This window comes from Diadema antillarum, unplaced genomic scaffold (genome assembly GCF_040938485.1).
Source record: "Diadema antillarum isolate AM-2024a unplaced genomic scaffold, OU_Dant_1.0 seq00000197_RagTag, whole genome shotgun sequence".
In the NCBI taxonomy this organism is placed as follows: Eukaryota; Metazoa; Echinodermata; class Echinoidea; order Diadematoida; family Diadematidae; genus Diadema; species Diadema antillarum.
The window spans coordinates 306896-428791 of NW_027271259.1; the positions used below are offsets into that span (position 1 = coordinate 306896).

Below are 121896 nucleotides of genomic sequence, written 5' to 3' on the forward strand. Positions count from 1 at the left end.
AAGCGCTTGAATAGACACTGTACTTCAAAGCCTCTTTTCTCAGTTCACACTTTTCCTGAGTTTGTGCTTTCTTTCGAATATTTAGATAGGTTAGGAGAGTCCATTTGATTTTAGTTATACATCATTTTAAAGCTTAAAGTCTGCTCTTTCAGAATATGGTCTTAACTAAAAATTCATATCTGGTGACTTTTTGTTTGTTTTGAGGTGCAGGGTCACAAATATGAAAATAACATCGGGGGGAAATTTGTGAAAGAGGAAGGTGTACCTTTAGAAATGTGTCATGATATTATGTTGTACATTGTATGCACCTATCCAACATAATCTGTAGTCAGTTCTTCTCTAGAAAATCAGTTCCTCAATCTGATAGAGTCAAGCCTCAATTTACGTTGTATATTGACATCAATGTGTACACTGAACTGACTATGTAAGCAAAATGTTCCACACATGCACATTTCAGTTTAATGGGAGTGAAGACAGCAATAATATACTCATTATCTGATATGTATGTTCTTGTTCAAAAGTTCTCTGTAATGTCTGTGTACAACGTAGAGCGGTAATCAAAAGTTGGCATCACTTCAAATGACATGCAGACAAAAAAAAGGCTTGTAATAAAGATGATTGGACAATTACTCTTTTAAAGTGAAACCCCTACTTGACTATCTAGACCTATTTCATCTGCATGTCAATAACATACTGCAGACATTAATACAACATGTGATTTTGATGCATGAATAAGATCTCATCAATTTGATGGGATGTTTTCCTTCTCTAGGATGTACGTTGTAAGTTCTGTATGGTATGTAAAGAATAGCAATGCAAAAGCTTTAAGGCATTGCTCTAGATAAGACTTTCTTTTTTAATCATCCCATTCTTTAACCAACTATATTTCACTAAGCTAAGCAGATGATATACAAATATTAACATATATTCATACATAGGCCTACATGTAGATCTCGCCACAGATAGGACTTAATATTGTCTAAAAGTCAATCACTACTTAACACTGCATATCCCATTAAATCTAAAAAGAAAATCATGCACACTCATCAAAAATTGCTGGGAATAGTCTTATCCTACTTTAGAGTAATACAGATAAAGAGATAGATAGATAGATAGATAGATAGATAGATAGATAGATAGATAGATAGATAGAGGGATGTAGATAGATAGATACAATGTGGATAGATAGATAGACAGATAGATAGATAGACAGACAGACAGACAGATAGACAGACAGACAGATAGATAGATAGACTGACATATAGACAGATAGATACAGGTAGGTAGATGGATTGATAGATAGATAGATAGATAGATAGATAGATAGATAGATAGATAGATAGATAGATAGATAGATAGATAGATAGATCTTAGATAGGCATATAGACAGATAGATACAGGTAGGTAGATAGATTGATAGACAACATTAAGTACATGCAGATACAGGGTCATGTACAAATTTTGTAGATAGATAGAGGGAGAGAGAGATTTAGAGAAATGAAAGACATTCTAAAAAGAGACAAACCCCCACATCCCTCCTCCAGATACTACATGTATGTCTACACTCGTGACAGGGGAAAAACACAAGTCATACTGTCATTTGTCATTCTATTGCCAACAACATGGAAAATAACACCTAGCTCTTGCAGCTAAGATATGGTAGTATGATAAAGGGTAATTATATGCAGATATTGCCTTTTTAGAGGTGTAATATAACACTTCGCATCCCTGCTGCATGGTGTTACATTTGACTCCCCTCCCCATGCAGGGCTGAGGGAAAATTTTGTCTTGAGGGGAAAATGTAACTCTCTAACGACTGTCAGGTGTTATACTATGATAGAAAAGGCAATATTCAAGTTGTCTTTATGATCTACATAAATTTAACACATCATTTCATTCTAGCCTCATCTGCATCTGGTTAAATTCTTGAAGTACATTACCTGACATGATGTCACTGCTTGCAATATGGTAATTTCAATTCTCACTGCATTACAGTTTAAATGTCATTGCATGATGACCAATTACTGACCTGCATTTATTTAGGCGATCTAATAAGTATTTATGTATTGATTGTCTGTACTGGCACTATGCAACATTTTAATACATAATTTGATGATTTTTTTTTTAATATAATGCATAGTCATGCACTATAACCAACAACTCTTGCACAGAGATTACCATGCCCTAACCAGGAAGGAGTCATTCTGTTTACCAGTGATAAAATTTTGTAACTGATATTATGTACTGATTTATTTGTACATACACTCTACGGGAAAATGTGCTCTCAATTCAGAGTCACGGCTAAAAGTATCAAAGCAATGTTACAAAGTCTATGGATCCACAAATGCACGGCTGATGCACACTACATGTACGTCATGGACTATCTGGACTAAATACATTCCAAATATGCATAATTAGCCCTAATGCAATTTGATTCAACCTTGCCCTTCAGTCACAGTGATATGAAACTGCACCAGGGCTAATTATGCATTAGTTGTGCACATACAGTACTCAAGAACAAAACATTCATTATCATACACTGTTCATGTATTATGGATAATTCAATAAAGATAATTCTATGTACATGTACCATCGAGATAATATAAAAGAAAGAAATTGAAAAAAGAGTTGATGTATAGTAGTGTGACACTTACCTCCACCTGGTCTGTGCTGGAGAAAGCCAGCCTTGGCTGCTGATGCGGTCGGCATGGTAACCGATGCGGCTGTGCCTGGGTCTGACATGCTCGCACTGTCTGCGTCAGTTACTGACTTGCCTCCTACACTTTGTTGACTATCTGCATGATTCTAATTCAGACAAACAAAGACATATAAAGACCAATGATAATATATTCCAACATGGAACCTGCACGTTTGAATACATGTATCATGCACATCACGGTTTCAGAGGGAAACATAATAATTGCGTAAGTAGTTTTTCACGTTGAGCTTATTTCAGTGAATTTCACTTGTTCACACTTGAGAAAATGAGGGAAAACTTTATAGACACATATCTTCAAAGATATTCACATCCACGTGTGATATTTTTCAAGATAATGTCATCAGGTAAAATATATCCTAAAACAAACTCCACACCACAAAATATTCCATTTTTACAGTTCAAATGTATATATACACACAGCATGATTTCTTTTTTTTCAATAGCCTGAAACATACACAAATACAATTTGTAAAATGCCATTCCAATTTCATTGTATACCATTCCAATTCCACTGTATACCATACTGCTGGCAAACTGATTATACACAATGGGAATAGCAAACTGTCACTGGGGTCTTTGAAGGATTAAACTTGTACAGTCTGGTGATGTCTATGGTAAACTGTTGATGTCTTCCTGATGTAAGAAAGTAGTTTTCAAAAGAAAAAAAAAATAGATATCTATCTTAAGACACAAGCAATGATTAACATCGGCACCGGTCTGTGATGGTCCCAGACTGGCAAAAATAATTGTTTGGGCAATAACTTTTCAGGAATTGCCAAATTTCCTGGTCAAAAAAAACAAAAAAAAAAACACGACCAGTTAATTTCAGGTTTGAACATCAGTAAAAAAAGGAATAATTGGATATCTTCTGGTTCGTACAGGGACAGGTGAGACCTGTACAAAAAATGGGTTAGTGCACAGCCCTGACAATGTAAGTTCCTTATACACTTTCAATACCAAACATTTCAAAGCACTTTTGTTCATGTCTACACAAAATGTGTATCTATCTTTTCCATACCCCTACCTAATACAATTACATTTTAGGTATTCTCAATATTACATGATACTGGATATCTCAGTTTGGATATTAATTCCTTTTCATCTAAAAAGTATGATTTTTTTTTCATGAAAATGGGATTAAGATACATCAAAAGACTGAAAAGAATATTTCTTTTTAGTAACAAGAAGATCAAATCACTTGACAGAAAGTTCCTTTTTAAGAAAAAAATCCACAAAAAAGAAGAAATTTGACATTTTAGTTTCTAGGAAGTGTTCACTCTCTAGATTACTGCCACAATGTCCCAGTTTTAGAGAAGAAATAAAATCACGAGAAATGGGCTTACATCAACAAAAACTTGAAGAAAAAAAAGGATCAGAATGAATAACACCTATCTGGACTCATCTAGAACACAGTACAGGAGTGATCATTATGACAGTCATTTGAATCAATGTTTTGATTCACTGTCACCTTTGCTATCTAACCAAGAAGGTACTAGGTGAGCCTAGTACCTTCTTGATCTAACAATGCTCATTACTTTTCCACCACAGTGCTGCACTATCACTTTGAATGAAACAAACAGATAAACATTTTTCATGTCAGAATAAATCATCTCGATACTGTTTACAAAGCAGACATGTTTGCACCTTGGTAAAATTAATTTCACAAGTTATCAATCTCACGGATGGTCATGACAATTGCACGAGTACTTCAAACAGCTCATTGCTGCCAGGGTGGTCAAGGGCTTTGGTACATGGTATCACATTATACTATAATAAAAGGTATTACATTGGTCCACATTGCACACCATAGGACTAGTGAAAGTGCAGATTTAATTACAAACGTTACACAAAAAAGCAAAACAAATTTATAATAAGCGAATAATGCATGCGATTTGGACATGGACAAAAATAAGCCCACATGAGATAGTCTAGATAATACCTATTAGTCCATTAATTTTTCTGTCACCAACAATACCTACAATGTATATACATTGCGCAGAGTACACTGGAGTAGAAAGGGATAAATACGGCAAGCAAAGATGGTACTTTCAACTACCATAGACTGATCTGTACTGAAAGTATAAGCGACAATTCAATGACAATATGATGGTGGTTACGCTTGAAGAGAAAAGACGCATGGAAAGTTCAGGAATATAAAATGTCAGAATGACACAGCAATGGATCATTACCAGTCGACCCTCGGCTTTGTTGGGTATGAACACCACAGATGGTCTAACGAAAAACATCTCTCTCGGTTCACTGACGACACAAAGCGAAAATAAAATTCCATTCACGTTTACGAAGAAGAAACTCGGGAAGCTTATTGAGTCTGTTCACGCTGTTTTCATGGGAAGTCTGCTGAGAACTACACGCCGTCTCGGTTCAGGGTGCGTGATCGGAAACTGGAATGCTACGTTTTCCTTCGCACTCCGTCACTCTCCCCTCAAGAAAGAAGGACTCATAGATGTTCACGTAGCTCGGAGATCACGTGACCAACCGCTTATGAATCACATTCCCATATATTGATGTGGGCGATAATCCCCCTCACAGGCAAAGAGGGCCCGAACGGAAAGACGCAATTAAAACAGGTCTTACTGGTTCACATAGAACACAAAGTACATGGCAACAGCTTCATTGGCTTAAGACAAAGGATCTAAAATCAACTGAACAGTTACATGCAATATGTGCCCCCGTAGACAGATCGACAGTGGATCTACAGTTAGCTTGTCAGTGGGTTATATTAACAGCTCTCTCTGACAGGACACAATTAATTTTCCGCCATCGCACCGGACTTCAAACCACAGAATGCCGTCCGCGCTTGAAGGAGGCACATGCAGCTACTCAAGAGAATCTAGCTAAACACCCCCCTTCCCAAACCCCCTTTCACCCCCCCCCCCCCCACCCCAAATATTCTGAACCGTCCTGGAAACAACAAATAGAATGCACTAACCCAGGACACGCAGTGCTCATAAAATCAAGGCATAGTGCACAAACAGAGCACCCCTGAATCTGAGTACCTACTCTGAAACGTTGGATCCCTACGGATGACGATGAAACCGAGCTCTTTCTACGACTTAGTCGCATACTGACAGGACACATGCTCCCGGAGCAGTCGCCACACATAGAACTCCGTTTCGTGAAATATCCACAGGAAAGATAAATCCAAGAGGAAGACAGCTGCCGTGGAGATACAAGTAGGTCGGAAAACTTGACAGTCGCACGGCTGGACTTGGCACTGCAGAATGCACTATACTCTCCACTGCAGCTGCATTAATTCACAATGGCCTGAAACTGAATATGTCAAGCCAAACATGCAGAGCCAGCGACCCCACTCGATGCGGTATAATGTCATAGCTTTTCCTGCTTGTGACTCTCGCTGCATAATCCATGTGATCAGTGTCTTTACAGAGAGTCTTGTTGCGAAACTCTGAGCGGTACATAATTACAATCATGCCGATTTGCCCCTCCGTGGAGGAGCGAAACTTATCAAGCAAAACCTCTCAACTTGGTTTCGTGCCTGCCTCATATCGCATTCAACCTCTAGCCATTGTTCATCATTAAAGTGACATTCAGGTTTCCAAAATACCATATCATTTAAACTTCTCTTTCTTTTCTGCCGTACATCATATGGGGCATGTAAAATCTGAATAAGAAAGATTAATCAGAAACAGAGCAACATTTGCATGCCAAATGTCACGATTCTATCCTGGCATATATTGTAAATATGAAATATGGATGTACAGTGATGTCAAAATATCACAAATTTGCCACCCTACTGAACTATCATCATAATTTATACGAGAAAAAATACCAACAGTATATAAAAATAGCAAATACTACAAAGTATATAGTAATTGATATAAAAATTCTGTCAGTGAATTTATAAATGTGGCCTAGTAAAAAAACAAAAAACAAACAAACAAATATGATTAATTGTACAGAAGTTTCCACTTTCACAGTACAAAAGGGTATTATTTAAAGGCTGCCTCGTGTGAGGTCTCAAGCACACAAAATGGTACATTGTACAAGGTACATTGTATGTGATTATCTTTGTTCCGTTCAAGCAGTTTCACATTTGCATTCATTATATACTACAAGTAGCATAGTGTCAAATATATTTATCATTTGCACATGCCAACTTGAATTACGAAAAAAGGGATCCAAGTTTCTCTTTAAATATAAAAGATTCTATCTTTCAAATGTTATACATAATGACTGATAATACTTCATCCAGATTCTATTCATTATCATTCAAGAACACTGTTATCTAAATTAGAACAAAAAATGGTACATCAATAAAACAAACAAATAGCAGAGAGATATCTAAAGGGATACTCCAAATAAATTGCTTGTATATATCGAAGAATTCTAAAGTGATGGAAAATATTGGGAGTGCAGCTTTAAATGTCAGTGGAGGAAGTACAAGCGAAGAAAATTGATAGGTTTCCCAGCACCTGGGAAATCCTGGGTCAAAAATTATCTGTTCACTGGCCTGCCATGTTTTTATGAGAAGTAATTAAGATGATTATGCAGTGAACAATGACAACAAAAACATTCAAACACACAAACACACACACACACACAGAAACAAAATTCTTCTTATTCAAAAGTACAAACTGTATGTCTCATTGCACACAACGAAAGTGTCTCTGCACGACCAATGGCAGTGTACTTTTAAATACTCAACCAATCAATCTATTCAATTTTATTCAACCATTCAGTAAGAACATACTACATTGTAATACAACTAACAATAATGATAATAGTACAGGGTACTTACAATGCACCAATTCCACATAACCTACATGCTCAAGGCGCAGACTAATTCAATTTTTAATGGGTTACTCACTACTGGATGATAAGAAAACTTGTCAAGCACTCAGATACAGTACAACTGCAAAGAGATGCAATGCAGGCTACCTAAATAAACTCACTGATTAAAGACATTTCTCAACAATGCCGGAGAAATGATTTACTATCTTGGCTTCCAGGGATTCTATGCACTGAACGAGGCAACAGTAAATTGTAAATTTCTCCCAAACCAACATAAAGTTTTCATGCTACAAATTCTCTCCTGAAAATGTTCTAAACATTCCTCTGTGTTGTTAGCAGAGGGTGATAAACTCATGAATGGTGTGAGTTTGGATTGATCATCCACCATCAATTTTGAAATAATTTACTCTTTAAAACTAAACTCCTACATTTATTGTACCTGTATCTAGTGGTAAACAACCTTGCCTTTACAACACAACTGTTCATGGCTCCCACTGCATATTTTTGGATTTCATAACTAAACTGCAATTACATACTCTACATAATGAAATACTGTAGATGCCATATAATTAGCGAGTCTAATTTTTTTGCGAATCAAGACTTCCCAACAATTTTGCGAGTTGTGTAACTGGTTTATCTTGGAGTATAGCAATAAACACAGAAGTACACACATGCATCTCACATTCATGTCGGGATCTGGGTCAATATTTTCACATGTTTTACAGTTTACATGAATAGCACCTGATTTGCAAAATTAACAAAAATTAAAAACCCAGCCAAATTGTTGTGTATGGCCTAGATACAGTACATAGAATCTCAAGTTTTGAGCCCCTGAAATGCTGTGGAAGAAAGGGATTACCCCAAGACATCGTAGCTTAGTTTCTGTCAAAGATGGGGTACTCTTGATGACAGGTGGTCTGTATGTCCAAACTATTTGTTCATCTTTGCTCACAAAGAATGGAATACGAGCAAAAATACGACAAACTCTAGCATCACGTGTTGCCACTAGAATGGCGTATGACTCAGAATAAATCAAGACTTTACACAATGGATTGCTGATCACAATGACACATAACAGAAATAGATGAAGGCCAAGAAAATGGAGAAAAAAAAAGGGAGAAAAACTGAATGAGCCACATTTGAGATCTCTGGGACGCCTTGCCTTTGGAACTTTCAGTTGCGTCATTGTAGGAGTTGCAGGAGCTGTTTTACATACATTGTACACTACAAGTTTTAGGAAATCCAGTGGTGTCCATTACAAGTCGTGTTTAACCCGTTGAGGACGGTTTGATTTTGCTACAACACGCATTTCCCATAGACACCTGCCCAAGTATACTCGGGACTCGTCCTCAACGGGTAAATGCCTTTCAAAGAGATTTATATGATTATCTAATCTGAAACACAGGAAGTAGAGATTAACGTGGTAATCAAGGAAACTCAAAGGAGGTATTTCCTCATGATTTTTCTGTCTTGAACACGTTAATGCTACAGTAGTCCCAAGCAAACTCAAGCTGTTGGCACATGTACATACATACATGAAAGACTAATAATTGTTCCTTTTCAAAGTACAACACTCATTACTTTATAAATGATGCATTTTCATATACACGTATTCCATTAATCGAAGCGTTTACTGCAGACAAAGAATGTAATTTGCAATCAGACAAGTTCCACACAAAACTGGTGACTGTGACCTGAAAACTCAGTTTAACCAGTGGCAGATCCGGGGGGGGGGGGGGGGGGGGGGGGGGGGGGCGCAACCGGCGCACGCCCCCTTTATTTTTCATTAAAAACAAAAGAAATAAAAATGAAAAAATGAAATGAAATCCGGAAGTGGCACCAGAAATATAACTTGCGAACCCTCCCCCCCCCCCCCTTTACAGAATTCCTGGATCCGCCCCTGGTTTAACCCTTTCTGCACCAGGGACTTTGGACAGTGAGTGTGTAGTACAATGCTATGGGGTTTTCTGTGTCATCTGCAATCAAAACACACCAAAGGATGAATAATCCAGTAAAGGACAGTAACTCACTTTCAAAGGCACTCCCGATTTCTGCCAAATCTGGCATAAAATGATATGTGGTATCAGCAAAACTGTGAGATGATGATGAAAGGGAAACGAAACCCAAATATTTATCAGTATGTGGACTGAGTGAATGTATGTCTATAATGTATACATGTACAATCTGTAAATGATCAGCAGAATACATCAATGAAGATTGAGGAAAATACATGTAGGACAATCCATTCCAAAGTTATGAACTTTTAAGTTTCAGTACCACCATTGCAAAAGACTCCAAACACCTGCTTTAAGAAACTGTTATGATAAAATCAAACCCTGTGACTGTATTCATCATACCGTTCTTCTATTCTTCCCCTTAAAAGTAACTGGTAATACTAAACCTTGCTGGAAATGGTTAAATACTAGCATGGTAATATTTGCCCAAAGATATCTAGAAGTTGGCATTAGCTTCGACCATTCATTGATTAAATTTCTTCATCCATTTTAACATCACTTTTCAGCTCAATGAGGGCAATACAAAACAGTGAATTACTGTCAGTCACTGTTAAAGTTCTTTTAATATTCTGCAATTTTGTAATAATAAACCATAGAGAAACAATAATGTTGACTGCATTTCAGAATATCTTTTGAGAACAGGGAAGTTGATGCGCCTTCACAAAAAAAAAGAAGATATTTTGATTATCTTGAGCACAAAGCAAACAGCTAGTACAATAATGTTGTATCTGTACGATGCCCCAAATGATATGGCCATTAGATAACTTAAGCTATTTTAAGGTACTTGGAAGATGACAAGCTAAATATCTTTAAAACATCACAATGGCCATAACTTTCAAGGCGATTGTCCATTATCATAAAATTCTAAATAGATCCCCTCCTCTTTTCATCTATTAGAATCAAACAAGCCTCTTGGGGAAAACAATCTCCAAGTTCTTACAAAATATATATTACAAACATAAGTGCCACGAAAAATACTCAAAACAGCAGAGTAAAGCATGTGTTATGCTTTTCCCTATTTTTAATCTGCAAAACATCTGGCATCAAAATGGCCATAATTACATTGTACTTAATTGAAGCTTTCATACTGCAAAGCAGATGGTAATAACGTTTAGCCCTGTATGTAACTTGTACACACACACACACACACACACACACACACACACACACACACACACACAATGACTTGTACAAACAGATGTCTTCCAGCAATATGTGAAAACAAACAATTTCATTTCCTGGATTCAATTTTCAATATATACTCAAAAGACCATGTCCCAATAAACACGGAAAGGAAAGAACATTGAAGTATAAATACTGTATCATGATAAATGTGATTAAAGAACGAAAGGAAACAAAGGGAGAAAAATAAAAGGAAATAATTTGGTTTGGAATGATGAGTGATGAGCAAATGTCAGTACAGTAGATTACATACAGTAGATGCCGGTATATTAGCACAGGTGTATGAATGCCTCTCATTTTAATTACATTACTGTGTGCCAACCTTGAAACACATACCCAGGTTTACACTGGGACTGGGTGGGATTATGATTACTTTTTTTTAATATTATTAGTATTTTTTATGCTAGTTCCAACTTAGATTTAGAGCTACTGCATATATGGTATATTTCATACAGTGTTTTTATTTTTGCAAATTTCTTCAGGATCACAATCAATATATTTGCTATTAAGTACTTGCTATTGCCTCCTGTAACACATTATGTGTTGTACCCTACAATGTACTACATCATACTCAAGGTAAAAACTCACCTATTTTTCTTTGAAAAGTGATCACCCAGCCTCTTAAATTCTGCCAATGTAGTTCTAGATTATGAATTCAGCCACTTCCAAATTATCTAACATATTTAAAGTCATGACTGTTTGTGAAATATATGGCATAATAATGATTATGCATGTTTTGCATCAACAAAAGTACAATGTACTTGTGAAAATATCTAAAGATATATTTTTACATTATATTCCTCTCGATTCTCATCTCAGCTTCCACTTTGGCAGTTAACATGATGCTTCAACAAATCTGCTAAGAGATCAAAACTGCCATGCTTTGTTGTAGAAACAATAGTGTTCAAGCATATTATACCAAAAACTGTACAGTGTACGTCTGGTGGATCGGATAAACCGAGATTTTATGGCTATATCCCCTCAGGACGAGGTAAGGATCCATTCCATGGAAGCCGTTCCTTCTGAGGGCATTCAAATCACTTTAAATCCAGCTTTTAGGTATCAACAATTGCTATATCAGGCAAACTTCAAATAAGCATTTGAGCAGTCAGGGACAACTTCGTTGCAAAGGCTTGCATAAAACTTGACTAGATGCAAATTCAATTGGTCTCTCAATCAAAGTGTACAAAGCACAAAAGGGCAGGGCCTACATGCAGGGCAGGCCTGCATGTACATAGTCTACTTTTGGAAGTACAAGTGTGGCTTAATAAAAATAGAGGATGGTAGTATTACTGATTTATATAGGACAGCATGATGAAAATCAGACCAGGCTATAATACTTTTATTGTCCTTGAGCAAGACACTACAGCTATGCCATGGGCTGCTTCTGTTCTAAGTTGCTCATTTGGAGGAAACCGGATGATCTTGTGCCCCCGGATGGGTATATGCAGAGACCCTTGTCTACAGGACCTCAGTCATGTGATCAGCTACAACTATGGAATCCTAGCAGGAAACCTTGATACATAATTCATTGACACTCGATGCATCGAGGTTTAGGTCTTTTAGTGGTTGTTCATTATGGCTGGCCTATCCCTGCATTTGACTACTATGTCTTTACCACTCAGTTAACCTGCTTGCATACACCCAATGCAATTTCCATTTTCAGATTGTGTTCTGGAGGATGGTATTGCGGAATGCAACCCTGAAGAAATTGTCACTCCATGAGTGCAGTCAAACAAGGGCAGTTAACTAAAAATGGTAAAAATCTGAAGTGACATTCAAATGGATTTACAATTGTACATGAGGGATGTACCGGCTGCATAAACATTGGCACTGTGACAGGGGCATCCAAAAGGAACTTGCAAAACAAAATAAATAAACATCTAATCTGTCTGTGATACGAAACAGTGCCTTCACGCTCACTGTTATCTCATGGTTTTAAGACTTCATCCTGATGGATTTTATGCATTTTCTGAACAATCACATGTTGGAACAGTTGTACTGTATTAGCCCGTTTCAGCGGAAAACAAATAACATCAATGTTAACATAAAAATGTAGTCACGTTGTTTCGGATTAAGATAATAATTCAACATTTAAAACTACAATCAGTTCTACATTTCATAAAAATTCAAAATTGAGTCAGAGGTGTTATAATATGTCTGCATTGCACATATATGCCAATTGAAATATGAAGTCTTGTCACCAAAGGGATGATAACTTCCTTTAATAGTAGACACATAAAATTCCCTGTAAATCCCAACACAAACATGAACAATATGATGTATACAATGTAAAGTTTCTCGCAATATTCCTCTGGTGTCTGCTCGCAATCTAAGCAGCAGGCTGCTAGTGGTGTGTGGGGATCCATACACACAGAAACATAAGAAAATATATACAAAATTGTACGGTGCACAGTTTGCACAGAAGACCATACGTATGTATATGAAGGGTATACACTGTACATTCACATGTATTTAAAAATGCCTGCATTACCATTTGACCTTGATTTACAATAACTTGATGTTTGGAAATAAAATAAACAGAACTTTGTTACCCACTGCATTCTCTTGAAAATATATCTTCCTATGCTACTACAACTGTAGTCACTTATGCGTGCATCTAGCTGAATACTACACTATAAATGTGGGTATGATTACAATGTATGAGAAAATAGTGTCCAGGTCATAACAACTGGATTTACATTTCCATAGCTTCTCTACAGAATTAGATTTGAACGAGTTTACACTATTGTCACTGATGGTTTCTGATGGTAAATTTTTCCACAGGTTAACTACACACATTGAGAGAAGTCCCTTCGTCGTAATTTTGTGATCTTGGGAAGTTTTCAAGACTTTAATTCATGGTCTCTCATCCGGGAATGGGCGGGTTGCTGGAAGAAATCCAGCTTAAATGCAACTTTCCTTTCTTAACCATATTTCTGCAATGTTATTATCTTGATGATAGTAGCACAATTGAGTAACATAGATGAGATTAAATATGAGCTGTAATCATGATGTAGCCATGTTTCCCCATTTTTTCTTCAATGACCAAGTACTCATACTCATGTCACCAACATCCACAAGTATCATCTGAAATTGGAGTCATTGCGTACAGAAAGACTTGAACTTGCAATACTGTAAAACATGATATACAGTTGTATTCGCAGCATGAAAATTTTGTGAATTGGAGCTGACAGCCCTTCCGCAGCATGAAATTTTCGCAACTTGCCACTGGCATCCAATGCATATTGTGTAGGCAAGAATTTTCACAATTTTGCAAATGTTGCCGCTCGCAAAATTCATGAAATTAAAATGCACGTGAACATTCCTCGTTTTACAGTAGTAGTTTCCTGTAACAGATGTAGTTACAACATGATTTACTGCCTCTTGACAATACAATCTAAAAATGTTCTTGCTTGGAGGGGAAAGAAGAGAAGGGAGCAGATAGATAATCGCCCACTTGGCTTAGACAAAGGAAACCAAACTTGTACAATGTACTTTTAAGCCTCATTTAGCCCATTCATATCTGTTCCTATTCAACTAGGCGCGTATCACACTCAGTTTTGGAAAGTGAAGCACATATAAGTGCAGGTTGTATATCTTTTGAATTCAAGCATCGCTACTACCTGACAAGCTTCTCTATAGGATCTGAAGATACCAGCTTCAATTCATGGCAACAATTTTAAATTACACCATTTTTAAATCACAACATACACAGACCACAGACTTTCATCATTAGCACACAAACAGGTGCAAAATAATTATTTGTTAAACAAGAGCCCATATCAAAGGAACAGTAACATCTGGTGGGGCAAATAACCAATGCTTTAATACTGGGTAATGTGCCTTATGTTAAAGTGAAATGAAGTAAATCCAAGCATGTCATATTACTGAATGGTTTTGGACATGATGCACAGTACCCCACAGATTAAATCTGACTTTAAGTCTTTGATAGAGAAATGACTTATTGGATCGATTACAATTGGATGAGGTCGACTGATAATGAAGAAGGAATAGGAGTGAGAAAAGAGAGAATTCAAGCAGGAATGTAGGCCTAATGATAGTGATTTAGGCAAAAGTTGTGTGCCAGGTTGGCCAAAGTAAAGTAAGACCTACATATTCCCGGGGTTGATGATACATGTAGCTCCATAATTCTGTCTATCATCCTACCTACTCTTATAGTCAACTCTTCTGTAGTAATGTGTATTCAAAATCAAATACAAGGTTTGTGGAACATTTCTCGGGGGGGGGGGGGGGGGGGGGGAAGAGGAGGGAGAGGGGGTTCAGTCAGAGATCTATGTACAAGGTCAATGTCGACAATGAATGTATCCCCCCCCCCCCCATGAATCTAAAGGATGGAACATTCAGAAAGTTGCAACTAAAAAAAATGGGGGGGGGGGGCTGCTATGGTTCTGGAGCACCTGAAATAGGCAAGGAATGATGGCTTTTCATGTCAGGTATAATCTTTAAAAAAATCAAGTGTCATTTTGGAATAATCTTGCCTGGAACAGACATTCCAAGCTTACATCTGATAAAAGGCAAGTCACATGTATTTAGTGTAGAGTCTACACTTCTCATCTGTATTCTCTCCTGTATTATTCTCTCACTTCAGCAATTACTAGTGTCATCTAGCACCTCATGGTCATACATCTTCTTGGTCTTGCTTGGCTTGGAGGTGTTAACACTTGCCAAATCATTAAGGAATCAACTTGAAGCAATGACATAAATACTAAATCTAGTAGGCTATGGCAAAAACAAGTGCATACGAGTAAGGACATCCACTACGTCTTATACAGGCTGTATATGCCTGTAACAACAGTTAGACGGAGAGATAAGAACAACAGTATCGCACATACACAGACGATTATAAGCGCAGCAGTAGACTAGTCTTCTACGTACTGAGCGTACTACAGTAGCGAGATACCTTCAGGTTCAGGTAAGTTTATGTTGATACTGATATATCTCAAGCAATGAAGCAACTCACTTGATGAAAACAAGAGCAAAGGCAGAGCCCACTGTTGCCGGCTGGTCTCTCCCCTTTGCTTGGCTCTCTTGAATCACCAGGGCTGATTCCTCAAAGATGGCGAAGGATTATATTAACCTCAGTGACAAGATGATCACTAGGCTTCTCGTTTCCGTAGCCGCAGTGTAAGGCTTACACGTACGACCTTACCGAGTCCTACACTTTTTTGCACCCGAAAGATCAGCGTGCGTACATATCGCATAAGCCGATGAGAAACTTGCTTTACACACACACTGCACTGTCACTGGCCAGGGCCTCACGTCGAGCATGCATTATGCACGGAGGGGCGACTGTACACCTGTCACGTATTAGGAGCGGTGGGTGCGCTTTAATTACGGGGTCATGGCTTGTCAAGAAAATAGAAATTTAGCGAAAATGCGTCAATCCAAAATAACTCAACTTTATCAACTCTGAGAAGGCTGTACATATACAGACGGCTATGAACAAAAGTGCGAATGACACTGAATTCAACAAACAAACGATTTAAGGTGCTTTATCTTGCTCAGTAACTTGTATTATTCTGTTGATCAGATCAGTGGAGGATCCTGACTGCGGACTTTCACAAAATAATGAGAACACACTTTTCGACAAATGTGATGCAATTTCAATTTCAATTTATTTCATTTTATTTTAACAAATCATTTACATGTGACACAAACCCCTCGTGGGGACAGGTACATTGATTACAAAAACTGAACCAGGCCTATTTGTAAGATTTGTAAGATTTTATTGACTCTATCGACCCCCTCTCGGGGTATGAGAGTACAAACATAAATGGAATGTTATGTGGGACCTTGAAAAAGCAGAGCTTGTAAGACAAGGTTAAAAATAAAAAATAAAAAAAGTAATCAAATCTCTCTCACACGACTGACCTAAGCTTTTGCAATTCTCACGTTATCATGGCCTGTTATATCTCTATCAATATTCAGCAACACCCAAAAAGCGACAGTTTTACTCTTTTATTGTAATTATGTGTAGCTACTTGATGAAACAGGCCTGCGATTTCAGACTATCAGTGCATTATGGCAATAGCCGTTAATAGATGGCGCTGTTCAATTCTGTTGTATCAGGTTGACGAAAAGATTAGTGCACTTTTGAACACTGCTGATCGGCCCACTAGACTGTTACTAATCGTAATCGGATTGATCTTGTTTCGGTTCTTTGGGCTGCTCCATGCACTGTGAGTAACTTCTTTGATAGAAATCACCCAAGGCTCTCGCTCTCTCTAACTGCTAAATAAAGTGGCAATCTTTACACACCAAGTATCTTGCCAGTAGCGTGGGATTAGCAAACACCTGACGAGTACTTCATCTTTTTATATCGCCATCTGTGCAGCAGTGGAAAGGTGCATGGTCTAAAAGCGACAGGAGCTTCGAAGGCAATCGATAAAAATTAGGAAGTATTGAATAGTTCTTTCTTTGGACTATTTTTGTTGTTGTTTTTGCTTCTAGGGACCATTAAGATAAGTATTCGGGTGCAAGTTATCGAGACACTCATGAAGAATATTCCATCAGTACTTTGACAAAAAAAAAAAACACAACCAAACAACAGCAACAAAGAAGGGAATAATTACAAAGATCATTCGGGAAGAATTTACGAGAACCAACTTTTGGTTGAATTCTGATGAAAATGACAATTAAGTATTTGATTGCTAGCGTTGAAAGTTGAGAGGACATAAAGTGCATTCGATGTTCAAAACATAATACAAAGTGTACATTGATTCTAGACTATATGTTTCAAGTTTTCATCGTAATCAAAAAAGAAAGAAAAAGAAAGAAGAACATTAATATTTATATAGATCTTTAAATGCCACATGCTTTCACAAAACTGATATAAATAGTCGCACCAGCGTTATACAAAGTAGACGATCTGAAATAAATACAAATCTCCAATCGATCTCAACACCTTTCTTCACTATTTTCTCTCTCTCTCTCTCTCTCTCTTTTTTTTTGGGGGGGGGGGGGGAGGATTTCTATATCTTTCCCATCAATCAATTTCTACACAATGCTGACTTTTGTGAAAAAGAAGTTATTGTAGATATTAGCTCATTGACTATACACAGAAAATTTGATAGCAGTTTCCTGTATCAAAAACGCCAACACTTGTAGGGAATAATGACAGTTTGTTGCTGGTTTTATTTCTTTGTGCACTTTCTGCATGTAATACCTGAAATGTTACAACATAATATTGAGGTGAAATTAATCGACAGTATTAAGAAGAGACAAATAAAAAGTACATAATATATGGCAATCAATCTTAAAATGAAAAGGTATTAAGTAATACCAATGTATCAATCTTTAGTCCAACTGTCTATCGGTCTATAAATTGGTCTATCATGAAAATTTGATAATTACACCTTTTATTGAAATCAATTCAATCTGTTCAAGTCTTTCTACGTCATTCCATAGATTACTACTACAAGTTACTTTCAATATTTCTATCCCATGCATGCACCTCCATAATGCTTATGTCTTCATCATTTCATGTATGTATACAAGAAACAATAAAGCTGAGGAAGGCAACAACGTCTAAAGCTTCTACAAGATTACTTGACATTCTGCGACATCTCTTGCCATCATTGTCACTCCTGTGTATACACGTGTATTATGTATCACTATACATAATAGATGCAAGAAGTATTGTGCCAACTTTATGACTCCAAGGTGGTGGAGGCATTGTTTGGTAGGTTACATGAAAATACAGTATCCCACAGACACAGGCGTAGCTTCTCTTCTAATCTGTTCAATAATCTATATCTATTGCACTGTCAGCAGTATAAAAGCAGGAAGGTCTCCCCCACCTTCCACCTCCACAATATCAATATCAACGGGATATAGCATAGCTGGAAACGTTAACATTGTACGTTTAGGGGATTGACGTTACTTAAAAATTCAAATAGAAAAGCAAAGAAGCCGGTCCTCTCATATACATAGTAAGTAAAGAAGAGTTTGTTCGCAAAAACCGATAAGTCTATTTTTGAAGATTTTGAAGTACGGTCTCTGTCATAAAGTACAAAATAATACCTTTCAAATGATATATTGGTCACTACATATAAAGGTACAATCTTGAAGTTATGGTCAAAAGAAGCAAAATTTTCTTATTATTCTCTTTATTTTTCTTGACCTTTAATCGCAAATATCTCCATTTGGCAAATATGAACTTATCGGTTTTTGCGAACAAACTCATAAAATATTCACACATACACAAATCATTATATCACGAGTTGTGATAGAAAAGAACAAAAATAATATTATGCTATTAATATAGTTTTGTTTAAGTTTGGTTGAAATTCAGCAATTCATAATTCGTCAGCAATAGTTAAGGCCTACTTAAAAAAGAAAGAGAAAAAGATACGCTTTGCTGCTGGTGGTGAGATCTTTGTCAGCGTTGGTGACAGGTGCAAGAAATTGAAATTAGGTAAAAGTGCACAAAAACAAAAACAACAACAGCACTGCAAGAAAGGAAAGCCTGAAATCACAAGACAAGATTAATGTTATAGCGCCAGCTTTAGTTGAAATTCTCCCCATCGACGTCATCTCAGTTCATCGATAAAAGTCATTGCCACGGATCACTTGACTGTACATAGCTTCAAGCTCTCGACCGTACCGAAATGATTGAGGGGCATAAAATTAAATGCCATGAAAACATTTCTTTAAATATCTTACCTGTAACTCTGAGTCCTTGTTGCATCTTCCATTATTCTGTCACTTAATAGTGATTCTAAATCTTTAATCGGAACTCAAACGTGTTACTATGTTTTATGTCTCATGAACATGTTTTAAAGTGAATCTCAAGTGAGCCAAATTGTGCTTGAAATCTCCATGGGACGTCCGGCAGATGAAGACTACTTACCGCCGTAAATCACGTGATTATTAGATACTCGATGTTTGTTTCTCTTTCCCCACGAATTGATTCCATCACGTGTAAGAATATTCCGTAAGGAATTGAAGGTTATAACCCCATACAGGGCCAATGGGAAACATACATCCGGAATTTAGCAGATCAACTGGATTAGATTCGCTATTTACAGACAAGCACAAAAGAAAAGTTCTGCAGTGTGTAATGTGGGCAGACATGTAGTCCCGACACAAGAAGTTTTAAAGGGATGGTATAGTTTTGGTTGAGATGGAACTTCAGGTTTCCAACTTTTCTTTGTGAGGTAGAAAGAAAAAATGTATGAAATATGAAAGCGCATATAAGTCTGAGAGGAAAATCAAAGTTTATTTAGTGAAATTGGTTTTGAAATGACAGAGATATCCAAATAAATTTATATTGATATAAGGCGGGACCCATGCACCTTTTATTAGGATCACTTTGTTTTTATATTATACTCCACCCTGTTACTACCTTATCTAAATTATGGGATACTCGCACGGGGAAACATTTTTTCTACCTATCTATAGAAATAATATTATTGTTACAGAAAAAAAAAAACTCTTCATATCATTTGTAACGAATCGTTGAGAAGTCATACTAATGATTCATTTCGCCAAAATAATGTTTCGAAAATTCATGATTATACCGTTTGCAATTAGGACAATTCATGTGTAAACTCACCGACCATGCTCTGCTCTTTGTATTTGATTTCATGTTTACTAAAAACGAAACAGTTCATGCATATCCGACCCATCAATCCCATGAATATCATTTGCCTTTGACTAGGACGGTTTTTTTTTGCTAAATCTGTATTCTCCTTTTCTGGACCAAAGTTCTGGAATTCTCTCGATAATAGTATAAAAGAAGACTGTGTCTTAAGTTTTAATACCTTTTCCTTAAAGTTAAAGAATTATTTAAAAACTTCTTATGCAACACAGTAAGTTACTCTTTTGTTACTGTTGATTTTTAAAATTGTTGTTGCTCCGGTTTAATTTTACTACTCCTTGTACCTCAGCGAGCCCAAGCTTCTGTACTTCTAGTGCCTTGGTTATGACCCACCATTTCCTTCTCCTTCCCCCTTTCTTGTCCACTTCGGACTCTTCAATCATAGACATATTATACCTTCCTCACTAATCTTTCTATCTACTTATCTTTTCTTCCCTTACAAGAGAGCTGCCTCGTGATTGTTACGCTACAGTCACACACGGCCGGATTTCGAACCGGGTCCATAAGGAATTAAAACCGTATCGACCCGGCTCGAGCCGTAGAGACCCGCATTGACCGCATCGTAACCCGTGTCAACGATTCGGCGGTGAAAATTTTTTGGTCATGTTCAAAATTTTCTCACGGATTTCAATTCCGTATTGATATCCGAATTGACCCGGCTCGAACCGCATTGACTCGCATCGACCCGCTGCAACCCGCAGCGTAAAACCGTTTGGACCCTTGCCGTATACCGCATTGCCTTCATGCAGCGGATGATGACAAGGTTTACATCCGGGTCGGTACGGGTCGAAGCGGGTTGACACGGGTCGATAGGGGTCGAAAAGGATTCAGTTAAAGATTTAAAGCGGATTCTTATACGGTTCTATACGGGTCAATACAGGTCTCTACAGCTCGAAGAGGGTCGATACGGTTTTAATTCCTTATGGACCCGGTTTGAAATCCGGCTGTGTGTGACTGTAGCATAAATTACCCTCCATTCCGGGACTAATCCGGCTCATTTTCATCCGGATCAAATCCGTTTTGTGACCCGGCCATGTGCGTCCTTGTGTGTGCATGTATGTGTGTACTACTCTGGTTTTTTTTTTCTATTTCTTAGGGCAAATTGTATATACATGTATATTTTTTTGTGCCATTCGATTTTTCCCCTTTTTATGAGGGGACTGCATACTACAAGCTCTGCTTTTTAGCAGTCCCATTTCCAGCAATTTTGTGTCTGACTTTACCATAATGATTTATATAACATCTATTTGTATCTCTGTTAATAATTTACCTGTGTCTTTATTACATGTTATTATGTTCATCACATTATTGTACTGATTTCGTGACATTTCATTGTATTCCTAATTATTTTGTTGGAAATGAAATAAATCAACTTGAACTTGTTTTATTTTGTTTTTGGAAATCTCAGCCATTTGAAAACTGATTTTTCTCAAATAAACTAGGAATTACTATTCAAGTTGTATGCTCTTTAATATTTTTCATAAAGTGGTTTCTCAGTATCTCACAAAAAGTTAAAAGCTGAATCCTCATCTCAACCAATACTACGCCATCCCTCTAGTAAGAGGATTATTGTTGTTGTTTTAAAGGTAAAGTCGAATGTTTCACGATTAAACGTAGGAATGATGTTGGGGATAAAACTGACTTGGTTTCTTCATGAAATTTTATTTTATTAATGGTTATGCTGTCGTTGCTCTTTCTTTGAAGACTCTGAAATCTGTTTGATAAAATAAGAAACCCTTAAAGAACAACAAACCAGTTTTCATCTGCAGTACCGTCGAATACAGTAGTCATAAAAGAAATGCTAAATATTCGGAAAACCCGCCCCATGCAAAAAATGAAAAGTGATTCAAATAGATTTTCTTCCATATTTCTATCACAGCTTCAACAATGCGCTTTACTGGATAGATTAAACTCAAACGAAATGGAAGACGTTGCGTTGAAATGATTGAAAATAGCATAAAGAACTCATATAATTTTGGAGAATCTCACTCGTTTTCGTGGTACAGTGATACATGTAGTGGTCGAAACCATCACAGTTATGTATTTTACAAAAATTAAAGGTACAGTTTACCATTGGGAGCAGTGATTTTAAAAATGTTCGAGTTATCACATTATGTGTATAGGTCAGTTGTGTCACAAAACATCCTACCATATAAAAGTTTTGCAATAAAAGCTAAAATGTAAGGAGATATCACTATTTTTTCTCATCTATAACCGTAACTGTAGACGGTTTAGTCTAGAAACACTTCTATTGTAACGATTGTTCACATTTTGCATATTTAACAATACTGAACATTGACTATCCTGATTAGAATCGTTACATTGGCGGTTTCTATCCCTAACTCACATTTTAGAACTATTTTGAAGCACTAAAGCTGGGCTTTTGTTTCATCTGCAAATGATAGATAGTGCCTTTAACTAGCTTTGGTGGGGTTTGTCTGCCGCTGTTGGCTCGTATCGCGTGACGATCTTCTGCTCGCTAAATTCTCTTGCAATAACTGCTGCCCCCGCCTTGAAAAAAGATTAGAGTTACATCTGCCTTATCTTCAGTGGTGATGGTAAGATTATGACGACGAGGAAGGTGATGATCATGGATGACGATAAAGATAATAATAATGACAATGATGATGATGATGACGACGATGATGATGATGATGATAATGATGATGATGATAACAATAATGATAATAATAATAATAATAATAATAATAATGATAAGAAGAAGAAGAAGAAGAAGAAGAAGAAGAAGGAGAAGAACAATAATGATGATAATAATAAAAATAATGATAATAATAGTAGAGTTATTGCAATTACGAGATGTCCTATCTAGTAAAAATGCTGTTTAAAGCAAACATTGATCGTTGATATCGCAGAGCAAGCAGAAGCGAGATATTTGTCCTCTTTCAATTCAATTCAATTCAATTCAATTCAATTCAATCATAGTTTATTTCCAATCAACGAAGATCAAAAACATAATACAAAGTATACATGTCATGAAATGATATTGTCCAAACGTTTACAAAAGATTCATGTAGTATATGAAATAAATCATACATAACAACATATGTACAATAATTACGAGGAACAATGCATGCATACTTCGTGAGCGTTCGGAAACTAACTTCAATCATGGAAAATAGCGATCCACTAAAAAGCAAAGCTTGTGGGACGTGGATCGCTAGATAAATAATGAGTAAACAATATATTATTCAAGATTTTTTTTTTACAGCTATTGTATTAAATATAGATTACTTAAGTCATTTGTAAAAGTATAGTTATTTTGATATATGCTGGCTTCGGCAGTAATAAGAAATAAGAGTGGAGTATCAATGCTGATGCCCAGACAGTGTTCGTTGAACTGTGTGTACCGGGAAAATATGAAGGACAACACACTCGTACATACATGCAGTTACCCACACACATATAAGACGCGAGACAGTACCGAGAAGAGAGAAGACGGTAACAATACAAGTCTACGAGGAACAAAAGACAGGAAAGGAAGAGGAAAGAAGAAAGAAGAGAGAAGAGAGGTCTGCATACAGATCACGCCAAGTGCTGCGACATCAGGACAGGTGAAACCTCAAGCATGAATTAAAACAATTCAGATTATCTAGAATTATAAGTAGATAATAAGTGTTTTCTGAATTTGTATTTAAATGTGAGGAATTTGGGTGAATCTTTTAAGCTATTATCTAGATTATTCCAAATTCTGGGTCCGGTATAAAGAAATGTATTTTGGGCATGTGCGGTTCTCATTAATGGAAGATGGAATTCGTCAGATCGTCGCGTAGGATAGTTATGTACATGACTGTTTCGATGAAATGAGTCGTGGAATATTTTGGGTAAAAAATTGCTGTTATAATTAAACATGAACTGGCCAAGTTGAAACACATACAAATCTTTGATTTTCAGCATTTTATGGTAAAAAAAAACAAAGGATCTGTATGTTCTCGGGTACTTAGGTTAAAAACAATTCTGAGCACTTTCTTTTGCAATAAAAAAAGTTTATCAAGTAATATCTGATATGTATTACCCCAAGCAAGGATCCCGTAGTTTAAATAAGGTAGTATCAAACTAGAATAAAGAGTTAATAATGCAGATGAAGGAAGATAATATTTTAATCTGTTCATTACGCCAACGTTACGTGAAATAATGTTACATATGTTATCAATGTGATTCCTCCAAGAAAGCTTGTTATCAACGCAAACACCAAGAAATTTAAAGGTAGAAACTTCTTCTAGGGGAGTAGTATCAAATGTTATATTGCCTGGGAGGCTATCTAAAGAGTTACTAAAAAGCATAAATTTTGTTTTTTGAATATTTAATGACAATTTATTTGCGTATATCAAACGTATAACCTTTTTCAGTTCTTCATTTACTGTTCTTGTTAAGATATTTGGGTCAGGGTGGGAAAAGAAAAGGTGAGAGTCATCCGCGAATAATATGAATGATAGTTTCTCCGAGGATCTATGAAAATCATTGATATAAATAATGAAGAACAATGGGCCTAGTAAGCTTCCTTGTGGAACACCACATGTAATCGTTTTATTTTCAGAGTCAAAGCCGTTGACATGTACAAATTGAGATCTATTTGATAGGTAACTAGTGAACCACTCCAAGGCCTTTCCACGTATGCCATAATGGGATAATTTGGCGAGAAGTATTCCATGGTTAATCGTGTCAAAGGTCTTGGAGAAGTCCAAGAAGATACCTATTGTGTGTGAAAATGTGTCGAGTGCGTGTGTGACTTTGTCGATAAGGGCGAGTAACGCGTGTGTTGTGCTGTGATTTTCCCTGAATGCAAATTGAAAGTTTGAAAATATGTCGCAGGTTTTAAGAAAACGTACTGTCCGGATGTACACTATTTTTTCAAGAATCTTAGAAATGGAAGATAATAAAGATATGGGTCTATAATTACTGGCATCATCCTTCTCCCCTTTCTTATAAATAGGAATTACTTTCATCTCTTTCATCAAACTTTCATCTCTTTCATTCTCTTTCATCAAACGGTGTTGGTATAATTCATCATGTTTATACTTGAACCACTTCTCGATAACATAACAACACTTTGCAAAAGGACATCAGTTTTTGTTTTGGTAATATCCTGGTCTGTTATTTGTTGTACATGTTGTTGTTTTTAATGTGATGCTAGCTGACGTTGGGGGCACTAGACAAACTTGTCCTGGTACGCGCAGGTTGATGACTTGACTTCAAATGCCCTTTTCGAGTTGGACAGGTAATGAATATACAGCGATTGCTGCGTACGGTGCTCCCCATTGGTTCATGCTGCATTCGTCTTTCTACAGAACTCCACCTCTCTCGTGCGCCAACTGCGGTGATACATTTAACTTTCGTGACACCGACCTTCCAGAAATCAGATATCAGTGGTGCTGAACCGACAGTTTTCCTCACACGGGAACTATAACAATTTTCACGGGATAATATCTCTCTGTCGGTCTGTTGAAGATATTGCGAATAATATTCATGCAGGTATGACGTTCGCGAGAAACCAACGATTACTTTTACTATGTGCTCTTCTGGCTCTGATCGGGATTTTGCTTATGGATGTACCCGGGACCTTCGCGGCAAGAGGGGAGAGTACGAGGGGTGGCGAGGCGAGGCAAAGGGGTAGGTCGCAGGGGCGGCCGAATTCTGTCCCGTCCGGAGACGATGAGTCGTCGTCGGAAGCCTCGGCCAACGAGGCGATGACGATGATGCGCGATGACGCGTCGAGGAGTTCCGGGAAGATCCGATTCTACAGGCGGACGTACTCTGCTTCGATTCGGGAGGATGTTCCGGAGGGTACCTACGTACTGACGCTCGACGCTTTCTTCAAACACCAACGGATTTCTACAGGTATGTCCAAACACTTGCTATGCGCCATTTCATCCGAGGGGGTCTCTCACACTTCCCTGATTTCATGCACAGCTTCTTACAGATTAACGAGCAAGGTAATTTTTGTCTATCTCTGTAACCTGATGGTCAGTGAAAAGTCTCATAAAAAAATGAAAAAAAGAAAGAATATAATATCTAGAGTGGATCTAGAGAGATGACAGTTTGAAAAAAAAAAAGTCAGATTATTGTTTAAAATGTGTTGAAGTATGTCATGTTTTAACCAGAGGTCATTGACCTGTGGAATTCGTCTCGAAAGCTTGGAGAGATCCGCAGCGAGGATTTAAGCTTGTCGTATACAACCCATCGATATTGAATGATAATATGTTCGGGGAGGTCACCTCCCTGTTATGTTTCACTTTAGAAGCCAACCATCGACTTTATAAAGAAACAAAGATTTATGCTATTTCTTCTTTGCTATCGACGTATGTTCTGAATTTAGATTTGTCCTTGTATGACACCCGTCTCTTCACTTCTACGAGATAAAGTTGGGAAGGAAATGTGATTGAAAATGTCCCACTCAATTAAGTTCAGCTCCCGAAGGCATCTGCTTAACAAAGTAGGGGAGAGGAGAGACTGATCTTCCAACGGAATTTAAATGCCTAGATGGGGCACGCAGTGAATAAATACAACGAGTGGTTGTCACGGTTAGAGTGGTATCCTGTCTTTTGATCGCTTGTTTCTTCTCTACAACAAGGCGGCGAAGAGATTCGATCGCCTTTAATTCGCGTCCGGAAGTTACGCGCGGCATCTTGGGAATGCTTATCATGATTTTAACACGCATCAATCATTTATCGCATCAGTCGCACATCGCGCGCCCCGACGTGCCAGGCGCAAGACGTGACAGCTGACGGTCGACGGTCGACTGTCATCCTCCTTTTCACCCTCACCTTCGACCTCGTGCTCATTTTTACACACACTAACGAAACATGGAGGTGTCCTCCCCCTTCTTATCGTTTTTACTTTTGCTTATGACAATTACGATTCTTTTTTTAGGAATGACATTCATCTTTTAATGAGTTTGCTACAAGCGAAACGGCAGTTTTCTTTAATGAGATAATGTTATTAATGTTTGTACCTTGTAGACAAAATGTTTTGTCTTGTCGACGATGTTAACAACATTCTGAGGCCTTTGAAAAAACCCTCGGTTATGATCACTTTTCTCTACCCCCTCTCTCTCTCACTCTCCATCGATATCTCACTAAACTACCAGTTCACCTGTTATTGCCATCTTAAAGGGATGGTATAGTTTTAGTTGAGATGGGGCTTCAGGTTTCCAACTTTGTGTGTGTGTGTGTGAGAGAGAGAGAGAGAGAGATAATGAAAAAAATGTCTTACAAAATATGAAAGAGCATACAATTTTGATAGGAATTCAAAGTTTATTGGATGAAAATTGGTTTTGAAATGGCTGAAATATCAAAACAAATAGGCCTAAAACAATCGTAAAAATTCATCCTAATAAACAGTGATAAAAGGTTAGACCCAATTTTTGTTAAGATCGCTTTCTTTTACTTTGTGGATATCTCAGCCATTTCAAAACTGATTTTCATCAAATAAATTTCGATTTCCTGTTAGAATTGTATGCTCTTTAACATTGCATTTCGTGCATGGATTCTTAGTATCTCACAAAAAGTTAAAAGTTAAATCCTCATCCCAACCAATACTAGTATACTATTCCTTGAACCATCGTCGTCAACTTCGTCACGGTCATCTATCTAAGTCATTGATGGTATGTATAGCTAAACGAACACGCGCCACAAGTAGCTCATCAACAGACTAAAGTCGATTCAGAAGCATCTGGCGAACGCGCATTCCAAGATTGGTCTAATATTGTTTTCATAAGAACCACGCCCACTTTAACAGTGCAGTATCGATTGAATGATCTTTTCTACATGCAGTGATTGGTGAAGACGAATATTTAGGTGATCCGAGTATCCTCTCGGATCACCTTCTGTTTCTGTACGGATTCTTTCTTCTTCTTCTTCTGCTTTTTCTTCGTCTTCTCTTCTTCTTCTTCTTCTTCTCCTTATTTCTCCTCAAAATTTGTGTAGAGGTTAGCTCAGAAAGTCCTCTGCCTATGTCAATTTCAATTTTATACCATATAATCATTATGTATCATGTCCCAAAGACGACAGATCTAGTCTACTTTTTAAATTGTTTGATAGCCACATTGTTCAGTGAATACGTGTAAGGAGGTGTCTGTTCATTTGTAACTAGGGGGACATTTCATGAAAAGTTCTGTCTAATTTGTCGTACAAATATGCTCTCAGCCGATCAGATGCAAGGATTTCCGTAGCTTTTAACAGTTTGTCCATAAAGGAAAAGTCTGACAAGACGCTTCATTGCAATGTCCCCAGATGACGACTGTCAATAGGCAATGTCGGTCCAGATGAGCTATAGTAGTCTCGGTGCCAGGCTTTGACTGATATAATCATGGAGTGAGTTTTCTAGCCATGCAGATATTTGATATGGAGTTCATTCATTCAAGCGTACGGTATAGTGTGCCTGGTTGATATCTTTTGCTGACTATTGCTAGTCACAAAGGTGTGTGTTTCCCATTGATCTCACTAGGTAAATGTTACTCTGTTATACTAGTCAATCGTTCAAAGACCCACCAGTGTCCACAGAAGAGCGTGATTATGTTTGACTTCAAAATACACCCTATATTTCAACTCTCACTACACTCATGGTCACACTTAGAACTACACTAACATGATTTCAAAAGAAACGAAGTCGTTTTAGTTTCCAAAGTTCAGTTTGAAACTATCTAATTTTGATAGTCTTGATATCAACACGTTCGAGGATTCAGTGCTGTGATCGAAATCAGCAGAGATAAGCTTAATCCTAATGTTACAGAGTGCCATCATACAGAGGCCCAGTATATAAGAGCTCCTCTGTGTGGGGCGGAGAAATGTCTCCTGTAGGGTATTAAAAAATCTCACGCCGTCTGGATCGAGGTAAAGTCGTCCAGGGTACTAATATTCGACAGTCAACGGGCATCACTGAACCGTACGTGCGTGGTCCTGGATCTATTTTTAAGGCAGGGTGCTTGTTTTAGGATCTATCCTCTGGTATGATTGTCGTGGATGGAAGTTTAATTCCTTCCTCCTCCATTAACACTCTTTTCAAGCCGAACGTGACTGGCTCCTCAGACAGGCAAGTTGAGAACATGGGGAAACTACTCCATGATGAGACTGGTTATTTTCCTTTCTTTGCTAACCCATCTCATGCAGAAAGGCGCAATCGGAGGAATCGTTCGGGATAGTAAAATGATTAAAAAAAGGTCTGAGGATATGCATACGTGCGTGATGAATGCATCAACAAGAGATATAGATGGGGAGATTGGACGGAGGAGAGAGGAAGGTGGGGGAGGGAGGGAGGGGGAGAGATTGAGAAGGGAGAAAGGGGGAAAGAAAGAGGGGGGGGGAGATAATCAAGACACACATTAAAAAAGCGTATAGTCTTGGGGTTTTCATGAAAAAGAAAAAGCCATAAAAGACTCAAACGATATACAAGTAAAGACGATTGTTGCCTTGTGAGTATATCGATAGATAAAAAGAGAGATATATTATGTTCATGGGTAGATATACTCGTATATGAATACAGATATAATATAAGGGTATGTGAGTAATATCTTTCATTCAAATATAGATCAGTGGAATTTTGTATGGATTCGTTCGCTTTGAAATCACCGCTAAAAAAAGATCAGTCTATTTCAGCAAACCTATAACACACACACACACACACACACACACACACACACACACGCTCGCACACACACACACACACACACACAGCGCAACGAATGAGTAGCCACGATTGGATGAACTGAATAATTGCAAAGTTTTCTTTCACACTTTGCGAAGATTAAAACAGGAAAAATAAAAAGGATCTATAATTTTTTTTTTCTCTCAATATGGAAACGATACCACATTTCGTTTAGGCCTTCACCTAAATACCTTTCGCAAATACCGCAGAACGTCACAATCAAAGGTCTGATACGTAATATAAATCTACCACGGCTTTCATTTCGATATCATTATTCTCTTTCAAGCACCAGAATTTTGTGAGTTATGGTCTGGTAGTACAGTTATATTGCCATGCAATGTAATCTTGCGCGGGTCAGTGAACGGCAGACAATAGAGTAAACCTTGATGCTATAATGGGCCCGTGAGGGTAACATTGCCCCCTTTGTAAACTTCGGAATTTTATGTCACAGTTCGTCTGAAATTGTAATTGTTGCTGTCAAGAGAAGCATGAATCAAATTCTAGTGCATTCCACACAAGCTGTCAACGATGAGAATGAAATAATTAACTCTGTGTACAGTGCAGGAGAACGGGAGAGAGGAGCTTGTTTTGAAAGAGATTCATCTTCGCTCGAGAAAGACCAGGCCGAGATTTAACGGGATGACACATCCTTGTGATCAGTTAGAGCTGGAGAAATGTCGACAGTATTTAATTCAATTCAATCGACAGCAAACTAAATTGAGTGTTATTACTTCTACCTCAGTTGTGAATGATAATGTTAATAATGATTATGACAACAATCAAATAATGATCAAGATATCAATCATCATAATTAGGCCTATTTGTTAGTGATGCCGATAAAAACGATTTTGTCGATTTCAATTTGGAACGCTGGGTGATTTATACACACACACACCTTTTGCTATATCTATGAAAACTGCCTGACTGAAAATGTGGAGAAGGGGGGGGGGGGGGGTGGGGTCATGCACCTTGCATCATGCATCTAAAGAATTGATATTATATTGTTGATCGTCTTTCTTCTCAATCTTCTCGCGTCTTTTTCTTACTTCTTACTTTTTATCACAAAGAGAGACAGGTAACTACATAGGTAGAAAGATAGGTAGATATAATTGATAGAAAGATAGATAGATAGTTAGATAAATAGATAGATAGAAAGAGATAAATAGATAGAAAGACAGAAAGACAGACAGACAGATAGATGCCGGGATAGATAGATAGATAGATAGATAGATAGAAAGATAGATAGATAGAAAGATAGACAGACAAATAGATAGATAGAGAAGGAGAGGAAAAAAGGAAGGAGGGAGGGGAGAGAAAGAGAAAGACAGACAGACAGACAGACAGACACAGACACACACACAAACAGATAGTCAGTCATGATTGTGACCCGCTTCTTGAATGGTGAAATGATTTGTCAAGTTTGTCACAGCGTTCGTCGCATCGTCGTTCAATTATGTCCCACCCAACATGCCAAACACTTTAGTTGCGACCTTCTGTTCGACCTCATTATGATATATACCTCTTGAGATGATAATGTACTTGAGACCTTTTATCAGTTGGAGTGATATCATGTGTTTGAAAGGACTTTGTCGTTCGCGTTTTTGTTTGCTTGTATGTTTGCTTGTTTGCTACATTGCTATATTCTGCACAGACCAGATAGAACCATGTTCCATTTCTATATATTTTTTTAATTATTCAATCAATTAATTAATTAATTTGTTTATTCATTTATTTATTCATTCATTAATTTATATATTATTTTGTTGATTTATTTATTACTTTGTTTATTACTTTATTTATTTGTTTATTTGGGGTGGGGTAAATTCACAAGAAATTCATAGAGATAAACTGCATATCGTCCGCTCAATTGGGGTGAATGTTTTGCTAAAATTCCTTTCTTTGGTCGGCAAGTTTCTTTCCAAGCCACTTTAAAATCATGCGTCTACTCTGCAATATTTTGTCTAAAGTCAAGAATGGCGAGACTCCAAGTGGGGTCGAATTGTAGAGGAATTCACCCACATCAATCACAGTTAACTAGTTGTATATATGACATCGGCATTCCTCACTTTTTCGATTCTAACTGTATAGTGACTATGCCGGACATATCCAATTCAGTGTATAATTGACAGAGCGCTATTATAGCAGGGCTGAACTTAATTTCTTTTTCCATTAAAGTGAGTGTGCTTTGGATAAACCGGCATAAAATCAGCCAATAAAGAATACAGATACAAAAAGCAATGGTAACCATTGTAAGCTTCGGTTTTCGTGAGGAAGTGACGTTTAAGAACCATGAAGTGATGGACCATTTAGAATATATCACTAATTACTTTAGACTTGTTTTTAACTTAGAATTATAGATTTTAACAGAAATTCAGAGTGGTCGATAGTGTTACATTGGCAGTAAGTATCTGGAGATAGAGACTGCCCAGCTCTAAACTCTTCGATAAAATATAAGACGTACAAGTGGAGTGATTTTAAGATTTTGACCCAAAACGTGGAAACTTACCATTCTCGTATACTTTAACAAATAGTTTCAACGCAATGACAATAGTCCGCGCAAGTAAAACCATGGTTTTGCTGAATCGTATCTGAGCGTTAATATTTACAGATTTATCTTTTTACACGGTTTCTCGGATGTAGCTATGCTACCTGGCTTCAAAGACGGATTTCAGCATGTGATATCTACATGGCTACGTGATGACTAACAGTGACCGCGCCGAATCACTGGCGTCCTCTAAAAATGAGCTCATAATCTTCCATATGGTATATTCCGCAAGTTGATGACCCCCCCCCCCCCCTCCTCCAGTTCCCATCATTTTCCCATTTTTTTTTTTGCTCGATCAGCAAAGAAACGGCAGTGGGAGTGTCAGGTTTGAGCTGATTTCGATCATCATGAAAACATAGTTCATCTTCCTGCCCCCACCCCACCCATGCACCCCGCCCCCACCCTCACGCTAGGGCATGACTCTCATGTTGTTTCGATCCGGTGACACAAAAATTGTATCATGCGAGTCTGTCGGAGTAAAATTTCTGTGCCTGGAGCTATGTTGAGTAAAGCAGAGAGAGATAAATAAGACTTGAAAACCTTCAGTTATTGGGCCACATGATAACACGCATGTCGTGTCTTGTTCCAATCGTGGGGCTCCTATACGTCAGTGTGATTTGATTTTCTTCTCTATCATTTGCCATTTTTCAGTCTCCGATATCCTGTGTGAAAATTTGATTTTTGGGTGATACGATACCACCTTGGAAGATTCGCTCACAATGAGTTCGTTCACGTGAAAGTAACAATGAACAGCAGAAGTGCTATGCATTTCTGATTTCGCAAAAATACAGGCAATTACAAAAGACTGCCACCAAAAACCGGACCTTGACTTGTGAATCTAAAATAAAAGAAGAAGAGAGCACTGTCATTCTTTCAATTTCCCTTTATACCCACTGTCCCCAAAGATTTCCTTGTTATCATATGCATGTTTAGTCGCTGCCATCATTCCACGTGTTTTTGCGCAGTCATCATTTACAGGCAAGCAACAGGTACGACGGTGTCTCTGTTGCCATGGCGACGAAATCTTGCGCCGTCTGGCGGTCTGTCTGTCTGTCTCACCTGCATACCAACACAACTGTATCACTAACCAGAGAGTTAGCGTGGCTTTTGCGGATGTCGCACAGGTGTTTACCATGGTACGAGTGAAGCGTATGACCGAAGGGTTAGTCTCTTTTAAAGACGTGAAGAATTTCCCAAGATCCCGTTTTCACTAATTTGTAATTTAGGTCTACAAATTGGACTATACGTAATCACGACTTTGTAATCTGTAACCTTTTGTATCCCTTTTCCTTAAAACAACAACAACATGGTTTGCTTTGTTGTTGTTTTTGACATGTTGTTGTTGTTTTTGAAACCAAAGATTTCCTCGACATGATACCCCTCAATATACATGTAAACTTGATTATAAGTAATAAGAAAAAGTGTAAGAACAGATCAAGTGAATTAATGACTTTGCACACTTGGTCTGCAGCGGAATATATTCACGGATGTGAGTACTTTAACACAGCGACGTGTTAATGTTGGTCTACACGATGTGATGTTATAGATTGGAAATATCTAATCATCACAGAAGTTCTGCATAAAAGAAGAAGAAGCGTCAAACAGGTGGACGATGGTTTGTCATTGTTGAATGATTTCTCAATCATTGTTAACATAATGTTATATCACCAATTACATCTTTTATTCGAGGAGACGTACCCTAAGTGATATTTCAAGGGTTAGTGTTTCAAGATATTTGGGGGGGGGGGGGGGGGGGGGGGGGGTGACGGTGGTGGCGGCGGATGATACATCCGCGATCAGCGTCCAAGTCATGCTCGCTTCACCGAGCACGAAATTGCGTCTGATCCCATGTCAAACATAGTTTTCAGGCAAACTATGTTGAACATAGGTCTAACGGTGACAGAAAACCGTCTGGAAACAAACGACATACTGTTATTTAAGTGTACAAAACACACACAGAAAGACACACGGACAGACAGACACACACACACGCACGCGCACGCACACGCACATGATGCCTGTTACCTGTATGATTATGTATCATGTACATACTTAAAAAGTGCAGATGGGTCTTCTTTCCAAAGCAGGCCTGCTAAACATTTCATGGATGAAATAATTCAGAGGGATAGATGATCCTTTTTTCACACGAATGATGCGACTGTCATAACCATCGATAAAGGCACAACCTCTTAAAGAAACGGAGTTTAAAGTTTAAGTTGGATATATAGGCCCTATAGTGAAACGCCAATTCACTCAAATTTTTCTTTTATCCAAGCGTGATATCAGACATCATCGACGACAACAACAAAACGAACGGAAGAAATGGAAGCAAAATCAGACGTAAAATGGGGGAAAACTTTGACATTCTTAAGTTTTCACAAAATAGTGATTTTTGTCACGAAGTGTATGCAAATCAGAGGGGGTGATTACACTACCTCACGACTCTTCAATTGGTTTGTACAAACATACTATTGATATCATGTTCTCGGTCAGACGTAAGAAAGATACTGGCAACTTTACAGGAACTAGCATCATTGACTCACCAACATTAATGTGTATTTTGTGAATGAAACCGATTATGTCATGCAGTCTGTGTAGTGAAAACATGGAATTTGGAATCTCTCACTTTCCAGTCTCTGTTTTCAACGAATCTTCAACCATTTTGTGTGTTAAATTAAAGTTAGCTCGAACACGCAGTGGGTGAGGGGTCATTTTCTTGAAACAGTGCAGTGTGTGACCTGTGACCCAGTAATTAGGACACATCCGTGTCCTTGTCACAGTTCGTTATTCCGATGGTTTGTTAGTCCGAAGGGCTCGTTAACCCCCGTAATAAAATAAGGTTCATAATTCCAAAGGTTCGTTAGTATCTATGCACCTTCTTTTCGTTTCCGGATTAACGAACCTTCGGAATAACGAACCTTTTTTAATAATGTCGGATAAACGAGCGTTCGGAATGACGAACCACATTTCATCTTCTGAATAACGAACCTCCGAAATCACGAATCTTATTTCATTTCGAATTAACGAATCTTCGGAATAAAGAAAACCACTCCGTGTTTCCAATGCATGACGATAGGCGTTCTCTCACCTAGTACGCTATGACTGTTGCGCTGACAGTCGTTTGAATCAGCGACCCCTATTTGCCCAGTTACCCTAACCTTGCCCAACAGGTTGTCTCAAATATTAGTATGGGTAGGTTTCATGTTCTATCGAAAATTGGCGAGAGAGATAGTATCCACATTTTGCTACAACGCTGTTCTACATTAAACAAAGGAGAAAAAGGGTAGGAAAGCAAGTTTTCATTATCGCTTATAAGCAGGGAACATTGCAAACCATACCTGCATAAGCACATCGCTATAGCTTAGATGAAGTACGACTCCAATTGTAAGTTGAAATTGAGCATTTACATGAACTTTTACGGTTGTTGTCTTTTACTTGTAGAATCAAAACCTTCACCCGTGAGGCTATCATTGCTAAATCATTATAGCTAAACAATGACTTCATGCGAAGATTTTAGTTCACTGTTTAATTTCATGTCAAGAATAGGCTTTGTGAATAGCTTAAAGTTCGGATCGAAATGGCATAGCTTTGACGGTAAAACCTTCAAACAAATCTTCCTTAAAGTTATCTCTAAAAGCTTCAAAAGAAAAGAATCAACAAAAGCCATCACACAAGATTATGATTTTCATACATTTTTAGAAAAGAAAAAACACTATGTGACAGATGAAAGGAAACAAAGTGATTTAATGTAATATGCATGTAATTGGCAAATATCCGCATGTGAATCATCAGGAATTCATAGTGTCATGTTTCATGTGGATTTCTATTCTCAATAGTCAGACCATTATAACGGAGAGGTTCGAAGGACGCTTCTGATTCCAGCAAGATGTGTCTGTGCTACGCTGATACCCGCTGCAGTTTTCAAATAAAATCTGATGAAAATATTGAGGGTTTTGACAAGAATATTTCTACTTTTGAAATAATTAAGCACTTGTCTTCAGTGACACAGCGTTTATTCTATACCTATATACTGCTTTTTTTTCCTTATTAGGTTATCCAAACACAGTAAATTCTATTTCAAACGAGAAAGGAATACAGTATAACCAAAATTATAAGGTTACCATAGAAACAGGAGAGCAATGCAGGCGCTTATTATTCATTCATCCAATCAATGAAGTAGTTAGGAATCAATAGTTTCACTTAGAAGTCATATACTTTTGCCAGACGGTGCATTTTCTCGCAGGATGCAGACCAACAACGTCTGATACCTAAACTAGATGATGGCCAAAGTTATCTTCGTTCGCGTTCCAACGCCACACTGCCGATAAAAAGAGACGTAGTTTGTCGAAAACTATCGTCAATCATGACATTTGGAACAACTCCCTGACCGCATAAACACTTCGATGCGACACCAGACGGACTGATCTCATTAAGACGCCATGATGAGGAAAATGACGGATACAAAATTGGTAAAATTGAGAGCAGAGTCCAAAGGGACGTCGACCAGGAAAATTGGTTCAAGACGTGACCCGATTCATGGCTTCCTGCCACGAAGGATGAAGATTATTATTCTGGAAGCGAGCGAATACCCGCGTGGAATGCAAGTGAGAGAAATCTTTTAATCTGTCTCGTCAGGTTTCAGTCTATCTGAAACATTAGCAGTTGCTCTTTTCTGTGTTTAAGGACTTAAGAAAAATTCACAAAGTTCAAATCTAAACGTCGTCCACAGGGAAACTCCCCCTTCATCCTACCGCTCGCGCCTGGGGGTTCCAGACGACCACCGGCCCGCGGGGAGGGAATTTACGAGTACGCGCGACCTTTGCTGTGCATGCATAATTTACCATTTACAGATGAAACAAAAAACCCAGATTTAATCCTTCAAAATACTTTTACAATTTGAGTTAGGGATAGAAACAATCAATGAAAAAAATTCGAATCTGTATAATTAATGTTAAGTACTGTTAAATATGCAAAATGCGGACAATAGTTATAATAAAAAATGTTTCTAGACTAAACCGTCTACAGTTACGGTTTATCGAGAAATATAGTGATATCTCCTTTTATCTTAGGCTCTATGGCGAAGTTTTTACACGGCAGGATGTTTTGTGATACAACTGACATACACATATGCATCAAATGTGATATTTTGAACATTTTTGAAATCACTGCTCCCAATGGTAAATAGTACCTTTAAAGGTCGTTGAAGATACCATACGATCATAAAGCTATTAGCTCCATACGATGTACTTTCGATCGACGGTCGCAATACCATATATTCAGAGTAGGCCCTTCATGATTTACTTCTCGAAAAGAAAAAACTAATGATAGTCATGTTGGTCCCTGCCAGTGACAATATTTTGCCGAACGCTCGACTAGCAATTCCCTTCTCTTCTGTTCTTCTGATTCATGTCTTTCCCAAAATGCCTTCGCCGTGATTAGAGGGAAATCTCTCACATTTCTGAATGTTCACCATTTGATTAAAAAAAGGAGATGCTCTAGTTCACTCCACCGCGCTCTCGGGCGCCGATCGTCACCTCCGATCTACTTTTAACCCTTCGCGTGAGACGGCAGGTGGGTGAAAGAATGCGATGGGTCATTTTAGGCATTCCTCGACCTCACTTTCGAGGAAGCTGTGGTCTAGTTGACTTGTTAGTAGTCGCCTTACCACGACTTTGAAATGGAGCGATTGTGATGCTGCTCTCCTTGTCTGCTTTGTCATTATTTGTTGCTGTAGTAGTTGCTGTTTTTTTTTTAAAGGAGGCTGGCGAACCCTGATGCGTAGATTTTGTTTAATACTATCTGGAGTGATCCTACTTAACCCTGGGTGTAACCTCGTACTTCTTGCCTCAATGTAGATCAGTGTTCTGTGTTCTGGCAAGCGAGATTGACCGTAAGAGCATAACATATTTGGCATGAAATATCAAAACGCCCCTTCCACTCCCAGAGTCTATAATTTTTACCATCCTTTGTTTGTTTCATCTGGCCCTCTCTCAAAAGTTCGCAGACTCCTCTGGGCACCATGTCTGATCATATTGGTAGGAAACTCTTCGACCTCCCTGGTTCCCTTTTGTGACAGTGCAGTCCCCACACACAGACAAAGCTTTGGGCTAAGAACGAGCAGGGAGGTGCCACATCCCTGAAGGAACGAGCGTGGCAAAGAAGGAACTGTATGAAGGACCAGAGAGATGAGGGATGGATTAAAGAATGAAGAGACTGGGAGTCAAGATGGAGGAGATGAAAGGAAGAGGAGGATAGATGAGTGGGAAACGGAGAAGGAGGAAAACTGGGGAGAGGGAAAAGAGAACAAGGATGAGATTAATTGAGGAAGAAGGAGAGGAAGAAGAGGATGAGGAAGAATGTGGAAGATGAGAAAGAAACAGTGGAAAAGAGTAACGAGTTAGAGAAAGGGGAGGATGAAAAGAGAGGGGAGATGGAGGATGAGAAAGATTGGGGAAGAGGATGAAGGTGATGGGAAAAGATGAAGGAAGAAGAGGAGGAGGAGGAGAAGAAGAAAAAGAGTGGGATAAGAGCAAAGAGTATAAGAAGATGGATGGGAAGAAGAGAAGGAGGAGACTGAGATCTGGGAAGAGGAAGAGAACAAAGAGAGGGAAGAATTAAGAGGAGGACAAAGGAGGTGTGGAAGATGTAAAGGAAGGAGGGTGGGGGATGGAGGAAGATGATATAGTAAAAGGAGAAGTAGAGAAGATGGAGAATTAAGAGACGAAGAAACCATCAAGATGTTTTGGAAACTAATTTATGCAAACTTATCCTCTGAATTCTTGCTCATGGGAAATCATGACGAATCAAACCATTAACACGTGGGTCACACGTGGCTATTCCTACTAATGTCGCCTGCGGAATCGCAAGTTCATACCTCTACTCTTCCGTGATATGAATAGGCTCGCCGCAATCAAAACTATAGGGGCAAAAACGTTGGCTTATGCATGGACTTTTGATTGGTTTTTAGACCGAATTGGTCATTCAATAATGGATATAATATTTTGTTCTAGAGCATCTGGTAACCGCTCAACCATTCAAAGAGTGGAAAGTATAACACGAATCCAAACAAAATTAACTGAACACTTTTTTTTTTCGTTACAGTCATCCCAGGCGCTCCTGACTGAGTGACATACATACCATCATGACTTTTAAACTGTATGTGGTATAGCTGTAATTTCGAGTTGATTTTTGTGAGATCAAGGAGGTACGTCATTGATTACACACAAGGATCTTTTTGTTTGTTTGTTCTTGTTTCAGAATTGACAAATATATCCGCCCAACTACCTACCTATTTTTTTAAAACTTGTATTAGGCAATAGCCAACGTATTTACAATAACAAAAGCACAATATCAACAAGTCAAATGTGTCATGGCATTGGGCATTAAAACATTTAATGTTCGTGATTATGTCATAGATTTCTGTAGTAAAATTATAACCAGAAGATGTATTAGTGAATCAACTTATATCCAAGTGCAGTGTCATAATTTTCTTATCTTCAAGATCTCTAAGAAAACTCCACTCCTCCGTTTAATCGCCGCCTGAGGGATAATCTTTCAAACGGAATCATTCCTTACAAAGAGCGGGCCATTTCTTGTTCAGCCTGACTCCCGGATCCAAACCAATGTGGAGATATTATCCCATTTAATTATACTGCTGTGTCAGGGCAGTATCAAGCTTACCGTAATGATAGCCCAGGGCTGGCTCACCGCTGCGACTGTGTGAGCTGAGATTCTGGGCTTCTTCGTTTTTTGTAGAGAATTTTGTCAGACAAAGCATGAGTGTGCATATGTTTGTTTGTTTGTTTGTCTGTTTGCTTGTTTTTTGTTTGTTTATCATAGGTGGCAGATGAAGGCGCCGTCACACAGCTTAACACATAAAGTGTTTGTAGAGCTTAAACGACAATGACATTGTCATGATATGTATGTTTATAAAAAGAATCCAGAATCGAGAGTGAGCCCTGGTTTTCCTGATTTCCAGTCGTCATGGAAACCAAGTCAAATAAGAGAGGAGAGGAGAGGATAGAGAGAGAGACATGCAGACAGATAGATGGATGATATGATATACTGTTTATATGAATAGATTGACGGACATATTGGTAGATGTATAGCTTGATTAATTCTAACAACTATACATGTAGATAGACAGAAACATATGCAGGGAGAGACTAACACACACACACACACACACACACACACACGTTGTTATAATCATTTCTTTATTGATGAGTAGAGACAAAGAACATGTTGACATGTACATATTATATATATACATTTCTAGATAGATAGACAGACAGAGAGAGAGAGAGAGAGAGAGGGAGAGACAAACATAACCAAGTGTAGTATGACATTGAAGTTGACATGTGTAGGTATGATCATGACCTTTATCCCCCTGACCTCCGACCTGAAGGCATTCCAAAGCGCCTGTGTGATATGTCCATCAGCGGCTTAACAGAAGTCAAAATAAATTCACATTAGAGATTCCATTCGCATTCCTTAGAGGTGAGATAAAGAAAGCAAACAACATATGTTTCAGTTAAGACGTTATGTCGATGAAAATCATATAAGCAAATAAGTGAGAGTAAAAGAGGGGGATGGGGAGAGGGGAGGGGGAGAGGGGAGGGGGAGAGGGGAGGGGAGGGGAGAGAGGGCTATATCCATGAAACTCAAATCTATGGAAAACGTACAAAAAACTCTGAAAGATACTTTTCCTAAAGTTTGTGTGTCCCCTTTGTAACCCTGATAATTGGATTCCTTTCATAAGCTGGTAAATTGTAGAGTGAATTTATAGGGACCCCGAAAAATTCCAGCCTTTATTCTCGGTACAGGAGGGGTGCGTATTCTCAAGTGACAAGGGTTAGTTTTTCTTTTTTTTAATTAAAAAAACACCAAAAACTCTGAGGTGTATTACCATAAGATTTCACACATGGTGTTGACAGACATTATTCTTCAGTCATGCCAAATTTCGAGCCGTTTGTCAAAGGGGTAGGCCTATATATGACCTCTAACTTACCAAAACTAGAATATTAAATGGCATATATCAAAGTTAAATTATGAATCAAATGCTGCGTTTCCGCAGCGATAATACAAAATGGTTTTGAATGAATTTGAAGGCCAGGCGTGAAAGTGATCGCTATCAGATTTTGCCTTGAAGGTACGAAGGCAATCAGTATGCGTGGTCGTCGAAAAAAAGAAACAATCAAACACAACTAAAGATGTGCGAGGAATTCGATCTATGCGTACCTTCCCCCTAACGAGTTAAATGTTCACACTTCATTTATTTTCAGTCAAAACAAATATCACGCTGTTGCCTCGTGCTGCTTCAAGCAAGTGACAACTCCTCTATGGAGAGATATAATCAGTGTATAGACATGTTCGGTTTGAGTGCTGTCAGTGCACACTAAGAAATACGGGTTCAAATTTGAACCCCAAAATTGCCCCTATACAACCACCCTATAGGGTGCAACTTTGCACCCCAATAAGCAATTTGAACCCTTAGAGGTGCAATACGTTGAAGTTTGAACCTACAGAGGTGCGCATTTGCACCCTCAATTTTGTGCTAATCAAGGGTGCAAACGTGCACTATAAACATTAATACATTGTGAATTTAAAATTTGGACCACGAGTACCAAGGTTTTACTCGTAAGATCAAACTTACACTCTGATGGATATGTCTGCATCTTTGTAGGTACGAATATAAATATTAAGATATTTGATTGTCTACTTCCATAATAAAAGGTGAAATTGTGCACCCCAGGGTGCTGCTATAGCGACAAATAGGGTGCAAATTTGAACCGAGTGCTATTGCAGCCATAACGGGGGCTTCAGGTAGTTACTCTATGCCCCACATGCAATCCCCCCGAATCAATGCCTATAACCCATTAAATCATTATTCTATAATATTTTGGAAGCCCCAACATATAAGACACAGTGTTTTAAAGGTCTTGTTTACCTTTGGGAACATTGATTTAGAAAAATGTTCGTTTGTATCACAAAACATCCTACCATATAAAATTTACGCAATGAAGCCTAAAATATAAGGAGATATAACTGTTTTCTCAATAAACCAAAACTGTAGATGGTTTAGTCTGGAAACATTTTTATTATAACTCTTGTTCACATTTTGTATATTTAACCACATCTAATATCGATTATACTGATTCAAATTTTTGCATTGGTTGCTTCTATCCCTAACTCACATTTTAGAACTATTTTGAAGCACTAATGCTGGGTTTTTGTTTCATCTGCATGCAAATGGTAAATTATGTCTTTAAAACTGAATAGGTCTACATTGAAGAGCTAGCCGAATTGTTGGTTATTACTATCAAGACCTCTAGACTGTCTAGCCGCAGTGCATTATTTTGCAGCGAATATCTTAATATCTTATACTGATATTCGTTTGAATAAAATCAATGTAAAATGTTTTTTTTTATGGTTGGAATACTACAGTTATCTTATTTCAAACAGCAAAAAATGATATGATTCATACATCAGTACGTACAATACTGCCTGGTCGTATAACCTTATACCTTAGAAATTTAAAAGGAAGAAGCATTGAGATACACAACAGATAGATAGATAGCTATCAAACTTTAGCAAAGATCAGGGGGCATTTCATGAAGAAACTTGTCGGATAAAATGTCCGACAAGTCAATTATATCCGACAAGTTCAGAGAAATCAGCCAATCAGACTAAAGAATTTCTCAAAACTTGTCGGATAAAAGAGACTTCTGGGGGGGGGGGGGCATTTCATGAAGCATTTTGTCCGACAAGTTGTCGGACAAATTGGGCTCTCAGCCAATCAGATGCAAGGATTTCGATAGCTTGTAACAGTTTGTCAGAAAAATATCTGACCCAAATGCTTCATGAAATGCCCCCTGCAGATATTTTATCCGACAAGTTCCTTCATGAAATGGTCCCCAAAAATCCCTCTGTAAGAGAGTGCAAATCCATTGGGGATCTATGAATTGAATGTTCTGGGATCTGTTCTCTCTCTCTCTCTCTCTCTCTCTCTCTGTGAAAGATTGGTGAATGTGTCGACCTCATCAAAACCCCACCATAAGAAAGAGCAATGTAGGGACTTACGTTAGAGTCTTTAATCCTCTTATGATGCGCATTGTACGGCCACAGAAGAAACTTTTGTAGAAGTACGTCTCCAGACGGCAGCGGTATTGAGTTATTTTGGAATTTCTTTCATCCCTTCCGCCATTTTCTTTTCAAGTTCTTTTTCTTGGCAAGATTCGTCTCAATGTCGCTTGTAGAGTCTGGGGAAAGCAGAGGACAGCAAAATATCGTTAAAATCACAGGATGGGGTTCAACGTGAGCTGAAATGGAACTAAGTGTTAGATGGCATAAACGAATAGGCGTGGATATGTGAATAGTGAGTAGGCTGGTCTTCACAGCGCGAAAATATTCTGGTTTTTTCGTCTAGCTAGAAAAGGATTTAGTACATATAACTGATATATTTTCCCTACGAGTAAACTGTAACAATCGCTGGAGTGCTTACCAATAGAAATACATGTAGCTACTTGTCTTGTATATTACTGCGTAGAGGAAACATCAACCCTGGCTGTGCCGGAGAAACATTTATGTTGGCGCACGCGGTTGGCTCGCAGTGAAGCCTTCGGACGCAGCGGTGCTCTGCATCCCGTTGCCATGGTTACCAGGTGGGCATGACCTCCTTTCGCCTCACCTGGTGGTAACTGCGCCCTAACTTTTTTTGAACAATATCTGTGGGAATGACAGGTCCTGCTTCGTGTCATTTACCTTTCAGAAACCAAAAACTCCAGACCGACTTGGCACGTCTTGCCCTTCATCTCACGCGACGCAAACTACGATAATAGCCCGACCCCTGTACCGCGTCTGATGAAATGCAATTACATCAATCGAGAGAAGTGCGTGTTGTTTCGATTGGAAAAATACAGTCGTAAATTTGCTGAAAAGATGCAGTTCATACGCTTGATATTATGTGAACGTGCGTTTGTCACGAATGTGACTTAATTAGCTTGGACAGCGCTTGCTTTGGCCTGTCACGTACTACGCATTGTGCATTCACAATCTACTATAGTTTCTGAGGGATTGTTTCTTAATGGGCTACTTAATCTGCAAGTAATCAGTAAACTACGATTAACTGGTTAATTTGTTTGCCACTTGGCGCATCACATTGGACCACACTTCAGTGCACCTAAGTCACTTTTATCACCAATTTTAACAGTCGCATGTTTGTTTGTTTTAAAACAGAGATTCATTGATGATCTGATAGTCGATTTAGGTCAATTTTCATCCGCACTTTGATGCGGATAATGTTTACAGGTTGGGGCAGATATTAAGTAATGCCTTGTAGCGGCTTTCCTTGAAAATCACTTGAATAAAATGGTTGTAGTGAGCACTGGAATAGCAAGTATAATACTCTCCCTGAAATAAAATAGAAAATATCGATCTAGTCATCATTCCCATAATTTCAATACAGATTGTACAAAGTTTATTACCCCATATGTCCGAGGACGAAAGATTTACTGTTTGGACCGCCTATGTAGGCCAGTAAATGGTATACGAAGATTAAAGAATAATCAGGGAAAGAAGAAAATCAATCTCGATGTTCCAATTACCCATTATCTGTGTGGCACAAACTTTTGAAATGTATTTACTTTCTAAATACGTCTAATTTTTCTCTATTAAACAAAGTTAATCCACCAATTTACCGTGAATTACTGGAAATTACTGTCGATGTTTATTAAACTTCAAATAATGCCTCTTGAAACGTACAAAGAAAAATATCTAGGCCAGGGGAGCAACTTATCTGTTTGTTTGTTTTTCTGACTCTTGAGTTGATTTAATTTGGCGGAAATAAAGGGTATGCACTTTGGAAGATCTGCTACAATGATGCCCATTATTTTGGTACCCTGGAAGGAGTATCAATACTGCCATCGTTATCTCATGTTCCTCTTAGCCTAGAAAACCTCGACATTTCATACTTCCATACATTCATGTATGCGCCGCATGTATTCGTCCTTTACCGGCAACACCGTAATCGAATCATGTCATCGCTGGTTTGATTCAGTTTACGAAATCTCATTTCCGAGCGCACATATCAAGCGACATTTGTATCATTTTGTAGGTATAATTATCTGTAATGTCATCAATTGACATTCAGACATTGCTTTTGACGTCCAATTACTTCCGATCTGGTTGTACTGGAAATGTCAAAAGGTATACACCTTGACTTATACTTTGGAAATGCTAACTTATACAGCGATGGATATGAAAACACAGTTTCTCATAGGAATTTCCCAAATCATGCTTTGAGTGTGTATATCATCCGAGTGAGTTGGATAAGAAGTCGAGATTTAAAGCGTGGGTTGAAGAGAATGACCATCGAGACAATGTTGTATCCCTTCTACGATGTACCTCCATTTTAGCTTGGATGGGATACTACCACTGTATTTGAACTTGATGTAAAGATATACAATCACGTACTTAATTGCTATTCAAAGGCATTTCACACTTTTGGAAACACCAACGCACTTAACTTCATTTCTTACGCAGGGAAGTAAGGCGACTTGATATACTCCCATGGCTTCTGTAGTGACAACAAAAACCAAAACACCATCAAAGCAAAAAGTGCCTTTCACACCCATCAGCATACCAAAATAGCGACGGTCAAATCAAGGAATGCAAACGAAACTTGACCGTGTCATCGAAAAAATACAAACAAAACTTGTCAAACCAAACAATACGAAGAGAAAAATATACCGTCAAAGCAAACAGTGTTTGGAAAAACGCGATTATTGATTGCTTGTGTAGGGCGTGGTCGTGAGGCGCCTCCCTCGTAAGCAAAGTATGTAAGGTGTTGACGACAATGGATGAAAACCACCGTTTCCAATTATTCGTTCCACTTTTTTTTTGCGACGGTCTTTTCTCTATTTCCTGTACTGTTGATTAATATGGGAATATTTCGTAGCAAACATGTATGGCCACGAAGGATTTGATGCTCCACTTTTCTGAATGGTATGAAAGCATCCTTCCAGTTCTTCTCTAGCGAAATGATTCATGCCGCTTACACATGCCGCTTACACTTACCCTGTATGCTCAAAAAGGAATCACACAACTCATTTCGTAAAGGTGAAAGATTAATCTCTCAATCTTTGTAGAGAATGAGCTTTCTTTTCGGGGTTTTTTTTTTCTTCGCACACTATCGTACGTTGAGAAATTTGGATGTTAAAAGCCGTCGTGGCAACATTGTTCATAAAACGCATGTTAGGGCCTCACTCAAAATCCGAAATAAATGTGTTCCTTCCTTTTTGTTTGTTTGTTGTTGTTGTTGTCGTTGTTTTTTGTTGTTGTTGTTTTTTTTTGCTCAGCATGAACGTAATTTAGAGTTAACCACTAATCTTGTTTGTTGACTTCATTTTTTGTGATAAATGATGAGTTATGTCTGTTAGTCCAATGTCACATTTTGCAAATTTTGTGTGGGAAAATGAATACGGATTATTAGGCAATGGTGATCACTACGTCTGTCTTCATCATTGTAATTTAAAAGGAAAAGAGGTATTATTGTCGTATGTTCAATTATGTTTTTTATTGTGATTAAGTCAGTCATCGAAAAAGAATGGTGGTGTAGAGACTAAGGTTCTGGACTCTGGAATATTAGATCGTGGGTTCGAAACCTGTCCGGTGCGAGTACACACGAACAGGTTGATTTGCAAACAAGTTATTTGCCTTAGAAGGTGTAATTGGTCCCTGACGAGGGTTATGGTCGTTATTGCGAAGGTTCGTTAAACTGTATTTGATTTTCGGAATAACCAACCTTCGAAATGAAAAAAAAAAAGACTGTAAACATCTGAAAATGCCAGAGTAATGAAAATGATCACGTCTCTTGAGAGAGCAGTGCTCATACTGAAAAAAAGAAGTTATTCTGCGTGTATTTTATCACAATAGTTATAAAAAATGGCCGTGTGACTATCATTATCACCTTTTATAATCATCATTTCTACTGTAATCGTCATTTAAAGTTGTTAAATCTCGGGCTTGTTACATGTTCCCTGCACTGGTCCAGTATCGAAAATACTGTGAATGATATTTGAATGTCTTATATTAGTTTACGCTTTCCTGCACTGTCTGTAAACCTTTAATTTAAACTCGCTTATTTTGCTGTACCCCGTCTAGACGAAAGCAGATCCCACGTCACTCAGTTCGGAAAAGAGTGGGCCCGTACAATTTGCTTATACCAGACAAAAAAGTTGTAAAACGATACTGCTGGGAAAACATACTTCGATTTCACAATGTGATTGTTGTTGCCTTTTTTGTACTTGTGTAATTTTGCTCGACTGAACTTGGCTGAAACATTCATGGAAACTGATTCTCAGTCACTTCTATCCCCCTTCGAAGACCTTGATGTGGACTTTGAAGTTTACATTCAGTGGTCTACATTCAGCCATCTCAGAAAGACATTTATAGAATGGTATTATGATGACTCAGTGTTGTAAACATTGTGTCATGTCCGATTCTTTGTTGTAAGACAAAACTTGGCTGAAAGAAAGAGAAACTATATATATATACACGCATTTCTGTCTTTTAAGGCACAATTAACTCCCAAACTTGCCATCGGGGAGCTGGCGTCAGAGTTTAGAGGTTGATGGAGGTTAAATTCCACACCGCTTTCAGGTTGGCTAAAGCAGAAGGAGAAAAACAGAGGAAAAATGATGAGGGTTCTTTAAATCGGACATAAAACAAGTTACGGAATGTTATTGAATGTTTAGGATTAAAATCGTATGGAATGTTAAAGTTTTGAATGTTATGGAGTGTTAAAGTTTTAAATGTTAGGGAGTGCTAAAGTTTTATATGTTATGGTGTGTTTAAGTGTAAAATGTTAATGATACCGTTTAAAATGTTATGGAGTGTTAAAGTTTTAAAATGTAAATGATTTAAATGACTTTCAAATGTTATGAAATGTTAAAGTTTTAAATGTTACAAAATGTTAATGCTTAAAATGTTAATGATAGAGTTTTAAATGTTGTGGAATGTTAACGTTTAAAATTTTAATGATAGAGTTTAAATGTTATGAAATGTTAAAGTCTTAAATGCTTTCACATAACAGTGATATCAACTCCATTCGGTTCCAATTCAAATCTCTGACAAAACGTCACACAAAACCTTAAAATTCATTGTTGCGAAGAGGTTGTCACATCAAAACATTTGTTTTTCAACTTAATTGAGATTTACTAATCACTGAAGGATAGAGAGGTAGACTGATTCTTTACTATGTTTAATTCACAAATGCCGACCCAGGACAAAGGAGGGTGATTTTACTATTGAATAGTTTCCCCCTACCGCAAATCATGAGTAAGGAGATCAAATTCCATTTCTCTGTCGCAGAAATTGGGTCGATGGAAAGGTGATTTTCTCAACACTTCTTTTTCTATCGCCGTAGTCCATTTTATATTCCCTTATCAATATTTTTAAATAATTGTTAATGGAAGTCTAGAAACAAATTTATTACAAATTTTGTTCACATTTTGTATATTTAACAATACTTAACATTGATTATACTGATTAAATTTTTTACACTGGTTGTTTCTATCCCCAACTCATGTATCAGAGCTATTTTGAAGCTCTAAAGCTGTGTTTTTGTTTCATCTGCAAATGGTAAACAATGCCCTCAAGATTTTTCTTCCCTCTATCTCGAGGCTTTCGAACAGGCGAATATCTGACGAATCACTGACAATAGACATGTGACGAACAGCATTGACAATTTACTCTAAATCCACCCTGTCGGATCGTGGTCTGTATTCTCAAAGCAATGTCGTTTCATTATCCAATCTGCCTGCAGAAGTTGAGCATGGTGGGAACTTCGAAGAGAAAAATGAACAGGTCATTGTGCTTTGTACTCTTTTGAATTTATTTCGCAGGGACGTCCTTTATTGAATTGGCATCTGAGATTAGGAGGCAAAACAGATACGTTTTCACTCAATTGATATTGTGTTATAAATCTCTCGCATCGTTGCTTTATGCCATGCGTATTCAGTCGATTGATTATCACGATTTGATTTCGGCGTTCATGCTTCGTGTATCTCTCTTATGGCGGTTGATTGAACCATGGAGCTCTATAGTATTATCGAATTACTGTGAACATATGCCTCCATTCTGCTAGGCAGGTCTCACCTCTCTGATTCGACAGTCTGTCAGTGAAGTATTTCAGGTCTGTGTGTGGTTATGCATGGACAATGAGACATAGGAGCGATCGTCCTTTTGAGCTTTGATATTAGACCCATTCATTCGTTTCAATTCAAACGGGCTGATATATTTTCCCAATTCCCAGGTTTCTCTAGTCTGTGTCTCGTTCGTTTTCCTTCGTTCCTTCCTTCCTCCCGCTGCCAAAATAATATTTGCCCCGACTCTGATGTGTCGTCATGGCAACCACCTTGTCTCAATGTAGATGATAGAGAAAATAAAACAAAACATGGTCGACAATAACTGTGCTCTTTGGCTATTTGGGCTGTATAATCATGTCTAGATCTAGTCTGTCGTGTAGGGTGTGGAACATATCGCTCCCGTTCGGAAGAGATTGGCGCACTTGGATGAGTTAAGGCATCCAAAGCAACGAAATGATACAATTATACCTTTTATTAGGTAATTTTGCGCACAGTTACATCAGTTAATGTGAACACAAGGAGAGTGTCTTGACGAAAAGTCCTTTAATTCAATGTGAGCGTTGGAGCGTAAGTGACAACTATCTATTAAACGATAACCAAATTGCACTCGCCAGTGCTAACGTTCAGTGTAGCCATATTTTCCTTTTTATGCTTACATTCTCGTCATTTTTAAAACATATTTAATCTGTAAACTCATGTCAGAACCTTGTTTGCATGATCGATGATACACAGAAATTGGCTCGCATCACGCATTCTAAACAAAGCGTAGCCGCAATTTCTCTCGAATCAAGCTTTCGGTGTCCTTCGCTGAAATTGTAATAAGGAGAGATCAGGCATTGAAATGTGAGTGTGTGTGTGTGTGGGGGGGGGGGGGGGGACTTGTCTGATGATGAAAATATACCATGTGATCGTTGTACAGTTGTCTACATCCTCATTGAATCCTCACATGTGTTTGTCTTTTCCTCTCCGTACTTCCCTTCTCCCAAGGATCAGTGCACTCTGTATTATTCACGTCCAATTTGCCACATGAATCGGAGGCACAGACATTGCAGCTTCACTGGAAATAGACCAGGGCCCCGTTGCAAGAAAGTTGCAATCAATTGCAAATAATTGCTAATTTTGAAACGACCATTCTGATTGGCTCAGGGTCTGCCCTATTAAGAAGACATGCATGCAACAATGATTTTGATTGGCCAGTGACAATCAGTTGCAAGTTGCGTCTGAACGCAAAGTTTCTAGCAACGGGGCCCAGGTCTTATTTCCACATTATTATTGTCTTGGTTTAATCAAATACATCCACACAGACACACACACATACATATACACCAATACTTACATATAGGCCTATTTTGTTGTTGTTGTTTTTTCCATATGGAGACAAATGCAAAAGGTAAAGAAGGAAGAGCATTTTTCACAGATGTTGTTACTTTATAACACGGTTAAAGCCAAAACATCCATCTTCCACCATTTGGAATTTGTGTGCAATACATCGAAAAGATGAAAACTAAAATCGTGTTATATCACAGCGTTATTTCAGTCACACTTATACAAGCTTATACATATAAAATCTCCATTTTAGAGGAAATCCAGCACAGGCTTGTGAGTACTATGTTTTGACTTTAATGCTGTTTTCTTACCATTGACAGCAGCTGGGAAGGGTCATTTCTGGATGAGACAACATTGTACTTTGTAGAAATGTGTCTGTTTTTCTCATCCCAAATGGTTTGCTCCTTGCCTACGAGAAAAGACCTTTTCACATGCATGGGTTGTAGCTCGCCCACGTGTGTAGGACCTCCGCCTCTCGTCTTTCCTGTAAAAGGGAAAGACGGTATTACAGGCCCCTGGACCTCGCAAACAAGACTACAGTAGCAGTAGCGTATCAATCACTCATTTCGTTTGGTTCAACTATATGGCATATAGGTCTCTCAAGGAATCGAATCCCAAACATAGTGTATCGGTGTAAAGCGCGCAGTCCACTGAGCCAACTCTAACTGTAGATAGATGAGAATAATGAGTCACTTTTTGTAAGAGACTAGCCCATCCCCTTCCAAAATGAAAGAAAGAATGAAAGAAAGAAAGCAAGCAAGCAAGCAAGAAAGAAAGAACAAAAAGGTCTTGAGAGTCATGATTGATTCTCTCTTGTAGATGTCGTCTGCTGAAGTGACTTGTTGGACAGGGAGTGACGAAGGGATATTATGAATTTCGGAAGGGCGAATTTCCTGTTATCATTAGAGGGAAATTGGTCCCCAGTGCCAGTCCAATCTCATTCCCGTCAATGTCAGACTCAGACATCAAGGTAATGTTAAATCCCCCTTTATTTTTTACATATGTAAACACATGCATTTTAAATCTGTACCCCATTTTTTATAGTTGACTTATCTTAGCGGACTGCAATGCATCAAATCAAACGCAATTAAAAAAAAAATCACGCAAAAACAATTTATCATATTGCACTAAAAATGCTGCTTGAAACACCATACATTGATGTTACTATCAAACTAAAGGTTCCAGTGATTTAGCGATGTGTTGTTTTTTTAAGATATATATTTGTAATTTCTCTCCACCAAGAAATAATCACTTTCAAATTGTATTCTTCCACAGACATCAATATCCACCAACGAAACAATCTTAAGACACGGACGTCCGTTGGTTATGATAAAAAACACTGTGATTTTTGTATTAGAGCTACTCATGTGGAATCCCACACATATAGGAATTTGTGCATTAATTTTATTTGATTTTATCTAATTTAATCTAATTTGATTTGATTTGATTTAATTTCATTTCATTTCATTTCAGGACATTTATTGGTTTCTGCAACTCTTTCATGCCTAAACTTTTCCATAAAAAGTACATATAATACAAAATGAGATAAGAATGAGAGCACGTCTTACGTAGATTGTCCCTATGTCGTTTCCCTCCCAACTTGCTCTTTTCCTTCAGGGTCTTCTTTCGCCAACCAAGACTCCTTTAAAGGGGAAATCCAGTCCAAACATAAGTTAATCTGACAAGAAAGAGTAAACTATTACGAGCTCAACAGTATGAATTTGATCGAAATTGGATGAAAATTAAGGAAGTTACGACATTTTGAAGTTTCCCTATTTTGGGGGGAAACAGTTCTTGAACAGTCAATATGAATATGCAAATGGCAAAGTGAGCATGTCATTCCCTCACAACTTACTATAGTTTGTACATAAAAATTCTGAAGTTTCCAGTTTTGCATTCAAACGCAATTATGCCCGAGGCTCAAATCCTCATATATCTAACTGATCACTATTTTGAAGTTACTAGGAATAACGCCATGTTTCATACTTCAATGACAGAAACATTGAATTTTCGTCATTTTTTTTTTTGCACACGATCAATGGAAAATTGTGAGGGTATGACATGGGTAGCTCCCTCATTTGCATATAGCTTTATACCCACTGTACAAGAACTGTTTTGGAGAAATTATCCAAAATTCAAAATTTCATAACTTCCTTATTTTTAATCCGATTTCAGTCAAATTCTCACCGTTTAACTTGTAAAATTTTACTCTTTTTTATCAGACTAACTTATATTTGGACTGGATTTCCTCTTTAAAGGACTACATACACGTCATGGTGTTACCGCAAACCTCTCTTGCTCATTTACATCACCATGCAAACTTTCAAACAACACATAATTTAGGGTACATTTTGAATTCGTGATACAAATTAGTCTGATATAATACAGGCTAATCAAAATTAACGAGCAATGGAAAATGCATTACAGAATGTTTGGCGAAATTGCAGAAGCTTATCAAGTGACTGTGTAATGATATAGGTGGAACAAATCAAATGTAGAGTAAACGATTAGTTCATGTTCGACATGGTTTCAATGAATAGGATACGAGAATTATGATCGCACACGTTTTTTACAGTATTCCATTCGGACAGAAACTATGCAGAAAGTTAATGAATATTGAGATTCCAAATATCCTCATAATACAATGATATTTGACACAATTGCATCTTTATTTCACAAGAGGGATGTATATCCTGAAGGTAATACATGCCTGTCGTGGATCCATCAAAGAAAAGCATGAAATGAAAGTATTTGATAGACGCCAAACAAAATTTTCTTTTTGATTAAGGCCAATTGTTGTTAGCGAGTTAACCCATCATCACCGCGACATTCAATCGGTCAGAGAGGGAGACGGGGGGGGGGGGGGGGGGGGGGGGAGGAATGAGTGTTTGAGTGTGTTTGTTTCTGTTAGTGCACCTCGAACAGTGACATAGCTTGAGTAACGCAGGTTTCGACCTTCCGTGGGTAAATTTGATGTTCATCTTACAGGTATGTGTCGAAACATGCATTGTCATGTGACTTTGCACAAGAGGTGACAATTAAATTGATGTTCTAATTAATGCACCTCCACCACTATAAGAAAAATCTATTGATTCACTAGACGAATACAGAGTCGGTCAATTTTTTCTTTCTTGAAAAGAAAAAAAAGAACAATGAATATTAATGACGTCAAGGTAACGTGGCTATCATGTGGCTGAAGCCGCGGTCCTCGCGGGGCGCCATAGTAGACAACCTGCTGAGTACTGGACGTTGACCAAGCTGACGTGAATTTCCTTATACTCATCGACTTTTGTAAATATTTCCCTGTGCTACTTAACTCGTGTGGTTCAATTCGCTTTTTTCCCCTTCGCGACCATATCATTTTACCTTAAGGCTATTAATTCTAACAGCATGCCATAAAGTTTTATCAAATTACATATTTTTTTTTTCGTTTTCTGTTATTGTTTACAGTTCGTAGCTCATGCTTTACCCAAACGTTCGTTCATAGTGGAGAGAACGCAGCGTGGGAGACTGAGAGAGAGCGAGCGCGGATTTTGCTGTCGTCTGCAATGCACTTCACCTTTCACCCACACCCCTTGGGATTGATCGATCGCAGGGAATATATCGTGCCGATCAATCATTGGTTGAGTCCGTTTCGCCTGTAGGAATGTCCTTCGCGAAAAATCTCTACTCTCTGTCATGTATTGCTCTGTTTGGCAGACTAATGTTTCGGTTTATCTAATCGGATTTAATCCGTCAACGAACTGTCGGGTGAATAAAAATAGGAACTGATGACACATGGCTGAGTGTAGCTGGGCTTGATCTCAGCGTGTATCGAGGGAAGATCTAATTGGTTTTGAGTTGAATATAGAGATATTTATGACAAACGCCAGTGGAATATGCTTGTATGAAGGTCGCTACAGAGAAACAGATGATCCCAGAAAAAGGGTCAAAATCTATTACACTATCTATGAGTCATCTTTTATATTCATATGAAGTTAATAATCAAGTGTTCAAATACAACAATAATTACGTAACACCCTCTCGAAGGAATGGATGCTTTTCTGTTTTAGGTATGAGAAAGGTATTAGAAATTCGAATTCATGTGAGAATATTCCACTTGAAGTAATCTCCTTGAGTTATCTTCATTCTCTAAACCCGTTAGTGAAATGTGCTGAGACTAATTTGAAGGAGCTAAGGGAGGTATTTTTATATGTCTCAGAAAACGAAATTAGTGAAATATCATTCATATTTTTGTGCATTGTTCTACCCGTGTGAACTCATAAATTTCAAAGAGTTCCCCAATATAGAGGGCAATTGGACTTGAAAATTTATAGTATACTGTTGTGAACAGATTTTTTTCTTAACCTTTACGAAATGTTTGACGTATTTGTCTGCATTCGCTGAATCCACCTGTTTCAGTTTGTTTTGGGAAACTTTCCCTTTAAGGTAGCTGTTCAGACGCGCAACAAGAGGTCCTTAGAAGAGGAGCGGCTATAGAGTAGCTTGACCTTTGTAACATTTGACTTTTTCCGGTCGCAGTGTTACAGCTGCCTGACACATTTGAGATTCGCATGTTTATTTGTAACAGCTTGCAAGCCCTTAGGATTCTGTTGAAATCATGCCTTTCCTCTAGTTTGGTTTAATTTACATTTATATGAAACCCGGATCAGACCTGGCCTGCTGAAAGCTATTTTTCAGTTCCCTGCAGGGCAGTATAGTTTAACATGATACGTGCAACCAAAATAATAGATCTACAATGATAAATTGAGAGTATAATCTCAAACCGTTAATTACAAAAATGTATTATTAAATGATCTCAAAGAAAGGAGCAAAAGTAGAACCACATGAAATACGATGATATATGTTTAAATACACTCCTAACTTGTTTATAAGTGCTGATTTTGTCAGTAATAACGACGATTTCTTGCAAATGGGAATTAAGGCATCAGTATGTCATCCAATACTTGGGGGTATTGAAGATATCTTTACCAAATATTTTATTCAAGTGCAGTATACTCCTATACTTATTATTCTAGTGCATTACACGCCTAATCAAAGCTCCGAGAAGACTGGACTCGGCGTACTCAACAACGTAAAATGCATATGCTATGCTCTCCTGTGTTTGAGTAAAAACCGAATGAATACAAAGATAGAACAAATTGATGGATGAATAGAGTATAGATCGGGATACAGTCTAAAGGAATGAATAGGCACATCAGGCGTTACATGAATGAATAGATAATCAATTAAAAGTGGTGCAAAAGTGGACATCAGTTGGATTGATCCACTAATCGTCATCGAAAGAAGATATCTAAAACCCGTATCATATTCCAGATTAAAAACTTGTTTGTGCCAACTTAGATTAGGGTAAAACAAAGATAATTCAAAAAGGAGATTAAGAATGCAGTACAAATCTCTCAGTATATCACAAAAAATGACACACAGTCTATATAGGTTTTGAAGACCTCGAAGAGCACTTGAATACATCCCTGTTAATCAAAAGTATACGTAGGTGGTATTTTGTGGAAACTACTATATCTTTATTTCAAATCTTAAGGACATCGTCTTGTGTACAATGTCGAGACATAGTCAAAACGGTCCATTTGACAAATTGTTTGAGGAGTATGGAGACATGTGGGGTGTGATGAAACAAGAACCACACCCATGTATCTGTGTTACCATGGTGATAGTCAACGCTAACGCCTCGCAGTCCTGCAGTCCACCTATCATTCTAGTGAAGTAGTAACTCTTTACGGCACTTGGTACCGTAGACTAGTCAGTTAAAGGGAGAATTTTGACTGCGTATAGATTTAACACGTGTTCAGTGCTGAAGATGCGTTCTGTTCAGGCTTCAGAGATCGTTATAAAGTCTCTTTCTTAAGGCTTAATGAGTATAGATTAAATCATAGGTGATCTGGATGACAAGTGTGTATTGTTTCTTTTTTATGACTTCATTCGTGCATATACTTTATATTGTATTCGAAAAAAAAAAACTGTCCTTACCAGATGAATGAAAGACAAATCGACAACTTGTACCGCTTTGAATTATGTTCTTTTTCTTTCTTTTTTTTGATGATGGAGATAAACAAACTATTAAACTATTGAACCATTAAAATTGTCATGTAAATGGAAATGTCCAAGCAACCACGAGAACAAAGATCCAGAACTCCATCATATGCGGGCATGAAACCACATATCTAGTGGATCAATTATTGTTGTTTGTTTGTTTGTTTTTTCTTCTTTTTTCTTGGGGGTGGGGGTATGAGGCAGTTTCCAGAATTTACCATCGCGTATGTTTTCGATGGTATATTCTTCCACCAGCATCTGATCTAGAAAAGGAGATTATCGCGGCGTTACAGACTATAGCTAGGTCAAGATCGTTGCCTTCGATAAAGGCCGGTTGTATTCTGGAGTGATATATGAACAGGTTATAAAGGTCATGACAGCAAAGATGATAAGTTTTACAACTTGCAGGCGTCTGAATGTCGATTCGAATCCATTCCGTGAAATCAAGGAGGCACCAAGCTATTCGGAGTTTCAATCGAGTAGAAATGGAAATGAGAGTATATGGTAGATTACTGCATCGTATTTAATCATGCTGTCATCAGTACTTGTTGGCACAACGTGACCTTATCTCCATAAGTCATCACAACGGTGTCACACAGGGCGTCTACATTGTATGAAATGTAGAACTGGAAAAAAATGCTACAGATTTATTGATTCTACGTGACTACGCTAGCTTCACTTTTGGATTAATTGGCCACTGGGGAAGTAATTAAATCTATAATAGGCAAGCCCCCACGAAGCTCCACCACAGATAGCACCTGGCATAAGGGTATTACGCTATTTCGTAGGGTCTCGAACAGGGAACCTCAAGATATAGGACCTCGTGGTCTAATCCACTGCACCGCAGCAGGTCATCCTTTTCCAACTGTCCATAATCTGCTCATCGGCATGTCGTACGTTTGTCTGGGTGAAGCATCCTTGACCGATTCTAGCGTCTATTCATACACTCGCCATCTCCCCTCCACCTCGGCCAGGTATAAAGCTCCTTGCCTCGGTCGAGCCGTGCGGGAAGGTTTTGAACGCTTCCACTGCTGGACACCCGCCGTGTGTTTTGACCTCTTCTTCCACCTGTCAACCACCATTGACGTCCCTCGAAAGTCAAAATATTTCGGGAAATGAAGGAAAAGCAGCATCAGAATGAGAGGATGGTTCGATTATAGACACATCACGGGGTGATTTAACCTTTGCCTCCACTTTGGCATAGCCATTGCGCTTCTTCGTTGACCTTGTGGTCATTTATTGGTAGGATGTAACTTCCAGATGTTAGAGAAATTCAATGGCAGGCTCCTTCTGCTCATGATGAAGGTTGTCTCCGTCCTTTTCAACTCATTGTGTGTTCGGGTGGGGTGGAGTGCGGAAGGGAAGAGGTCACCACCAACAAGGAAATATTCAATGAAATTTCTAGACGCCAACATTGGAACATGGAGGCCTTGTACCTCCATGGTTAGAATGTCTTTTGCTTTTTAATGAATTGTGATTAATGCACTGTAAGCAGATTTTGAAATGATACACTTTTACATGATTTGATAATATCAAATATTATAATATCATATAATATACAAGTTATGAAGTTGCTCTGGTACAAGTGTTAGGACGTGACAGGCAGTCCCAGTATGAGCTCTGTTAATGAACCTGTTTTTCGCGGTTCTTCCTGCGTTCCCACTTAATGAGCTGATGTCTGTACATTGAAGAGTTTGTTCGCAAAAACCGATAAGTCCATTTTTGATAATAATAATAATTGTTTTGGATATAAACTCCAAATTTTATTGTCCAAGAATGGAAATTCATTTTGCCCAATTGATCGTGGGCCCGGCAGCCACTGAGCAGCGCCAGATCGACGTTGTTCTAACCTTTTCAACTGTTGAACGGCAAACAAGGTAGCAGCAACTCCCATCTTTTAACGTCTTTTGGTATGACGCGGCCGGGGTTTGAACCCACGACCTCCCGATTGTGAGGGCAGCCGCTCTACTCACTGAGCCAACACATCGGTAATTTTGAATTACGGTCTCTGTCATTAAGAACAAAATAATACCTTTTTATGATATATTGGTCACTACATATAAAGGTACATTTTTGAAGTTATGGTCAAAAGAAGCAAAAAATTTATTATTATTTTCTTTGTTTTTCTTGACCTTTAATCGCAAATATCTCCATTTGGCAAAAATGGACTTATCGGTTTTTGCGAACAAACTCTTCATTTGTCGCATCGCTGTGAATCTGTAGCATCCCACAGAATCTTTTAAAATGGATTTCGTTTTGTCATAGATACTACTATGCTCCATAGATACCATCAATAAACAACAATGGCTGGTGAGCCTTTTTCTTATTTCGGAGAATAACAGCGTGGAATACATGGCAAATCAACTCCGCTATCACTCTCGGTATCACTTTTCAAAAAGAATAAAAAGTTATTATGTTCCTCTTCAGCTTGTTTGTTTTTCTTCTTCTTCCTATTATTATTATTATTATCAAAATTATCATTATTATCATCTCTATCTTCACAAGATATCTCTTGGAGATTTACATCACGTCAAGTTCCATCCTGGAACCTTAGACTTCCAGTACTTTTCTCAGGATTCGTGCCGTCCCCAGCAATGCTGCTTTTTGGAGCATTTGCACTCGATCGGGCACACCAACGTCATCCAAGTGCCGTCGCAGCTGCTTTGGCGTTGTTCCGAGTGCTCCAACGACAATAGGGATCACCTTCGTTCTCATATTCCACAGGCGGCGAAGCTCTCTGGCAAGGTCTTGGTACTTCTCTATCTTTTCCTTCTCCTTCTCGGCTACTCTGCTGTCTCCCGGTACCGCGACATCGACGATTGTGCACATCTGTCGAGCCCTTTCTACGACGATGATATCCGGACGCCTGTGCTGGATGACATTGTAAGTTTGAACATCGAAATCCCACAAGACTGACTTGATCATTTTCAGAAACGTTCTGTGGTTCGTGCATATACCATTTGCTCTCACATGGTATTTCATGTTTTCTGCAAAGCTCCCAGTGAACGACTTGTGCCAGTTTGTCATGTCGTCTTTTGTACTGTTTTTGCGCCAGTTTACTACAGCCACGTACGATATGTTGCACTGTCTCGTCTCTTTCTCGGCATATCCTGCATGCGGCATCCACATCTCTCTTCTGTATCTTGACTTTCAGAGAATTTGTTGACAATTATTATTATTATTATTATTATTATTATTATTATTATTATTATTATCATTATCATTATCATCATTATTATTATCATTATTACTACTGCTACTACTACTAAAGTAGTAGTAGTATAGCGTTATTATGAAGCACCAAAAGCATTACATGTTCTTGGTACTCGATTAAAGTTTGCCATGTATCAAGTGAACTGGCTTTGGTTAAGAGCAACTTGAAGTCGTGGGGGTGAGGAAACAGGGAAGTCTGACCTTCCTACTTCTTTCTTCGTTAGCAAAATCATCATTTTTTCTCAACCGATAACATTCCTTAGCCACTACGTCACAATGCTTCAAAGACAGGGATAGGGAGAGTGCATTGACCTTCGTTATCCACTCACTTCAAACTGACGTAGCGAGTAAGGTCAGTTGTGTGTATAACCATACACAATGTGAATGCTGGAGTGGCTCAAATGACTGACGCTTGTTGAGACGCAAGATGTTTCTTAAAGACACAGTTCTTGCAATTATTGTCCGATTTCAGTTACACATAATATCATAATGCGTATATGATGAATTACATTTATTGTAAACATCTATCACATGAGTAGAGCAGTCAATGGAGGGAAAACAGAAAAAAAGGTGGCCTTTACAGACAGGTGACCGCAGTGCAGTCAGTTTGGCGGCCAATTTATGGTAGTTAACTCTATTTGACACACATAACTGCAGAAGTTCGAAAGTGGTAAAACATTGCGTTGCAATTGGCATATCTCGAAACTAAGTGAGTTAACCCCCCCCCCCAAAAAAAAGGGGGGAAATCGACTTGAGTGACCCTTAACATTGAAACTTTAAAGGTATACTGTTTACCATTGGGAGCAGAGATGAAAAAATGTTCAAGATATCACATTTGATGCATATGAGTAGGTGAGTTGTATCACAAAACAACCTACAATGTAAAAATTTGGCAATGAAGCCTAAAATGTAAGGAGATATATCACTATTTTTCTCAATAGACCATAACTGTAGACGGTTTAGTCTAGGACCATTTTTTTTATTATAACTATTGTTCACATTTTGTATATGTAACAATACTTAACATTGATTATACTGATTCAAATTTCTACATTGGTTGTTTCTATCCATAACTCACATTTTAAATCATGTCTTTAAGCTGGAGTCCATGACCGCTATACACAGTGCATATTGCCCACGAAGGGTTTGACTATACGTCGATATATGATGTGTGTATGTATGTATGCATGTATGTATGCATGTGTGTATGTATGTTTGTATGTAGGGCCTATACGATATCTGACCGTCCCAGAATGTTCTGATGACCTCTCTCTCCACTTTCGCCCAATCGGTGTCCATCGGAAATAACCCTATATAGAGAAAGGTTGGTTGGTCAGTGGCCATACGTCGCCATCAGAATAATGTGGTATCATATTATCTATCAGTATCGCAGCATATCTGGTATTATATAATCTTTCAGCACGCCTGCACTATTATGATGTAGAGTCACATAAGTGGAGCAGTGGTTGACTTTCTAAATACATTGTACCCGGTAGAATTTTAGATTACAGCTCGCTATTCCGAAGGTTCGTTATTCCGAAGGCTCTTTATTCCTAAGATTCGTTATTCCGAAGGTTCATTGTTCCGAATTTCATTTCCGGATTAACCCATCTTCGGAATAACGAACCTTCGGAATAACGCCACAAATTTTCGGATCAAAGAACCCTTTTTCATTTTCGGATTAACGAACCTCTAGGTACAGGGAACTCGCGTGTTTCGGATTAGTGACCCTTCGGAATAGCGAACCTTCGGAATAACGAACAGCACCCGAATATATATAAAAGCTTTTAACTCATTGTTGCTTTTGAAAGATAAAGAGAGACAATGCAGGAAGCGAAGAATGAAATATAAAGAAGACAAGACAGAGGAGATAGATGATAAAGAAGAAGACAGGAATGCGAAAAGAAGACAAAAAGTGTTGTAATAGTTTATAAAAGTCAATTTGTCTTCTCTGCGTGTTTTTTTCTTCTAAATGTCTGAGGAATATAGAGTTTAATTCACTTTAGTCACGTTGTTAGTCGACACTGCATGCGTAAGTCGACATGTTCAGTTCAGTTTTTCAGTTTGAATTTATTTCTGCATTTTTTTTTCCAGTTAAAATTGTTCATGAATTAACGGTACATGCTCGCGTATGCTGTCTTTTGTGATTGTAAAAATAAATCTTACCTACATAGCTTTCATCTAAATTTCGATTTCACAATCCCACCTAAGAATCATAGCAGGTATATTTAACATCCATTTATTTTAAGCCCAAACCAATTATAGGAATGATAGTAATTTAGTATCACTGTGATCACGGTTGATTTGTTCCAATCCGTAGTAGAGGCCGTTGTCCAAGTCAAGCGATTTACTTATTGACAACGGTCTCCTCCACCTATATACATAAAGATTTGTCATGAAAAATATGTATTAGTCACATGATAATATATTTGTAATGAGAAAACCCTGTTTATATTTTTTTATGACTGGTGAAAATGTTTGATATTATCATGTTTATTTATGTTTTATACAAGTGGAGAAATAAAACTTACTGAAATTGAAACTGCTGAAATGTTACAGCAGCTGCTATTCTCGATACTTTTGCCATTGTTATTGTTCGTCTTGTTCATCTTGACAATCATATTACAAGTCTTACGGACGTTAGATTCAAGTTCAAAAACATCTGCATCTTTCACTTGCAAGGTTAGCCGAATAGAAACTCGACCGGAATTTGTGATTTCTGACCGCCGCTCCCCCCCCCCCCCCCAAAAAAAAAAAAAAAAAAAATGACGAAGAATAAAAAAAGAGAATTTTCGCGTGAGAATCTGGATCATTTAATGACTTTTAGTTGAAGTTTGTACCTTTTACAGGCTCAGAAATAAATGTCTTTAGGAAGCCCTTGTCTGTTTGAAATGTTGAAATGAAATGAAAGTAATAACATAAAAACAAGCATATAAACGTCACGGCGAGTTAGGTTAAAGAAAACACGATAGACATCAAACCCCATGGTGTAAACATAATAGACGATAGATAAAATGAAGTGGTGATTACCCGGGAAGGCCGCATTTTGATTATACAGACCAACTTTCAAAGAATCATAAATCTTTTGTTATTGACAATGATTTTCGCTCACACTCTCAGTGATTTGTCGAGCAGTTTCACTCTGTTTATTCAATATAACATTCTCCTGCGAGGTTAACAAAGTCCTTTAAAAAGTCCTTTAAAAACTTGAGCGAGAGGAACGGTGGCTACTGGGAAGGTATGAGGGAAAGTGCCCGGTCGCCTGGGGAGGGTCGCGACATCACTCTTGGGGGCTCTCCAGAGTGCTGGGAATCCAACGGTGACGGGAAATACACCTGCACACACGTGAGCAGGGTCCGATTTCAGGCAGCGACGAACTCGGAAGTTATCTGAAACGTACAATGTATCACGTCTGCAATTCATACGAGTGCTCCAGCATCCAATTGATATGATACAGGTGAAGTCAGATAATCTGGAAATGATGACTAAAAACCAGTTTGACGCAGCGGAGATGATGAATAGAGAATCTTGTAGAAGGGGGTCGTCAGCTAGCAAATTGACACTACCTAAATTTTCTGGAGCATAATTACTTGAACTTTGGCTTATATGATCATGATGAAAAAAAAAAAGGAATATTCTCTTTTCAAAGGCACTTCTTTGAGTTTTAGTAGGGGCACACACGCATTCTTTCAACTTGATTACGTGGTAGCTAGATATTTCAGACAAGTCCAACGTGAATTTTCATTCATTTTCATTTTCAGTTTGACTAATACTTATGGCAACATTCTATGGGGTTTAATTTAGGAAAGTAATCCCTTCAGTGGTGTGGTCATCAACAGTTATAGAAAGCCATACCCCTCCCCAATATCTCCCTCTATCTTTTCATCTATCTATCTATCTATCTATCTATCTGTCTATCTGTCTATCTATCTATCTATCCATCTATCTATCTACCTACCTATTTATCTATCTAATCTACCTGTCTATCTGCCTGTCGTTTTGTCCATCTTTCTGTCTTTCAGTCTGTCCATTTCTTTCTCCTATCCATGCAAAACATCCATCCATCTGCCTATTTTTGTTTCTCCAATATTTCTCATACCTATCTGTCGATCTGTCGATCAACATTTCTTTTTCCTCTCCTCTGTCTGTCTCTCTATCTGTCTATCTATCTGTCTGCCTGTCTTTATATATATATATATATATATATATATATATATATATATATATATCTTCCTGTCCCCTTCTTTCATTCCCATGATACTATGAGCGCAGAAGTAGCATGGTGTATACTTACCGTCTCGACGTGCATTCCCAGGGTTGAGAAAGAGTGGCGGAATGTGACGAAGATGTAGCAGTTAAACTCGCTGGTCATTGCACTTCCCAGGGCGTCATTCCCCGTCTTTGCAGGGTGATGCGCAGCGCCACACACGGGCATAATTATGGTGGGAGTACACTGAAGGTGCTGAGTTTCCCCTCTCTTTCCCACCTTCCTTGAAATTTCAACTGAATACTGCATATTATGTATCAGTGGTGGATCGGGGGGGGGGGGGGGGTGCTCCGGGCGCGCCCCCTTTATTTTTTTATTTTTGAAACCAAAGAAATGAAAACAAAAAATGGAGGGGGCCCCCTTTGATTTTGTAAAGGTACCCCCCCCCCCTTGCGGAATTCCAGGATCCGCCCCTGCGTATGACAGCTGATCTATGATTGACCTAGATCAAATTTTAACTCAGTTGTGTGTAGTTCTTGAACTTTCTGGAGTATTGAGCATTTTTGCTTATTTCCTTTGGTGGAAGCTAATTGTTGAATCCAAGGCTTTGGTTGGTGAGCCAGTTAATTTAATAATTACTTACTTGATCAAGCTAATAATTGCAGTGAGGCCATCTGTAGAAGACTAGGTTGTAATGCCTTGCAAATTAGGACTACGTCCTGCGGACGAAGGTTTAAATGATACTTGGGCAAAACTGTAGGCCTACAGTGTTTGTATGTGCAAAGTGCCTTCTATCTGCCTTCTTCTGCATGCGTGTATGTAGGTGCAATGCCAGTAGATATTTTCGTCAACTTTTGTTGACAGTTGAATTATGATTTGATATCCAGACACCCTAACTTATTAGGAATCGATTGATCCCGGGGCAACAGTTCGAATTTAGTCTTTTAAAGACAATTCTTGCACGAACTCTTTCCTCGTTCGTAACATTACGACCGTGTTTTTGCCCTGACCTTTCAACCCGAATTCCTCGCTGTCTCGTAAAATTCCCACAGTTTTGTTAACCCAGGTCAAAGAGAGTTTGTATATTTACCTTTTTGATCCTACTTCACCTGGATTTTCGTTTTCGTGTCAAGACTGGTCGAGTAGATCTAGTAAGAAACAAGGAAATGATGATGATGAATTATTGATGATGACAGCGATGATGATGACGACGATAAAAACGATGATCGTGGCGGTGATTGCGTTTCAAAACACTCACCTTAGACATGTTTTTGCTCTGTTTGACTTTTCAGAGGCTGCGAATATCATCTATGAAATCAAGCAGAAAAAGAAGGCCCAGGCGCAGGCACTGCTGCCTTTCACCGTGAACAAGCGCACCGGCGAACTTCGGACGTCGAGGGTGCTTATTGGCGGAAGTTACGTCATAACGTTTCTCGCGTACGCGCGGGACAAGAGGCTACCAAAGAACAAAGCCGTTGCCAAGGTGAAGATTAAGGTCATGGAGCTGGGACGGTTCCAGTTCATCTCGGAAACTTTCGAGACCTACATTGAGGAGAACAAGGTTGGGAGGACGAACTCGTCAGTGAGAGTGAAAAATGCGAAGGTTGATCAACCAGTCGTGTTCTCGATGGTAAACGTCACGCCCCACGATGGCAGTGACTATTTTGGCGTCAATGCCTCAACGGGACAGGTATGGGCATTGAGGAGCCTGGACAGGGAATGGAGGAGTAGCTACAACATCACGATTCTTGGGAGGTGTGGTGAAGAGCGGGATGAGACTGTCTTAGTGGTGCACGTGTTGGATGTCAATGACAACCCGCCGCGATTTCCCTACGACATTTTACGGATGTACGTGTACGAGAACGTCAATGTGTCGCTATCGGGTGAGACGGTGGTCAATGCAACTGACATCGATGAGGGTGAGAACGCCTTAGTCTTGTACAGGATCCTCCACGGGTCTCGAGGAATCATTAGAGTTCAGCCTCGAAGTGGACAATTGTACAACAGCTTCCGCATCGACTATGAACGCATCAAGAAATTCCGTCTCGTCCTCGCCGCCTACTCCGGCAAACTCTTCACGACGGTGCGCGTGTTCATTCACGTCATCGACCGCAACGACAACCCGCCTGAAGTGCCCAATTTCGAGGTTTTCTACAACGGCCTCCCCGACGCGATTCTGTCCGGTACCGAAGTCGGCAAAATACCAGCTCGGGACATCGACAGAGAGGGCAACCTCCGCTTCGTGATAATTGGTGATCAGGGAACGGATGGCAACCAGAACGGGGATCAGGACATTTTGCAAGTAGACAGTATTACAGGAGCGCTACGGTTTAACCCAAATAATGCCCACCATCTGGAAGTCACGGAAGAAAACCAAGTTGACACAGAGGTGACGGTATATGTCAGTGGTATGTCGCTGGCTGAACGCTGGTAATTTCATGACTGGTTTCTCAAGGGAAAGGGAGGGCGGAGGATATTTGAGGAAGGGGGGATCAGAGGAAAAGTAGGAAAATAGTGTTTGGAAAATGATTGTGACGTAAAAAATGCTAAGTCAGGCTTGACGTCTTGAATAACGGCTTGAATGTCAGACATAACTGGGATTCACGTTTTAAAGTACAATTCCATCCCATTTTCATGTGTTGTTTTTTTTTTCATGAATAGAGTAATATCAGACTAAAGGGATAGATACATTTGTAGTAGTGTCATTAAAAGCAGACTTGAAGTAACTAAGAAAAAAGAATAAAGATGTAGACTGTTTAAGTTTTACACGTTTTTACAGAATAGTGATAACGGCTGCAGGCACATATGCGAGTTAGATATTGGTGATGATCTTATCAAGGTCTAACTCTCCCATACGTTTCATTCACAGACATTCAAAAACATGTTTTCCACCAAATATCTCGTGACAACTACAACCCCTTTCTCCCTAAACGTTGTAACAGCTATAGGTAATCACAAAATATCAACAACAGCAACAATAAATATTGATGAGAAAGATACAATGTTTGCTACGCTTTCACTAGCGTAAGGAATCTAGTAACGACTCGGCCCATAGGAGACTTGTGAGCCCATGACGTCATCACCTCGTAGAACTTTTCTATGTCGTTGTTCCTGACGTGATTTACCTAAGAGAAGATGTGAAGCTTTGAGACTCTCTTGAAGATTTTTGAAAACACCACTGTCTTTCTGTTTGTTTGATTTTACTCTACTCATTTTAGTTAACTAGAGCATGGCGTAAGCACCATAAGTTTTATTCAGCAGCACTTAAGAAACCGTCAGGTAAATACAAATAAAACATAATAATATCGCACAGGAAAACGAATTCATATTGTCCTGAAGCCACCATTTTCCTCTCCATATTTAATGAAATGAAACTCCCTCAGAGAAAAGTCGTTCACTCATCTCAAGTAGAGTGAGGTAGTGGAATCAATAGTTTCACAGTGGAACAACTGCTGTTTACAAGGATTTGCCCCTCCCAGATGGAAGGATCACTTTATTTGTCTACCCCCATGCAATGATGATCTACTTGTTAAAGATTTTGTGAGGATTTTCTTTACGAACCCTCAACCTAAGAGACGTATGAGAAAAGGAAGCACCTAACAGTTATTTTTAACCAGTAGTTCTTCTTCCCAATAGATGGCGTCCATGGAAGACGGGCTCGATGTCGGTTAGAGCTCACCAGCGTGTCAGAAGCCATGCTCCACAATAGCGTCAACGTCCGCATCCCCGAGGTCTCCCAAGACGAGTTCCTGCAGTCCGGAGGGATCGGCAAGCTGCGGGTCGCTCTCAGCGAGCTCCTCGACGCGCACAAACTCAACATCTTCAACATCCGGGAGATGACGGATAACGGACGCCCCATCGTCAACATCTCCTTCGCCGCGCGCAACAGCGAAAACCGCTTCCTCTCGCCTGAGCAGATCGTCAACACCATTTACTTCAAGCGCGACCAACTGCAGCGCCTCTGCGGCCTTCTCGTCATCCCTGCCGAAGACGACAGCTGCCTCACCGAGTCCTGCGGAGGCTTCCAACGGTGCATGAGCCGGAAGACGCACACGGGCGGGAACTCAGTGTCGTCACGCACCAGCAAGAACTCGGTGACCTTCCACGGTATCAACCCGTCCGTGGTGCAATGGTGCGAGTGTCCCGACCCGCACACCAGCAACAACTGCTCGGAGCCTACTGACTTCTGCCACTCGAAACCATGCAGCAACGGAGCGACGTGTGAGAAAACAGACGATGGCTATGTGTGCATCTGTCGTGAAGGATTCGCAGGTCAGTGTCCTCGTCCTGGCAACCGAGAGGAAATTGTCAAATTGTGTATAGTTTTACCTGTTTAGTGGAAAACAAAGTGCCATACAGATAATGTTTTACTGCTCGTGTAATGATTCCTGTCTTCATCCTATATATGCACGACCAGTAACGTAATAAAATACATTTTCTATAGAGTTCAGCCTCCTGCACATAGATTACAAAATTCAAAAGAAGGAGACGTATTTGAAAGTGAAATAATAATGAAGGACACCTAGATATGAGCATTCCATTGATGAGATACAGTGGAGTAAGAGACAAGATGCTGAGTAAATAGAGACAAGGATGAAATGGAGGTGCCAAATCGTGTCGGTACTGACCCATCATCAAAGTTCCTGTGCACGAATCATTAGGGAGCTTTAGATTCGCGACGCGGACGTTTGAGGAGACGATATCGTTGGCCGTTCTCCTCTCCCCTGCGTCTTGTTGAAAAGTAGCTTTAAACTACTACGCTAGAGGGCTCACACCTGTAAATAAAATGGAATGTCCTAGACCCCTTCACAAATTCGTACCAAAGATACCAAAATAAATGAAGAAAAAAAAAAAAAATCATTAATGCAGTTTGGCATAAAACTGAATAGCTGCAGATATTGAGTATGAATTCCTCTACAAACTGCATTTTGGTTTGAAGATGAAAGCTTTTCTCATGGAATTTGAAGGGACTATATTTCATTGGGTGCGTGTACGGAAAATAGGTGATATTTTGAGTGAAAGGAACTCGTAGTCTGGCTTTGCGGACCCTTGGACAGAGTTTGAGCCGAAGAACCTGCCTTGGAAATTTGATGGATGACAGGGTATAGCTCACTTATCCAGGTTAGTGAAGATGAAATACCTCATTTCCCCCAGCTATTTTACAGATTTTTTTTTTTTAATTTGAATTTTAACACACGTGTCTATGGGGAATTATTTACCCGTGTGAGCCCTAGAACGCAACCTGTAAAAAATAAAATGGCGCCCCCATATGATCAGTGCATCAAGTAGCTCTCTGCGTCGTGAATTGAGCGGACGTAAAAATCATCCAGAATGCGTCGTGAAAACTCAGACGACAAGAGCTGTAAATGGATCGCTTTTGATAAGCGATTTTGCGCATGCTCAGAACATTTTTTCCCCTCTGAAAGTCCCCGTCGCGAAAATCTACAGCTCCCCATTGCCATTTTTACGGGGCAAAGTATTTGTGCAGTAATTGACCAATCAGAGGCCTGCAATCACGGATGTGGCGCTTGGGCAGGAATTGATCCAAAATCCCTTGTTTAATAAGTCAGGAGTCTAATTACATGTATTCACAGTAGAACAGTGCTTCCACCGTTAATTTAGTCGTGTTATACTGAATAAGGCGTTCTTGTTGATTAGAATAACCAAAGTGTAACATCTCTGACAGTGTTTGATTGTAGTATCGTATAATATGATACAATTATAAAAGTAATTGATTTAATTCATTACTATAATATTATGTTGAATTTGAAATTATTTGCGGTAAATGTATAGATCGGATTTTTTTTTATTTATCACGATTTTCTTTTTAATGTTGACAGAATTGTATATCATTTCAATGGGCAATGATTGCTACTTCGCGTACTCTAAACAAAACAGACAATTTAATTTATCATTTAGCAGAGTGATTTCCAACGACTGCCAACGATAAAAAGTATTTCAGAATGTCATCATTAGTGTGTTTTCTGTTAGATCCATTAAATATATTATCGGTATATAACATAAGTATTATTTACCTTTGCACGGACCCAGATGCTGCTAATGCAAATCATGATTCAAGAAAAAAGCCCAGAAATTTATATGCATAATACTGTATTTCCGTTACTATTTATAATTTCCGATCCATTCAGGTATCCAGAACTATGCAACCACTTATAAGGCCGTAATATATGACTTGCATTAAACATTCTTTTATGAGAGAGATGAACAACTTCAAATGTGGGACATCTGAGAAAATAACAGTCGCGTGAAAGTGGGGCGCATAGTTCTGCAAACCATTCGCATAACATGTTAGTGTCGAAACAGGTCAATGTATGAAACAAACACAAGTGCCGTGAGAGTGTTGCAGTGTGTCAGGACGGCACAATCGTCGATATATAATCAAAGAGATACCACATTTTATCAGAAGAGATGCCCCAAGGACAGAAAGTACGCTTCCTGCGAGAGTCAACAAGCATTGATTGTGTCAGAGCGGGTTAACGAACTTTTTGTATACAGTTAATCGATAGACACTATCGCTTCCGATTCGAATCACTCTGTATCGCCAGCTGATAGTCTGTATCAGTGTCGTCTGCTGCGCGGTGGAGTCACGTAATGTTGCACAGACTGTCGTGGGGTTACAGTGCGATAATATGATATTACACTTGACGGTTCCATTTACGGACTCACAGCCACTCTCTTGAAATGTCACTTTTTATGTTGAATACAAAGAAGTTGTCGAGGATTCTGACAGCGTAAAGCCCTCAAGCGTTTTCTGCAGAGTGATTTTGCAAATTTTCTTGGCTTCTGATATAGTTCAAGGGTGGTCTTGAACGATGAGCAGCGGAAGATATTCAAAATCACTTGTTGCCGCCGTGACCTGTCGCCCAGCGTTGTAGATACTGGTAGTCCATCAAATACAATTATATCATTCTCCGGTTGAAAGTACGTCGACATGAAAAGGGTAACATTTGCATGATTAGGGATCAAGAAGTTAAACAAAGACAAATATACATTCTTAGAAAACATTTCTTGTCAACGATTAGGGACACTGCTTCTGCTATCTCTATAAACCCACTTAAAAAGAATGAAATTTGTCGGGTTTCTTTTAATGGTCAACTTCGAATAAGGTTAACCCCAACCGAGTATGAAACGCAGTTGTACATTTTTATTCTGGACGTAAACACCTGGTATCTTGTCCGTTAAGTTTGTTGTTTATTTGTTTGCTTTTTGCAAGCAGGAGTGAATTGCGAGGTGGATTTTCGCAGGGGCCAGTGCTTCGAGGGCGCCTGCAAGCACCACGGGATTTGTGAGAACCAGCGAAATGGGGGTTTCCGCTGCTACTGTCGTGTGGGCTTTGACGGCGAACGCTGCGAGATGACAGCCCGGTACTTCCCCGCTGGTGCATACATGGCCTTCCCAACAATCACACACCGTTCTTCTATGATCCTCTCGCTCAAGTAAGCATGTATTTGTTTTTTTTTTAACATCCTGACTTCTGTGTGGAAATTTATCTCTCAAAAGTATTTCTAGTATGGACAATATTATAAGGGCGAAAGACGAGTGTAAAATTGAAGTGCAGTTTATCATTCTTTTAACGTTACAACCAAATGGTTGCGCTGATTAGTAACTTATACTTTAGCCTATACACAATTACCATTGAATGAACATTCTACTGACATTGGGCTTTACCATAAAGACAAGACAGTGACCAAAAATGCGTCGTTAAGAATGTTAGATAACCGTATGTCGGTAAAGAATGTTCATTTAATGGTCATAACAATCTTCTCTCGAAATAGAATAAAAGCCATAATTTATGCAGTTACCACCACTTTAGTTGGCCATGTCCATAACTTTCTTCGCCTTGAGTCAATAAATACGATACATCGTTTTGTGTCACTGCGTTCAATACAAACCTTGGGAACATTTTGAGACATTCGATTGATAACAGGAAAGGCAGGTGGAATGATACAGCACGAATGATGTGATCAACATTCCTACCACCTGTTCGCATCACGTTCATACCGTTCATTTCTGCTGTGTCACCGGTCCTTCTCTCCCACGCGCACCGCGCGTCCGCGCGCATTGTCACAGCTTCTCCACGCTACAGACAGACGGCATGATCATGTACATCGGCCGCTACTCCCAGCAACACGACTTCTTGGCTCTAGAGATCATCGGCTCCCAGGTCGCCTTTTCGTTCGCCGTGGGCCGACTCATCATGAGGGTCATGGTCGGGACACCCGGAGGCGTCAGCGACGGCAACTGGCACCTCATTAAGCTCGCCTACCGGGACAAAGTGAGTCTCGTCCTGTGGGGTCTTGCCCTCTCTGTTTGAAGACATCTCGAAACAGTGCAGACGATGCGTCTCCCCCTTCTATCTCGTTTACAAGTCTAAAATCTACCCGAAACAACAGACACAGACGCTTTAAACTCTTATCGGTCAATGGTCTTTGATTCTGCAAACATAAACTACTTAGGCCTGTTTTTGAGATTCTTTGAAAAGCCCTGGAAACTCTTGAGAACAGATTTATGGAAGATAGAAGAGTTGGAATGTCTTTAGATTAGCAGATGACTTTGAAATGATACTACTTCTACTTTTGCATTATTATATGAAGAAAGAAAGAGTTTTTGAAATAGTAAGGAAAAGTACAAAATTTTATACCTCTCTGTGTCTAGGTGTCATAGTCTGTTCTCTTACGATTCTTTCGTCTCTGCCACACATATTATTCCGCACAATGGTTGATTACTTTGCAAAACTGCGTCATTAAAGTGAAAACAAAGTTCTGGTAAGGGCTTGAGAACCCGTCTGGCACCATTTCATATTATCGCATTTATCGCAGTTAATATTTTGCGTTTTCGTCGTTACCCATCGAATATCTTGTTTTTACAGCGTTATTCCGCACATTTCCTAGGCATACGTTCACATTTGGGAGCGAAATTTGACAACTTTTGCAGACGTACCAGAACTATGTTTTGGCTTTAAAGGGTCTCAAGAATTATGAGACGGGGGGGGGGGGGGGGGGGGATGAAATAAAATCAAGTGAAATCGTTTGAGGCGTGGATTGTGTGGTATGTATAGATCATCGTAATTGTGACACTCAGACAAATCGCGTCCCACACCATTATGCGCAATGAAACACATCGCAACTTTCAACCAATCAGAACAGTCTTAAATCCGATTTCTGATTCAGAGTTGGACCGCTGTATTTTCATGCATGTTTGACCCGATTGTCAAAGCTGTAATTCTTCTGTGAGAGTAGAATGCTCTGGCAGGAGATGTCCAACTTGCATAATATGACTGAACCAATAAACTATACACCATGACGTACTTTTTTTTTTGTGGAGGGCGTCTTCACCAATGGAGTTATCATCAAATGCTTTTTTTTTTCTGTTCTTACTTCAGATTGTCGAAGTTCTGCTGGATAGCTGTGCTGAAGAAGGAGATAGTCCACCCAATGAGGAAGAAGAACTCAGCAATTACCCATGTATAGCCTTTGCCACACAAGCTGTGGATGTCAACACGTGGTAAGGATTCTGATACACTGGTCTCGTTGCTATTGGTAACGGTGATCGCATCGCTGCGAGTCGAGATAAAGTTCACCAAGAAAATTGATTTCACTGTCCTTATCTATTGCTAACATGATCCTTGTTGGTCCTATACAGATTATAATAACGTCAATATCATGTGTTTCAGAATTTCGTTGTGAACTAGTTAAGTCTTGAATGAAACATATTATTCAGAGGGGTGAAGGTTCAGGTGCGAGTGGCACTTTGTCTCCCTTTACAAATTAAATTTGTTAAGATCGCAACTGCCGATCTGTAAATTAACAAACATGTCGGAAAAAAGGAACCAGTGGGACTCGAACCTGTTGTTGTTGTTGTTTTATGGAAAGAGAGAAGAGAGAGAAAAATGGGGCCCTATACAAACAATTTGCCCCAGACAGCGCTTAACATAAAACAAACATTATAAATCTTAGAGAGATATAAACAAGATTATTATGTACATATATATATATATATATATATATACCAAGTCTCCACGACGGAGCTCATTTAATGTATTGTCTCCACAAAGGAGCTAATTAAGTCTCTACGAGGGAGCTCATAATGATATTGATGAATACCTCATATTCTTCAAGCAAACTCAAATAACTATGCAATACACGCGCGCGTGTACCGCACACTAACTCACCCACGTGCACACACTCAAACACATACACACATACACCTCCAACCACGCACACACTTACTAATATCAGAGGTCAAACCAAAGTAATATACAGTATTTACTTTAAATAAAGCACACACACACAATGATAATTAACAGAATAGGGAACATTACTATAGCTGTATCATTATTTCGAGAGAAAAAAGGAAAAAAAGAGGTATATATATATATATATACAGTGTTTATATCAATATCATTATTTCGAGAGAAAGAAGGAAAATATATATATACAGTGTATCATAGAGCTCTGAGCATATATATACAGTATTTATATCATAGAGCTCTGAGCATCACAGCAATGATTCGGGAAAAATCCAGAGGCGTTGATACAGCAACGTAGTTTGCAGCAAAACAACGGAGAAATGTTGTACAAATATAATCGTGGTTTCTATGACACATGAGTACACCTGCGGGCTTCAAGCCAAAAGAGGAAAATAGAAATTTAGTGCCAGAAAGTGGGAGTCATAACAATCTTCAAAATAAATTCTGCCCCGGAAAGCAGTAGATGACAGGTTCGAGTGTCACTGGTTCCTTTTTTCCGACATGTTTGCTAATTTACAGATCAACAGTTGTGATCTTAACAAATCTAATTTGTAGAGGGAGACAAAGTGAAGAAACTCGCACCTAGTTAAGTCTTCTTGGGTGTGCTTGCAGAGAAACCTTTTTGTTGTTGCTGTTTGTTTCTTTGTTGCTGGTTTTTCTTCAATTTCAAACCCTACGAATATGTGAACATCATTCTCATTAAGCAAAAAGACGGAATATATTTTCACCAGTAAGTAAGGAAAGAACTCCGTGACAGTCCTTTGTTAATATCACTATTGAATGACAACCAAACTGTACGAAGAACTAGAGTCACTATTACTTATTTTTGTATTCTTTTAAGCGCAAGTTGAAATCTTTTCTATTAAATCCTCTCTGATATGTTTTTTTCCCCTTAGCTATAGGTTTCGTCAACCACAGGGTTTATCATCCACCTACCAATTATTCAATCACTGAATTCATTATTACGTAAAGAAGTAGCCATCACAATCCTTGCACAGTTGCAATCAGCGCCAACTCTATGAAGCACATTCTCTACCATCCCCTGTTCCATTTCCCTTGTTCAGCGTGTAGGCATTCTCTCATTCTCTCTTTTTCTTTCTTTCCTTCCATACTTTTCATCTATTCTGGCAAGTTGTGTCATGTTGTTGTGTTTCTTCTGTTTTGTCCCGTCCTGTCGTATATCATATTTGTCACAAGTGTTTGTAAATAAGTAATTTATAAGTTTTATGAGTGGCTCACAATCTACAAGCTTTGCTTTTTAGTGGACCTCTCTATTCTTTCTTCCTTTTTTTTCAACTGAAGCATGACTTTGTATTCTTTTTTTTTGCCAGTATGCGCTCTTATGTTTATCGATATCATTTATATATTGCAAAGGCATATGCTTTTTGTTTATGATGTATAATACCTGATTTATCTTGTGTTATGTTTTTGTTGAAAGAAAAAAAAAAGAATGAAAATAAATGAATTGAATTGAATTGAATATTAACAGAAATTTCCGATTTTCAACTACATTGTTGTAAGTAGAGGAGCACCAATTATTTGAGCTTGTTGTTCAGTCATAGAGCATATTATATTTGTTTTGGAAGCAGTTACTAATAGAGTATAGTTTTTCTGTTTCTTATCATGAGTTTAATCACGTGTTTATGGCGTCGGAAGGGGACTCTGAGGGCAAACGAAAGATAACATTAATTGGAGAGGAGACGTAAACGCAAATTTCGACATTGATAATCTTCCACGGTGCTCATGCTTTCCAAGTCGATATCAAGGACAAATGGAAGGAAAGATTGGCGATAATTGTCGAACTTCCAAGCAACTAAAAAGCTGCCAATCCATAGGTAGACAGACAATTATTTCAAAACCCTCAAACACTATATTAGAAATGATATTATGTTCCGACTGTAGGCTACCACTTTAAATTCCATGACGCTTGTCATCTTACGTACACTCCGAATTTCAACTGCCGCTATTCTTTACATCACTGGGACACGTTCATGCTTTTCGTCTACCATGTTAAAAAAAAAACCCAAAACAAAACCGCACAACTTTACTGTGGTTTTCTTCTTGCCAACGTCACCAGCTGCGCCATTTATCCTACTCTTGTTTCCGTCAGGTTCCTCGATGTGAACACGCCATTACTGGTTGGAAGTCTTCCCGCCACGCAACAAGAGACGCGAATTCTCCACGAGGACTTCATCGGCTGTATAAAGGACGTCAGAATCAACAACCGTCTGCTGGATTTTGCCGAGAGTCTTCTCGATTACAGAACGGCCCCCGGCTGCCCGATCACCCGATACAGATGAAGGGAGTGCACGATCGCCCCATATAGATGTGAACCCGACCGTAATGCTACGTTGTATGATATCGCGAATGCTTTCAAACTGCTCGATCACAGCGGAACGATATTTTACCACCAACCGGTGCAGCGCAATCATGGATGCAGGATTGATCGATTGGAGACATCATTCGGAAAGTGATATATTTTGACTGACATGTATATAGAGTTAAATGTGGAGATGCATTGAAGGGGTCGTCTTGAAAGCGAGGAATATTGATTAAGATATAAAAGTCTTAAACCACTCCATATTAAGTTGATTTTTATATAAAGACTAAAATTAAACAACTATAATTTTAGACATTTCTTCAATGTCAGATAACGGTGATAAAAACGTGGAACTGTCCACTCTCGCATGCTTTCATAACGTAGTGACATTAGTCTTAAGTCCCCGACGCAAAGAAATGGAGGTAATGATTCCCTTAACTCACAGGTCTCTTCTATTCGTGACCTGCACACATATCTTTACTAAACTTTCTCATTTCTGAGGTCAAATGGTCTAACTCTTCTTTCGCATTTAACTCATTGTATGAGCGAAGGGGCTGTAGTTGCTAGATCATCAACGCGAAAATGGTACCTGTCATGTTATAAACCAATACGAGAATCGAGGTGCGATGACTTTAACGTTCAATCTGAATTGCATAGCGGTATATACTGCTTCATGAACACATTTGAAACTTTGAATGATTACGACATAGTTCTTTTGAATTTGATTTTATTGCAACGAAGACTATGATTCTAATTTGTTTAGTTTTGCTCTTTCTATTTAAGTCAACTCTAACATGGGGTGGCTTTTCACTTTTAATAAAAAAATCAACTCTAACATGGGGTAGCTTTTCACTTTTAATGAAGTGTCATTGACGTTTCTTATGTGCCTTGTGTTGTATTATTTATAAAGTAGCATGTGGAGATTTTGCGGAAAATTTTTGACAAGTGCCTTTGGTGTTGGCAGCATGTAGTATATGGATTGGAAAAGGTATTATGATAATTATGAATTGGAAAAGAATGTTTCCATCGTTCTCCGTCAACATATATCAGCAGAAATTTTCGATCGAGAGCATTGTGGCCCGAAGAAGAGGTGGAGTTTACATTATACATTGTATCATGTAGATGGCAGACATACTCGTAAATGTAGCTTTTCCGATTTCTGCCGTAATTAGCCATGTTGCTGCATCGAATATTGACGATTATGACCGGTAATATATCGGAGCTTTACGCCATTTTGTTGATCCATTTATTTCTGACGATACCACTGCTGCGCTGTTTTTGTTGACTTGTAAACGCTGCCTGTCGATCATTTACAAAATACTGATATCTGCGCATGCCGCAATAAAGTGTTTAGCATTCTTTCATTTTCTGAATCTACGTCAAAATATATGAAATGTTGTTCTTGTACTGTATGCCATCATTATCAAAATCATCAAAAAGTTGTACGTTGAAAAAGCTATTGGGTGTAGGCATGAATTAGTGCAAATATTTTTTACGATTACTTGTGTAGAGATCACTTCATGTGAAATTTATGCTAGTAGATAAAAAGAAAACATAATGCCCTAAAGAGGAATGTATATTTACAGAGAAATAAAATTGAAATTTTGATTGAATGTATATGGTTTAAATTGACTGTTTTAAGTTTATTAGGTTCTTGATTAAAAGACAATTCTTTATAAGGTGACGATTTCCGGTATCGTTGTAGTAATCATCTAGGATCCATTCCTAATGGTAGTTTTCATGAAAAATGACAAAATTAACAATATCAGAGCATTCCACAAGGTAGCTGTACAGTTATGAAAAGTTAACATCCAGAATTCATCTTTCGATTGTATAAAACATCGCGCGGATCACGAAATAATTACGCATGTGCACTGCTATTCTTTCATGTGATTTGTTTGTTCCGGTATCAATGGTTTAGTAGAGAAAAAAACCAAAACAAAATAAAAGCTGAAGGCACGCGAATGGAGATGAAAGCTGATCATGATATCATGATTCTGCCATTCATATTTGTCGAGAAATACACATACTGTCGGTACAAGAGGAAAGAAATAAGAGGTGGAAATTGTGATCGGGTGCCCAAACTTTTAATGTGTAACTTCAATATGTACACAAAAATTAAAGTTGACATTGCGAGTGAAATAAAATGATTACCGGTATTTAAAATCTCTGCAGAGTTACACAAGCATGACTAATTGCATGTATACTCTTAGGTCACAGTTAATCCACTGCGTACGAAAACTCGCGAAGCGGTATGCAAAATCTGTGGACATTTCAGACATTCGTGGGAAAGGGTTAACATATACCATTGGTAGGCCAATCCTCTTCTGCTTCATTCAAAGTAACTATCTCGCTTTTGTGATCTGCTGCAAGGGAAAACTTCCAAAATTTAGTTTGCTCTATGAACTCTGGGGACAATTCACAAAGATTGATCGTAAGATATGCTCGATCTGCTACCAAACCTGTACTTGAAATCAAGCGCAAGTATCTTTATGAAACAGACTTACAATCAGAATCAATGTTACGCTCGATTCACTGAGTTACGGTCGATAAATTGCGCGTTAGATCAATCGGAACTCTTAATGAAACAGGCCCCTGGTGAGATATCTCACAATGTGTAATAGCTAAGGAGAGTGTCGAGGGGTAATGAAACTCGACAAAGTCGTGTTAACACGGGAATAACATGGTTGAGCCTCCGACAGACTTCCGGAGATGTCCAGACAAATTTACTGCAAAATTTGTTTTCAAAACATTTCGGTCAAGGGCTGCTTCTTAAGAAGTTCCTCTCCCACTCTCCGGCTCCCTCTATCGTTTCCTTAAGGTGTCTTGTAAGATTGCACATAGCATCACGACAGCCAACACAATTGTGTTGGTGATTTATTTCCGTTCTTGAGTAGACCTGTTAAATGCTCAGATTACACGTTATTAAGGGATATCCGCACCGGAAATAATAAAGCTTGGGCCTCCGGTGAAATTAGAGCATTTTGACACTGTTGACTAGTATTTTCCCCATTTTATCAAGTATCGCAAATTCTATGGTGAGAACGTATAATGACACCGTCACTGTGTAATTTTAGCAGTCTGACTTTTCGCCACTGATTGCAATGCACTTGTTTTCAAGGTGCGGTAGCGTCTTTTTCTCGCAGTCGCTATGAAGAGTATACAAACCATGGAACGGATGAAATTAGAGTCCATTTTTGACATCCTCAGTAGTTACCGGTAACTGCGACGTAATATTCATATTGTGACAAACACGCCCCACTCAATTTGACGCTATGTATAGGCCAAATTTCTTTTCATTGAGGACGCAGTTGAACATATGAGTAGAATTTTCACACTTTTCGTGGTAACACAAGTATTTTTTTCCGTATCGTTTCCACACCATAGTGAAATTACTGTATTCGATGGGATTATGACCAAAAAAAAAAAAAAAAAAAAAAAACCGTACGGAGTGTAACAGTTTTCTTTCTAGGTACTAATGCTTTCCTTTAGGCTGATGTCAAACGGACATCTCGATTAACTCGTTTTCTGTGTTTGACGGCGACTTATATTCTGATTGATATCAAATGTGCCCACAAAATGGAAATGAAATCTGTAATTTTGTGATATAAGAATATACTTGGTCACCTGAAACTTATCGCAAGACTAATTTGGATCATTGCCCAATACTTGATTTAACTGTGGGTTGTATTCCCATAACACAAGTTGCTAGTATCTACTGTTCTAGGCAATGAATTGTAATATGTTGCATTTCCCCCAAAATATTTACAGATAGTGAATACTCATTTTTTTCTTATAAATAGTCGGCCTATCTGTTATTGTTGTCTATGTCGATATGTCCATATAATAAAAGTGATACACGTATTATGGTGCATTAATCTTAAACTACAATGCGCAGCACATTTTTTTTTAAGCGTCCGCACAAGTACCCCCAATATAGGTAGCGTTTTTTGACAGATGTATATAATCAGATAATGTACTGCACTTGTAAAGACTTAACGACGAAAATTATAATCCTACAGTTTAGCTTTTAGTTGAATATTGGCAAGACAGTGTAAATGTTGGTATAAATGACTTGCCTTTTTATCGTAGTGTAACATTCATACTTTATAAGTGAGATATGACCACTGTAAAAAGTGTAAAAAATTGAAATTCTATTATTTGCAGCTTAAGCACGTAGCCCGTACATAGTAATATACTTAAAATAATCACTTTGCATTGTATAGGCATATGATTAGTAAGACATATAAGTCAGATCATATTAGTTGATAAGATTTCTAGAAAGATATAGGAAGATAATCGTTGCGTGTACCACTTATTTTTCCTTTTTTTGAACTGCCTGTAGTTCTTTTTATTTTGTAAAATTCTGATGTCTTGTGTGGATTACTCTTTTTGAAGTGTACACCTATGATAAACTATGCATTTCTCTGTAACGTAATATCGAGAAAGCCACGACAAAAGTGAAAATGGAAATTGCACTGAAACACCTTTCGTATCATTAAAACAATGAACTTTTAACCCAAGCAGGTCCGTCGGATTCCTGTTGTAAAGACATACAAATGGCTAAATTTACAAATGCTGATTCTTTTCTTATGACTTGAACAAAGTGCTAAACACTTAAAGACACTTGCTACACCACTGATGAACTTCTGTTGTAGTGCTAAACAAAGACTCGCAATGGTTTGCTCTACATGCAAACTATACGCTTAATGCAAACGAAGGCGAATTATGCTCCGCAATATCACAATACTTGTATACATTTTATCTTAAACTTTGCAGCATTGCTTTCAAGGCAAGATAAAGTATTATAGTAAATTTGAAAGACCATCAAAAGTTGTTCATCTCTGCGCAGTGAAATGAGAGACTTTGTATTTATGATTTATACGTGTTCTCAATCCCTTAACAGTGATCTGCATTGATACAGCATAATATTGGAAAACAGTGCGAAGGATTGGGTCTAGCGATATGCCATATGCGTGTTGATGCCAATCCATTTCTGTTAATCGTAGAAAATGCAAAAAATGTAAGGTTGTAATGAAAGCTTAACAATATTCATTTTTTAAATGCAATGTTACCAAAGAATGTTGCTGGTGGAGCAGTATCTTTTTTTTTTTTTTGAGAGTACAACAAGAGCATGAGTATAAGGAAATACAATGTAATTCGTACTTCTGGTGTATCGAATTGATATCTCAAAGCAGTATGATGAAATAAATGATACCGGAATATACTAAGAAGGGAGAGCTCCAGTATCACCACTGCGTTTGATTTTTATCTTTTGATTAAAATTACTGCATTTCTTTAATGGTTTCGAGCACCTCATATGTCAGGTTAATTTGGTTACAGTATGGCAGGTTTTATTGTAATCATTACTACCCCCCCCCCCCCCCACACACACACACTCACACATACAATAAGTAACCGTATGCGTAGTCATCAAATTGGCAACGCCGATATATAGGGCCTATCCTCGAAATATTGCATTGAAGTTAATACAAACAGTAAAAGCGGGATACACCAATCGACATATATTATTTAACTCACTGCTTCTCTCGATGCATTATCCCATGTCATTGATGTGATAAAAATAAGAAAATACAGTGTAGTAACAAATATGAACAAAATTAAACTTCAGTAGCATCTAAAATTAACCGGAAGATAGAGCCGATGTAGGCTACTGTATTTCAGCGTAGAATGTACCTAGTCACTGGCGGCGAATGATGTCCCTAGCGAAGATACAAATGATTTGTCTAAGGTGTTAAGGTACATAATATTGAATGCTTTAGTATATAAGAGTCACATACACTACAAATTGTAGTGTATGTATGTAAATGGGGAAAATTAAATGTTCTGATGTAATACGATACATGTGTATACCGACACTCCTTATGCACGCTCGCGATGAATGCTTGGAATACACTTTTAATAAACCAATAATCCACAAAACGTCAAATTGTCCGCTGCGTGTCATTTTGTCTGTCCATGGTAAAAGGATGTCATAAGATTAACATGTTAATGCTAGATCATGTTGCGCATTGTGAAAGCTAAACATTGATTTAGTCCATATCTTGTAGTTTGTATAACGACAGAAAAGAAGAAATATTGTTTGTTGCCCGTCAATTATAGATTGTGCATGTTTTGTTCTGCAATGTGGCTGCGTACTTTATCATACAGTGGAGGTTACAGTGCTGGCTATCTATGTCATAAGTTTGACCCCCAAAAAGCACAACATGTGAAAGAAACGCTAGGTTGCAATAAACAGATAAATTTGACATTTTTCATTAATATGTGACGTAATATGTGCACTTCAGTTGGTATCAAACATATAGTCTAAGTCTTACTTACAGACTTAAAGCAATTGTTATTACATTCCACACAACATAATTATGCATGCACAAATTGTCTTGATGTTCGCAAGTCCACTCGATTTAAAAATAAAAGCCTTTCTATAACTGGATAATGCTTGCTTGACTGAGTTTGAATGGAAGAGAAATGTCACTTGACATTTTCCATATCCCGTAACTCCTACAAGTCACACTAGATCGACCGTTATACAACCATGTGAGAAAACGAAAAAACAAAAACAAAAATGGCTCTGTAATGTTCATATTTTGACTAGTGATGTTTGCAGTATCAAAAAGTGCTTTGACTTTGTAAAAAGTGTTTTGAGTCCAAAATGCTTTGACCTTGACCTTTTATTTACTTCGATTATATTTCTACATTTCTGTGCGTGCCGTATTGTGTGTTTCTGTGCCACGTACATACGTATTTAAAAGCTTATACCGTACGCTGAATCAGCTCGAAAGAGAATTTGAACAGTAGCGCTCGCGCGCGATGCAGCGTTGGGTTTAGTTGCCACCCGTGTGCATTTCCGTGGTAACAGTGGACGAAACCGTGTTGATGATGCCGCGCGTCGCCATGCTTTTCTCGATGGTCGAATTCGTATCCACGGAACTCCCGCTGGGATGAATCTTGAAGCGGCGAACTGATCTGCCCAGACGGTACATCTCCACGCGGCGCTTGAAAGTGTCGCGGACCTACGAAATGAAAATAACGGTGATGATGATGACAATGATGATAATTGATAGTAATATGCGAGAACACTGATATAATATATTCATATAATTATATTATGAGCACATTATGTAGTTAATATCAATTATAATTATGATGGTAATAGTAATGGTATTATTAATGATAGCAATGATAATAAAGGCCCTGACGGGCTCGTTGCGAGAAAATACAATAGACAGTATGTCTAGTAAAATACAGCCGACGCACAGAATGAAAAGCGAAAACACGGATCGTCAGGCGATATTCACATGAGCAAATAACATACGCTGCGTATTCATGTGCATGATAATAGTATCATAAACATCCCGATGGATACAGACAGATATGTTCTCACCTCCTGGCTGTTGAGACAGTAGAGAATGAAGATTAGCAATCCCTGGATCGAGTTGCTCAGTACGAAGAGGTATAGGAAGCCGACATTGGACGAGTCGGCGAGAGTGAGGACGCCGAACAGCCAGGTCGAACCCATGAGGGGCGAGATTGTTAGAGCGGCTTTCAGGGAGTATCTACAGAATGTAATGCAGTGAGTTATAATGCGAAATAGAGATGATTTGCAGGACATTATGCATCTACCAAAACACAGAGAACCTGATTTCGTGCACCACTGCACTCTCGTCGTGCTCGTAAAACTGTAAGGTATGGAAGTAATTCATGCTTTGAGAATACATAACCTTCATTCTAGGCTTTAATAGATACATTATACAGGGGATATGTATGATACTGATGGTTTACTATATATCTGTGTTGCTAAATCAAAATTCCGCGTATAGGTGTGCGTCTGTCTTTCTGTGTGTTTTTGTGTGTTTTTTTTTCTTCTCTGCTTGCGTAATTATTTTGCCTTCTGCTCTGTTATTAATTGCCCTACCCTTTTCTGTCTACTGCCAGTAATTGCCGAGTGTAAATAAGCAACTTTCTAGAGGGCAAAACTATTTTCGTGATATATTTTTATACAGATATTTTAGTCCAGAAGATGGTAACAGGTAATAAAGAAACTGAAGGTATTTCATTGTTTCACACATAGCTTTTGAATGTAATTGAATTAAAGTAAAAGATGCAAAAGCTTGCAACACTGGATTGAGTAAGCCACTGCCTTACAATGCCTTAATCTCATGTTGCTGATGAATTCATTGTCCATCCATCTAGTGATGAGAAGCATCTTCAGCCTATATCGCGATGAGATTTATCGATAAAATATTGCCACTTACTTGAGTTTCTGGTAGGCTGCTTCGTCCCGCCTGAGCTGGTCATGGTTCTTCAGGTTAACAATCACTACGGTAACGCGCAAGAGGATGAACAGATTCACAACGACAATAAGAAGAGCGGGAACTATGAAGGACCAGACGGAGTTATCGGAGTAATCCAGCCAGCACGAACTGCAGGGGTAAATAGTTAGCATAGAGGCTTCGTTTGGTGCTATTTGGTGCGAACACGCAGTACTTACTACGATTTACGTTGCACGAGCCTTGTTTTTGGACTATTGACTGGCGCCAACAATGTAACGTGGTCCAACGATAGCCTTTTGCAAAGGCAGCTCGCTATTGAGGACACGCACACAGAGAGCAGTGGACTCGCACACACCAGCTGCGAGCGTAACTCGCTCCGATCCGATCGCTGTGTGCGTGCGAGTCCACTGCTCGCTGTGTGCGAGTCCATTGCTAGCTGCCTTTGCAAAAGACTAGTCCAGTGAGGACAAGCATCTATCTGGAAGTAAGTGCGAAGTTCGAAAAATTCGATTTGCGAATACTAGCTAAAAGTTTCTTAAGAATGAATGCAAGCTAAAGCAATATCCCGGGCGGGTGCGATCCCTCTCACATCCTACGACACGCACCCATCTACACTGCATGCAAATTGTCCTTCACAGACCAATAAGAAGATCGCATCACGGCTGGTACCAGACGATACTGTTTGTGGAGTTTTGAGTTAAAAATTTTAACGTCAATGCTGTTCCAAAGTGGAGGTTTTTGCATGTGATGAGAAACATTCTGATTCATATATAACAATATAATTTGTGATTAATGCCTTTTGTTAAATGTCTCTTAAATCTAACAAATCCGTCTGCACCGTAAATTACAAGTAGTAATTGCTTTATATGATTGACATCGATTGCAATTTTCATTCCATCAGCTATTAAAACCAACTCTGTCGAAAATCATCATGAAAATTTAGAGCTTTATTTGTCGTGAAGAAATATGTCTGCTTGATGAAACTCATCATATGCCTACTCATTGGACATCCTTTTACATCATTTAGCACAGCGCTATCATCGTTAGATGTTAAACTGGCAACATTCGTGTTTGATCAGCAGTCCTGTCTTGAATGATTACAGAGATCCACCTGTTTGTTTGTTTGATTGTTTGTTTTAGTTGAGGGAAGTGTCACATAAGACTCACTCTAGGCGGGTTCCGATGGTCTTGTGTGTTGACCCAACAACGATAATAGTCATGATCAATGGTACTCCTGGAGAGAAAGCAAACCAACCAAACAGCAAGCAAACAAAAAGACAGATATATTTCAGTCAATCATTGTCTAATCATGCAATGTGCTGGTATTCGCATACTACTCATATTTTGAAACTGAAAAATACTTGCAGAACACTTCAATATGAAGAACCAAGAAATAATAAAAAATTGAACTGAATTGAACTGAACGTAAAATTTATCATTTCCTATTCCGAAAGAAGACAGAATAAAGATTCCATGCATTACCTCAAAGCACGATCAAATCTTCAAATAGTTACAACAAGAATAGTTTAATAACCTCCAACACACATTGCTAAGTGATTATTAATGCTCTCAGCAAGATGTATTCTGTTGTGTTATGTTGTGAAATAAAATCGATGAAAGTCTTTTGAATGCATCGTACTTGGAAATAACATAAGTTTACATGTTAGTGACTGAAGAGGTAACGTCCACGGTAAGCTCAGTTTCGCGCAAGCCCATCTCCGTAACCTCATAAAAAAATGAAAAACCAAAACGCAACTTGCTTAATTTTTGTTTAATACTCATTTACATTTATTATGATGAATACAATGCTCTTTAATAGAGTGCTGACTTAGTCTCCTTACCCCAGCCGCCGGCAAGGTACAGACGCATCTTGCTACTCTCTTGATTAAAGACTACGACCACCTGTGTATAAAGCTGCAATCCTTCGATCATCATCCAACAAAACGACGCCATGAAGAAGAAGTACATCGTTCCCGCCATCACTTTGCAACCCACCTGAAAATGAGAGCAGACGACACTGCCAAACTGAGTATCGATTTAACCGATATTGTGTTTGCCTGACGAATAGTTAGACATTTATACGGCGACTTCTCTGAGCTAAACCACAATACAGGTAAAAATTGCGAACTTTGATTTTAAAGTAAATGAATGACAAGCCTCTGTTTGCTCTTTTGTTCCAGCTGTTTAGTTCTGCTTTCTAAAAGACGACAGATTAGCTTGTCTTTTTATTAGCGCGTTACTCCGAGATTTGATTCCTGAGAAGTCGGAAGAAAATAATTTCGTCGGCGTGTCTGTTATTGTTATATAGCATTCTTGCAGAAAATATTTGTTTTGTTAGCAGGGAGCAGTTGCCGTGGGATCCCACATTACTATAATGTGTTTTTTTTTTTTGCATGTTATGATGATAATAATGCCAATTCTACCACAATCTCACACACAGGAGCCTACTACTACTACTACTGCTACTTCTACTACTACCACCACAACTACTACTACTATCACAATTACTACTACCACTTCTACTACCGCCACTACTACTTCTACTACTACTACGACTACTACTACATGTGCTACTACTTCTACTACTACTACTACCACTACAACTACCACTTTATACTACTTCATTCATTCAAGCGTATGGTACAGTGTGCATGTTTGATACCGTTTGCTGATTATTGCTGGTCACCTGGGGCGACTACTTTGCTTCTTCTGCTAGCATGACTAGTACCAAATAGTAATAATTGTTATGATAGTGATAAAAAAGATAATGATAAAGTGCCAGGACTGACAGTGCCTGGCGGGATAGATCCTTGACTCAGGAATAGCAGCTGAGCCATGAACATGGACGTGGCGAGGTTGCAGTGGATCAGCACGCGGTCAGTGGTCATCCTGTGGACGAGGGGGAGGGAGGGAGTACGATGTGAGCCAAAATGAGCTGTCACAACATGCTTGCACCGCTTGTGAGGAAAATGAAATGTGCGGCAATTACAGATCACCGGGCAAAGCAGCAATCATCAAATTCTTGAGTTTTATATGATTTTACTCTAGGCCTACTATCTATAAGTGACTTCGAAACTCAGCCAATGCAGACTACACTAACTATTGATAGCCGTTTGAACTGCTCTTTCCCCATCCAAATCGCAAGTTTGAATGAAACCTAATGTTTCAACGAAAACGTTCCCGAGATGTGAGGGCAGTAATATTAGATAATAATGATGATAATAATAAAATCAACCCGTTTCTATCACGCACAAAGGGAAATACACTTTGCATAAATTTGAAAACATCGTTTCTCCAAATTTTTTGTTGTTCACTGTTATTTTTCATTGCCATCAATACATAGTGAGTAATCGGCTCATGTAGAATGTCTTTTGAATGGGAGCACATTTCGCGCGTATCAAGGCCACCGCACACTGTACGACTTTCGGTCGCACGACTGACGGACTTTGGATCTGAAATAAATAAGCTTGTTCATTCTGAAGCTATTGTGATTTATTTCGGATCCAAAGTCGGTCAGTCGCGCGACCGAAAGTCGTGTAGTGTGCGGTCGCCTTAACTTTGCTTCTTCTTTTTTTTTTCGGAAAACAGGAGACGTGTCATTAGTATCGATTGACCAATGTGCCGAAATTATAGATACATACCTTAGTAGTAAAATGGCGGCTACTGTGCCACCCGAGCCACTCACAGACAGTGCGCATCCGATATTAGACAAAATTTCCAGAGCCTTTGCATGACCGCCAAGCTGTAATCATTTGGAAAAAGGACAACACAGCATGCAAATTCAATCACATTCGCAATTTGAAGTGAAGGAGGGTATTTTCTAACACGTTCTACTTTTCTAGCGTTTGATTTAAAACATTAAAAAAAAACATTCTAGATGGCAAACTTATTCCCTATTATTCATTTTCATATCACGAAGAAAAGTCTCAAAAAGAAAAGAACACATTGCACACATTGTAGTTTGAAAACAGGCCTAATATTGTAAGAAATAGGGCAATTTTTTTTTTTTTTGGATTGATGTGTTGATATTGGCTATACCCTTTGAGACGGTGAGTTGCGGTTCTCACTATGAACTCATCTGCTGTCTGATCACGTGACAGCCCCTTTCATTGCCGTAAATAAAGAGTATGATGGGATGCTTCATTCTAAAGCCGAGTTCGATGTTTGCAATTTTTTTCCAAATCCATCGTATTTCATCATTACACATAATCGTCGGTTACACGTGGGATTTATTCAACACTCATTATTTGATGTGAGAATGCAGACCATAAATAATTATACCGGTGATACCATACAATATACCTCCCTTCCCCAGGGGGAGGGGGAGGTGGGGAAGAAGCAGAAGCTTTATTACTGCTAGGCAAGCTTGGCAAAACTTTTCTTGAAAAGTCATGATTTGAGATACACGCACGGCATAAATACAAATGTTATTAAAGATGCTGTGCTTTTCTCATTGAAATTGGCAATGCGATAAAAAAATATCAACAAAATGAAACCACAAAACGGAAACATGCTTATGTATCGATTAGTGATATCGATATTTTGCAATGCGGGCTTGTGATTCTTTGGTGAGGAGAAATTACGTCAGAGGGCTCCCTCGTCATCAGGACGGCGAAATGTGTCAGGTGGGTGCAGGAGCATGTGACATGTGTGTCGTTGTAGCTCACTCGATGGCATCCTCGAGTCGACCACAGCCCACGCGTGGTGCCGTTCGTTCTGATCGACCAATGGGGAAAGATCATCAAATTTTCCACCAATCAGATTGTCGGGAAGCAAGTTCCGCAAGTTCACTGAGGCACATTATCATGCTGGTATCATTTCAATTCAAATTGATTCAATTCATTGTATTTTCAGATTTCTTACACAGAACATGATAATAAGAAAATCACAAATGACCTTGAGTGAACACTGGTTGACTGTAAGATGAATGTCAAAGGTAATTGACAGATCAAAAGCATGTTTAGGGTCCTACATACAAAATTTGTGTTACATTATCTATACTCGTATGTTCTGAGAAAAACAAACAAACCGAGGGCCCACTAAAAAGCAGTCCTGGCAACAAATCATACAATCGACGCGAACAATTAGACTTTCTTAATTTCAAAGATTTTTTTTTTCCCACGAAGCATAGAGACATCATCTGGTAGGCCTACTTCTGAAACAAGCATTACATATCCTTTAAAGGATTTCTCTTTTCACTTCGATCTTCTTCATTGCTTATTCTCTAGTCTGTTATGAAATTAAGAACGTAGTAAACTGAAAAGGTTATGATAATGAGCTTTATCTTTCTTTTCTAGTTCTACTTTATGTTACATTCGATTCACATATACATAGCAAAGAGAGAAAGAGAAAAAAAAGAACAAGGCCTCGCTACTTGACAAGAGAGTTATAGAGTCAAAAATAAGAAATAAAAAAGGAAAGAAATTAAACGAATTTTCGCGAAGAGAGGTCTCAAAAATCTGAAGGACTTACCCATTATAGGAGAGATCCCAGTAGACGCATATGCGGTCTAGAATTTCGTTGTTTTCCTGCGCCTCCTACATGATGTGTAAAGATAGGGACATATAGTCAACAGCAAAAGACTCCCCTATCTGCCTGTACTTTTTTCTCGCAACACCAGGTTTTAATGCCCGTCTACACCGAGCATGGTAACGGCAACGGTCCGGTTATTTTTGCTATGGTGCGCCAAAAGGAACCATGTCTGGTTCTGTTGCGATATTTTCAGGGGGAAAAAAAACGGGCATCCGAAGGCGTGCTTCAGTGCAAATGCGCCGTCAACGAATTTAGGGAATCTGCGCATGCATCAGCGGGTCTGAGAGAATTACGAAGTATAATAAGAGCTAGACCAACTCGATTTTTCCAAGCGCTACCCTGTTTTCTGATATCAGAGCCCTCTATTTGAAGAGACTGTGATTGGTTTCACCTTATGCCATGGACGATGATTCAAATTTCAGCGCCGGTGATGTCTCCCACACAGCAACATTAAACCGAGCTCTACCAAGGACTGTACACGATCATTGTGTTATAACTATTGATTCCTAACATTGTTGCTGTCTTCAAACTATCGGGATCGCGATGGAATTCACGACAGAAATAAAAGAAAAAAGGCGTTTAGATCTGTGTGATCATGATTGAAGTCAGCCAAATTTTATCATTCGTACGTCACCCCATGGGTCTTCACCAACACCTGCACACGACAAAACAAGCCATAGTGTCGATAATATCGATAGCACCAGCGACAGTGACTGTTTTACCTTGACCTGTTCGGAGCCCAACTCGAAGGTAAGAGTGATCGGGGGATCGAACGGCAGGTCGGGATCGGGCGATGGAATGAACTTGACGTCTACGACGGCGCTCGATATAAACGACGTCGAGCCATCCTCGACAGGTACGAAACTTCCATCCTCCTTCAACAGCACTGTCGAGTTTTCTCTGCCCGGTGATTAATGAAAATGACAGCCATTTTTCTTGTCCGTCAGTATATGCTGTTTGTGTCAATTCGTCTTATTTTCATATTAGCGTCAATACAATGAACGTATGCAAGAGTCGCAGTGCTCATCATGGTAACAGGACAAGAATTGGTGTGATGCATTTAAATGAGATGTCAACTGCACATTAATAAATTATACTCGAACAATTTCCAGTTCCATTATTACCAGTGGGTAGTTTGTTTTTTATCACATTCTCAAACAAGACGATTCTGAATTCGAATCCCAATCTGCACGTCTGTATCACTCATTATTCCATCCTTTATGAAATGATAAAAATCTAATACATTATAGATACATCACATCAATAGCGCTCTTACAAACTATAAGTTGTCTTACAGTGCTTTACAGAATATCATAAACTATGGTGAATCTATTTGAGGAATAATGACCCCGCAACTATATACTGTAGATGTATGTTATCATTCATCTTGTTCAAAAACGTAGGTGACACCATGGTACGTACGAGTCCATGAAGTATGACCTATGACCTTGGATCTGAGTAATCCTAGCAAAAGGTAAATCTTGCACTATTATAGCCGAGCCAAAAAGCTCTCTCTCCCTGGTTCTAGGACAACCCCCCCCCCCCGACAATTACCCCAGACCCTTCCCCTGACCCTAACCCTGATCCTTATCCCGAAGCTAATCCTAAACCTTGCCCAAATTCAACCCTAACCCTAACCTTAATCTTTACTCTCACCTTATCACTAACAATAGATAGTATTTAGCCGGGGGTGATTATCCTCGGGGGGTAATTGCCCTGATGCGCTTTCTCCTTTATCCGCAAACCGTTGAGGAGTGAGCAATGTACAGTTTGTGACAAACCTAGAGGACACTCACCTGCTGGGAAAGATATCGTAGACGTGATCGTAGATGACGACAACGACCAGAGACGTGTTTTGATCATCGAGCACGGTGAGCGGGAAGGAGACGGTTACGGACGGGCTGGCATCGGGGCTCGAGTCCGTCAGCGCCGACACAGACTGGATCGTAATGACCAACGACTGGTTTTCGCCGTCGCCATAAACATCCTCGGGTTCAATGTAAGCCACCGATGTGATCTGTGCGGCTAAAATTGTAAAAGTTTCCGTATTATGGTTATTATACTTTATATATTGTTTCTATTTATTTTATTTTTTATTTATCCGTTTTTATGAAATGCAAACAAATATATATATATATATATATATATATATATATATATATTATGAATATTTATCAAATATTGAATACAAATCTTATATATATATATACACAAATATATTTATATATATATATATATATATATATATATATATATATATGTTTGCATTTCATAAAAACAAACATATATAAGCCTACTCACACGTGCACACGCACACTCCCTCTGAAAGACACACAATATGCACACACACAAACATATTTACACAGTCACACCTGTTTCCAACATTCTCTGAAGGGAAACAGGAAGTGTGGTCGCTATAGTCAGGTAGTCTGTGAAGACAGGTTTGATGCAGCATATATTTTCAATGTCCCAAAAGATAAGGGAGCGCCTGCATGTACACTATGATAGCACACGTATAAGATACTTTCCACGAAATAACAAGTACTGTCTCTTAATGTCTTTTTTAACATATTTCCATTTGAAGTTAGTTGATGTATACGTTCTTGTTCATCATGGTAACGTAAATTGCAGATGCAATGATTTAATTTTGTACAATTTTATTACATCTGCAGTATTTTCCATAAACCCCCCCCCCCGAAAAAAAATACCTCAACAAAGATTTCTGCAATCATGGCAATAGATTACCATTCGCATACCGATTTGGCCCTGATTAAGCAATTCTTTCACTTTCGACTTCAGTATTTTGATTTGATTTATTGATTCCTGTATTTTGTCTGTGTATATATGGCACTTAGGTTAATAACAACAATCTCTATCTCATTTTATTGACATCTATTTTCGTATCGTGTGAAAATTAGTCCAGTTGGTTTAATGGATTATTGACATTATCGTTAGGAACGTTTCTCATACAGTTACGAGTATTGGCAGCCCTGACCATGCTAACAAGGACCATTTGGGTTTGACTAATATCATATAAGAGAAAGAAGAGAGAGAGAGAGAGAGAGAGAGAGAGAGAGAGAGAGGGAGAGAGAGATAAACAGATAGATGCATAATACCCGTACATTGCATATTGACCTGTGTATATCTCACTTAAGACTCCTACCTGCTCTATCAGCCAGGACGATTGTTGTAGACATGGTCTCGTTCAGTTGATGCAGAGCTTTCGCGATACTTCCCGCGTACTCTCCGATTCCAGTCGTAAGCTCGCATGGGCACGGAACCTCATTCTGATTAACAGTGATTAAGATAAATGAACGCACTGAAAAACGTATGGCTAATGTTTTAAAATAGACAGTAAAACATTTCACAGTGACACTTAAAATGAGCATTACTTCCTTAGACAATTACTATCCGTAAGACAAATTTCTTTTCTCAAGTACTAAGTATAATAATCATTGGTCAGTTCGCGGAGTCTTTCCCAAGGACTCTTGCGAGTCGAAAGGCTAAAAAATTGTTAGCGCTCTCACCAAGAAGGGGATTTTCAAATAAGACGATAAGCTACTCGCCTGCAAGTTGCCGAGATGTCGCCGAGACGTTTCCATGACGTCGCAGATGGGTCTCCGAAAGGTTAGCGGAGACGTCTCGCAGACCTCATAAAAATTTAATAGACTCCGCGACTTTGCCGTTGCTATGGAGACGTCGCGGAGACGTTTCCATAGCAACTAGGGAGACTAGGGTCGCCACCAGGCTTCAACGAGATGTCCCTTTTAAAGCATGTGCGCGCGGGCATAAATAACTTTTTCTTCTTTTTTTTCTTCTACTTGATAAGGCACTTTACTTGTTGTCATGGCGACAACAAGTCCGGCGCAACAATTTATGGAATTAATCAAACAACGGATGGCCTAGCGTAGACAAGGTGCTAGTATCTATTGGAGAGTGGATTGTATCATCTGAATATTTTTTTTCTGGCTCTGAATTCCGTACTCAAAAGATGAAATTTTGGCCAAAAATAGCACTAGTTACGTACACTTTTCAGTAAAAAATAATGTAAAATTACGATTTTCGCCAATGGAATAATCACGTACGTCTTTGGAATCCAAATTCATACCCACGATTTATCGTACACATTCGTACCGAGCTGACTACAAAGAAAAAATCGGCAAATGAGGCTCAAAGTTCGTATTGTACGCTAAAAGGTGTACCATGAGCATTTTGAACAATTTACGCAATAAAATCGTGTGATAAATCGACATCTTTTTTTAGATCTGAGCTTAAATGTGAATTTCTTCGCGTTTCTACATTTTTATGTCGCAAGTTTGGCTATTTCGGCCCATTCAATTCAACGCCCTGTGAGGCTAGTCTTCGAAATCCCGCAGGGATTAAATGTCGTTACGCAGAGATGTGCGTCCGGAATTAACATGCTGTCCAGTAATACCATACCTGTGTGAATTTTTAGACTATCCTCACCGTATCACTAGTCGTAAGTGTCCATAGTTTCTTGTGCGTGCTGTCAGTGAGTTCGCTCACTATATCCAAAGCGGTCTGTGTCAGACAGAAAAAAAAGCAAAAATCAAGCAAACAATAAGAAGAACAGTCATCACCGTTGTCATTCTGTTACTTTACATTCACGTTGACAGAATAATGGTCGATCTTCCAGGAAAAGTTAACTCCAAGAAGAAGCATTGAATGAACTTCGACAAGAAGAATACCATGCATGATGATATTTCTAATTTCATTAATGATACACTACTTTGTAAAGTTATGAGAAAAATCAACGATTTTGGTAATAACGAATGACATTGAGAGGAAAGAGTACAAAATGTCAACACAATTTACTCGGTAGACACTTAACTGAGAGAGTGAAGGAAGACAGAAAAAAAGAACTGTCACGAAGGTGGCTGATGACTTGAAAGCCGTACAATGATCCCCGCTTTAGCCGGGAATGATCGGGGGGGGGGGGGGGGGAGGAGTTTTTCCTCCCATATAGGCTGTTTTCCCGTTGAAGGGGTTTCCGATTTTCTCATGAGCAACGCACTGACGCAGGCGTCACACTGTGCCAAAGTTGAGCAAAGATGGACACACGATACAAGAAATGTTCAGATTCGGCTCTGATCGTATAAACATCGAGTTATTCGTGAAGGCCTCTTAAACCCATCGTATAACCGCTCGTGGAGCTTCTCAGGCTGCCAACAGAAGATCGTAGACTTGCTTTTGCCATTGATCAGTCTTCAGCCATCACTTTCACCTTAGCGCGAATTGAACATTCCATATTCATAATGATCCTGTGCCAATTTCGGAACAGTGTGACGCCAGGCTAACGTTTCGAAGCCAAGAACGAATCAAAAGATAGGCCTATAGGCTTGGCTGTCACCGTTGCTGATGGCTCACCTGCAGATTCTCGAGAAGGAGATCCACCCCGGAGTTGTTGTTTCTGGACTGACCGATCGTACCGACCACCAGCCGGCTGACGGCTTGGAGCTCGTCGGCCGATGTCAGCGAATAGTTGGTCTGGACGAAACGGAGGCTGCTGTCGAGAATGACCTTGGTCTCGTCCGGAGTCAGGGTGCCTCTGGATTGGAGGTCGTCGAGCTGGACAACAATGTCGAACAGAGCAATGAAAATGTATTAGTATTGTTTTGGTAGGATAAACGTTATGGTAGTGTAAACGGTCTGTGCCGTATTGGAGGGGTGGACCTGGGCTCCGTTTTATCAAAAGATAAAATCGATTTTGAATTTCCTTTCCACACAGGCTGCCATAGACTTACAGTTGAAATCAACTATATAATCAATTTTAACTGTTCATAAAACAGGACCCAGATGCTTAGTGTACGTGTAATTTATGAAAATGAATGCATGCAGGCATGTGTGTTTGTGATGATCGGCAGCAGGTAAATGTGTCAGAGGAAGATGTCTGTATGTATGTACGTATGTACGTATGTATGTATGCATGCGTGTGTATGTACGAATGTGAATGTACGTACGAATGTGAATGTACGTATATGAAATCGTAGCATAATCAAAATCCTCCGTATATACTGCTGTAGATTTTATGGAGTGACAACAAAGGAGCTCTAGCAATAGTGGCACCAGTGAGAGTAGAGGTTGCTGCAGCGGAAGCAAAAGATGGGGATTTAGGGTAGCAGTTGTTGTTGAACCAATTGCTTGTGGTCGTGAGAATATAGCTTATCAGGGGCGGATCCAGGAATTCTGTAAAGCGGGGGGGGGGGGGGTGGGGGTGGGGACGTGACTAATATTTCTGGTGCCACTTCCGGGTTTCATTTCATGTTTTTTCTTTTTATTTCTTTTGTTTTTAACGAAAAATAAAGGGGGGGCGTGCGCCGGTTGCGCCCCCCTCTGGATCCGCCACTGCTTATATCAGCGATAGAGTCCAAAGCAGTAGGCCTACCTATAGATTTAGTTCAATGTAACATTGCAGTATCCAGCGCTTATGCATTTATATAGGAATTCAAACAGTGAAACAGTCCAAAAAAAATCTGATGAAAACGCAGATAAAAAAGAATATATCTAATTAAAGACCATTCCAAGGCACTTACCTGGAGCAATGAAAACATTGTCAAACATATGCCAGAAATGCCAGAAACACAGATAAAAGTCCTATGAAACCTGAAAAAAAAATTGTAGCTACATAACGGAGCTTACACCTAGATGAGGTGATCAGTGGTTAATATTGAATATTTACACTAGCTCTCATAGATTCATGTTTTCATTCTTTTAGATCCTTTGTTGCATGAGCCGCTGTTGCTCAGAAGATAACAAAAGACCACGGTATGGTTCCCGATTGTTTAGAGTCAGTGACCCGCTGTGCCCTAAATAGGCCAGGCACTAACTTTATTCTCATTGTCCCATTGACTTACAGTCAGTTGGCGGTAGCTTGGTCATATAAATTTCGTAAACTGCTCATGAACGATTTCATGTGTAGCGCATGCGACAGTACGTGAACAATGCACACCAAAAACAAACAAACAGAACAAACAAATTAAATTATTAACAGAAAAACAGACAAAGAAACAAACGAGCAAGATTTGAAAAAAAGACCACTTACGAGCTCAGGAATAATCCTATAGTACGAACACTGATTTCTGCGAGAAAATTTAACGTCATTGAGAAGGGAATTCCTTATTTTACTATTTGTGTCCAATGTCTTAGAAGATGACGCATGAAGAAACTAAAAAGTCAGTAAATCAAGTAAATCAAATCATTCGACATCAGAACAGGGAAAAGCTGCTGCGAAAAGTTTCGATGAGAAGCTGAGGAAAAGGTTATAGAGTTTACAGATTAAAGCAGAGATTACCAAGTAAATCAAATCATTTGATATTATAACAGGGAAAAGCTGTTGCAAAAAGTTACGATAATAAACTGAAGAACAACAGTTTCCAGATTAAAGCAAAGATTATCAAGTAAATCAAACCATTCTGATTCTGATTTCATTTCTGAATTTCTTTTTCATACATAAATGAAGTACAAAGTCAATTGAACAAACAAATTGAGCACAGTATAAATTGAATCTGACAAATAGAACAAATACATGATTAATTCAAATATTCAACTTTTTTTCCCCCTGACACAATTCAAAATGAAAACAAACTATTTTGTGCATACATTTATGCAAACATATTAAGTTACAGTATATCTCTTGCTCAAAGACAAATCAGGCAATTCTTGATGTATAGAAATTCAGGAGACCATCATCATAAGCAAGCGCTTGACAAGGACAACGGCCTCAGAAATGATTGTCTAAACAATACAACATTGTAAGAATATAACATATAAGTCACCACTCACTGAGTGGCGACAAGGAGAAAGGGAGGGAAGAATGAGGGGAAAAAGTGCAGCGGTGCATTGTGCATTGTGCAAGATGTGAGGTATTTTCGTGGAGATGAGTTGTGAATATGTGTTAATGTTCACGTTTGAACATTCTGTATCATAACAGGGAAAAACTGCTGCAAAAAGTTACGATGAGAAACTGAAGAAAGAGTTACAGAGTTTCCAGATCAAATCAAAGATTCTTCCTGAATTTTATGAAATACTCACAAGTGACAGTAGATTGAGTGTTACGTGTGATCGATAGCAAAGTTGTTAATGAAACGCAATTTGCGATTAATCGCAACTTGCGCTCACTCTTATTGAAACAGCCCCCAGATATCTTGGTAATCGCTTTGTCCTCTTTGCATCGTATTTCATTTTGTTCCATTTCATTTTATTGTTTCTGCATGGTACAATTCAACAATTCACTTTTGAAAACATCATCATCCATCATGGCTACCTAACACCCTCGACGGAGAAAAATCTTGAGTCGAGTGTATAAAGGTTGATTTTGCTATTCTGTAATTCTGCTCCTCCGGATTATCTTTTTGTTTTGGAGGGAGATGGGACATACGCTCACACGGCCTTAAAAGTAAGAGTCTGCTACATAATATCCATAATATTTTTGATAGTTCGAGGATAGAGTCCGTTTAGAAGAATTTCAAAGAGGCATTGATGCGTTGCATTGTGGGATTCCTTACGTTCGGTTTGGTTGAAGAGGTGAATGATTTCGGAGTCCTCCAACGGACGGTGCCACACAGCGAACTCATCGAACGTCGCTCTGGCCCTGTATAACCACAGTTGGATTTGGGTGAAATGTGAACGTAAAACTGTTATTGCTGTCTGCGTAATGCAAATCGTGTTTTAACAGTCATCGAGGGTAGTATAGCGCGATCACTCTTAGAACTGCTATTAATTCTATGTGTACATCAATTTGAACACAATATAGATGCGTCTGTCATAGCCAACAGTGCGCCATACAAAAAGATAACCCTATAAAATATCTTTGGCCATAACCCATATCCGGTATGAGCAAAGAGGTCTTTGGGTTTGAGGGTCTAGGAATGTATTTGATTATATACAAGATGTACCTATGCATACAGATGCTATATATGTTTGTAAATGGCTACACATCGCAATTTATACCTATCATGTTTACACACTACATGAAAACTAAGTTTTCTGTCGAAAAAGCTAGGTAGGCCTACGTCTGTAACACTATATATTTTTGGTAGCATTATACCACATCCATGAAATAGAAAAAAATAAGCGTATAAATGTTACTGATTTCGAAGAAAGCAGAGGAGAACAAGGAATAGACAAAGTAAACAAAAGAAAGGAAAATTGATGGTTAGAAAAGAATGCAAGAGAGAAGAAGAAGAAGGAAAAGAGGAAGGAGTAGCAACAGTATAGTGTTGGAGGGAGTAGTGGTAGAAGATGGTGATAATGACGATGATAAAGGGGAGTGTAACAGAAGCAAAAATAAGCAGAACGAAGAAATAATAGAACCGAAAACAGACGAAGGGAATGAAGGACATCTCAAATGTGGTGATGATAACGATGCTATGGTTAACAATAAAGATTTAAGATATTCATGAAGCACCGTCAGTCAACTTTTTGGTGCTTTCGCCTCACCAGCCGAAATGGAGCCGAGCGCGGTGAACCTCGTCATGCAGCCCCGGCAGATGGGAAGAGGAGTGACAGACGTAGCACTGCATCTCTCGCGGCCAGACACACCCCCGGAAGGTCTCTACCATAAAACGGATAAAGGGTAATGGAGTTTAGCCAGAGACACACCTATATTATCACAGAACGTCTGTCATACCAAACAAAGGTAATGGATAATGGGGTTAGTCAAAGACACACCCCGGAACGTCTCTTGTACCATACAACGGATAAACGGTATAATGGAGTATTAGCCAAAGATACACCCATATTTTCACGGAACGTCTCCTATACCAAACAAAGGGCAATGGGTCATAGGATTATTCGGACACACACACACACACACACACACACACACCCGGAAGGTCTCTACCATAAAAGCGGATAAAGGGTAATGGAGTTTAGCCAAAACACACCTATATTATCACAGAACGTCTCTTACACCAAACAAAGGGTAATGGGTAATGTGATTAGTCAAAGACACACCCCCGGAACGTCTCTTTATGCCGTACAACGGATAAAGGATAATGGATTATTAGCCAAACACACACCTATGTTATCACGGAACGTCTCTCATAGCAAACAAAGGGTAATGGGAAAAGGGGTTATTCAGAGACACGCCCACGAGATGTCTCTACCATAAAACGGATAAAGGATAATGGAGTTCAGCCAAAAACACACCCATATTATCACAGAACGTCTCTTACACCAAAAAAAAAAGGGTAATGGGGTAATGGGCATAGTCAAAGACACACGTACTGAACGTCTGTAACATACAACGGATAATGGCAATGGTCTATTCATCTATTTACAATATGAATTGTGTATTGGATTTCGTTATATCACTTTGGCAGCGTCGTAGTTGATGGATACAACAAACCAAATTGACTCCGTAATTGCGAAAACTTTTTTTTTTTCTTCATTTCTAACATTCGATTGCTTTGATTGCTTTACTCCGATGAATTTTTGGTCACAAAATAAAGAAGATGAAACATTCAAGGCTCATTTTATCATGGAGTAGTGAGGCATTTTAGTAATTGTTTATGAACTACCGTTCACCCACGACGCGACGACAAACGCCCACGTTGTCACTTCGTTATCGACGATATCCTGAAACAGCGACCAGGTCTGCGAGCCCGTGGTCATTATGGCGTCGTTCTCGGCGTACTGACAGAAAGAGTAGTTTCGTGTATTCGACCTCCTCTGCTCCATTTGGTGTGAACAATGATAATGATGTTAATATTAGTAATAATGCTGATGATAACAATACAATAGTTCTAAAAAATAATGATGATAACACCATTCATTGAAGCATATGGCACATTGTGCCTGGTTACCGTTTGCTAAATATTGCTAGTCACCTGGGACGAACCACGAGGGGTCGGCATCATTCGCCTGTTTTCTTTTGTGGGTGGGTACGGGACCCCTTCAACGGGTTAGCACCCTGCTCTTTGCGATGAATGGATGAAGCGGGATCTTTTACGTGCATGAATCAAGGGTAATTCGCACACGGGACCTTTTATTTAATGCCCTATTGCCTCTTTAATACTGAGGGGGTAGAATGCTTACACACAACAACGCTCAGTGAGACTCGGGAATCGAACCAGGTACCCTTGGATCTGGAGGCAGACGCGCTACCGACAGATTATAATTATCACCGCCCTTATGATAATACAATGATAATACAGTAATGACGATAATAGACTAAAAAATGACAGATGACAATGATAATAAATTATCATTAAGATGCTAACAATATTAAGGATAATGAGTATCTTATCGCACTCAGAACTGCGATGATAACGCTGACTGGGACCACAGAAATTATCAGCTTGTCTATGTCCTCAGCCTTGAAGAATATCAGGCATAGGCAATGAGGAAACGTGAATTGCAAAAGGGCGTTTTACATATCTGTTGTCAAAGTGATTCGAACCTAAAGACCTCAAAATACATTGTGCATCAGTGGTCATTTCTATGGAGCCATAACAGCTTCGTTATTTTTTCTTTTTACTTTTGTTTCGTTTATTTATTGATGTCTTTTTTCCCATACCCGCAGTTCTGACGAGACAGGTGAAACGGTCGTCTGTAGCATTCTCGTCCGAAGGGGGTAGGTTGACCCAAAAGGACACCGTGGTACCATCCGAGTAGCACGAGCCATCCTCACACGTGTCCGAGATAACTGCATCGTCTTATTCATTAGACAATGAGATAGGTAGTTAGGTGGGTAGATAGATATATAGATAGATAAGCAGTAGAAAGAAAGTTGAACAAATTATTATATTAACAGTTTGATATAATCGATCAATGGAATTATCATATCAATGAAATCGACTGTTTGACGCCAATTAAAAGGCTTTTTATATTTGACAGCCCTCTGATTACATCACAAAATTGCGAAATTCATGATGGTTCTATCTTCAGAGAGTAGCGTCATTAATGTTAAGCACTCTTCTTCCATAGAGCCAGGTAAATAATACTCTGGAATCGTCATGTAGGCCTATAGACTTTTTACAATACTGCCCTGAGCTTATAAGGTAGAATAATTCTGTCTATTAAAGGAAGGGAAGCGATTCGAACATAATTATCATGGTCTCCTATTAAAGAGTCTATTGCCGCATCCACTAAACCACACTACGTCCGATGGGAGGGGGAGGGGGGGGGGGGGGAAGGAAGAAGAGGGGGAAAAATCTGACTTACCACCTAAGTTTGTGTCTAGACTGAAGCGAGAGGACGGGTGCTCGACGTGGATGGCGTTCTCCAAATTTCCGTGGGATTTTTTCAGCAACAAGTTGTTCCCCGAAGCCTCACCGACCCACTGGCCTGTAATGGCGTCGAAGAATTGCTGCTCACAGAGAGATCGGATGGAACATCAAATGGATGGAGAGTACTGTTGTCAAAGGCAAAGACAAACTTCTCGAGGGAATCAGATATACCATTAATCTGATTTTATTAAAGTCTATTGAAAGACAATTCGGTTTACTGATACTGAGTATGCTGATGCAATAAATTGTATTCTTCGGCAATGAGCATTTTCACTATACTGTCCCGTGATTCATGAACACAGTGATGTTTGATTTAAAGAATATTAAATAATTGTTACGGCTGTAAAGCACTGATCAAAGCAGTTATGGTGACAATAATATAACATTGACGATGCAATAATGATAATGTTGACAATGAAGATTTCAATAACAATAATAATAATGATGATAGTAATAACAATAACAATAACAATAACAACAATAATAATAATGATGATAGTAATAACAATAATAGTAATAGTAATAATAACAATAACAACAATAATAATAATAATAATAACTGCAATAACAATTATTATTACCGTTAATTATCTTAATAAAGATTATTGTTATCATTATTATTATTACAACAATATTTAAATAGGAAGATGATGAGAAAGGAGGAGAAGAAGGAGAAGAAGACATACAATCATTTATTGATAACCATTATGACTATCATTATCATCATCGTGGTTTTCATTATCACTATCTTTATCATAATTCAACCAATTCATTCAAATGTTATGTTTTATCTGGCCTGATAAAATCTGTACGTCAAGATAATCTTTCGGGCCTATTGTTGAACAATGCAGAAGTCGTTCTCTCAAAAATCATGCATGGGAAGTGTTCTCAAAGTGCATCCCAATAACAGATTGTACTCAAGCTGAATAACGTCTATAGGTCATCACTACAGAGATGCATTTCTCTTGTATTTTGTTTGACGTCAAGGAAAATTAAATCCTAAGTTTATGACCATCTTTTCCTCGATATTCCTATCTTCAACTTCAGTTTCTAAGCGAGGGGACTGTATTTAAGCAGACTCTTTTCATTTCAAGTTCAGATTGTTTTTTCTCAATTTAATTAATACTTTATTTCAGCCAAAAAGAGAAATGTATAGTGCAAAGTGATAGATTTCAAAACACAAATTATGTGTACGAATGATAACGTAACAGGAAAATTATGTACATTTTGCTATTGTAAAAAAAAAAAGTGTTTTAGTGTATTCGTCATAATGTAAAATACATTAGGTGTTTTTTTTTAGGTTAGTTTAATTTTCACTAATTCTCAGCTGAACCCCCCCCCCCTTTGACTTATTTCACTCACATATAATACCAGAAGTACCGCTGCTCTTGCCACTGATCTTTGAAACTATCATCTGTAACTATACAATATCAATATCATACAAATATTCAATGTTTGTGAGTGCGACGGTTCCGAATGTTACATGAGCGTGCATATTTAACCGTTCTATTCAACCACGCGAAGCACTTCTGAATGTCATGTAACCCGCATTCATCCAATCAGATGGAAAGGATCTACATGTATACATATGTTGTATAATTCTTTTGATCTAACACATAGACGGACCTGTGTGTGTGTAGGACTCTTGTCAACCGAGGACTCATTCGTATATTACCATCCATCCGAGGACTTATTACAATAATGCTAATTGAGGACCTACAAACATGGACCCCTACATGCAAAAACATGCAAAAGAGGACCGTTCGGACTGGTCTGCGTACCGAGGACGTCCTCGGTTCTCTGTGTGTCCTCGGTTTAAATGTAAAGTTTTTCGTGTGTCTAATCAGTGACAGGAGCTCTGTTACATCACAGCGCAGTAGAGTATATTTACATAGTAGCTGCGCTATACAAATTTGTCTAATTATTATTATTATTATTATTAAAGTTCGCATGTGTGTCCTCGTTTTACACCATGGGTAAATGCACGCATACATATACATAAACACATACACACGCACACACTCGCACAAACACACACAAACACGCACACACACACACACACACAATAAAAAAAAGACAACACTTGAACCTCGAATAGCATTAAGCCGATCGAGGGGTACAGCACAAAGGGAATAATGGACACAGACGAATGCGAGAGGACATTTACAGAAGGGGATGTCTGTATATTATGTAGATTTATCGCTACGAGCAAGAAGAGTAGGCCTACTTTAAATGAGAACAGTTATGAAATTGATCATAATGTCATTTACTTGGTTCGACAGGTTAGGCATCTCTAATAAAACGCTCTTATGCGGCTCTTCTTCGCAGCTGTAAACGTATACACGAGTGAGTAAAACCAGCAGTAAATAGGTAAGAAAACGTGTTAGGTGAGAGGTTTCCATTGTCAATTTGATCTAGATACATCTTGGCAAACTACTAAAAGATCATCCCGAATTCCATGATTAATTCACCGGAGGTGTCGTAAATCCTTCCCCTAAAAGCGTTTCCATGGTTATCTCACTCGTTTACATATAATTTCAGCTATTGTTTTTCACCCCTGATATTTCTAACGCCTGTTGTACCTATATGCCCAGTGAAAACATACTTGTCAAACACTTCTTCACATACTTCTCTAGTCGATTCCTTGATATTATCTTGATCTTGATACATCTGACTATAATCATTATTTTGAAATTATTTAACCAGGAATAAAATCACATTTAATTATATAACTGGTACAGAATTCCCCTTTAATATTTCACAGTTACTGTATATAACATTCTTACTAACTAACCAGTCGCTCTTAGAAACCAATGAAACGAACTGCAAAAAGCGTAATTGGATACGTACAAATATCTCTTACAATACATAGCTTTATTTTGTATATAATTTGAAGTGAAATGGTGAATTTCAGAGAAATTTAAGACTATTACCCGCTCATGCCATCTGTCCATTGGGTAGTACACCGACGCGTCGTGGTAGATGGAATTTACTGCACATAAAGATAATGTGAAATATGTTGTGATATATGACAGAATAGTACCTTTTTTTTTGGGGGGGGGGGGGAGTGGCTACGTGCAATCGAAAATGCTTTTAAGAATGCTTAAAGGGGATGGCTAGTAACTGATCAGTGGGAATCAGTGGAAATGCTGGGGGATGATTGTTCCAATTCTTGTGGGATTCAGTTAAGAGTACATTATATCTATTGTTGTGTGAAAATGATTTGCTTCAGAACGGTCTCATATTCAAGTAATGTGCAGTTTAATGCCCCGTCACTGTACAGGCATGCTAACCTGGAAACATTAAACTACCTATTACATTTGCGGATTAACAAGCCTTCGAAATATCAAGCCGCATTTCATTTATTGGAACCCTTGGAATAAGGAACCTTAGGAATAACGAACCTTATTTCATTTTCGGATTAGAAAGTTCGGAATAACGAACTGTATACCATTATTTTGGCTTAGTGAATAATATCTGGGATCATCACTCACGAGGTTCCGGGTTCAAGTCCCTCTGACAGCAGCGGCCACGCCTTCATAGGCGAGGCACTTTCTAGCTCTCACTGATGTTAGTATGACGAATTCATTCATTCATTCATTCATTCATTCATTCATTCATTCATTCATTCATTCATTCATTCATTTATTTTTCATTTCCAACAAAAACGTATAAATATATTACAAAAATTGAATACAGTGCATAAATTTCATCATACAAAGTAAAGGATAAATTTACAGAAAACTTGTAGGTATAGAAAAATGTTGGAAATGGGGAGGAATGCTAAAAAGCTGAGCTTGTAGGCTGCATTCCCCCCACACGTAATACAAGAAATTATATGATCGATTGACTGATAAACATTGAAAATGGATGAAACAAAGGAACTAAGACAAAAAGACCTATAACTTAACTTATCCGAAACAAAACCCTGAACAAATCCCTACACTAAGTCGCTGTCATGCCGGAAAAGAGAGGAGAGAAACAAAGTAGTATGTGTGTGTGTGTGTGTGTGTGTGTGTGAGTGTGTGTGTGTGTGTGTATGAGAGAGAGAGAGAGAGGGGGGGGGGGGAGAAAGCAGCTTAATGCGTGGAGTGAAGATAAGAGACAAAAAAAAAATACGAGGACACGAGAGGTAGTGGATGGATGGAGCCGCTTAGCTGTAATTTCATCAGAATATAAGGTTAGATTTTACACTTCTTTGCAACCAATAAAGAATCAACAATTCTTATAACTATTCAATATATTTTTCTTCAGATTACTCTTAAAAGAACTTAAACTTGGAGATGTCCTTAAACTGTTAGAAAGGTTGTTCCAATATTTAGGTCCAGCAAATGTAAATATAGATTGTGTAAACATAGTTCTAGTTAAAGGCAGATGGAATTCATCTGAGTGACGAGTCGGATATTTATGGAACGAGCGGTTTCTCGCAAACATGCTTGTGAAGACAGACGGCAACAAATTATTAGAAAGTTTATACATAAATTGGCCAAGACAATAATAATAAATATCAGTTATCTTTAAAATTTTGTTTTCAGAAAATAAAACATCGGTGTGGGCTCTCCAAGAAACATGACAAATTATTCGAAGAGCTTTTTTCTGGAGACGGGACAATCTGTCGAGATATGGTGGATGTTCCCCCAAGCTATGATGCCATAATTCATATAAGGTAAAATCAAAGCTGAATATAACATTAAAAGGGTGGGAATAGGAAAATAATATTTAACTCTATTAATAACACCAATATTTCGAGGTATTGTGTGACAAATACTATCAATATGTGACTTCCATGAAAGTTTATTGTCAATAACCAAACCTAAGAACTTCATTGATGCAACTTCATCTATAACTATATCATCTATTTTTATATTATTAGGAAGATTATTTAAAATATTACTAAATAATATACATTTAGTTTTAAGAAGATTTATAGACAACTTATTTGACCTTATCCAACATAACAATTTCTTTAATTCAGAATTTAACAAATCCACCAAAATATGAGGATCTGAATGAGAAAGAAAAACATTAGAGTCATCAGCAAAAAGTATAAAAGATAAAATATTGGAAACATTTGTTACATCATTTATATACAAAATGAATAAAAGAGGTCCCAGTAAACTACCCTGAGGAACACCACAGTTGACAGATTGGTTGCAGGAGTTTTGACCAGATAGAAAAACGTACTGTTTACGATCAGAGAGGTAACTCCTGAATCACTACAAGGCCTTGCCACGTATACCATAGTGACATAATTTATGAAGTAATATTTTATGATCAATGGTATCGAAGGCCTTGGAGAGGTCCAGGAAGACACCCACTGTGTGATTAGCCCTATCTACTGCTTTGGCTACTTTTTCAATAAAGGAGAGAATTGCTTGAGAAGTGCTATGTCCTTTGCGGAAACCGAATTGTGAATCAGAAATGATATCATAAACATCAAGAAATTTAAGGAGTCTAGAATAAACAACTTTTTCTAACAATTTTGAAAACGATGACAACAATGAAATTGGTCTATAATTACTAATATCTTCCTTGTTACCTTTCTTATAAATTGGGATTACTTTAGCAATTTTCATTCGTAGCGGAACAACACCACTGCTTAATGACAAATTAAAAATGTAAGTTAAAGGTTCAACAATATTCTCAGATATATTTTTCAAAATAACGTTATCAATACAATCAGGTCCCGAGCTTCTTTTACTTTCCAAATTCATAATGATATCTTTTACTTCATAACTAATAATCGGATCAAAAAAGAATGAATTTGAGTTGGGTAATTTAAGAAATTCATAGAATTTCTTTTGACAAGTAGGAATTTTATTGGCAAGATCATGTCCAATCTGCGAAAAGTAAAGGTTAAATGTATCTGCAATCATCACACTGTCTGTTATTTCCTTGTCACCAGAAACAACTCTTGTAATACAAAACTTATCATTTTCTTTTTTTATAGCACTGTTTATTATTTTCCTTGTTTTCTTAACAGTGGTCACGTAAACACATATTGGTTCAAATTCAAATTAAACGAAAAAGTAAGGAACAATTATAGATTCCACTGTCTTTTTATGATATGCATATACCTATATATATATATATATATATATATACACTATACGTATACACAATGATATGCATACAAACGGTTTACCTCGTCTGACCTCACATATGGTGCAGGACCTTCTCGACTGGTCAGTGGTCAGCTCGTATGACACGGGTGACTTCCGGTCAGTTGTCACAATGCTCCACAATCCCATGGAAGGCTTGTCGGGGAACTCGTTTGACCTGCGTCACGGACGGAACCCGAAACATCGGTGATACACTTTACCAGAACATAATCATTATGTCCATTATTACGTTCATTATGTCCATCATTATGTTGTGGGGCGCAGTGTTGTGGTGAACTAACAAAGGATTTGCTGAATTTCTGATCGAACTTAATTTCTTCAAATTATACAAAATTACATGCAACAAAATGTCCAGATTTAAATTTTTAGATACAAGGTACAAAGTATTTAATCATTTTCGCTCATTTTTCGCTACCACTCGAATCTAAACTATATTAAAGTCACCGTAAAAGTTGCCAATCAGATGTTGCCATAATCTGAACACTCAAGACGGTTTCCAATTCGGCAGGTTTCTTGAACAATAACGAAAAAAAAACCGCAAATGAAATGGAGGATGAAAATGAACGAATCTTACTTCGCATCATAATGATGTTTCCCGTTAAAATTACGTATTCTTTTACACGGAAATCTGAGCTATATTTGTGATCCGTATCACGATATTTCGCAGAGAGTTGGTAAATTGTTAAAAGATACTCAAAGCAAAGAAACTAAAATAATGAAATGAAAGGAATCTGATTTGATGACACTCACATGAACGGATTATAATTTTCACCGCTCGCCCACGACCAGCCTTCGCTTGCGTCGAATTGGAGATCCGAGGCACACTTGCTGTTCACGATTGAAAGTCATTATTCGGTTATTGTACAGTATGTCCCCAAAAAATTACAATCAGATTTTTCGCATTGATAACACCAAATATGATTAAACTGTCTAAATGCTACTCATGGGTCTTAGAATATAACATCTTAGCTCTATTTTGCAGAGAACCCCATTCAATTTGGTAACCGGTCGCAGAGAAATGTGGACTGTTGTAAAGCATGTCATGAGTGTGGTTCTTTCAAGTTTAGCACTTATATGCTTTTGTTTGTGAACACAATAGACAGAACTTGGAGGGAAGAGATTCCTGACATGCTCTACAAAATTCCTCATTTCTCTTTGACCACTAAATCAATTAGAATGGGGTTTTCTGTAAGATGTGGGCAATGAGTTATAGTTTCGTACCCTGAAGTTGTATTTGGATTGATTCACTATTTTTAAAGTTATCATTACATAGGGTCCCGTTGTAATTCATAGGAAAATACGATATAGCTGATAAGTGGTGAAGTAGAGGCTGCAACAACAATTGATGTTCATTATACACGAAAGTGATATTAGGATTAAGCTATTTCTTGCGTTTTGCTCAGATGATTTTGTCATACTTGTTATCCAAGATATTTTAATTCATGTTCTTGCGTTGAACGAGACAGAAGAACACAATCATACCATGTTACCATGGATACCTCATTTGTCATAAACTGATCTCATACAATCTCTATATTTTTTCAACGATTCAAACCAAACACCTACATATTTTCATAAGCAAATTGGAAGGAGAATAAAAATTAGAAAATTAAACGTCTCAATGTTGCTATCATGTGAGAGATGTTTGCCACTGAAGAGACATATGTTACATCATTTTTCAACAGTTTTCTTACAATAGTACTGTAATTCATTCGTGCCAATATTTCCATCGGTAGTATTGTCATAATCGTAATCTTTATGCTGTAGGCACTGACCGGAATCATGGTATGGTGTTAAACGAAAGTTAGCATTTATAGTCATAATGGCATAGCTTTGATGTGTGATTTTGATTATTACTAACGTTAAAATGATGCTCTACCATTTAATACGATTGCAATGCCTGTGGCGAAGATGCCAATACCAGTCAACACGAATTCTCGGTAAGATGTCTTGATTTAACAGGTTATTCATCCCCATTATCATAGTCTCCAATAGTAATCATTGTCACTATCATGTGATATATCCTGTTTGTCAGTGTCAATAATGATAGCTTTCCATCCACTCTTCTATTCTATTTTATGTCTGTATACTATAAATGAATGTATCATTTCACTGTATATCTTTGACTTAATAATATGCTATCCAAAGCATTATTCGCACATACACACATTGTCATGACAATAGATTGTGTTATGTATTATATCTATATAATTATACAGGGCCTCGATATTAGCGGTGGCCGATGGCCCGGTGCCCCAGGGCCACTTAAAAGGGTGTCGGACCATCAAATTTTCAAAAAGACTATCTGTTGGTGGCCCGATCGTGCAGCTAAAATTCAAAAGAAATCTTTATTAACTTTCATTTTATATCGGGCCAACAGGGAAAGGTCTTAGTGTCGATCCATTATATGAGATTGGGTATAATTATAATAACTCCAAGTTACGCACCATCTTTTCCTTTGTCATCTAATCAAACACACACACATACATAAATGTATGGGCGTGTTAACTAAGTGTGAAATTGTAATTTTGATGAGAATTGTATTATGTAAACACATATTTGCAATGACGACATATTATTTTGAAATGACACTGTCCTGCATATTAGTAACAAGAGACCAGTTTCTACAGTTATAATGTACTTACATTATCTACTTTAAAGAGACTTAGATATACAGGCATTTTGATAGAAATATCATTATCACCGGACATCAAGCAGACTTGGACTACCTGTTCGTAGGCAGCACCGACACCAGGAACTCGAACTCCTTGTCGTCGCTCCATGTCCCCGGGGCGCCACCGAGATTCAAACACGGCTTCGACATGTCTGACTCGAGAAGCGTGGTGGCGCCGAAACACGTGTCTTCGTAGCGGTAAAAATTTGGCGGGCATCCAGTACCTTAGGGACGAACGAAATGATGATAATGAATCGTATCTACGTGATGGCTGTGTATATGATTATGATGGTATACGGTATTGGTGGAGATGAGAATTGGACTTTTAACTTTTTGCGAGTTACCGAGAAAACACTTATGATATAGTACAGAGCATACCATTTTAAGAGGAATTAAAAGTTTATTTGATGAAAATCGGGTTTGGAATGACTGAAACATCCAAAAACAAAGTAAAACAAAGCGATCGTAATAAAGTGTGGGTCCCAAACTTTATTAGAATTGCTCTTTTGATATCTCAGCCATTTCGAAACCAATTTTCATCAAATAAACGTTGAATTCCTCATAGAATTACATGCTCTTTCATATTTCATAAGAGGTTTCTCATTATCTCACCAAAAAATGTTAGAAACCTGAAATTAGGTCTCAATTAAAACTATGCGATCCCTTTAAATGATGCAAATGATAATAACAATAAGGATTATCACATTAATGACAGTAATTAATCTTGTTTATCATTATCATATTGTTATTTTTTGTTAGTGTTAATTGTTGTACTACTATTATCATCTTCATCATCATCATTATTTCCTTACGCATATAATTGATATGATACCGATAATGATCTACTAGTATTTTTGATACACGCTGAAAGCATACATTACTTGAGCAAAACCAAAATCTTTGTAAAAAGTTACAGACCTACTAAAACCAAGGAGTTCAAGCATAAATTCAAAAAATACCTTGAACTTGAACCTGAACTTACTAATGTTAAAGATAATAGGCTATCATTTCAAAAATGAATAGGTTAAGCGTTTGTTTACGGCGACGGGGGGGGGGGGGGGGGGGTGTGAGCAGATAACTATAGAAGTTAATTTCTCATAATCATTGCAATATTCAATTTCAGATTCTGTCTATTCAAATCACAATTCGGAATACAATAACAGTGAAAGACAAAAGGAAACAGAATGACATATCGAAAAACATTGCTAAGTCCTTTTGTTGGCAGCTCCAATATTGCCCTAATTCTGCAGACAGGTAGAGGAACGATACAAGTAAATCTTTGTTGCACGGATTGATATACTTCGTTTCGTCACTAGGCATACTGAGCTTTCCAATTTATGTATTCATGTTGCTGTATCGGGTGCACGTCGCGAGACCGACACCCACGAGTCATACAGCCCACGAGTTTTACAGCCTACAAGTCCTATAGCCCACGAGCCATGCAGTTCACAAGTCATACAGCCCACTACAATGTAGTTATGCAACCCACGAGTTCGACACTAAGTAAATAAAGCCAACGAGTTCGACATCAAGTAAAATAAGCCCACGAGTTATACGGCTCATGAGTTCGACACTACGCACAAAAAACTCACGAGTCCGACACTTCGCAAACAAAGCCCACGAGACCGACACTACGCTTAAAAGGTTCACGAGACGGACACTACGCAAACAAGGCTCATGAGACCGAAACTACACAAAAGAGGCTCACGAGACCCGACACTGGGCAAAAAAAAAGGTCCATGAGACCGACAGGATGAACAGCGCCACCTATAGACCAATTAAATGTATAGGGTGTCCAGATAATGGCATAAGGAAGATATGAGAGAAGGAAAAGGAAAGTTGCTAGGGTGTTACCCCGTCAGTTGCCCTCCCTCACCCCCTGAAATTTTAAAGATCTTTAATTTTGATTTCGTGTGTGTGTTTGTGAAAAAATAAACAAAATTCAGTAAACGTGTGCATCAGATCTTTCCACTTTAATATCAATAACTGCCATAACACCCTCGTTTCCCTTTCCGCAAAAACACTTATACACTTACTTATTAAAAAAAATCATGTGGACATTCAGATCAAAAAACTAGAAATATACCCAGCTGTGAAACGAAGTTTACAAGAAAAATTTTCACAAAATGGTCAATGTTGCAGTGCACACCTGCTTTACATGATCTGGAGGGGGCGTAGTCATCTGCGAAATTGTTGATTTAGTATAAATTCACACAAATGACGTAATCGTCTACTTAGGCTGAGTTAAGGATTCGGAAAAAGAAGATGTTCCCCTAAAAACAGATATTTTATTTCATGAAAAATGTACCGTTTTGAGAAGAATAGTTTTACAAACATAAGCCACAAATCAAGGTGATTCTTTGCGATATAAATAGTTTTCATCCATTGAATGTCATACATTTTAAGTTACAGAGAAAATTTGAACTCTAAAACGTCTTAGCAGGCGGGTGGGATATCTAATAAGGACTATAATTATTAACTAGTGAAGCGAGAAAGAGAAGGGAAAAAACTTACATCCTGTCCATCTTCTCTATCTAATAGAAATTGGGAAAGCCTATTAAAAACGGCACGAGGACATTATCAAAGATCTAAAACCAAACCGTACATCGTTCTTGTTCTCTTTTATATATCCTTTTTTTTTTCTGGGGGGGGGGGGGGGGTCCATGAAGAGTACAATTCTATTAAAAAAAATCGCTAACGATGTCGCTCACCGTATCGTGACAGAACTGCCCCCTAAAAGCCACACGTGTAGACATACATATTGATGTCGTTGATATGTAGATGGTGCTATTCAATTAGTAACAATGTCTCGCTCGATAGTGTGACGAAATTGCACCTGCCAGTATGTTATTCCCCTTCATGGAACATTCTGTACAGGTACATATAAGTTGTAATTGACATGTAGATGGCGCTGTTCATCCTGTCGGTCTCGTGAGCCTTCTTTGCGTAGTGTCGGTCTAGTGAGCCTTTTGTGCGTAGTGTCGAACTCATTGGCTGTATGACTCGTGAGCCCTATAACTAGTGGGCTGTATGACTCATGGACCTATTTCTGATGTCGGTCTCATGGACTGTATGACTCGTGGGTGTCGGTCTCGTGGGATGAACCCGCAGTTGTATCGTAGCATTAGGTTTTCGCTAATTTTATTCAATACATAGAACCAATCAGGGTAATAACGTGATATCACCCTTTCGTGCTGACGCTGGAACAATTTCCTTCTTTTCATGTTCGATATCACTTATGTGCAAGATAGAGCGCGATTAATTCTATCCAAGTTGTAACATTATCTAATTTTGTTACTATTTTTTTTTTCTTGATGTAATTCCACACCTCAATCTTAGGATAAGCCACAGGCATGAAATACTGATAAAAGAAATCACACGAACTGGCGAACAAGAAAAACTCACTTACCTGACTCGAAACCTGGCAAAGAGAAAGTAAGAATAAGCAAAGTGAAAGTTAAGCTCTTAAAAATCATTCTTCAAGACAAAGTTGAATGTTTGTGACATCAAATAAAATCTCAAAATTCTTATAAATCAGAAACTAGACTTGAAACTTAAGTCGCGCGACGTTTCGCTGATAAATAAGTCCAGTTTCTGATTATAAGAATTCGGAGGCTACACTTCGACTTGATGAATAATAATCAACATCAGTGTATCAAAATATAAAACCGTTTTAGCGAAAAGCAATAAGTACTATCATGCTCAAGGGGTATATAATGTGTATATGTACTGTGTGCACACAATGATACATTTGCACTAGGTACGCGGCCACCCGACACACAAGGTCACACACACCGTGCTTAAGCTTTGTATTAATACATTGCATTTGAAAGATGGATTATAAAGGTGATGATCACGAAATCATCAAACATCTATAGCAAACATGTCATCAAATATATAGTGAAACACTGAAATGGTACAACTTTTTGCGATCAATCTGTCTCAGTGCTACACAAATCATAAATACTTGATCACATTTCATTCACTTCCATAGCAACAGCTTTGAATAGATACGTGTACTGTGACATTAAGTAGCAGTGAGTGTGATGTTGACCATCAGACGTTCGTTCGTGACCGTTGCGCTTCCAAGCAAAAACGCTCAAAGACGAGGGAGGTTGCAATGCATTGAAAGTTGGTTTGTCGAGCGTAGTGAGAGATGTAGAAAGTGTAGATCGACAGACAGACAGATAGATGGACAGATAGATAGATAGTGATAGATAGATAGATAGATAGATAGATAGATAGATAGATAGATAGATAGATAGATAGAGAGAGAGAGAGAGAGAGAGAGAGAGGGAGGGAGAGATGGAGGGGGAGAAAGAGACGGGGAGGTTTGGAGGAGACAGAGTCGTAAAATGAAGCACAGGCATGGCTGAAAGTAGCGTCAATATTTCAGCAGGCATTACCGTCATAATTTACAGTGGCCTTCACTAAACTTGCGGTCTTATAATTATTATTTGCAGTCTTCCAACGTACATTGTGCTTTTGTTTCCCGTATTTCAAAGATATAATTTTTCATAATTACTACGTAAAAATGTGATATAGAATATTCTGCTTCCCTTATTTCAAAGGTATACTTTGCATGATTTCTATAGAAAGAATCAACAGAATCACACCAGGGAGATGAGACGAAACCCTCCAAAGACAAAAACCAAAGGCACACATACAATATTATATGCATTTAGGTACATTATGCATTCACGAAAACGCTATTAGAAAGTGAAAGACTCACGTTTGCTTATGGCGGCAGAAGCTATAGGCATTGTTGTTACCAGGTAAACGAGGACCTGTGCACAGACAGCAAACGTTTTCAATAAATGAACAGAAAACTAAGCAAAACAAAATAATAAAGATAATGCCAAGTTACACTATCATGATGAATAATGAATAAAAACCTAAACAGAACAAAATGATAATGATACTGTCTTATAGTTTCCCTATCATGATGAATAATGAATAAAAACCCTATCTGTCTTGTACGCATAATGCGTTATTCACGCAAGTCCCGTTTTACTTTAAATGCCAACGAAACTTGTCATCAGTGATTATATGTAGAAGTCGGTAGAGGGATTAGTTAGTTATTAAATCTCTATGTATGGTTTTGCTTTCTGACGTATTTGTTTCTGCATCCCCTAATATATTTTCTTTTCCCATTCCAGCTAAACCCTTTCACCTATCACCATTCTCCAAATTTTGGCATTAGGTATTTCTGTCAAATGTCTGTACAGCTGGTAACAGCCATTATTTTGTGACAGCTTCAACCCTGTGTGTGATTTGAGTCCCGATTAGCATAGAAAACCCAAACAGAGTAATACAGTCTGTCCAAAGTCCCCAGCACAGAAAGAGTTAGACATGCCAGAGGCTATAGCATAAGTTACCAATTGCAGATCAAACAAAAACTCAGCATTAGTGCTTTATATTAAATCTAATAATGTGAGCTTGGGATAGATACAACCACTGTAAAAATGTGAATCCGTATAATCGATGTTAAGTATTGTTCAATACACAAAATGTGATCAATAGTTATAGAAAAAGTGTTTTCAGACTGAACCTTCTAAAGTTATGGTTTCCTGAGAAAAATAATGATATCTCCTTAAATTTTAGGCTTCATTGCGAAAATTTTATATGGCAAGATGTTTCGTTACACAACAGACCTACACATGTATGCATCAAAATAAAATATGATATCTTGAACATTTTTTAAATCACTGTTGCCAATGTTAAACAGAACCTTTTACAAAAAAAAAAAAAAAAATGTCGGTGTTTATAAACTCTGAGGAGAAAAAAAAAAACATTAGAGGAAAAATGACGTGAAAACTTCAGAGGTCACAGATCAAAAGAAATCTAACATAAAAATCAGTCCAGATGTTGTATATCGCAGTCTCTCTACCCATTATCATGAATTTTCTATTGAAGTTCAGAGAGAAAAAAAAAACTTATGAGTTCAAAAAGCTTGAATTTGACGAAAACTGCTGCCTTTCCAGTCTATTTCGGTCACAAATGTGATTGCGCTCTAATCATGTATTTGTCAAATAATAATTTCTTCACCTAGAGCAGACAGAGAGGGTACAGTATACTATGACAAACAAAACTTTTATTGAAAGCACTTACCAAAATCGCCGTGGACTCCGCAGCAATATGTCTCAGCTTCGTGCCTCTCATATTTTCGTCTTCACAAATATGACAAGAAATATTGAATGAAAAATCATAATATCTTTGGAAAATGTAACTTTACTCATCACGGTTATAGTCATACGTCTATCACTTCTAATACTACAATTTAGTATTAAAACTGCTACAACATTGTTCTCCTATAAAAAGCCACTGCTCTTGCTTCTCGATTAACTTTCTACATCATGAGCTACATCATGACAGTAACACTGACAGTACCATCGCTCATCGTAACGCCCATGCATTATGTGTTTCATGATTCAAGTTCAGCTCTTCACAGGCACGCCAAAACTTTCTCTCTTCGATTAAACATTCAATATGTGGCTGTTGATTCACCACGGTTGACTTGTTGTTGTTGTTTTTTACTCTTTGTAATGATGTGTTTGATCGTCGGCCCTTCATTCATTCAATTATATCTGATTCTATATCCACTTTTTTTTTAATCTGACAGAATTGTTTAGTCTTAAGCAAACTTTTCTGATCTTAGTTTAATTGCCATATCATTTTTCTATGTTCTGTGTTATGTGAAATATGAAGTTTTGCTTTTTTTTTTGTTTGATATGTTTGAACAATTCTATTGATATAAACCAGTATTTTGTGTGATAAGAATATATTTTGGTGAATGTAATATTGATTGTTGTTTTGTAGTGTAGTGTAAATGGTAGTTTTGTTGTTATGATGGAAAATATGTGTGATTATGATAAAGATAATTTGAATATTGTTGCAGGAAATAACAAGAGGTTGAAGGAGGGGAAAATAGAAAATGATGAAGAAGAAGAAGATGAGTAGATGAGAAGGAAGGTGATTTTTTTAGTAAGGTTATTTGTATAAGCAGTAATGATTATTTATGAGAATGAGAATAGTGGTGTTAGAAATTGTAATTGTAACATTTGTTTTGTTAATGGTAAAGGTTAACTTTATTGTCCAATAGTTAATATTCTTTTTTTAAATGTATTTTTGTATACATTTTAATATATTCATGCCGATTCGTGTATAATGTCTGCAATTGAGCATGCGGGCTGCATTGGATGTTTTCTAATAAATACCTTTTCAATTGAATTGTGACAGCTAATCCAATGATGAAAATTGCGAAAGCAAGGATTAGATATAAAAACTGCTACAGCCACAACAGTAAACAATCACTCTTACAGCAACAGCTATTACCTATACTTTTCTACAACAACAACAACAACGACTACTAATCACCACCACTACAACAATTGACTAACTGCAACAACAAAAAACAACTCCTTTACTTTTAACAATATATATTCAAACATAACAACAACTATATACTTCTATTACTTCTAAGATACAGTGTATACATATTATTTTAAATTACCCACTACGATCACTGCTGTTTCTGTCATGTTTTTTTTTTTCCTCTACACAAAGGGCTGTCCTAACCCACTGCTGATGCTTAACTTCTAATTCAAGTACCAAAAACAGCGACAACTATAGCAATATTAGATAACTCTTTCAACGATATGGACAGCATCAACTTCATTACTACTACATCAACAACTTCTGGTTGTTCGTCTTCTTTTTCTACTATTTGTTTTATCATATAGGCCTTCATACTAACAATTCTATACTATTTTTTACTGGTATTAGTTATCAGATTCCTATACTACCGCCACAGCGATCATGGCTGTTGTTTCCGCGTGTATACAGGTCTCTTCACCAAGAGCTATCAAAATCGAAAATTATGGTATCATCACTACTTTGACAACTACCTCAACAACAAAAGCAGCAGCAGCAACAACAACAACAACAGCAACAACAACAACAACAACAACAACAAAGCAACTCCATATCTATTTGCAACACCATCTATACTTCTTCCACTTCTAAAACTACTATTGCTATTGATATAAGAGCGACCATACTACTGTCAGCACGATTGCCACGCACTACTTCTGCTGCTCGCAGTGGTTTTATGCTTGGTAACAAAACAAGAGCTACAGGGATGGCTGATAGTATATGAGCGTACTTTTGTTGACAATATTGTAGTTGTTTTCTGCATTGTTATTACGAATTACTCACAATTTCGTATATCGTCGCTGAAAATGAAGAGATGGGATATTGATGGGAGATAGGTTCCAGAATCCTCCTGTTACGACGCTTGCACTGTGTATCTTGTTCGGATGTTGGAATAGGCTGAAAACGAAAGTGATGAGCTACGCCTTCTGTCTTTTTCTTGCCCTTCTCTCTTCTGCTATTTTCTAAAAGTCGAGGTGATCTTTTCACAAAGACAATCCTGCCGCTGATATGCTGGTAATCAACACCGTGTTAACGAGACCCTAAAGAGGCCTCCGTCGACGATTATTACACCGTGGATGCTCGTATCCATGGGGACGACGCGAAATTTCTGTCTATCGCCGAGCCAAACACGGAGATGATCCGCTTTTATTTTGTAATTTAAATATAAAATGCAATATAAAATTATGTAAGCCTTGATAGCTACGCACTCTCTTGGCGAATACAGAGTTTATCTTGCATTTACTTTTAGTAATTAAAACTCTAGAGTGCTACTTGATATTTTGAAACAATCTAATGTTGGCACTCTGTATTCTATCTGTAAGATCATCAAATGGGATTCATGGGAATCTGCCCTAAACATCAAAGTTTGTGAATTCATATCGCAAAAATCTCAGTTATGTTCCTTGAAGACAATCCTGTCAAAAGTTGTAATTGTGTTTTTGTTTTGTTTTGTTGTTGTTGTTAGATCTGCATGGGCGGATCCAGGAATTCTGTAAAGGGGGGGGGGGGGGGTGTGACTAATATTTCTGGTGCCACTTCCGGGTTTCATTTCATTTTCTTCTTTTTATTTCTTTTGTTTTTAGCGAAAAATAAAGGGGGGCGTGCGCCGGTTGCACCCCCCTCTGGATCCGCCACTGATTTGGCTAATCTTTATTGCCTTCGGTGATTGGGATTTAGTTCCAACAGTTTGTGCTGTCACAATAGTACAACAAAATAAAGAAACTTCTAAACCATTTGATTCATAGTAACGAAAGAGCTTTTGACTTACCCCCTTCATAAAACAGGAAGAATGCCATTAACCTTAACATAATGCCATGTCAGTAACAATTCAAGTCGAGGAGATACATTCTTAATGAATACGTGAATTAAACGCAAAGTTTAGAAATTCAAACTTCTGACGGTTTGTCTCAAATTTCCTCAACTTCAACAGTGTGGTGAATTATTATGATTATGATTATGATTATGACGACGATGATGATTATGATTATAATTGTTGTTATCATTATTATTCATTTTTTAACCAGTATTATTATTATTATCATCATTATCATTAGTCATTATTGTTATTATTATTATTATCATTCGTGATTTCATCTCGGACAAAGTTCGCTGTAGTACAAAAGGTCAATGGAATAATAAAGTAAACAATCAAACAACTACCAAAAAAAAAAATCAGATGAAAAAAATTGCACTTTCACTATAGCTCTATAGATGTACTGTAATTATGCAACTTGAGTAACGACATTTATGTAAATGAGAAGTCATTATACTTGAAGATAACTCAGAGATGTTGGTAAACGAATACAATATTATAGTGTGAGTCTTGCATGTGAGGTTACCAAAATAACTAACTTGCATTTGATTTTGTTTGATATTGTCCTTTGTCATTCAATGGGATATTCCTTGGGATAAAACGAAAGAATATAACTGTAATAAAACATACCGTAAACATCATCTCTCTCAGTAGGTGGATGAAATTATAATTATTCTACAAGTCTTCTTCAAAATTACTATCGGTCACAATTATGAAACTGACTTT

The 121896-nt window shown here is 38.3% G+C and overlaps 3 protein-coding genes across 3 annotated transcripts in view; 1 reads left to right on the top strand and 2 right to left on the bottom strand.

Moving 5' to 3' along the window:
• The window catches only part of LOC139728776 (uncharacterized), a 196030-nt gene extending 189958 nt beyond the window's left edge, over positions 1–6072 (bottom strand). Inside the window, exons 1-2 of the mRNA XM_071639716.1 lie at positions 5741–6072; positions 2655–2805 (exon numbers count right to left, since the gene is read on the bottom strand). Coding sequence (XP_071495817.1) covers positions 2655–2805; positions 5741–5842 — 253 coding nt within the window. The 5' untranslated portion in view covers positions 5843–6072. The remainder of the gene's footprint in view (positions 1–2654; positions 2806–5740) is intronic.
• A 19639-nt stretch (positions 6073–25711) lies between these two features.
• Positions 25712–77331, top strand: LOC139728754 (cadherin EGF LAG seven-pass G-type receptor 2-like). Its single transcript, XM_071639696.1, has 7 exons — positions 25712–26170; positions 65753–66868; positions 68097–68732; positions 71698–71917; positions 72552–72756; positions 73864–73985; positions 76841–77331. The coding sequence occupies exons 1-7, from the start codon at positions 25807–25809 to the stop codon at positions 77028–77030; spliced, it is 2853 nt and encodes a 950-aa protein (XP_071495797.1). The 5' UTR covers positions 25712–25806; the 3' UTR covers positions 77031–77331.
• Positions 77332–83895: 6564 nt separating this feature from the next.
• LOC139728780 (uncharacterized) lies at positions 83896–118085 on the bottom strand. Its single transcript, XM_071639720.1, has 25 exons — positions 118035–118085; positions 116656–116710; positions 115333–115344; positions 111979–112147; positions 109273–109406; positions 106061–106119; positions 103063–103207; positions 102420–102553; positions 101418–101571; positions 100336–100450; positions 99385–99487; positions 96265–96465; positions 95344–95418; positions 94040–94163; positions 92673–92901; positions 91599–91776; positions 90817–90881; positions 89928–90060; positions 88986–89086; positions 88134–88233; positions 87186–87339; positions 86512–86578; positions 85327–85494; positions 84456–84627; positions 83896–84084 (listed from the first exon to the last, which is right to left on the bottom strand). Exons 1-25 carry the CDS (start codon positions 118083–118085, stop codon positions 83896–83898), a joined length of 3087 nt encoding a protein of 1028 aa, XP_071495821.1.
• Positions 118086–121896: the final 3811 nt, after the last annotated feature.

Bases quoted from the DNA above. Each gene is read 5' to 3' on its own strand.
- LOC139728754 (XM_071639696.1), top strand. From the start codon at position 25,807: ATGACGTTCGCGAGAAACCAACGATTACTTTTACTATGTGCTCTTCTG. The intron at 26,171-65,752 runs GTATGTCCAAAC...TTGACTTTTCAG, and splicing joins ACACCAACGGATTTCTACAG to AGGCTGCGAATATCATCTAT. The intron at 72,757-73,863 runs GTGAGTCTCGTC...TTCTTACTTCAG, and splicing joins AGCTCGCCTACCGGGACAAA to ATTGTCGAAGTTCTGCTGGA.
- LOC139728780 (XM_071639720.1), bottom strand. From the start codon at position 118,085: ATGAGAGGCACGAAGCTGAGACATATTGCTGCGGAGTCCACGGCGATT. The intron at 106,120-109,272 runs GTAAACCGTTTG...CTTTATGTGCAG, and splicing joins CATATGTGAGGTCAGACGAG to TAAATTCCATCTACCACGAC. The intron at 86,579-87,185 runs GTAAGGAGACTA...CTTTCTCTCCAG, and splicing joins GTACCTTGCCGGCGGCTGGG to GAGTACCATTGATCATGACT.